This window comes from Cyclopterus lumpus, chromosome 18, assembly GCF_009769545.1.
Source record: "Cyclopterus lumpus isolate fCycLum1 chromosome 18, fCycLum1.pri, whole genome shotgun sequence".
NCBI lineage: Eukaryota > Metazoa > Chordata > Actinopteri > Perciformes > Cyclopteridae > Cyclopterus > Cyclopterus lumpus.
Window position 1 is genome coordinate 6,719,327 of NC_046983.1, and position 111,688 is coordinate 6,831,014.

A 111,688-nucleotide genomic window follows, 5' to 3' on the forward strand; every position below is an offset into this window, starting at 1 on the left:
TCCAAACTTCCTGATAATCACGCCACTGTTTGGACACATGGCTGATTAAAGTCTGCTGTCCGATTGCTTTCATCTTTGCACTGTAACCTTTTCTCGTGGTCACAGTCTGGCTGGAGAAGTCAGACGAGCGAAGGCCTGAAATGTGGAACCATTAATTTATTTTTTATGCATTTGTGGTTTACGCAACTTTAAATAACATCCGTCAACACCACTTGTGCATTATATGCTTGACCTATTTTGAGCATAAAACTCCTGCTTGACACATGTAATATTTTTTTACTGTATAGAGTGTTGACATTGGAAGTGATTTTGAACAAAGTTGGATCTCTTTTAGTTGGACAAGCTGCATTGCCTCCAATTTGTTTCCCATTTAACAGTAAAACAAAAAATGTGCACTCGGTTATCTAATATTTGGTAAAGGTGAATAATAGCCCAAAACGGGACGTTGCTCTTGACCGTAAAAGGTCCACATTCTGCATCTTAGACCTATCGAGATGCGCCACAATGATAAATGCCTGTTGGAATTTCTAGCTGGCTTTACTCTGATCTTTTCTCTTGACCTTTGATCCCTAAACGCAGCATGTTAAATTAATTTTATTGGTGAGTTTTCCTTCCCCACGCAAAACAACAGTCTGCTCCCCTTCGTCACCTGCCAGCACACAATGAGGGAAGCGTGGAAAAACAAAAAAATTTTGGGTTCATGGCAACAGGATAATTTCCCCCTTGGCTTATTTTGCCAACTATAATTGAGAGCCAAAGCCTTCAGTCAAGATTGTTTTATTACAGACATCTGTCTTGTTGCATTGAAACCAGATCATAGTTACCGTCAAGAAAAGGCTCTGCAGACTGAGCTCGATGTGTTGCAGGTTCAGGACCGTTTGTGTCCTCAGTGTGTCCATCGCTTCCTTCCTCTCCAGACTGCTGAGTGCACTGGAGAAGGTCAGAGGGGCTGGAACGTGATCTTCTTGAAGATCTACTTCGATGACGGCGGGCGACCCCTGAATTGGAAAGGATATGCGAGATGCATCTGCCCGTTAATAGAGGATCTTCTTACGGCCTCTCGACCTCGATATCCCGAAGTAAAGCACGCAGAGAATTGTTATAATTGCTTTACTCTAATTGTTAAAGGTTTTCAGAAGATGCTTCGGAGCAAACATCAGCTTTTTTTAATTGATCTTTAAGATATCCATTGGAAATTATTAACAAATTACATCATTTAAAAAAAAGCATTAATTTAAAATATATTGATTTGTTTTTTAAATCATGAGAAATAAAAGCAAAATAAATCTTCACATAATACATTAAGGAATGCATTATGAATCAAAGTTATGAAACAATAAAGAAATCAAAGACTACACAAATGTAGTTTCTTTACCTCATTAATGGAAAAGAAATGGATATGTATAAAAGAAAAATGAAGATTATATTTCTCCAGTATTGAGCAGTGATGATATTGTGTTGGCCTTTTACCCATAATGTTGGCTTATTAGACATTGTCTCCCATTAATATTTTCTTTGCTCGGAATTGAAAATTAGGGACCCTCCTTAAAAGATTGTTGATCAAATTTTGCTAGTATCATCTATAGAATTATAAATATATATATATATATAATATAATAATATATATATATATTATATATATATCTGTATCTGTATCTGTACCAGAGTTGTATTAGACCAGATTAAATCATTCTTGCTCAAATGTTTTTTGTACCTATGACAAAACGTTCACTTACAGAGTTAAACTTCTAAATGTAAAACAACCCTATTTCAGATCATCAGATAGTGCACCCTTTAATTTGAGGTACCAAAACATGCATTTAAGGTTTAGTGTATGGTGTGTCAATGTTCCATAATCACATCATCACATTCATATCTGATCATCAAACCAAACAATGCCATATTGTTGCATTTTAACACATTTAAGCAGTTAATCCATCAAACAGACGCCCCATGTTGTGAAATCTGCTCCTATTCTGTCAAAGAGGCTTAAAGTTGACTTTTATAATTACACCTCCGTGGTATTTTGTTTATTATGATATGAGCACAGGCTTTGCTGCAGGGTGCAAACCTTGGCAGAATGAGGCACCTGTCAAAGACCACCTGAAGTGTTTTTTTTTTGTTTTTTTTAAACCAGTTAAACTTTTTCTTGTTTCATTTTTAGCAATCATTTCTGTTTTCAAATTTAAATCACTCTTTAAATGGCCCAATTGAGTCCCACCTCGGCTCTCTGAAATCTCTTGTGCTGTTTATGCTGCCAAAGTGCCATATTGATGCATAAACGTGCTACTTCACCCCTCAATTTATACTTTATTGCGCTTGTCCTGCGTCCAAGGATAGCATTTCGTAACTGCACTGTAACTACTAGACACACACGCGCACACACACACACACACACACACACACACACAGCACACCTGGGGAAACATTCCTCGAGGGAAGTCATCAATCAGTTTTATGGCTTTCTCTGGGAAAGTTTCCTCCTCTCCAATCAAGCGTCTTCCCACCCTTTACCCTCCTCCTTGATTCTCTTTCTTATATTTCCATCTGTATCAGTTTTGGTTCACATCTGAGAACGATCCACTGCAGCCAATTAACTTCAACCATTTTTCTTATTCCACTGAGGGATAATTGGAGCACACTGGAGAGCGAGATCTTTGCCTGCACGATACAAGATAAGACTATTACAACTGGCTTTCCTCTGTGTACTTAATTTGCCCACCTGTGGTAATAAACCTGAAGGGTGGAAGATCTCTACGAGGTAAAAACAAATGTCTTTAAATTCTAGGGGGGGGGGGTTTAAAGAGGGGAAAGAAACTGCCTTGAAAGTTGGGGAAAAAAAGCCACTTGTCTCTAAATAAGATCAACCTGTTTCAGTTTCCCCTCAAGTGTGTTGACATTAATGTGTTTGAGAGCTTTTATAACGACAAATTCAGTAAAATTGGTTAATCTTCAGATAAACGATGATGTTGTAAGTGATGGAAGAAGTATTCATTCTTAAAGGCCCTGGAAAATTCCTTCATACGAAAATACAAGATGTTATGCCAACGTTTTGAAGTTATATCAACTGAGAGAGTTTTAACAAATATTTGTGTTTATATTTGTCTTGAGTGATTTGGGTTTTTGTTGGAACAAGCTGAAGTCACGTATGTTCATGCACCATCAGGATTTAGTGACATGAAATATGCCATGTGAAATTGATAACAGTTGTTGCGTTGCTCTCCACATTCCTGATTACGTAGTTGTTAAATGCTCAATAAATTATACAAGGAGATTTTTTTTTTACCTCCAAACTTTAACTCTAACTGCATGGTTGTTTCTTATTTAGGCAAATATTTTGGATGTTGTAGTGAAATACTTATTATCACTTGGAATTACATTTTCAGAGTAAGAAATGTAGCCAAAATAAAACAAAAATACCTCGAAAAAAAATCTCTTCCGTGTCCAGAGGTATTATCAAAATATATACATATATACATAGAAAATGAAAAAGTTATTGTGCAAAGCAGTCACTTTCAGATGGAAATGCTATTATTATCTATTATTATTACTGATTAATATGAAAGTGTTTAATGTCAGTTGGCTGAGGGTAATTTTATTTGGTTGGTTTGTTTATAACTTAAACTGCATAATTTAACAAGCTGAAAGCTAAAACACAACTATAAAAATACTCTATTACAAAGATATTTATACAAAGTATAAAGTATTAGCACTTAAAGTGTGAATAATATGTTTTATATCATAAAACACAAAGTAAGTAAAAAATAGATATACTTATTTCCACTATTGCATACATTAAGTTTCAACAGATTTTCACAATAAACGTCCAATATTTATTTATTTCTTTAATGCATTAGATTTGGGAAGAAAACCGGTTTGTCGTTGACATTCAGTGACAACATCTACAATACTTACTACCTATTAATAGATTTAAAAAACTCAACATTAGACGATCTAAAGAGAACATTCTGCAAAACATGTTAAACCTTTAAAAAAATCGACACAGGCGTCAATTACTGTAATAGAACAACAGCGAGCTCCATTGATAAACACACGTTTACCTCGATGCCTGAAGCAGGACGTGAGTGGCTCCTCGTGAGGTGGGAGTTCTTGGCTCACTTCAGTTATTATATGGAGAGACGCACCTCCCAGCTGATCCCGTCCCTGTCTCCCCCCCTCCTCCTCCTCCTCCTCCTCCTCCAGTGCCCGGTGTGTTGCCCCCTCTCGGTCGGGTTGTCTTCTGCTCTGCTCCTCTGCGGACGCGCCTGGATGTTCGGACACTTCTCTCAATGACCCGGAGACGCGATCAGAAGGAGACTCACTGGGACGCACATGGTGAGCTGCAGGTTTATTTCTTCCTCATTGGCTCCGGACTCTGTTTGTGAAGTTGTCTCTGACGTTGAAGTCGCGCGTAAAGAGAAGAAATTCACGGCTGTGTTTGTTTTGTCTCCTGAGGTCCGAATGTGAGTTTATTTATCCGCTAAATAAGAAAAGCATTTACCACTGCGCTGTGTGTTCTGTTTTAAATGATGTCATAATTTACCAAAACCGACCAATAGCCTGATATCGCTCACCTCGTCTTTAGAAATTCAGCCGATATGCGCGTATTTTATTTTATGTATTTTATATGTTATATATTTCTTAAATAAATACATATTTGGTTTAATTACTTGTGTCCCTCTATATTTTATTTTGGCAAATACACGCACGTGAGAACACGGGCCAAATGAATAACTTTGCTGAAGTTTCATTCATGATTTGTAACTCATGAGAGCATAAATCCAAGTTAACCTTTTTACTTTAACGAATATCATGTCCTTATTAGACCTTCATTTTAATCATTTTTACACAAATTATTATAACATGTTGCCAGCGGTAAAAATACCACAATTACTATGATATAATTGTGAGCAACTTTAATCAATTTACTATATTTTTGTCCTTACAACATAACACATTTGAAAAAACCACAATAACAGGATTGTTTGATTAGTTGAACTGGATTTAAAATATATATATTTTTTAATTTCCTGAATGCCAAGCACATACGAGACCAATTCATAATTTAAACATCTGAAATAAGTTGTTTGATCCAACTGGGATAACCTAACACTGTAAATATTATTGTTCCTCTGTGAGATAAAACTAATTGACTGCAGCCAATTTGTACTTAACAAGAGCAATTAGCACCGAATGGAGGCAATTAGGCTCCGGGCTTCACTGTTAGCTCTTGCCAAAGTAATCAGCCTAAATATGATAAACATTCATGTTTAATGAACCGTGGGCGAGTGAATCACAAATACAACGCGCGTGACTGCGGGCTATTTTCCTTTTAACGTCTGTAGTTGATTAGTTTTCCTAAAATCCCCTTGCAAAACTTAAGAGAAAATATACCGTATTTGCTTTAATAGATATTTAGGACCGATTTTTTTGTGTGCATACATTTCTAACTTTTCTAACACTTTTACAGTCGGGGGCCTTGATTGTGCCAATGAGATTTATTTTATCATTTCCTTTTTGTAATAATTTCAATAGCCAACAAAAATCATCGGTATTTTTTTATTAGTTATTTGTCGCAGCTCTGGAGTGCTTTTGTGTTTTCTTTTCCTCTTTGTTAACCCCCTGTGGGACACTTTGTGGATTCAATGGACACTAGCCACAGGCCTTACTTTTACTTCCATCATGCCCGAGGTTGCCGTTGGCGTGACTGCAACATGAAATCACAATGATTTCATTTCCATCTGTTTTTCAATATCAACATGTGAAGCTGGAGCTGCTGGAGAGCGTCTTGCCAACTTGTATGAGGCTGTAAAGGGAGGGGGGGGGGGGGGATTGACAGGAAACTCACTTTTAAATATCAAGTGGGTAACATGTGGTTTTTAATTCAAGAATGAAGTAAGCAGAGCTTATGGGTCAATGCCGAGGCCGAGACACCTTCCGTGCGTGATGGAGGTGCAGTTGGCCCCTGGAGCCCCCCCCCCCTCCCTCCACCGCATGCACTTGGCAGTTTTGGTTAGTGGCGCAAACGTGAAGGACAGAGGACTTTTAGCTAAAGATACAAGCTGTGATAATCCATTTTGTGCTGTCTGTTGCTTTCACCTCCCGGGCTGCCCCACTAAAATTAGATTATTAAACCTAAAACAGAACTCGTGGAATCCTCTCCGTGTGGAATAACACACAGATGGGCTTCCACTGTGCAGGCAGGAATGCAGTTTGAGCATACAGACCGCATACGTAGCCTTCCTCTTCTCGACCGAAGCCCAGTGTTGTATTTCTGACGGGCTGAGGACAATTGCAAATTAACAAAGGTGTCAGTGTGGTAACATGCACCAACAGGTGCCTCGGTTCAGCTTCAAACATGTTGGCTATAAGAGAGAGAGAGAGCTTATATAATTTATCATATTTATTTAAAGGCTCTGTGTCTTGTAGAACCCTGGGAAATCTTCCCAGCGACTATCCTGATGTATAACTGTGTCTGTGTTTATTTGTAGTCTTTTAAAATTCATCACCAAGTAGAAAGCAATTTAACATTTTCGTCTCCGTGTTGCTGGCCCGGGCCGCTTGCCCATGACGAGGAATGTTAAAACGTGTGAGACAGGCCAAATCCAGCTCATCTGCTCACCAGAGCAGCTCCAGACCCGGACAGGCCCGCAGTTCGAAAGTGTGAACAGGCCGAAGGGAGTTAACAGGTAGCGAGGGAGAATAGCACACGCACCAGAGGTTTCTTCCCTTTAGCGTCAGAGCTTCAAGGCCTCGTAGTAAACGAGTTTGTTGCAGCAGAACAAAGCTCTAAAATGTTCATTTACATGGTCAAAACATATATCAATTCCCATGTAGCTACTCCTTGATGATCATATTTGACTCGTACTTTCTTATGTTCATTGTCCTTTCCTCTGAGATTATCTCCCTTTAAGCCATTAAAAAGACAGCAGATGATATGCAGTTCATAACATAGAATATAGGAACGGTTATAATGAATAAATAAAAGCAGAGAGGTACGAGACCGCGGGGCAACAAACACATTTAAAGATCTCCTTCACGCTTCCTCTTGCGTCTTCTCTAATAGATCATTATTCCAGATGGAATCACATTTCCTTCTGATCAATGCCCTCATGATATCAATTGTTATTATTCACCGCAGTGTTGAATGAAGAGTATTCTGGTCTTTATGTGCGTAATGTTGGTCTTTTGGAGAACCAAAAGCTATGAGGGCGGTGCTGGTGGTATGTTATTGTTGTGCTTAACATGTTTAGTACCCTTAAATTTGCAAGTGGCGAGGTGAATATTTATAATCGGCAAAATATAGGCTAAAAAAAGAAGTCTTGTTATTTCAACTTTTCCCAGTCCATAAAAGAATGCATTTGTTGCTCTTTCTGACATTCATCAGACACATTTCAGCGTAATGAAGAACACACGTAGAATGGCTTCAGGAAATAGCCTCCGCCGAGCAGGAACATGAGCGTCGCTCTCCTCTGATCGACTATGCTGTAAACATGCCCCCAGGTTGTCAGCAAGTATTTTTCCAGCCCCTTGCCAGCCGAGCATAGCTGCTTCTAAAGATCACCCGCCGGAGATGTTGATCTCATCTTACCACTATTTGGCTGTATAAGCTTTTTGAAAGACAGCGATTGCTGCCAAGTTACTTCAAAACTTTCAAAACGTCTTTAATGAAGGCGTATTTGTTTTTTCTTTTAGGGTTATAATTCATACGTTAGACCTCAATATGAGGTTTACTGGGGTGAAAGGAAAGGGGGTGACGGCCTCTTTCAAACACGTGCTATTTGCAGTCGGTATGCATTAACAAAAAGAACTGGGGTGAAATACTCGTGAACGGTATTTTACAAGGAATGCCGCTCGTCTTCAACATGCTCCTCCGGCACCCTGGCTGTGTGAATTTATGGAAAAGCAGCAGTGGGAGAAAAAAAGAGGTTGAAACCATATCCGGTGGGTTACGGTGGCGGTGCCAGACAGATGATCTGGTTTCGGGGAGAAGAGAGAGTCTGGATTTGGCCTAGAGGGGCGCATTAAAAACCTCAGGGGCCTTTCTCAGATGAACATCCAATTTATCAAAGTGGTTGTAATGGGCCGATGTTTAATTAGTCATGTAATGTGACAAAGACAAGAGCAAGTGCATGTCATGGGAATGTTAAACAACCACCTCCTTTATCCTTTGTGTGTTTCACTAGTCCCAACTGAACTCCAAACCGCCTACGCTCACTCTACAGTCCTCATCCAGAGCGAATTCTTCAGACCACTTCCCTGAATCCTCTACTAACCTTTACCCTGCTCATAATCCCTTTGACACCATTTTCCCTTTTTATTCGGCCGCTGCCTTGACGCCAAATGAGACCAATGACCTCATCGTCCGATCAACTCTTCCTTCAGTCCAGGCTTTTTAACAGTGCGTTCAAGTTCCCATGGGACTTGTCACGACTCGTCAGGAATGACCAGCCGAGGCATTCTGGGCTCCAGGAATGTGGCCCGGTGGCACCGGGGTGACAGTCAGACCAGACCGCTCATCACTGCACTCTTCACTCGTAGCGTTTCCTGTTGCAACACCACAAAACGGGGTCGTTGGATATGCCTGATCTTGGCTTTTGTCCTCAACCAGGTTTGGTTGATCCACTTTCTAGCGGGTCTTTGCTTTTTGGAGGTCAGGAGCAGAGCAGCTTGTCCGAGGCAGCAGAGGGAGTGCCACGGCCTCCTCGCAGGCCCCTCGGAGCTGTGTGGTCCCTGAGGGAAGCCTCATATTTCGGTCGTTGGCTAATTGAGCGGGATGACGAGGCCGGAGAGGCGTTCAGCCCCGTCTTCTCTGACGGGTTTGGTTTATGCAGCCCTGCTGACTTTGCTGTCACTGTCAAACGCTTGTTAGGACGTCATCAATCTCGCAACAGTTAAGAATATTCCCAGAACAGAATGAAGGGGGCAGGTGATAGATGGGAGACGGAAGAGCGGAGGCAAAGTTGTTTGAAAATGTGGAAGGAAGGTAGTTATCGACGGAAAGAAATGCACGGTCCGCTTGAGAAGGGAAGAAACAAGAATGACGTAAAAGTGGCAGGTGTTGAACTTTCTTAGCATGAAACAAATTAAGGGAATGGTTTTTCGGGAATGTGCTTCTAGGCTTCATGTGAGCGGTAAAACAATAAATCACCGCTTCCAGAGAAAGCACATGCATTGTCCGTTTTGTCCACATTTTAACGCTCTCGGGTATCAAATCCTGACAGAGGGATAAATTACACTCATCAGCAGTTGTAAGAGACGGGAAGGGATTTGTTCGCGCAGCGGACGTACACAAGTCCGTGTTTGTCTTTAACCACGGAAGTATCCATGCAGAGGGGCTCAAGCCGAACACACATTTCGATCTATAAATCATTTCCTGCCATCCTCAAGATTAATCTCCAACAGCTTTCCTTCCCCTTCCCTCATTTCTTTCAGTCTTATTTTCTCATACCCTCTTTTCTGCTCAATAACACTGCACACTGCTCGTACTTAGGCCCCTCGCTCGCCTGCAGCACTGACCGGCGGTAAAGTGATTTGAAAAGGAGAGCCATAAACGTGATGGATGTGGTCCAGCTCAGGGTTTAGCCCCAGCTGTCGGGCATGTTTTTCGTCATCTCGGACGCCCTTCTTCATCCACTCATCTTGGGCTTGAGAGGAGTTTTAATACAAATAAGTTCTTAAAGGCTGTCGAGGTCACGGGGTCAAACCAGTGGCCGACACTACTGTGAAGATCGGAGATTACATTTTTATGGGATGAGATCTTCACTGGCATCTACTGAAAGCCAATAAGGTGCAGTTGGAGTGATGCGGTGAGCTGGTATTGTGTGTTTTCAATAAAGGCACAGGTGGTCTATCTTATATTTCCGTCTTTGGCTTCAAATGCAAGTCATATAAATCAATCAGTTCATGTTTTCTTTTGTTTTATAATGCAGCTCCCATGGTTTTCTCTTAAAAATCATAATTTTTTTCCTTCCACAGGCTCGATAACATGATGTTCCGGCCCTTTTCCCCTCCCCCCTCTACCTCTCTCTTCCCTGTTTTCCTTCTGCTCCTCCCTTTCCTTCCTCCATCCCTCGTCTCGTCTTCCCTTTCTCACACCCCTTTGAGCTGGACTTCACCTCATGACCCCTGCTACTACCTAGACGGCCGCCCCCGACACTGCCTATCAGAGTTTATCAACGGCGCTTATGGCGTCCCAGCCAATGCTAGCCATTCACTACAAGGGCCCGATTATGACAGCAACATCACCACCTTAACGGACCTCCACAACCCACACAACCTCACCTGCTGGATGGCTCGTGGAGGTCCTGACACCGGAGAATGGGTCCTCACTCTTCCTCTGGGTCGACGCTTTGAGATCACCTACATAAGTTTGCAGTTTTGCCAACAGGGGGAGCCATCAGACCCCATCTCCATCTCCATACTCAAGTCCATGGACTATGGGCGCACCTGGAGGCCGATGCAACACTACTCCAGCGACTGCCTTGGGGACTTTGGGCTACCCTCCCAGACGGTCGCCCAGACAAGGCACCAAGAGACGGAGCCCCTCTGCTCCGACCCTCGCCCTCTCCAGAAGCAGAGGGGCGGCATGGTGTTGGCCTTCTCAACCCTCGACGGACGGCCTTCCTCTCCCGATTTTGACCACAGTCACACCCTTCAGGACTGGGTGACAGCCACGGACATCCGTGTGGTCTTCCATCAGGTGTCCAAAGACAACTCGGATAAGAGAGAGGAAGCACGGCGACGTGATGGTGCAGAAGATGACATAAGAACGGGGCTTCCGAGGTGGAGATCAGGCTCCAAGGGGCACACTGAAGATCAGGTGGACAGGTTAAATACAGATAATACACTGGCATTTTTTGAGAGGGAGAACAAAAACTCAGGGATAAGGGGGAGGAACAAAGGGGAGAAAGTGGACAAACATGGAAGGAAGGGTCATTATAAAGGGTCAGGTCAAGACGAAGATGGACACAACGTGACGAGCAAAGAAGGGGGTGATAGTTTAAGCACAGACATGCTCGCTTCTTCAAAGAAAGGTGGGAAAGCCAGAGGGCAAGGACGCAAGAAGGAAAACAATCATTGGCTGCCTTGCCCCAATGGTGGTTGTATTTGGACAGTTGAGGGGCGGAGCAGGAACAACAAGGGGCGGGAACTGAGGAAGAGGAGGAACAATAATCTCAAAACAAGACAAAGCTCCAGGAATCTGCAGGTGGCCCCACCCTCTGCTGTCCGAGCCCCTCTGGCCCTCTCGGACCTGCAAGTTGGCGGCAGGTGTAAATGCAACGGACACGCCTCCAGGTGTCGCCGTGACAACACGGGCCAGGCTGTGTGCGTGTGCGAGCATCACACGGCTGGGCAAGACTGTGATGTGTGTGAGGATTTCTACTGTGACAGACCCTGGCATCGGGCTACACCCACGCACCCAAACCCCTGTGTTGGTGAGTCCTGCATCCTATTGGAAATTAGATTATGTTACACTCTGCATGTGTTTTTTTCACATTTCACATTATAGATAAAAATATGAACATGTGTGGTATTTATTCATAAGTGTATTTTCTCCTCTTTAAAACAAGGTACAAATCAGTAAAATATCATTCTAAAGAATACAAAGAAACATCTACACGTATAATATAGTATACTGAACATTATTCTCATCCATTTGAAGGGTGCTTCAGCAATTTAGTATTGTACTTCCATAGTGCTGGAGAACAAAGTAACAACAAATAAAGGTTGGTCTAAATTGATCTCAACAGAAGCCAATATATCCCTTGTGTTCCTAGTATTTACAAAACAAACCCACATTTACCATAATGCAACTGGATAGTGTATTTCATTAGACCCTGCCTGAGTGATAAACACTCTTGCAAACTCCACACTGACATTTTGTGAAGCAGGCTTTCTGTTATAAATGTGTCTCCAAGTCCAGGTCGACGTGACATCATGAGGGTAATATTCTGCTTCAGAGGCCATGAAGAAAATTAACTTTATATATATATATATAGTGTATCTGTGTGTAGCTGGTAGTGTCGCTATGCACTTCCATGAGCATTCCTCTTGTGTTTCCCAACCACTGGACCCGATCACTGAACCAATCCAAACATTTTGACGTGAAGTCTCGTGATGATCATTTTGGTGTTCATCATTTCCCTCCCTTGTCCAGCCTGCGAGTGTAACGACCACTCAAACAAGTGCCGCTTCAGCATGGAGGTGTTTCAGCAGTCGGGCCGGCGGAGCGGAGGCGTGTGCCAGAAGTGTCGCCACCACACGGCCGGACGCCACTGCCAGTACTGCCAGAACGGATACACCCGCGACCAAAGCAAGCCGCAGAACCACCGCAAGGCCTGCCAACGTTAGTCACGGCTTAATTGTGTGTGTCAACTGTATGCATGTTCTGGACTCAATGGGACAAAGGAAGTGCATTCTGGTTTGTGTATCCGTGCACATGCACCGGCGAATAACTTTAAAAAAACATCTGTGTAAGATTAAAAGCTAATCAAAGTGTGTGTTTATGTACAAATGCATGTGTGTCTGTGTGTGTACATGCCAACTTTGCCTCTGTCCGAATGTACAGAAGTTTTTATGGGGTGGTTACATTGTGAAAGTGGACAGCTATTCCTGTTAGCGATATGCACACAAAAACACTCACAGACCCCACTGTTCGGCCACCTGTAACTCCATCGTTACCCCCGGCTGGTATCTGCGGTGACCCCTGACCTTTGACAGGTCACGTGTTCTAAGTGACTGTGACACTCTGGTATGCTCTTGTGGAAGCTTGACCGCGGACCTAATATATCCAAAGTTAATGGGCTCTCTTTGAGCTTGACACATGTGCAGGGATGAAAAAGAGCATGAGCTATGATTGAATGTCCTCATAGTCTATCACTTTCTCTGTATGAAACAATAGCAAACTGAAAACTCATGACCTCCACCATACAGTCTGACATCTCAGCATTCATTTATTGATGCTATATCTATATATATATATAAATGCTAGTCACTCTTCAGAGCCCAATTACTCATTCTCTCCAGTCAGGTTGTTTGGACTCAATGTAAGGATTTGTGTAAATATAACTAGAGTGCTAACAGAGCTGCTGAAGTGTGGCTTTCTCTCCCTATCCGTCTTCTCTCATCGGGTCTTATCCTGTGATAGTTGTAGTAAATGAAAAGCTTTGCAAGGTATGCCGTGGTAGATCCAGGCAGTAACCATTATACAGCATGATAACAGGCAACAGTAAAGGACAACAAATAAATTAATTTAGATACGGGATTGGTCTCTATCTGATGGACTAAAAGTACCTTATTGTTCTATCCCTGTCAAATGTTATGTGTTGCAAATTACTAAACAACCAATCACCAGATCAGCGCCATCATGTGACATTTAGTTGATCGCTCTCCAGAGGAATTTATCTTTGTTTACCCGTCAAAAAAGCTGCAAAATAGCTTCTATGGTGTTAGTAGAGGTCTTTCCTCAAAGGACATTCCCTCAGGACAGATGCTGTCATGCAGGATTAAACTCGGGTCTCATCCCTGATGGATGCTCTTCTTAATCCTGTTTACTGTCCTCTTTACAGTAGTTTGACTTTCACGTTCAAGTTTTTATATCTTTAATTTGCTTACTTGTTGTGGAAACTCCATGCAGTCTAAATACGCCTGCTTGTTTCCATGCCGATAGCATATTCATAAATGTGAAACATATTTGTTTGTGGAAGCTCACCAGTACAACCACAGTCTTCTATGATTGGCGACTGAAAACCTTCACTGTGTATCTCAAGACGCCACAGGGAACCTCTTAACTCTACAATTCCCTTTAGCTCATTGGAGCATTTTAATGTCCTGAAACTCATGGTTATGGCCCTCATCAGTGAGGCTGTTTTAAGGATAAACCACTGCACACTATACAGATCCAGTCCGCAATTAGCTAATGAACACACTGTCACTAAAATGCCAGATGTTTCCCTCAGGAGCTGGTGGAGACCCAAACAGATATACAAGAGGGCAAATATTGGATATCCAGGTGTCAGACAGAGAGAGAAAAGACTTAAAATAAATGTGGAGGTTTGCTGATGTGTACGCATCTGTTTCCTAACAAATCCACACTAACTTCCTATGATGATAATATGTCTGTTGGATTTTGCTGCCCCGAACTATCCAAAACCAAAACAACAACAGAACAATTATTGCTGCTTTAACCTCCAGGCTACAAACAAATAAGTCATTGGTACCTCTTTCTTCTCTTTTGAAGCATGCCTGTGCCATCCTTTGGGAGCAGTGGGTCGCTGGTGTAACCAGACATCGGGTCAGTGTCTGTGTCGAGATGGGGTGACCGGCCTCCGGTGTAACCGTTGCGCCCCGGGATACAAACAGGGCAAGTCCCCTCTGCGGCCCTGCATACGTAAGTCAACGACCAGTATGAATGTTGATACAGGCATCGGAGTCAGTTAAATACCTTGATATGGAAACAATAGTTTTTTATCCAAACGTTTGAAACAACCTAGTTTTGATCAGCGTTAAATGAGGTGGTCCCCTCAATGCTCGCTTCTCTTGACAATGACCAGTCGTTCCCTAACAAAGGGTTAGTTGACTTAACTTTACCATGAAGGGGGCTGATCAGAACAGTATCATAATATGTTTCTCCGATCAGAGACGTGTTTCAATATGGATTACAACTCTTAACTTATTATTATTATTTGATGCATACCCCCCGGCTCAAATAAATCACAGACTTTTAATAGTTTGTTGTCAGTCATGACAAAGTGACCTCTTAATTTTCTCCTTCAACTTTCATTTGCTTGTGGTCTAAATGGATTAAACCTCCTATCAAGCTCTGTAAGCCTTTATCAAGTAGTAGCTCAATATAAAAGAGGCCGCCGCTGTCCGGACTAATTTGGCCCGATCCCCCAGCGTGTTCCCTTTTCATCATCCCTAGAGACGGTTTCCATAGCAGCGTTAACATGAGCCGGCCGCTACAGGGAAACCTCATCTCCAGCTGATGTGGGATCAGCATCAGATCAAGTGGATTGTTGCTCCTCATATCTCTGCGCCTGGCCAGCGCCGAACCTCAGCCATGAGCGCTAATCCACGTGCGCTTCCACGGCTAATCGCACGAGTGTCGACAACCACGCGGTCACTGGCGCTGCGTAAGCCCCAATCAGGTGACATAGGCAGCCCCCCCCCCCCCCCCCCCCCCCCCCCCCCCCCCCCCCCCCCCCCCCCCCCCCCCCCCCCCCCCCCCCCCCCCCCCCCCCCCCCCCCCCCCCCCCCCCCCCCCCCCCCCCCCCCCCCCCCCACATCCCCTCCTCATCCCATCCCAGAGCCCAGACTCATAACTCTCCCAGAGAAAGGAGTGTGTGAAAGAAAACCTTGTTTGTTTTTACTGCCAGACCATCTCAGGCTATGTTTAGCGTCTCTTCGCCCCCACCACCACCTCTAACACGTCGCCTCCATCAGGCAGAGCAAAAGGCACGCAGCAGCCAGGCTAAACTTAACGTCAGCTCACGCTGGACCTTTTTATCCACACCTTGAATCGCATAGGAAGCTCACAGAATTAAGGGTGTCTCTTCTGTCCTAATCCTACGAAGGCAAAATGCAGTCACTGTTTATGTGGTCTTGATTAAGAGAAACAACAACCAACCACAACCACATAGCTCAAGCACCATAGCTGAATAAATACAAAGCTAGCTGGTGAGATAGCCATGGTTCACATTAGCTGAAGCTAAAATTAAATTGACTGTTTACTTACAGTTATAAACAAAAGATGAATTTACATTTTGGTTATTGAGGACAATTAAGCTCTGTGTCGAGAGTGAAGTTGTTCAGGTGAGCAGTTCTGTAGTAGCGGAGACAAAGGAAACAAAGGAATCGATTGCATTAGCTTTAATATAAATACCTACAGTAGAGTAGAAGGACAAGCAGACACCTGGCAAAATAGTTATAATTAATTCCTTAAAACTATGGAAGGAAATGAATCAAAATAAAGTTTTTTTTAAACAAGCTAGTCACAATGGACAAGAAAGTTGAATTAACACATTTTGTTACTGCAGCAGACTGTATTTCCTCTGAAGATTATTCAGTGCAGTCACTTTCAGTGTGATTTATAGTCACGTTGTCATGGATACTTATTCTTTGATCGGATATTTCTTGGTTGAAGTCGTAATTATTTCCCATTCTATGCAGTATTTTCTTTCGGGTCAAATGTCTGTATGTTAATATTTGAAAAAGCTGTGTTGAAACAACCCTTAAAATGTTTGATCTCACTAACAGTAAGAAAACTCAGGTAATATCAAACTGCTCACCGGGGTACACTGCATATACTCTATGTACATACAAACACACGGCACCTTCCTGTCTTTTAAAGTAGGGGGTGTAGGGTGTCACTGGCCCAGTTGTGTCAGAGACGACAGGACATGGACTGGAGGACAGAGTGTGAACTTGGGAAAATATCGCAGCACTGTCACACAAACACACTTTTACAAGAGGCCTGGATAATATATATACAGGCCAGTTCACACACACACATACACACACACAGATGTTTAATGTTCGAGACAAAACCATACAAGAAGTGATGGTTTGACCTTATTAAATTACCCAAAGTAAAGATTGCCTCTGTGTGTGTGTTTAAGTGAGCGCCAGAAAGTGTGTTTCTCGCCCATAAAAAGGACCACACACACACACACACACACGTGTTTGACACTTGCTTATCTTCTGTGCAGACATGCCCGCACGCACCGAGAGGCGTTCAAGCTTCGCGCACATAACACACACTCGGTTTGCGATGACCTGAGGGCTCATGTGGGTTTGCTGAAGCTTCTCTGTGTATCTGTTTCTGTCACCTGCCTGAAACTGTGTTTATGTTTGCAGGAATTCAAGAGGTCGTTCCGACCCCAGTGTACCAACCTCAGTACAGCATAGGTGAGCAGATTTACGGGCCGTAGATCTGGTTGTATTATTCTTTTAGTCCAACTCCTATACTCCTTTGCTCTTTTCTGCAGTGTACCACTTTTGATCTGTTTGTAAATCACCTAGTTTGAAAAAATCAAATGTACATTCAATCAAAGGACTCAGAAAGCAAACTGTCCGGGGCCCCTTTCACGAATCTGAAATTTGCCATAATAACCGAAAAATGTTATTCCCTTTCTGAGTCACCTCATGTTCAACAAACACATTCATCACCAATCAAAGAATCTCTAACTCTTGGCTCGTGGCTAACCACTCCCTCCTAGTGGCGGCTTGAGGAATGTCCCACCTGCTGCGGTCGAGGTCATCTGTTAGTCACAGGATACTGTGATGACAAATAGAAGCAGCCATATTGTAATTAGGGGAAAAGACATGTGCTGATATGCCTGCTGTGAAGCGATACCCTCTCATTTGATGCATACTCCCCGCCATCTCTCTTTCTTTCTCTCTCTCTCTGTTACAGCGGAGGAGTGTGTCTCATACTGCCAGCCTTCTCAGGTTAAAGTCAGGATGAACTTGGAGACATATTGTCTCAAGGACTTCGGTTGGTGCCAATATTTCTTATCTATTACAACGTAAAAATATGTTTAAAATAATGATGTCCCAAACTATTTGTACTTCACTTCTTTTTCCCTCTGAAATAAAACTCAAATATATGTGGATAAATAAAAACTAAATAGAAACAAATTAAAAAAGATAATGATACAAAAATGTGATGTAAAAAAATGTACATTGCATCTCTGTCTTTTTTAGTGCTGAAGGTGCAGGTGAAAGGGATGGAGCGTTCAGGTCCCTGGTGGCAGTTCTCCATCTCAGTCCATACTGTTTTCCGAACGGGGTCCACCTCTCGCATTCGCAGGGGCCCCCAGTCTCTCTGGGTCCCAGACCGCGACCTCGGCTGCGGCTGTCCCGCCCTCCACGTGGGCCGGACCTTCCTCTTGATCGGTGCGGAGGAGGGGGAGCGGGGATGGAGCCCCGAGGAGAGTCGCCTGGTGGCGGACCGCTCCACTCTGGCCCTCCAGTGGCGGGAACACTGGAGCCCCAAACTGAGGGGCTTCCGGGGGCAGGACAAGAGGGGCCGCTGCCCGCCTAAACACCAGCGCCACCATTACAGGGAGCCAACGAAGCCCCAGTCTGGGTACATCCCCCCTCACCTGCTGACTGAGAAAGAGCCTCTCAGTGTGGACACACACTCTGTGAAAGTGGAGGACGCTCAAACCTCAGTGGTGCCGCACACACACTCTCACACAGAAGCAGATGTTAAACCCACAGAGGTGACCCCCTCGCCATATACACACACTCTGGTGTGCTCTACTCAAGGTCCAGGCTGAAAACAGAAACCACAAAAAGACATTCTACAGTTTTTTTCCAGAAAGTTTCAGGAGAAACAAGCTTGACTTTTCTTCCTCAGCGTGGAGAAACTCCAAACACACACACACACACACACACACACACACACACACACGCCTGTTGAATCACGTTCAAATGCGTATCTTAAAATGTGAAGAAACAGTTTCCTCATGTAAAACTCCACCAACACAAACATGCTATGTGAAATGCCATGCAGTATTTTAGTCCTATAAAGATTTTTTTAAATTATATTTAATCATATTTATACTTGATCACTTTATGTAGCACACATAAAACCAAGTGGAAACTAAATAAGAAATAAATATATAAATAAATAACAAAAGATAAAGAATGTGCATTAAAACTTATTCAGAAATGTGATGTTTCCTTTTTTAATAAAAAAAAGAAAGGAGATTGGCACATCACTGGTACATTATTTGGGTAAACTGACACTATCTCTTATCTGCTGACAGCTGACACGGAAACCAAACTAACCGCAGCCTCATTTTCTAACCATATAGGAGCCCAGATATGGATCTAAAAAGCATCGGTCCGACCTGTCGTCATGACTCCTGTTTCAATTTTAGTAGATATGGCGTCATCTTGCCCAGGGGGAATGGTGCTGTTGGTGGGGAGGGTATATTAAGACAGATGGAAGAGCTCCTATTTGTTGAGCAGCCATGTTGTTTTCGTAGCGTCTGTGTCAGTGATTGGCTGTGCCATCGTGTTGAAGCCTGTGATTGAAAATAAAAAGAGAAAAATAGATTTGCTGACTGATGAACGCTCGGTGGAACTGAACATACAGTGCACTGAAGGTCTGTGGGGGTTTTAATACTCATTGGGTCCAAATATCTTCACAAACTTCACAAGCCGCTTCTTGGGGCCCCGCTCAACCCACAGGGGTCCCTATAGAAACTATACTCAAAATATTCTGTGTTATCATTGTTAATATGGATTTGTGTTAGTTTGCAAGTAAAGAAAGTCATCAGGGAAATCCTACAATATGGAGACATTTTAGCATCTTTCAGCTCATTTGTATGGTTCACTTAAAACACTCTCATCACTGTTTCCCAATGCAGCAGACAGAAAATCTAATCTGATAACCCCACTGTATGCTACCTGTCCAGCAGCAAACAGACGGACACAGTTAGAAACTTGCCGGGAAACATAGTTGAGTTTAGCAGCTAAAGAGACAGATATTTGTTGGTGGAGACCAAAAACGGAGCTAAAAGAGTGAATATTAGCTGGCCAGAAATATAACTCCAAATGGATGCTAATGTTTTTCCTTCAGGGTTTGTCAGAACAAATTAAAAGGTGATGTGTTAAGGATTGGTACTTTTTTTTCCTAAAGGACCTACTTTTTAAAATGACCATCAAGACGCAAACAGGAGTTATATATGTATAACTCACGAGAAGAGGGATTTGTGTGAAAATGAATGCTAATGTCAATTTATACTGCCATTTCTGCATCACCTCATGTTGTCTTGAATAGGTAAACCAGCTATCTGAAGAGACATATGTTTGATAAATCACAACTCTGTTTTATGCATGTGTTATTGAAAGCATATGCACATGTTAAACACTTTACAAATGAGACCAAATAAATGAATTTAGGTGGAGGCTTTTGGTTTTTTCCTCTCATTAGTAAAACAAACAGAATATTTGCAAGCCTTTCATATTTGATTCAAGGTTAAGTCGGCCACAATTATCAGAACATTATCAACATTCAAGCTCCCTCATGTGGCTCAAAGGTGCATTGCAGATAGAAATCTTAAATTAAAGATTGTGAAAGAAATTCTCCAAAATGTATTTGGCGACCATGATAAAATCTCCTGCGACCCCACTGTGGGTCCTGAACCAGCCTTTGGGAGAGTCTGCTCTAGAGTGAATGTGGCATAATGTATTCTTAAGGCAAGGTTAGCATTAGCATATAGGAGATAAAGAAAACCTAATGTAGGAAACCTGAAATGGCAGTGAAAAAAATGGTAAAAGTTCAACAAACTGAAATTTAAAATTGTTAATTTTATTCATTTTTATATTGAATATTGTATTCAAGGTGTCACAAGCCAACAAGGATCCCCTCACTTAACAGTAGATCCATTAAAAAATAAATACAGAATAGGAGGGAAAAGGAAAAGGAAAAACCAACAAACTGGCATCTTCACCGTTAACATCAGTCCATTAATTGCATTGGAATACGTATTTAATCTACATATTACAGAGCAGAGAAGGGCACCATGTAAACATGTTAATAACGTTTGTTCAAAGGGAGTATGTTGCCCTCTCATAAGCAGCTGATTGTCATTGTTGTAGACATTCTTCATAAGAGGGCTTTTTATCTTTATGGAGGACAAGTCTTAAAGTTCAGTGGTTGAAACCAAATCAGTTATTAGTTGTTATTATTATTATTATTGTAAGTGCTGGACACAGTATATGTAGGATAGAGGCACTATTCTGCTCACATCTCCAGCAAGAGGCTGTTGAAATCAGTTTCCACTTGTTTCATTGTTGACGTGTCCGATGCCATCTGTGTATTATATTCAGTTGGATGAACCTTTTGCCGAGTTCTTTGTATTGATGCTACTCGAAGATGATTTCCAATCCTGCAGAGACATATCCATATCGCCATGTCCTTAGCCCATTGTTATATGACTTCGATCAAGCGTCACCAAGTGTTCCTGCAGTCAGTGATAGATGTTTGAAGCAGAGCTCTTTACACGGTGATGACGCTGTGGGACAGGTAAGAGGGCCTCCTGCCCACTTAGACAATGTACTTTGCATTTGGAGCCGACCTCGGAGACAAAGAAATATAATATGCACAAGAAAAAAAAAGAAAGTTTGACAACCGCAGCAACACATGCAGCTATAACAGTATGGAGCGCAGGGTTACGGCTCACGTCCGCATGTATAATAAGACAAACTTGTGTGTGTCGGAGTGGGGGGGTGGGGGGAGACAGAGAAAGTGTGTCAGTGCATGCAAAATCATGTCTTGGGGCCCCCCTGTGTGTGAGTGTGTGTGTGTGTGTGTGTGTGTGTGTGTGTGTGTGCGTGTAGGGAAGCACCTGCTGCGTTGCTGCAGGAAGCACCTGTCAGCGGTCGTCTCCTCATGCAGCCTCTGTCGACATGAGGGTTTGATCCCGAAACTCCCCGAACGCACACACTTACACAGACACTAACAGACAACTTAAGCCCGCGGCTCGTTCTGCTGCGGGTGTGGGGGAGGGGGGGGGGGGGGGGGGGGGGAGCACATCACCTTTAAACCGACAACACACACTTCTCTGGAGGCGCTGAGGACGAGGGAAGGCCAATTCGGTTTGGGGGCACATGGAAACTTCTTCGTCTCCGGCATGGGAGGCAGCCGTGTGTGTTTGTGAGTGTGTGGTATTATGTTTACAACCTGCTGAGGGTACGTTTTACGAGAGGTGACTCCTCCCGCACTGCCGCCAGAGCCAAAGTTCAACTAGACCTCTTGCAAACACACGCTCTTATTTTTATCCTCTCACTTCCTTTTTCCTCTCACATACACGTATAATTTCTCTTTACGCTCAAAGTGTGTACATCTCCTCCTCACCAAGTGTCTCACCTCAGAGCTATACGTCAAGTTCAGCAGGTTTCACAGTCACACGGTTTTCAGGTCACACACACACACGGCTTCTGTTAACCTGAGAGGCAGAGGGTCAATCCCTGTGATCCGCAGCCTGCATGCCTTCCATACAGACACGCCGCCGACACAGTAACCTGACACCCAGCTAGATTAGGACTAATCAAGCATGGCACAGCTCTGGGCAGCAACACCATAACACACATATATATATATATATATATATATATATATATATATATATATATATATATATATATATATATATATATGCACACACACTGTACTACAAACATGTTTACACCAGCAGTATTTGCTGTTTTACATTTCCTTCTAATTATTTAGTCATTAAGGGAAATGCTGTTTTCATGAGCAAAACCTCTGTCACACAATTTATGTGTGTCTTCATTCCCACAAAAAAAGAGTGCAAACTTTCATCCAGAGTTAAAAAATACATACATGATTATCCACATGATTAAAAAAAGGTAAGTAAGATTAACGGTTCAAAACAATTTGCATGTGGACCGTAAAGAAGGTCATGGTACTCTTATGATAAAATAAAAGTCAAAAGTGCTGCAAAAAGTCTGTAAAAGCTGTAAATAAAATAGATGCTTAACAATGTCATGATTCACGGGATAATACCTCTTTGATCAACAACATGTAAAGAAGTTTGTATGAGAAGGAAATGCTTGCTTTCCGTTTGTGGCAGTTAACAAAGTGCATGCTTCTGGTGAGCTTGAGATCATCCCCCGAAACACTAATGTCAAAGTCAGTAAATTAAGAGTTTCATGTCGGTTCGTGTTTATTTTCCAAATATATTTATTCAAATTACTCTCCCACCTTATGTAGCAAAGGCTTTCCACATAAATACCTTGACTGTATAATATTTGGAGATGAGACAGTTGGGAAGAAATCAGTATGTGCTTTCACATGTCCAGAAACTGACTTCTCCTGTAAAAATGTTCCCACCACATCCAGGTGTCTGCCAGTCGTCTGGTCCGGTCTTTGGTCACAAATGTCTGGGACGTCTCAGACCTTCCCCGGCTTTGTAGTCTGCAGCCTGAACCTCATTCTGTCTTTGTAGTCGCCAAGCGGAACTTTATTTTGGCAGCCAGCGTGTTAGAGGGAACAGGTGATTTATGGCACAGAGGGTAGCAAGGCGAGCCACCATTTTCTTTCAGTCGGTTTCTGGATGTTGTTATGGCGTCCACTCGGAGTCTATTAGTGCTGGAGAGTTGGAGTCGGGGTCCAGGATTAGCGATCAAAAGAGTGGAGGGGGGTAAAAGTTTGGGGGTAACACTAGCCCGGCCTGCCCAGGTGGTGTGGATGAAAAGAGACTCCCCATCTGGGGTGTGGATGGGTCGAACATGGGCCGCATGTGTGTGTTGGCCCCCAACATGGTGTGTATGTGTGTGTGTGCGAATGACTTTTATGAGGCGTACACTTCGTGGTGAACTCCGTCTAGTTGGATTTGAACCGTAACCGATTGGTTTTCAGGCTCGGGGAGGCGACCCCCTGACCTGTTTTCACAACATCTGCAACCCGGACTTTTCCTCAACCACATTTTAACTTCACATTACTCCTTGTGCCACCAAGTTCATACAAGCCAGAGGGAGAGGGTGGTGGGGGTGGGGGGTGGGACTGTTTTTTGATAGATAGATAGATAGATAGATAGATAGATAGATAGATAGATAGATAGATAGATAGATAGATAGATAGATAGATAGATAGATAGATATCAGTACATAAATACTGCCTTCTAGTGCGCCCTGGGTACACACATTATATATTAGTCAGTACAGTCTATTGGTCAGATCTACAGGATTTGGTGTTGAGATTTCAGTTTCATTCACAACATGAACTTTTATTGTGAATAATAGTGCATTAAATGTACATTGTGGGACTTTGAACCTCAACTTTTAGCTGACACGGACAAGAATTCAATAAAGAGTAAACACAAAAATATATTGTTGCAGGTTAAAGTGTCTGTTTTTTTTACTGAGTTTTAAACAGTGATTGAAAGCTGAAACAGTTGCAGGTATGTGATAAATAATGTTGCATATGGAAGATGTGTGGAATTAAATGAATTGGTTACATCAGACAACTAATGCTACTGCACTAAATAGAAACAGCTTATATTGAATGTCACATTTTAATTAATTAATTACAATTTCAACTTCCAAAAAAATTAAAGAATTAACAATTTTACAGTCACAGTATTGTTTTCTTATCAATAAATACTTCTATAGTCTTGTCTCGATATGTTTCTTTACACTACAGAGTGTTTGCCTGCCGTGACACTGATGGTGGTCTCACTTGTGGGTGGTCTCATCTTCATCGTTTGTGTCATGTGGCAGAGACGTCCGGGCTTCAGGGAGGTTGTTGCACTGCAGGTAGCAGAAAACCACTTGGACCTGAAACACACACGCGGGAGTTTGTTAAGTATCCTCAAACTTCTCTACGCTGTGCATGAGCTTCTCTGGAAAGACTTCTCAATTCCTCACGTTGCCGAAAAAAAGCCTCAAGTTGATGGGTTTCATTTCAAAAAGGTTATTATCTGTAAATAGTTATTCTAGTTTGTCTAATCAAGCTCTAGCTACCTTTGATGACCGTGGACATAACCTTTATTTATGGAAATGTTGGGGAAGGGAAATGCTGAAGGAGTTTATAATTAGAGACTAATTGTTAGATATTTAATAAAAAAAATAGTATTTTTTTCTTATTGTATACATCTAATTTAGAATACTTTTTTGATCCATAAAAAAAAGGTTCTGTTCATCCTGACAATGTTTCCTTCCGTTGAGCAAAAGGCTTACAAATAGGCTTTAAATGTAGGAAAAACAAACACAATGACGGAAAAAAACATTAAATAATACACAACAAAATTAATTATTTGTTTTGAATAAAGAAAAATGTCTACGGCTCAACAATAAAATAAATTCATCCTCACAAATGCAACTGTTTAGAAACCAAATACCTTGAAATATTGCAATGTCAAAACATGAACTTTTTGCTGCTTCATTCCCACCTGCACCACCACCTCCTGGGAGATATCCATGGTGGAACCGGCGTGCCCAAGTCCAACCACAGGGAGGCGTAAGAGGCTCGGACCGAACACCGTAGCCAGGTTCATCAGAGACATCCGGTTGACGTCTTGCTTCTCTGAGACTCTGGAGAAAAAATGATATATGAAGAAATATAATAATAATAAAATTAAAAGAAATATTAGGTTCAGTAGAGGCAGCGTAACATACTATGAAAAGTATGTAGTTCAGTTGGAATAGAGCTAGAATCTATCTCTCTGTTGTCTAATTGATGACGGACCGTTGGAGGTGGTGCAGGAGGTACAGCAAGGTGTGGCGGTTGGGGTCGGGACAGGACTGCAGCAGGGACAACATGGACACCAGCCGGGAGGCTACGTCCTGGATTTCTACAGGAGAGAGAATCACACAGTTCACTTGAATGAACAACCATATAAAATAAAAAAAGGGAAGAGTTATTTTTATCAATGTCATTTTGAGCCCATTTTCTACTTTACATTTTAGGTAAAAATAATGTTTCACGTTATATGGAGACAGGTTTTAAAGGGAATATATTCCTGTCAGATTTCAGTTTGAGGTGATTAACAGTATAGTATAATTATTTTATGTATATTGTAATGAATTATCTATGAATGACAACAACTGTCCTCTGAACATAACTTTCTCTCAACCTGTAAAATGGCCCCAAACCTTTCCAATCTAATAAAGAGTAAACACCCATTTAATCCCTCCAGGTTACAATGACGACATGTTTTCTGTGGCCTCACCCAGTGTCTTGGCCAGGCTCTGAAAGATCTTCATGGGAACAAGAGGCTCGGGCAGCTCTCTGAAGTACAGCTTGAGAACACCAGAGACGACGTTCACCTCAGCACTTCTCAGTCTGGTCACAGCTTCACGCAGATCTGAGCGGGGCAGAACCACGATGGTTGTGATCAATATTACCGTGTCGTCTTTTGGCATACACTTCCTTTCTTATCAGCACAAGAAAAAAAAGCAGCGTCATAGTTCTGTAAAGCAGCAGTTTTTTTATTAGTGGTGATACCAGTAATTCTGCCAAAAGTGGCGGCCATCTTTCAGTGGGGGTGATGTTTTGATAATGGAGCAACAATTGCTCTACGGATGGAAATGTTGGTCAGCCCGCCAGTTCGGTCCAGATGGAATTATGCCTCAACTACTGTTGGATGGACCATGACATTTGGTTCAGACATTCATGGTCCCCAGAGGATGAATCCTAATGATTTTGATGGTGCCCTGGTTTTCCTTTAAAGTCACAATGAGGTTAACATTTCTGATGTTGAGTCGAGTGAGATAACTTGACAACCCTTGGCATGGATTTCAGTGGAATTAGGCTTAAAACATTCATGGAGGATGAATTTGCGAATGAAACTCTGATCCTCCATCTGGAGCCATCACGAGTTCAACATTTCTGTTTGCTCAATACTTTGGTTTATGACACAATACCCAAACACTGACATTCCTATCGGCCTCAGTTGAACTTTGTGTGTGAGAAACGTGACGAAACAAAAACTCGAGCTGCACATGCCGACAGAAGGCTCGCAGTGTTCTCCTCTTACTGCTGTTGAACGCAGCCTTGAGCGTGCCGACGTCACTGGTGGTTCCTGAAACCCGGTAGATGCCCACCTCGTCCAATCCTCTCCTCTCCACCTCCTCCACACAGCAGCGCACCACGTGTGGGACGAGCACTCCCTCCTGTCTGACAGAGATATGAAAGTATTTAAATGAAAAGATATATAGATCTATAATCCACACTTCTGCTTCTGCTTTGGCCCACCCTCCCACACAACAAACCGCCTCACTTCTTAAAAGTAGTGGCACAAGACCAGAGGGAATTAAAACTCTCGACTGAACTGCAGCTCTCAGTTTCCAGCCTTTTACGGCCCCATGAGCCCAGACGGGGCCGGCAGCAGGGACTTACTGAGCCACCGTCTCAATGGGGACACAGAAGACGGGTTTCTGTTGGGCTGTCGCACCCGGCGGTTCAAGCGGATGGGGACAGTACTTCAGGGAGAGAGTCACCTCCACCTGGCCAAGGTGTAGAGTCTGTCTCTTCCATCGTCTGTTCAGGGTTTTACAATCCAACTGACAAGACAAGATATTAGAAAACAAGACATGACAGCAGGTGTTATATAAATATAAATAAATGTATACATTGTGAATATAAAAATGAAATGCATCGATGAATTATCATGCAGCCCTAGCAGGTAAAACAATATTGACTCTCTCCATTTTGGTCTGCAACAACTCCACAAATGTATGGCTCTTTAGCAACTAATTGCACTAACTAGTCACCAACTTTATGTGTTAGCTGTTTGGTGTCTTGCAGGCGGCATAAAGTCAGTTTATTCGGGGTTGTTTTGTAGGTTTTTTAAAAAAATCACACTCAACCCGAATCAGAAAGATAATAAATCTGAAGCTCAGTTCGTCTTCATACCTTGACAGACGCTCTGCCCAGGACGGTATGGTGCTGTCCACCTGACTCACTCACACAGAGCAGCCTCAGCTCCTGTGCCCCGTCCACCTGGAAACACAGCTCCTGTTGCACAGAAGGATCTTGGCGTTAACACCGACCACAGCAGCAGTGTCCCGAAGCTTCAACGGGAGCATTCGTGTCTCATTTAAAGTCTTTTGATCCTGGCTACCGGTTGGATTAAGTGTAGATTTTACTGCCACTGATCATGTTTAAAGCGCAGCATGGTTTGGTCACAGTGACGACTTTTTAAATCCTCCTGAAGCCTCACATCTTGTCGGATGCTGTCTAGACATGAATAAGTCATATACCGCCATAAACTCTGGCTGGCAAATCATCTGCCTTTAATATCAGATTAGCTCTCTGTTATTTTATATTCAGGGCCAATGTGCATTCAATTATTTACTAAAATAATAACTGACCTGGTCCCAATGTGGGTTGAGGCTGTGGACTGATGAGTGTGTTTGAGCTTGTTTATCATAGAACTCATAGCCATCCACTTCCACACACGCATACACAGCTGAAAGGAAAGGAAAAGGGAAGTCACCACTATTTCGGCATTCAGATATAAACCTTTATCTTCTAGTTCCTATTTTCACTGATTAGTTATTTAGTGCGATTAAAAAAATGTTTTAATCATATATTAAAACATACATGCTGGTTGCTGCAAGCCGCAGGCAGAGTGGACGGCCACACTCAAAGTCCCACACAGAGACCTCTCGTCCTCTACTGGTGAGAGACAAAGACATCCTGAGGCTCACTGGATTTAATCGTCCTGAACAAAAGTGAAACTGAGCAAGATGAGAAAGACAGAAACAGTTTTGTACGCCGGCATTAAAGGATCAAAAAGCCCACAGAGTCCGTGTATTGTATTTCAGATACAGGATGTGGCTCTGTGGTGAGGAAAAGAGGAGGGAGATGGTGGTTGTACCAGCGTGTGTGCTGTGAAGTGGTGGCTGCTGGGTCATCCTTAGTTTCACACATGCACTGGTGAGGGTGAGCAGGTCTGGAGGCACCGTTTCTATGTCTGATAAACAAAACACGGGAAACATAGGCACCAATCAGCATACAGAGCCAGAGTGGCTAATGGAAAGAAGCTTTACTGAATTTAAATCCAAAAGGTGAAATAAAATCAACCCAATCCTGAATCCATTAATAAATGCAAACATGTGATGCGTCTTAATGTTGTGAAATCTTGTTGTTGTGTCTTAATGTTTTTTACTAAAGTGTTAATTTTCTTAACAGCAATGGTACTGTTTCCAACAGTTAATTGTCCAAATCCTGAAGTTCTCCTTAGTGTGTGAAGTAAATATCCATATTGCACAGTGAAATTATGTATATGTTGTCTTAGAGGAATGTGTTTGGGTCTGCAATAATCTAGCAATGTAAGTACATTTTACTCCTGGCCTCCAGATTGGTCAAAAGCTGTGAACTTACTGTCTTTAGTGAGTTTGTCAATGACTTCTCTCCATTCTTCAAGCTCAGACAGGGAGGAGAGGAGGAGGGTGTGACTCTGCAGGAAGGTGAAGCAGATCGTTGTCATTTTAGTTTGTTAATCAGTATTCAAAACTGCGACTATATTGACAGTGACAGGGCGCGTACCTTGCCACTGGGGCTGTGCAGCTCCAGTGTGTAAAGAGGGGAGTGTGTAAACAGTGTCAGCTCCATTTGCTCCAGTTTCTTCCTGCTCCGAGCCGCCAAAGCAATGCCCCTGGGCCCGTTCTGTATGCAAACACATTTTCAGATTCCACTTAAAAACACCCGTTTATAAACTCCCTCTCTGCATTTGTCTCACACACACACACACACACACACACACACACACACACACATATACATACTGTGTGTTGCCGTAGCTGCTGTCGATGGAGGTGCATTTTGGTTCTCGCGGTGTGTACGCGAAGGTGTGTGTCTGGTGGGCGTTCCTGGTGCGCCACCCAGCGAAGTTTAAGACCCGCGAGAGGTAGAAACCAGCAGAACCTGTACTGTTCCTGCTTCCTGGAAGAATACATTCTGTGTTTTTACTGCCGGCCGCTCTGAATGTAGACCCCGTTTCCTGCTTGACCCCCAGCTGCACTCACCCTTTGGTTGCATGTTTGTGTTTTGTGCACAGCAGGAGGTCGGTGTAAAGGAAAAGGTGACGCAGGCTGCGCTCCCCCTCGCTCACGTCCACCACAAAGCCGTCACGCATCAGCTTACGCCTCTGAGAGACACACAAACGCAGCATGTTCTGGGCAGCTTTTCCATGTACATCTTGGTTAAATTTTTGTTTGTTGCAAGCCTCACCATGCCGTGACTGAGCGTGACTTCTCGTTTGCATTGCGAACTCTCGTTGATGCCAGACAGGAAGCTGCGGGACAATCTCAGAGCTTCTTGTAAGAAGCTGTAATCTTTGTGCTCCTCTGGCGTCGTCTTCAGGAGGTCCTACGAGATCACAGAGAGGTTACTAAGATCCAACTCCTTGCTAAGTTTTGGCACTGTGCTCCAATTACAGTCCACGAGAAATCATTGCGTCATCAAATTGTTGATGCAAATGCAAAAGAAAGATGAGCATGATCAGAGAATAACAGGAGAAGCTGAAGAGGTTCAATAATGTATTAATTATCTCACGTGCAGCACTAGTGTGGTCTTGGTTACTCTGTCCAGAGGCTTGTACAGTAGAGCTGAAAAGAAAAAAAAAGACAACAATCAGACGCTGTCAGTCAACAAATTATAAAAAGACAAATTAAGATTATGTACCTTCAAATGTATATTTGGTCAGAGTTTTGTTTGAGCCATTTCTAGACATCATGCTCTGGAGAGATAAAGGGAGACCGGTTGGGATAACCTTTGTACACAGCTTGTTACAGTAGGTGTTCCCTATGTGAAGAGTTTGTGGTACCTGAGCCAGGGTTCGGAAGCGAGGGTCTGAGAGTGTGCACCTGCGAACAACTTCAACAGCGTTCTCATAGTTTCCAATGAAACCACCGTACAGCCCAATCTGGTTCACCTGTGGCGGCAGAATAGCGGATGGATGAATGGAGGGATGGGGGAATTTCAATGTGATTTATTTACATTTTGTTATTTCTACTTCTTTCCAAACATGAAGTCTGCCATGTAACAATGTCAACATCTGTTAAATAGTAATAATAGGCAACCTGGGTTCGCTGTTTTTTTTTCTTGTTTCTTTTTTCTTGTATAGCATAAAGGGACTAAAGCTGTGTGACCAAGGGGGAAAGGTGTCAAATGAAACTATAACTTAGTAAATCACATTAGAAATGGTGACACAGTTGTAACTAATGACTTTGTTAATTACTGCACTGCATTCCAGTAGGTGCTCAACCAAACATGTGAAGGTTATTAGTTCCACTTGTGCTTTTCCCTGTTGAGACAGTGCTGTGAAAAGGGCTTATGAATATGAGTCAGTTGGGAAAGAAACACGAGTGCTCTGCAAGATAAGCAAGATTCATGTTAGCAAGAGTTTTCCAGAAAGCAAAACATGACTTCACTTGACTTGACAGGGTTAACAAAAATGAACTGTGATGTTCCAAACAATTTAATAAGTGAAGTCGAGCTGGAGTGTTTTATGTATTTAGTGTATACAAACACTGACAGTTTGGACCAAGTTTATCTTGCAAAGACCTGAGTTCAATCAGCCAATATAACACCTGTGCAGGTGTGTGCAGATAACTTAAGGATTCCATTGCTAAACACATGTTATTAACACATTGTGGAAAGGCTTTAAATTCGACATGTTCATCAAAATATGAACAAGATATCACAAAAGTAACTAAACACCACTTTTTGACAGAAGTCAGTCAATAAAGAGCTGTATCAACTGACTAACACATACACAAACAATGAAAATCATTCTTTGATCCCTGTATGTCATATTGTGCATTATCAACAATAAAGTATATATATATATATATATATATATATATATAATAAAGAGCTGTAGCAAATGTAGTATGAACAGTAAAAAGAAAATATTCTTTTGGCCACAGCAAAAAAATATCCCTTCTCCTCCTTTTTCTATGTCTAGACACTAGAGAACTTACCATTTTCAGGAACAGGTCTCCCACCATCAGATCAAAGCCTGTGTAGTTCTTCTCTCCGTCCTTCCCAGGACCGGGCTTAGTCAGCCGGGCCTTCAGGCCAGAATAGAAGCTTTGGTGCATGTCTCTGATCTCAGGCACCTGATAGAAAACCGTCTGGACCTGTCGACTGGACAGAACTGGCTGGGAGGTCCCGGCTGAGGCGCGCAGAGCCTTCATGGGCTGCAGGGAAATAGAAGTTTGAAGAACTTGAGCTGCACAAGCAGAGGGGCTAAAGGCCAATTGATGTTGGTGAGAACGAGCCGAGTGTGTCGAAGATTAGAGAAACAGGCATCGGTGAAGTGAGGGGAAAGAATAACAACAAGCACATACTAACAATACACACTGCTGAGCGACAACAGTATACCGACCAAACATCAACTTTCTGAATCATTTCTCCTCTTTTGTGCGAGTGTGGAATGAATCAGTGTTTAAGAATGCAGAAACGGGGGGTTTCTGTTGTTGTTAATAGCAGAGAGAAAAGAGAAAGCACACTCGTTATGCACCAGAACGTCCTGCCTTGAGACTTGTTCTGCTCTTAACAGAAACCCTCATAAATTAAAAACACATTTCAACAATATTTGCTCTCATAAATCAACTGACAAGCTAATAACAGCAATGCCAGTTGCTATTATAGTAGTGTACGCTTATTCACTCCCTTTCAGAAGTTAAATGAGATGATTGATACATCTCTCACATCTGTACAGTTAATATGAAGCTACAGCTAGCCGTTGCTTAGCTTAGCATAGCTAAAAAACTTGAAAGTATGTTTAACATTTTGGGAAACAGCTAGCCTGGTGTGTAACAACAACAGACATAACACACTCTACAGTCTATGTATGCACCTCTAAAGCTCACTAACTAGCTCTTTGTTTAAGCTTAAGCTAGCATTAGCTGTATTCGTTGACCGTAACCAGTTGCCAGGCACGTAATGTTTTAATTTTTTTGCATGGATTATACAAACAAGATATAGCATGTTAATTTGTGAGCTTTGGAAGTGTGTGTGCGTGGATTTTGATAGCTTTGGACGGAGACAGGCTGTTTACAGGCTTTATGCTAAGCTAAGCTAACCTGCTGCTAGCTGTAGCTTCCATGAAAGTGGTATCAATCTTCTGAGAGAAAAAAGGGGGGAGCTCATCTACAATGCAGAACAATCCATTTGTGGTTGAACAAGGAAGCTGAACAACAAAGATGTTCTGCATATGATCTTGTGTGACACGCGAACCATATGCACGTGACTGCTGCTCGTACTTAGATACAATAAAACACACACACACACACACACACACACACACAGACCTTCTTTACATTCATGTCAAGTAGACATGTTTTACAAGTCTCAGGTGCTGATTCTACTTGAGGCCATATGATTTAAAGAAAATCATGTTTCATTTGTGATGACAGCAGAGCAGCAAAGAGGAAGTTTAACAGTCACAATAACGATATCAACAGGGGTTTTCCCCTGATTTTGCAATATGGAATAGCCCAGAGAATAACGTGAGTTGAAGTAACACTGAAATGAGGACACTTATTTTCATGCGTGTATGTTACCGTCAGCAGAGTCTCCAGCTCTCTGAGGTAAACCTCCTCACTCTCCAGGATGCCCTTCAGAAGCACGAGCCTCCTCTCCAACATTTCCGTCGGGCTGCATAACGTCTGAAATCGCAGACATAAAAGCATTACATCAAAGTCAGCCCCAATATCAGGGTCCAGACAATTCATTCAGTCAGTGACACTTCAAATGCTGCAATAGTTGACTTTTGAAACAGCCGTGACGAGATTCACAAGGATAAAAATCTAAATGATGAAGATGACTTTGAATCATGACAACATTTATTTTTTCTCATGGTCAGACCATATAACACAGAAAACAGAAGGGTTACTTTTCAATATACTGAAGTCATAAAAAAACAAGGAAGTAAAGTCAATGTCAACAGAACACAACGGTTACACTTATGTATTCAGTTTTGTTTCCTGCCTTTTTCGTAAAGCCTATTCTGACAGAATAAATGTCCAAAATAAACTGGACATTGGAGTGTCTATGACTGCATGCATTGTTTTTGTACTAATGTAGGTCAATGGATAGCCAATAGATCAGAGAAATTTTGCTAAATATGAGGTATAACTCGAGGACCTGCTATATGAGTGCATCATATAGTATCCCTCTCTGTTTTACAACTGGTATGCCTATATCGTAAAAATAAACTGTATACACCTGTAAAGTGAAGAGACACAAACTCACAAGGGTGTGTGGTAAGTCTAAGATCTCAGGGTGGAGAGGAGAGCACTCCTGGAACACGTCCTCCTCCAGAACTTCAGTCTCTGCTTCAACTGACACACAAACAATACATGTAGTAGTAGTCGTAGTAGTATGTGTTCCCAGATCTGCCACATGAATGTTCTTAAATGCACAACAGTTAGCTGATTTTTGACTGAAGTGGTTTAGAAAATATCACCACTTTAGAATCGATTATGATGCATTTTCCACAAACAAAATGAGTAAATGAGCACTTTTCGGATCAGATTCTTTCAGATGTTTTTCTTTGGTGACGAACCACTTTCTACACATAAAAAACACCTTATCTCCTTCCCTCACCTGGGACGCGGCGTGACTCCAGATAGCCCACGGCCTCCTGGTAGACGTCCATCGGGGCTCGGAGGTCCTCTTCTCACGATGCGGGCCGAGCTCTGGAGACGCACCACGAGAACTCACTCAGAAAAAGAAACTTCCTCTTTCTTTAACGGGTGCGCAAAAGGGGAAAAATTAAGCTTCCGTTATGTCCGGGAATGAGAACTGGCACATGCTGTTTAATCCAGTCCCGCAGTTGCACTTCACTTCCTGTAAATGAGCCGATGTCAGCACAGTGGCTGCAGACGATTTACTATCAAACCAAAAACTGCATATTCATTCATCAGTTACTGAAATAATGAGGATTTTTTTTCAACTTTTAACTAGTTGCTATATTACTGTACCATATTTTATATTCTGACCACAGCCTGGAGGGTGTAGTTTGTACTTGCCATGATCACTTTACAAGTCACATGGCATATATCTAGCAATACAAATGTAAAGCATATTCAAATGATATATAGTCTAACAGTAGATTAACAATCAGTCTCAGTGATACAATTTAACGGGACCTACTGCATATTAACAGCTAATGCATTCACAAAGAGAAGTAAATATAAAAAGTGCATAGCATTGCATGTAACCCCAAAACAATCCAAATATTTAAACAGAGACGTTTACTTGGGGAAAAAAATAATATTAAGTCGCCGCAGTGTGTCCATTAAACATGAATGATTTTCTATGTTTGGGGCCAAGAGCCTCTTTTCATAGTCCAACGCTGCCCTCTGCAGTAAATGTGGACGCGGCTCCGTTTGTGCTCCATTGTGCTTTAGTCTCATAATTTACACAGTTCACCATTTTTCTCTCCGATCTTCTTTTTTATTCTCACTGGACTGAGGTGACAAATGTAATTCCGCTCATGTGTTTACTGTTGGGGTGTTTAATTAAAAACAGTACCACTACTGGTTGTGGTTTGGGGTCAAAGTTAGCTTTGTTGTCACTTCTTCCATTTGTGCAAACACAGAATACAGAAGATCTGAAAGTACGTTTCTCTTTTGTCCAACATAAAGTGTATTGTAGTAATAATAGTAAAATCTCAATAAAATAGAGATGAACATAGCAGGGGACCTTATGAACAACAAACCAGTGGAAATAGAATATAACCTTTTAAGGATCTGCCTTAATAACAGTTATAATATTATGAAATTATGAATATAATCATTGAATTTGAGCTGACTTTCAATTAAAAACAGTACAGTAGTGTAACTTATTTATTTATTTGCACAATTCAAAGAATAAAATCACAACAGAGATAAATAAATATCACAGTGCAGGAAGAGACAAAAAGCCAGCTGGGCTTATTTGAAGCCTCCACCTATATAATATTACAAATTGTACAAAATTACAAACATGAAATGAAAAAATGGATAAGATAGACAACAAAAGAAAAAAGAAAGACTTCATATGTTATTAAAATATTATTTCATATAATGTCCAAAATAATGTTGTTTTTGACAAAACATTGCTTAAATAAGGGTCTATCTCCGTGCTTTTGGGCCGTACAAGCCTCCGTACCGTAACACCATGAAGAGAGGCGCATTACATTTCAAGCGGCGGCTCACTTGACCGCAGTCAGGAATGTGGTGCTGCTCACTCTCTCTATGTCAGCGCCATTGATGGTCAGTGGTGGGTGTTCAGTGTGGCCTCTCCGGAGACAACAACAATCTGTTTGGTCAACCCGTATCTCTCGTATATCCATGACCAATACATCGCCAAGTGGCCCCATACAGTTGAGATCTATCCAAATTGTTTGAAGACGTGTTACAAATAATGAATAGTCCGCATTTTGTGTCTCCATCAATTATAAATCCAAATACTCAGTTGTACTTGTGTTCACTAAAAAGGCATCATAAAACATCGGTTGCTTAGATTATATTTGTGTCTGTTTTGTTTTTAAAGACGTGTCAGTCCATTTGTGAGCCTTGGCTGTAGTTTTCATGGATTATGGATGGCGCTATAACCTTCAACGATATATTCTAGCCACTTGGGGGCAGTAGAAACAAACACAACACTGACATGGCCTCACCTTTTTAAAGTGGATTTGTTGTTTACAAATAGTCTTCCTTATTTACACATCCAGCAGAGAGGTAGCCACATTAGTATTCATTCAGAGAGGTTTGTGTCCACCTTATGGTTTTAAGTGTGTGAGTTTCTGTTTGTTTTGAAAAAGGAAAAACTTCACTCAATTAAAAAGCAACGTTTGCCTCATGTGTTTCTGGTCTGTGTGTCTTGCTAAAAGGGTTTTGGGATTTATTTTTTCCAAGGCAGAATGTTCCTAGTCTAATATCTAATCGGGCTCTCTATTTTGAGGTCATGACAGATTTGTTATTACCAGGGTGCTGTGATTTATCAGAACCCTGACCCTGAACCCTGACCCTGAAGAAGAATCCGACGGATGTCTCCAAATATGGACCAACAATCTGGGATAAAGAGGCAACCGGAACGGTTTTAACAGGAAGTGGTTTGGGTGCTGTTGATTGCGTGGTTGACCTGGGACAGACCCAACTCCCCGTTGAGGGGGAGTGTCCACAGAGAAAGAAGAATGTTCCCCTTTAGCCTCATTTCCTCCCCTCAGTCATAGCTGCAACTCCTTAGTGTTTCAAACATGAAAACTAAATAAAACTAAGGAATATTAAATAAACGTCACAAACAACGAATGGGTGTACTCAATTTCCATGTGGACTATATGGAATATTTTTCAAAGCCGATAAGATAAAATAAAAAAAGTCATAAAGATGTTATTCATTAAAATTGTAAATTGCACTGATTTGTCATTGTCACATTGCGCACCTGCCGTTGCTACAGTAGGAAATGCAAACAAACAGTTTGAAGACGATTGAACTTCGACCCCCGTATACAAAAGGAAAAATGTCGATGCACACCCTGATTCCACACATTCAGACATTTATGAGAGAGCGAGGAACCGCTCTCGGTGGATGTTGTTGAACGGCCCTGCCTCTTTGCATTTGGATCAATATTATTGGCATCCTGATATCAAGTAACTTAAAGGTGCTCAATAGACAGACGCTAGTAGACATTACTTTACTATAATAATGCAAACAGTAGTTTCTGCCATTATAATGCTTTGGATTTCAAATGTAGCACCTTTAATGAAAATAATATGCAACTATGGGATGAAGCTAAAGAACCCTGATGGTATGTTTTTACAACCAGCTTTTTGTGTAATTTATTACTTTACAAAAAGAGACTTCTTTCAGTTTGAGATTGATTATTCAACATGCACATCCCTATTTGCTAGTTTCAAGCTGGGGTCTTTTGTCATTTCCCACTTTATTGCATACATGTTCCCATGATATTAAAGACTGCCTCACTTGACATATGATCTGCCATTCAGTTTCTCTGCAATCATAAAAACTCACATATCAAAGCACTGACGGTCAGCCGTTTACTATTTCTGCCAAATTGTTACTGGCATTTAAACTAATTGATAGCACACATTTGTAGCAGGGTTTGTAAATATAAATGAAGCTCGAGCACGAGTTCAGTCAGGAAGAACAAAGCCCGTAGTTTATTTCTCATACATCTGCTATTCAGTCCTCACACATGCTCACCCGTACTTTCATTGCTATCAATCATGATATCAGCTTTTGTGACGGACCAACGAAACAATACCATCGTTAGCCTATGATGTTGCTGCTGTCTCTTTTAAATATGATTGTGTCTACTTTCAGTAGGTTCATGCTGCTGTTACGCACCCCTCCACCGCAGATTAATCAGCTTCATCAGCTTCATCAGCTTATCATTCTAGCAGCGTCATCAGCCACCAGCTCCACCAGTCTGGACTCTCCCTGTCGAGTCCAAGGGCCAAGACTTTATCATCACATATTTCCTCCGTTAATAATAAACAATGATCTTTTCTTCTTATATCTTCCTATCTTATCTGACTTGTCTCTCCCGAATGAAATATACTAGTATGTGTGTTTTACAGCAACTTTGTCTAACTGTCCCTAAATTCTTTATCTCAGATGTAGTGCCAAAGCATTACTCTTTCACTAATTAGCAGAGCTCACTCTTTACTGTTTTAGTTTATGTTTGGGACTAAATTAATTCATTTATTGGATTATATTATCATGCAACAGCTGTGGATCATCACACCTCATTAGCAGCAATCTATTATTGTGCACCGCCAGACATATTTTTCGTAATTTGCAGTAAATTAAATAAAAAATTAATATATTGCTGTCATTCCACTCCTAAAAGATGTGTTCAGTTATCAGATTGTGTATATTTTTAACAGAATCCTAATCCTAACCCTATTTTTTTTTTTAAAGGATCCAACAGACGTCTCCAAATATGGACCAACAGACTACCACATTAATCTGAGACGGACTTTTGACCCAAGACACTTTTCCCTCAGTCACATCTGGAACTCTCCTTCGTATTAATAAACACAAAAACTACATCAGGGATGATCCCATAAACATCACCCATGAACCAATCAATGTGTGTACATTTAATGGCAACCCAACCATTCATTAGTTGCTCAGACATTTCAATCTCAAATATAGTGCAAACTGAGCCTGATAGTCCTGATTTTGTGCGGTTAAAAAGTTTTAAAAAGTCATGTAATGTAGGTTAGTTTATTTATTGGTTGTGTGGTGCTAAAGCATGTGTCAACACAAGGCTCAAAAACTTTTAACCATTTTAATACATTTTCACAAGGTGAGAAAAGTGAAAAAACAGCAAAACGTTTGTGATCTGAGTTTCAGCTGCTTGACAGAACAATGTAATATTTTTTTTTGTTAATATGACAAAACTAAACTGTCAACAATTTAAGTGGATTTAAAAGTGATTATCAAGCTTTGAATAGCAACATTAAGTCTGTAAAAGAGTCTTAAAAATGGAACATCACCACTGAACTACTGAACTTGGTGGACATGGAATGCTGCTGCAGTTAAGTATACAGCTTTGTATCGGCACATGAAAACATGTCTTGTGTCCTATCCACTGATGATCTGTGTGGTGACCACTCTGCCGTTCCCTCCCTGGTTGCCTCTGATCTTCAGCTCGCGATTCATCTGGCACCAGACGCACGGGTAACACCAGTATATCTTGCAGAAGTCGTCACAGCACGAGCCCTGCAGGAAGACGAGAGAGAGAGAGAAGTAGACGGCGGTGGTGAATGAGGTCTCTTTTTAGCTCCACTCTGGTTTCCATTTCCGGAAAGAAATATTGTTTCTCTTTTGCTGCTAAATACTCTGTAACATTGTCTTGCTTTTGACTTCAATTAGTCTACATGTTCATTTTATCATCAACTCTACATGAAAACTCAATTTCCGCAATTTTAAAATAAAATATCATATCAATAATACAACTTCTAATTTGAATCACAAACAATCTTTCATAATGGCTGCAATTTTAGAGGGCTACACGGCAAGGCTATGAACTGCAAGTTGATATTTGATGATGTTTGAATCTAACCATGACTACTTCATTGTTTGCAAAGCCTTATATGTTATGAATGCAATGCCCTAAACACACACCAGCCATTGTGCACTTTATGTACAATGTACACTTCAAATTAAATAAATAAAGGAGAGGCCTTCAAAATTGTCCCCAGTGTGCCTGTCTTTCTTTGATGATACTTTTGTCTCTCCTCCACATTTAGAATCTTAGTTATTACATTACGCACTACAGTGACGACCATGAATACAATTATTATTAGTAATTATTGTATTGAACCGAGCTCGTGAAGTCTTAAAGTCTCTCCGGTTAACAAAACAACGTGCACTGGAAGCTTGGCACGAAATGAATAGAGAGATAACGTAATTTGCCTGTTTTTCTTCTTGTTTGCTCAGAATTAGCACTTCCTATCTACATAGGGAGGAGGACTTCCTCAGAAAGTCCACCACCGCATTTCAGCAGTTTTGCCTTCTGCAGTCTGACTTTGAGAGCTCATGAAGTAGTGTTATTATTGTATGGCTGGCATCTGACGAAGGCGAACAGTGTTACCATGGTTTTGCACTAGGCAGCTCACGTTAACGTGGTCTTGGAAAAGGGCGGTGGGGTATTCAGTTGGTTGCAATTGGCACCACACCGGTAGATGCCAGCAAATCCTCCATACTGTCCCTCTAACCTTTTCTCTACAAGGGCATGTTCAAAATGACAACTGATGTATGGTTGTAAGTAAATATGAACATTGAATAGTATTTGCGGAAAGAAAATTGAAGAAGTGTTAAAAACCACAACTGTACAACATGAGGTGATGGACAGTTCCTATTCAGGAACTTCCTCACTTTCAGTCGCATGTTGCACTGTTAATAAAGATATTAAACTTCCCCCCTCTTTACCTTAATGTTTCTTAACATAAAACTCTTCAATCTCTCGATGGAGTGATTTGTAGAGGAAAGACGGAACTCACTTCAACGATCAATGGCAGATTTTCCAAAATGACAAAAACTAAATTATTAGAATGTAGTGTGGTGGCGAGAGTTCAATTGACCCTTCGCTAAGCTCTGCACCCTGCTGATACTTTTTCATTTGTCATACCGCCATAGTCGACACTTTAAGCGTGCACCCACTCCCTTAATGTATAGCCTCCTCCTTCCCTAAACCGGCCTTACAGGGATGTTGTGGCGCTCTCTAATGGAGGAGCGGAGTAAGCAGGACACCACACAGCAGAAGTCCAGGAGTGGCATGCAGCAGCACCAGCCGTGGTCCCCGGCAGTCTGACACTGCATGCAGGGGAAGCACCAAAGACCGCAGCAACCTTGAGGGCAGAAGAGGAGAGAGAACAAAAAAGAATATTTTAATTCTGACTTTTATCAGCTATATATATCTCACGCTTGTTTTAGGGGGCCTCTTAGAGCACAGATGTGCTGAATATTGTGTTGAAATCTTTTTACTTTTACTATTGAAAGTTTGCATGTATTACATAAACAGGTTATGTCGCTGCTCCTCCCCTACCACTTCCCCCTTTACTGACCTATACCTCCAACTTTCCCTTTCTCCAAACCATTGATGATTTATACAAATATTTAGACATTTGTGTTGTGTTATAATTTGGATAATTCACGGAAATTTCCTCATGGGAATTTGTTTGGACTGGAACACTGATCAAAGTTGTTAGCCATCGCAATGTCATTGCATTTCACACTCTGCCACTAATGTTTTTAATAGAATAGTGCATACAGTAGGCTGACAACAGCAAGTCATACATTGGTGAGCAGCATCATTGTTGGGCTGACTTACAGGTTCCCATGTCACTGCAGCAATCGCAGAGGCCAGTGCTCCATGTGCCAGGGCTGTGGGAAGTGCTCATCACTGTCACCACCTGGGTTGGCTGCTGGTGGAGGGCCATGTCTGGAGGATACAAAACAGAAATGGAGAAAGAAAGGACGAAGGTGTGTTTATTGATTCATGTCAGTGACAACAAAGACCTAGTCTTGTTGACACACAACTAGCTATATATGTGTCCATGACTACCTCTTTTTGAGCAATCATTTTAAAAGAAAAAAACAATGAACAATGGTGGTGGTATTAAAGCTTACCCTGTGACTTCCCTGCAGTTCAAGCAGTGCAGCCTGGGAAAGGTTACAGCCCTGCTGCACTCATTCCCCTGTGACCACTATCAGTGCAGTTAGTTTTGAAATAGTTATATGGGCAGAGTAAAAATGCTCATGTCCTTCACCTCTCTCTTGGAGAAAAAGTATGTTGACAGCCCTAACATCAAACCCAACCAAAACTGTTTTGAAAGAACTGGAAAGCCACAGGAAATCGACAGTATTTCTGGTTCAAAGTGCTGACGTGACTTAATATGCTTGATATTTTGCTTGCTGGACATGCGTTCTTGAATGGTTATTTGATCCATAAGCAATTTATTTATTATTTCTTAATATATGTAGATATAGTGATATAAAATAAATCTAGATAGGAGGATTTTATCTATATTGCCCATGTGTAGTTCAGGTGTCCTTGTACCTTAAAATGTATGATAACACAATCAATCAATGCAGTTAAGATGGCAGCCTGTTTTACATGTGCTTTAAGTTGGGCACAATTTAAATACTTTACAGTACACAAAACATAGTAAACTTAAATGCGTGCTTGACTTATTTGATAGTTCACTAACAACTATCAATGCCAAATCTAAAACCAGATGTGTAGCATTAACCTAGCTTAACGGTCATTTCTGGCTGATGTTAGCTTTGTCAAGTGCAGCAAAAACATTAGCTTGAAGTTTTAAAAACTACCGTTACATGCTAGTTAAATGTCTAATATAATTTATTTTCTGAATCATAACGGCCGTTCCTCTTTCTTCCATTCCGTCACATAGAAATCACAAATTAATCATGTTTCAGAAAGTGTAAAGCTAGCTAGAAATAAAGAAATTCAAGCTAGCTGTCGACATGTGCTGAAGATTTGCTGAAACTAGCAAAGTTAGCTAACATTAAATGAATGGGGATCAATTAGATAACCGAGCTAACAGTTGCTGCTTAGCTAGTTAGCTAACTTTAATGTTTTATCCGTTGAAGTTCGGGGTAAATTATTCACAATTACGACACAGGGAAAGATGTGAAGTTACCCATTGCTCGATTGAAATTTCACTGTAAATGTAGCAGTCAAATAGAATACCAGGTTTTATATAAAACTATGAAATATCCAGAGTCTAAACCTCACTGATAGTAGGTTAATACATATAGTATAGGTTAGCACCACGTTTCCCTCTTTTTTTTAAAGGAACAGAAAGTAACGGTTGATGCCTTTGGTTAAGAATTAACTTAGAAGAAGAGTTATGTTACATTCATCACACCCTGTTCCTTCTAACTTCATTTAAGTGCTTTAACTCCTTATTTTTTCACTGCGACTATCAAGTGAATTAACGTTAACTGACGTCATGGTACAATAAAATAAACCAATGTCGCAGGCTGACATAACTTCTCCCTCTTATTACACTATTATAACCTCACTAAAGCAACCTCACAGTCAAACACTGCTAATTGTTCTATTTACGCTGAAATTAAAGACTTGTTCTTTACCTTTTTTTATCCGTTTCCGTGAGCTGTGAAGAACTTAAAAGGAGGTCCCTTCAGCACTGAGCGCGCGTGCGAGTGTGTAAAGAAATATGGCTCTCTGCTGCTGCCCAAATGTTTCCGTTTCTCGGTAAAACATAACCTACTCCACTCCCACTCACAGGTGGAGCATAGATAATGAGAACATAAAAAAAAAATGTGCATGAGGCACAGAAACGAATCAAACAACTCCTAACCACTGGTTTCTGCAGAGACGAGTTCTCAATTGATAAAAAAAACTTTATGAAGCATTGTTCGAGCGCACCGATGACCACACCATTACCCTAAATTATATGTTGTCTATGGTTCGCTCGAGAGAAGGACCTGATGGAGAGACGGTTGTTTTTTGGGAGTCAATATTTGGAGTCAACACTCTCACGGTCACTACTGAAATTACTTGTATGAATACATGTAAGACGCTTGCACATCCTCATGTAAGAGCATACATACATATAACTGAAAACAGATAGATACGTATACATGTTTCACTTGCATGCATGTAAGCATTTCATATGTATGCGTAAGAGTATTTACAGAGTATGTATGTATGTGTAAGTGTTTCAGTAGTGACTGTACAAGCGTTTCAATAGTGAATGTACGAGTGTTTCATTAGTATGTGTGTAAGTGTTTCAGTAGTGAGTGTGAGAGTGTCTCAATAGTTATGGCCTAAACGGCCCCTCATAAAAGTCGTCCGAGCAGACTGGCTATACTGTAGACAGTTTAAGACAACAGACCATTTAGTGCAAGATTGAGACATATACGATTGAATTGTGTGTACAAATGATGAAAGACAGTCAAACAATTACATTTAGATGCAATGTAAGTTACTACAAGCTACTCCCTGTGTAAAAGGTTATAGGAATTACCAAGGTCAATAAATAGTAAAGAGGAGAATTACTTTAGGATTACTCTTCCTGAATGGCTTTCATACTATTAAGTATGATTTATATTGTCTCACTGGATCAAAGAATAAGATATGGGAGAGTCACTGGGTCATTTGAACATGGTTTTAGATACTAACAACCCACCATTTGGTTATTAAACCTCTCACCTGTCTTTGATTGGGTTTTATTAACTCTATTGTCCTATAGCTATAACTCATGATGCACCAACTGGATCATCATTATATAGCATCTAGTCTACTTGTGATGTATTATGATCGGTATAGGTGGATTATACAATATTATAACAGATTAAATCCTGCCTCTGCAAATAGCTCTTGTGGCTAAGATTTCCTTTTTTTTCTCTTCTTTTTTGCATACTCTTTTTAAAAAGAATGATAAATGACTTAAACAAATGTGAAGCCGAGGACATTTTACACACCACCTGCAGGCGTGTGGTTTGTAGAGGCAAAAACAATATGGGAGTGACACATGGGGACTCACCGCACGCTGCTCTGATCTGAGCCCCCACCTGTCTTATCTGCGGACAGGTGGGGGCTCCAGGGCCTGCATCCTATCACAGGCAGCTACAGACCCATGGAAAAGCCCACACGTGTGGTTGTATTTAGTTTGCCTACATAGGACGGTATCGGTGTGCACAGACACTCCTTAATAATGGATGTCTCCCTCCACACCTCTGATTGGCCTAAAATGTTCCTGGTCACACCAGAAGGTGGCAGCATAGTGTAACATATAGTTTAAATATACCAGCTGTCCTGTGGGTTAGCCTCTCTCTCTGTGCATGGGCGTGCGTGTGTGCGTGCGTGCGTGCGTGCGTGCGTGCGTGTGTGAGAGAGAGAGAGAGTGAGAGAGTGCGGTTGATCCTATTGAGTCAGTCTTCAGTAAGACAGCAGGGAGAGAGGATCATGCGGCTGAGAAACATTTTTTCCCATCAACTCCACTGGCGATCACCACCACCGCCCCGACCCCCACCATTATCATCATCATCATCACCATCATCATCATCATCATCATCATCATCATCATCATCATCATACAACCGAGCCCATGTTGAGGAATAATGTCAGCAAACAACAGCACTGTGGCTCAACAGGTGAGCGACTACACCTGCGTGCGCTTTTACGTGTCCACCGTGTCCTTCTCAGTGCTGCTCTTCTTCAACCTCATCATCAACTGGACCATAGTTCGCGTGCAGCGGCTCCGGAGTCACGCCCGCTTCGTGCTGGTGTTCCACCTCCTGGTGTCCGCCCTGGTCCACCTGGGGATGAGCAGCGTCTTCTACTACCAGATCCACAGGGACGCGCGGCCAGTGCGCTCCGCCTGCCTCGCCATGATCACCGTTTTGATCAGCAGCGCCTCCAACATCCTGCTGACGCTCACGGTGATGGCTTTGGACCGCTACTGCGCAGTGTGCCACCCGATGCGCTACACCTCCACCTGCACCTCGGGCCGCTGGCCCTGGCTGCTGGGTGCGCTCACCTGGGTCGTGGCCTTGGTGATTCCCCTCAGTCTGCTCCTGCACCCGGACTCTGGGGACGCAGGGACCGGCTATGACGGGGTGTGTGGCCTGGAGCAGCTGAGGAAAGGCCAGCTGCAGAAGGTGCTGTTCATAGGTCTGTGCACGCTGCTCATACTGTACAGCTATGTGAGGATACTGGTGGAGGGGCGGCGGTTGGGGGTGGTGAATCGGCGCAACCGGGCCGGGTGCAGGACGATCGCGCTACACGGGAGCCAGCTGGCGGTTTACATCCTCCCCAACTTTGTGAACTTCGTGCTGACGGTGTTGATCGACCAGAGGCTCATACAGGCAGAGACCAAAGAGCTGTCCGCCGTGGTTGTCTTTGCTTTCTTTAGTTTGGCGCAGTGCGTTGCGCCGGTTGTTTATGGTTTGCGTAAAGAGGAACTTCTGGAGCAGTTGAGTCACAGGTTCCCCTGTTGCTCCCGATACTTGAAGAGTTTCCTCGGCTGGAGTGTGCGCTCCAACTGGCCACACACTGAGCACATAACACGGTACGTCCCAGCATCCATTAGAATGTGTCTTTGCTTAAAACCAGGGCACTTTTTTCTCTCTGGGCACCCTTTGAAGCGAGCAACGTTTGGGTTGCCAGGCTTTGTGAAAGCGCACCTGCACGGTGAGTCACGAACAAATGAATCTCACTTTCTAATTAGTCATCAAGTCTGCGGCTAAATTCATGAATAAATATGACAGCATTATGGTGAAATGTTTAACAACTTGGCAACCCAGCATTAGTTTTATGGTTTAGAATGATTAATAGAACACCAGTTCTTTGTTTATTAACCTTTAATAAAGCCACTTGGTCATAACATGGTTTCAAAGTGGGATGAATGGCAGAACACGTGCTCCTTTACACATTCATCAGAACGTTTGCATATGGTAAAAAACTACCAGTGGAAACAAAATACCCTTAACTTAAATTTCCCCTGCTGAAGTTAAAACGCTGTCACGTTGATATGAAATGACTGAACACAGTGTGGGAAATTCCTAAAATCTAAAATGAATAGAACCAAACTTCGCTTGCACAATAAGCAATAACCCACCAAACAAATGTGATGATAGCAGGGCAAGGTGTCACTCTCAGCAACCAAAACACATACATTAATTCATAAAGAAACTGACACTTATGTTGAGATGCTATGCTGTTCGGACTAATTGTCTTTTATGACCTGATCAATGCTGAAGGAAATATAGCTCCACATTTTGGGAAATATGCTCAGCGGCACCTGTAAGTGTACCTGCTTCATACTTAATGTATACATTACCAAACAGGCTGTTTCCTGACATATCATAATAGACCACACAGGAACACCATCACAATGCTGCTGCATAGCTTGCATTAGAGGTGTGATTATTGTTTAAGATAAGATAAGATACGATAGTCCTTTATTAGTCCCTCAGTGAAATTACAGGATTATCTGAACTAAAACACTTTTCAACACTGAACATACAAAATACAATATCAAATTTCAGTCCAGACACTTAAGTGTGAATTCAACAACAACAAAAAAAGAAGAAAAAATAGAACTCTTTGAAGAAGGGTGCTTCGTGACAAGATAAGGTCACCTGATTAAAATAAATTGTGAAAGTAAGTTATTTGCATATGGTTCGATATCCCTATGACTTCTACGACGAATTAAGTTGGGCATTTTTTGCATGATGCAAGGATGAAGTCGCCGCAACATATTTCCCTTGTGAGTGTTTTCACCGCAACATCACAATAGGGGAATGTGAGCTCACTGCTGAAGGTATAATAATTCTGGTTCTTTTTTCCCCTCAGGGAGCGAACACTGACAGCACAGACCATCATCTCCCTGCAGGTCTCGCAAGTCCCAGAGGAGGAAACGAGGCCGTTGTCGATCAGGAGTTCCTCACATGACTCTTAGACTCATTTCAAGGCGGTACAGAAAATGAAATGAGTTTCAGGATCCTGATCGCAGTGGGAACATTTGGATAAGTGGCTCAGCTCAAAGGAACTAAAGGAACCACCTTGGACACAACAACCCCGACAAGGTTTCTTCCGAACCAGAGAAGGCTACAGGACCTGATGTTGCATCGATGCCACACCACCACAAGACATCAGCACGTCGTTCTATTTCTGACCTTCATCAGAGGAGCACACATGCTGGTCCTCATTGTACATTTCCCTGGCTGGTCCAGGGAGTTAAGCATCAGGTCGTCCGGTCTCTGATCTCAAGGCCACAAACAGCACTCCATCCTTTTGGATTAAAATGGACTGGGATGGAGGATATACTTCGATTTATCGTCCGGTGAATGTGGTTTCCCAGTGTTCTTAACCTTGTGGATATTAAAAACGGTGAGTTCAAAGGCCACTTGAGTATTTCCAGCAGCACCCTTAAAATCAATAGAGAGGCGGTCAAACGGGCTTGGCTTTCTCTAATTCGTAGAGAATTAGATGAGAAGATCGATGCCCCTCTCTGATATCTGTCTGTGGGGATGGATGGACAACAAAGTTGTTGTTTCCAGTATCAATAAAAGCAAAATCAAAATGATTGATACCCCAAAAAAATGGATTTATCTCGTGGATGATTACATTCTAGGCACATGAACGTGATGAACACATGATCCCCAAAACAATGTTATATCGCACAACTCCTGCTGAACGGTTGCTGCTGAGCTCATCAGTTTGATTTCAGTCAGACGGCGCAACACATGCCGGGGAATTTCTCAGAGCTTTAACCGCAGTGCTCTTGAGGTACCCGCACAGCCCTGCTCATCTTTCAGTCTCTCTCACACACACACACACACACACACACACACACACACACACACACACACACACACACACACACACACACACACACACACACACACACACACACACACACACACACACACACACACACGCAACACCTAGCACGTAGGAGCATAGGAGCATGCGGGGGTTCCTGTTTTCATCTCAAAAGCAGCACAGAACCGCCAGCAGCACTTACTTTCCATCCTCAAAGTGTCAATGCACTGGAAGAGAGAAGTATAAGCAATGATGCAAGTTGTTGTGTTTACAACAGAAACAGGAAGTGAGTTTGGTGGGAAGGAGAGTAGTAACGCAACAGATGTTGTTTTTTTTCTCTTTTGCCGAGCTTCAATAATTTATTGTTTTTACAAGTTACAAAAACTTGAACAAGGAGGAACCAGAAATTAAATCTGAATATTGAAGAATCTGGACTTTACAGGAGGCAAGAGGTCGAACACATGGTGGGCTTAATGACGGCACAAATAAATTAATCTCTCACCGGTGCAAGCAAAGACGGATGAAAAGATGCTTTATTTATTATTTGCAACAGGTAAGTGTGTTGTTATTCAAAGTAGATCTGCACAAATAATGATTCTAAAAAGGTTGAGACATTATTAGATATGAGAAGACATGTTTAGTCAAAAGATCTTAGAACTTAAGTCATCATTTGTTACTGCACAAGTTATAAAAAAGGCAATAATGAGCAGATCTAGTTTAAGTTTTAGGATTGATTTGACAAGTTCAGAGCAAGTGCATTTATTGTACAATACATTATTTCTTTAAAGTACCAGATATGTGGACTAATGATGCCCGACACCTTCAGCAAAGAAAAACACATTGGAACTTAATGCGACGGCCTTTTGGAACAAGTGGAGATGACCTGGATATTGCTTTCGTAATACTCCGTTAAAATGAAGTCCCAACAGCATCTGCAGACTGGTTTCTAAGGCAAAAGGATTTTGCTTCTGACATTAATGTTTCTGTGATGAGCACCGAGTGAGCTTAATTCACATGCAGAAAGGCATTCAAGTACATAAAAACCACACTACTATATACATTTGAACACAATTCAGATACATGTACAAATCCAACCGTCATTTAAAACACCTGCGTGCCTAAATTAAAATACCTAAAAAAACAGATTAGTTCCTCTGTTAACTGGCCTGTTTTCTCATTCTATTTATTTCTCAACGAACCGACAAAAACAACAACGTAAATGAATCTTTCAACGGATTCAATGAGATCATTGAATCCGATACAGTCACGAAGGCCGAGATACAAAGTAGACGCTGCATTCAAAAATCTCAACGCACACACGGGAGACATTCAATCAGCGGTTTCACACAGCAGAGCTGAAGCATTTGTGAATTACACTTTTCTTTTTATGGTCAGATATTTTTCAAATTTCAATTCATTCTTATTTCATTTAGAGATAAACTCCAGCACAAATTCTGGAAGTCAGCATTAAATAAATAAGTGGAAAAAAAAGAAAAGAGTTCACAAAGACACTGAAATTGAATACAATCAAGATACCGGAAGATGTGAAAGCACCAACGCTGACACGAGGACGGCGATGTGCGATGGAGCAATTACGGTGCTAAACAACATCTGAGAGAAACTTGCCATACAGGACCCTGAACTTGGCTAGAGATACCGAAAGGGGAAGAAGAAACAGACAGAAGTGTTAGGGGAGAGTGCGGTGCGTTTAGAAACCCAGAGGGTGAGGCGCCACCACTCCGCCGTTCTCCACTAAGGCTGCAGAGATTGCCCTCATGTTCTTGAAGAGCTGTCTGGACTGACTGGAGCGCAGGGACTTGATGTCCCTCAGGATCCTTTCATGGGCCTGAGGGGGACGAAAGGGCGTTAAAAATCGAGGGGAAAATATATTTCATCAAGAGTTTTTGCCAGCAGATGTGTTTGTGGAATAACTAAGTTCAATTGAGAAAACCAGTGAGTTGTATTTAATAGATATTCATGAGCCAAACAGTCTGAGAAGTATTTTTTATGCCGACTTTGTAAAATGCGTTGGTTTGTCATCCGGGTGAGGCAACAGAACGTTTAGGATTATGCCTCAAGGGTTACATTTTAGTAATAATTAATTATGTGCTGGTTTCAATTTGTTCAAACTTGACCTTTGTCAAAGCTGTGCGGTAATCTGTATCGATAAATACAATCAATTAAAAAGGAATAAGAAATATGCCATTTGGCTTTCTTGTCACATGATAGATGAGAACATTGATACCACTCATGTCTGCACTGTACATCTGAATCAAGATAATGTGCATATGCAATACATTACATCTTGGAATAGTATGACAATGCTAACTTGGCATCAAAAAGGGAAACAGGTTGAGCGTCTAGTTTGGATCTGGATTTCAGTAAAAAATAAAAAGGGTTTATGTCTGGCAATAATAATAAAGTAATCAATTTTCTTTCTGAATCTCTGAAAATAGAATAATTCATCATAACATGATATTAATAAATATAAATATTGAGCTATAGCACAATTATGCATCTTTAAACTTTTTAATTAGTTATGAAATACTAAATGTATGTCAACTATAAAGAAAACTCCTCATACAGACATTTGTGTTCATGTTTCTGGCGTTGCCGGTCGGTTCTTACCTCCACACACCAGGTCTCACACAGCATCTTCTCATGCTGAGCTGAGGGGCTGCCCCGACTCAGAGAGCGTGAAGCCCTGCAAGAGAGGGAGAAAAAAAAAAACCATTTGTAGGTGGAATAAAAGTAGATCACAGAAAAGGTGAGTGGGAGTGTGAAACAAGAGTGAAATGAGGAAAGAGAGCTGTTGCTAAAAAAAAAAAAAACAGACTGTTAGATAATTATTCTTGTTTCAATGCTTGCGTACCTGGACAGGACCACCACCATGGCGTAGAGGTCGATGGCACCGTCTGCAACTCTCTTCAGGATAAATTGTTCATCTGCAACAAAATGAGTCACGTTTAAAGAACAATATTTATTTTCTAGGAGAAGCATTCCCAACTTCTGAAAGGACTGCCCAAATGCCAAGCCTGTAGCAGTTGGAGATTTTAAATGTTCTTCTTCTGAACACACACACAGGGTTTCACACACCTACACACAATCACACACACACGCAACACTCACCAATGATCTTCTTTCCGTGTTTGATCAGCAGCTCCTCGGTGACGGCTCCAAACTGTTCAATGGCCTGAGTGGTCTAGAAATAAAATGGATGAATCAATAATCAAAAAGGCACCAAAGCAGAACAATTAGCAAATAGAAGACTTAAATACAGTTGAAGCTGAGATTATGTTGCACACAAGAAAAGCTTTAACACACCAGTTCTCCGCTCTGTGCCAGCTCAGGATGTACAGTTCCCTGCAGCGTCAGACCTGTGCTCAAACCGGCCTTTCTACAAACACAACACTTGAGTTAATATGAAGCCAGAATAAACAGCAGAGTTTCCCCTACAGTAATAACACGTGGGCATTGTGCAACATTTTTTTACTTATTCTTTTTTTCTATATCAATTTTTTTAGGATATATTTTTTTAACATTCCAATTCAAAAGCTAGAATATCTTCACAAATTAAAAAAGTTAATTACAACAATGTAGTTCAAATGACCCACTCAACACTGTAAAACTGTCAAAGGACCAATTGGCTGCATCGATAATAAGAGGAGCATTTTGTATGAAGAGTAGCAGAAGTTTTCAAATCCCTTTCAAGTGAAGAATGCAGCAAATATGTCATACGTGTGTGTGTGTGTGTGTGTGTGTGTGTGTGTGTGTGTGTGTGTGTGTGTGTGTGTGTGTGTGTGTGCGCACTAGCAACGCCCAAATCGAAAGAAATCCAAATTTCACTTCACAGTTCCTTGAAGGAAGACTTCAAATATAAATTAATACAAATACACAGTTTCTGCGAACCGCAACTGCTAAAGTTCTGGAATGAAAGATGGAACTGAGACTTAAACACAATGAATTGCATCATGTATTGCGCATCGCAAGGGGAAGTCCCCGTCTTCCAACATCTGCACTTCCTGTCCCCCAAACAGGCGGAGACCGAGTGTGAAGCGAGTGCGAGCCCAAACCTTTTGGCTCTCTTGGTGATTTCTCCAGCGAGGAACCCAGCGTTGCCGATGGGGTTCTTCATGGCCTTCTGTAAGCTCTTCAACTGGTTCCCGGCGTTCTGGGGGGGACAGGCAGGATTTATCATTGGGTCAATTGCTTAAAAATGGTCTGAAAACCTAATTTCTCAATCAGCTTGCTTGGACTGCTACACTCTTCTTCTAAAAGATGTTTTCTTTTACTTTAGGCTTCTTTTGTGTGAAAACAACGGGTCAAAATATTACCCAGTTGTGCCGACTGTAGTAGGCACGAGAGATGAGCGAAGGATTTCATGAAAACATGCCATTTTATTAAAGAAATTAAAGACGTCTAAAAACCAACACCATTGGAGGAGATCAAGGGATTGACAAGTCACCGAGTGCTAAAGAAACAGAGGTGAAACAGATCCCTGGTGTAAACAAGTAAAAGGAAATTCATTCATGATCACCGGTTTGTAAAAAAAACAAAAGAAAACATGACAAGCAAGCAGAAATCACTTCCTCTCTATACAACGGCCGTACTTTTCCACACAGACATGATCAGATTACAAAATCTTAGAAAGAAAACAAAAGACGTTGGATTTTACCTGGAAGCCATTGAGGGCCACAAAGAGCCTCAGGATGTCGTTGGTGCCCTCAAAGATTCGGAAAATCCTCAGATCCCTCATCACTCTCTCCACTCCAGAGTCCTGAGGGAAGGGATTCAGAAAGATGATGAACGTCTTTACATTAAAAAAGTGTTGGTTATTTTCTTTTTCCATTAATTCCTACCCAGACATAAGAAGCTGTCACATTATTTGCGATAACGAATGCACCGAATTGAGGCACGAGCTGTGTCATTTACCATAACTCGCATACACTTGATATTTTGAGCTCAGATTCTCACACGTTAAAATTAGTTAGCGAAAACAACAGCCGCAAACTGGAACAGACACCGTCTATATTAATTTAGGCGTTTTAAATTCTGCTTGTGCAAGTGGCTGTTCGTATTTTTAAGAACACAGACAATGTATTTTGTGCAGAAAAGCAGAAATGAAGACGTACAGGGCACACTTCTTTCTTGTTAAAATGAAACCCTGAGTCAAAATGTGCACTATGAGCAGAACTAATCTCGACTGGTGCTTGATCGTTTCTCCCCTGGAGTCTGGTGAAGCAGCACTTCTGCTAGAGGAGGCGGCCTACTGCCCCGTCTGGCTTATTTTTATTTCAAAGCAACATCATTGTTTATACCACATCCTCCTCCCCCATATCTTTAGCTAGTTTATACTGGTCTATTATTGTGAACTTCCTGGTTGTTGTTTGTTTTTAACCTGAAGAAAACCAATACATCTGTGTTTTCTGAGCAACTATGGTTCAGGAACCATTTAGACCCTGGTTCTTGTGGTCCAAGGGCTGGTTAAGTGGCTACGTTTCTAAAGTGGTTCTTGGAGAAGTTCCTGGAGTAAAATGGGCTTCTTAACCCAGAAGAGGGACAGTTTGGTGCCAGGGAGTAAGTCTATTAAGACCAAAGTCAAATTTTTTTTCATTCCTAAAAAAGTAGTTTCTGGCCTTTCTATATCCGAAAGAAGCAGCTTTTTAGGGTACGTAAGTTTAGTGCCGGCAGTCAAAACCCATGCGCTTACAAAGTTCTGGAAAAAGTGTTAAAATGTTGCAGGTTACTCACTCAGCCCTGTGTTTGCCTTGTGTGTAAATATATGGCAGCATCTGTTTTCGACAGGCGATCAAATGCTAAAACAATAATAATAATAATAATAATAACAACAACTGGAGGAAAAACTAAATTGATAAAACCACTAGAATATGTATTTGTCCAATGCAGCTTTCTCTGTGCAGTTTAAATGAAACAGGATGTGGACTGAGCACTCACCTTCATGTAACCCATGCCACCCATAACCTGAATGCACTCGTCAGTCACAGTCCAGGCTGCTTCCTGTAACAGTTAAAACAAAAAAAACACACAGATGCTATTGAGCTTTTGCTGTGACCAACAGTATAGACACAACCGATTCCTCCATCTACCACCCAGAGTCTTCCACAATAAGAGGAACATCAGACATATTTTAAAAGAGGTTCCCCCGAGCGCCAACATGTGCAAGAAGTTAACAATTACAAGACATAAAAGTAGACGCCTCTTCTACAGCTACAGCTATCAGAGGCCATTATGCAATTACAGGATGTCAAGCAATATAGGAACCATGAGTCCCTCCAGTCTTCATGTTTGAGCGATGAAAAGAAATCTTACAGAGGCAAAGATCTTGCTGATGGCAGCTTCTATCTGGAATTCACTCGCTCCACTGTCCATGTTGCCGCTGATCATGTAGGCCATTGACTGCAAAAAGACAGAGAAGTAGTAGGTCAGCATGGATTCATGATACTTGTTCATATTGAAATGTTCAGCACCAATACACGATAATGCAAAGTGTAGAAGTGGTTTCATTTGTTGACAATTCGTCCTCCAAACAGCTTTGCTTGATTAATTGTTTGGCAAGCCAATTACCAGACTAGAAGCGTCTTCCCGCTGCCGTTTGACAATGAAAACTGGAAATACCACATGATGCTGTTAAGATTTGACAATATGTAGTTCAAACACTGCTTTAATCAAAATCAGCATCAGACAATGTTAGTGAAAAAAACAGCGGTGATAAATATGAAGTCACTGTTGCGTCGACAGACCTCAGTGACATACTGCAGCATGGTCATGCGAGCCATCTTCTCCTGGATGGCGCCATAGGTGTGGATCTTGCTCCCAAACTGGGTTCTGTTGGCTGCATGATCCACCTGATGATGAAAGAGGAAAATGGCGATCGGTAACCATAGTTACAGGCTGTGTGACAGTAACAAAACAGACAGGTGGGTTAAGTATGGATCCTGGATGCATCCTCATACTTCCAGACATTCCAGCCTATTTTTGTGAGGTCAAAATGTTGTTGCTGTCTAGTTTCTGTGCATAAAGAGGAAGTTTGGGGAGCCGCAAAACTGGTTGCACAAAGGAAGCAGTTTAGAGTGAACACACAGTTGCTCTGGCTGCAAAGACAAAGCCACAAGTTCTGAAGAGAAAGTTATGTACCAACAAGTTAAAAACAAGTGAAGCAGTGCACCGTTTACGCCCGCATGTGGCATGTGCATGCAAACACATATTGCATTTCTCTAAATGCTCTCCATGTAGAAACAGAAATTAGATAAGTAACATAAGGCCATTTAGTTGGTTTAATAAAAAGGTGTAGACCTATTGTTTTGTGATCTGGCACTATATAGAAAATTAAACTAAAGCTTTTAAAATGAATAATTGATGAGCTATACTGTGTTGACACGTTTCTCAGAACATACCTGCTGTGTTTCACACATTAAACTACTGCTTGTGTAACAGCATCAGTTTAACAAGCTGAATGTTATGAGTTTACAATGGTCACATTTAGGACTAGGGATCGGTATCGTTAGAACTTTAGTGATACTGGTACTTTTAGCGATTCTGCTTATCGGTTCAGTTGGTTAAAGACACTCTTATCGGTTCTTTTGAATATATTGTTACAACAAATAATCTACATTTGTGTGTATACAAATAGTCTTTCTTTTATTCATAGCTAAACAATTAGCTAAGTGATTAGCTTTTTCTTATTAGAGTATTATTAACAGCAAACTCTGCATGTATCACTAACATTACCTGCTGTGGAAAAATGTTTTGATAAAAATGGTAATGTTGTTTGAATCTACAGCGTCTTTAACCTCAGCAGGAAATTGCTTCGCAGAAACATACTGAACTAAAAGAAGGGAAATTTCCTTCAAACCCACAAATACAGACAATAGTTACAGAGCAATGCAGCAGACGGGACAGAAAAGCTCCTCCTGTTGCTGTCACAGTTTACTCACAGCTTTGCTGATGACTCCCTTCATGGTACCGGAGAGGGCAGCCGCCATGCCGAAACGCCCATTATTTAGGATGTTCATGGCCACCTTGAAGCCTTCACCCAACTCGCCCAGCAAGCAGTCAGCTGGTATGCGAACATTATCAAAATAGACTTCAGCTGTGTTGGACGCCTTGATGCCCATTTTCTTCTCTGGGGGGCCACTGTGATAAAGAGGACGGTGGAAAAATATTTAAATGTATAAATAGCGCAAAAAGTAACACCAAGGCTGTTTCAAAGTGCTTAGTGATGAACAAACAACAATCTAAAGAAAGTGCTCACTGTGTCACTCCTCCAAAGCTCTTCTCCACAACGAAGGCCGAGATCTTGTCCTTCATCTCCCCAGTCTTGGGATCCTTCATGGGCGTCTTGGCGAACACCGTGAAGATCTCAGACAGACCTCCATTGCTGAAAAGAAACAAAAAGGGGTATCTGATTAGGAAAAGACAAGCAACTTTGAGCCATAAAGTGGCGTTACTTGACAAATTGTACACAGCCGCCCCCTTGTGGTGAAAATAATTCTGATTATGTATGCTGTGTCCTCACCTGATCCAGATCTTGCTGCCATTGAGAGTAAAGTACTCTCCGCAGGGGGACTGAATAGCTGTGGACCTGATGGAGGCGGCATCAGAGCCACTGGATGGTTCGGTGAGACAGAAGGCCGCGAGATGCTCACCTGCAGGGACACACAACGGAAACAATGAAGCAGCTCTACATTCTTCCTTCACCAGATCTCACAAACACACACTCTCTCTCTCTCTCTCTCTCCCTCTCCCTCTCCTTACCTGTGGCGAGCTTTGGCAGGTACTTCTCCTTCTGGGCTGGATTCCCAAAGAGCAGAATGCCCTTGAAGCCAATGGACTGGTGGGCGCCCAGAGTGATGCCGACACCAAGGTCATGGCTGCCAACAATCTCAACCAGCCGGGCATACTGTAACATTGAGTTTATCACATTAGACTTGTTACACTAGCCCAGGGGTCAGCAACCTTTCCTATCCAAAAAGCCATTTGGCCCTAATGTCCACCAAATAAAATGTGTCCTGAACTAGCCCGAACTAGCCCGTCTTCCTAGACACAATTAACCACTTAAAAATGTGGAAGATAACCATGAATGTAATCAGGCAGACGCACCTGTGTGTTTGAGAGACCAAGGCCACCCAGCTCAGCCGGCACCTGCAGGCCGAAGGCACCCATCTCCTTCAGGCCCTCCATGGTGTGATCTTCTACCTTCTCCAAGGCATCATTCTTGGCAGCATCGTTCACCTCCTGCCCACAGGAAGCAGAAACAGAAGGGTGAGGGGCGAGTGTAAGGTGTGTGGAGAAGTTGTGAGCATGAGATCATGCAAATTCAGCAAAAGAGATGAAAGAGGATATTATTTGAAATTACTTGAAAGAATTTGGAGACAGGCCCCACGAGCTCTCGGAGAAACTGCTCCTGCTCCTCATTCATGACTGCGGCAGACACAAAAGTTATTTTACTTTTACAAACTTGAACTTTTTTCATTTTCACTGAGTTTTTTAATAAAAACGCTGGCATTGTTTCAAAAGGATATGAACGTAATCTCCTCAAATTTACCTGAGGGGTAGGGGAACACCTGGGCAGTCGCGATCTGCCCCTTGAAAATGTTGACAGCATAGGATTTGGATTCCTGTTGAAAGTTAATTCATTATTAAACATTTTGATAATTCATTGTGAGACTGTGGATCTGTTGAGACGTCCATGACTGCTTGCAGCCAAACTAATGAAGGGGCCATTTATATTGTTTTAAATTATAACAAACTACTTTATTGTGAGTAGGTCAAAAAGCTCCACATGGTACCCTTAGGGTGTGTTCACAAGATTACAGTAAACATTAATTAAACAAACATTATTACAAACAAACAATTTTATAATAAGAGTAATTAAGAATTAACATACAGCAGAAACTGTCGTCTTGTCCACTTTAGTGGCAGTGTCACTGCCGACTGCTGTGGACTTGTCCAGCACCGCCTGAAGAGAAAAAGCAAAACAGAGATTGAAGAGAAAACAGTTTATCAATTCAGTAAACGCAATTTAAAAGGTGTGTGTGTGTTTGTGTGGAAGGGGGTCATGAACTCTATCTGCAAGAAATTTAAGCATCAATAACATTTGTGGTAAAACACATAGCTTAAATTGACAACATGGCTGGGACAAAAAAAAAATGCGATTGTAAACCAGAGGAAAAATGTGTGCTGTTCAGCTTTGTTAATGTACTCAGTGATTAGAACTCAGTGTTATTAACTAAAGTAAACATGAACGAATGATTTCTTCCCCCCAATTCTTGGTAAAATGCCTAAAGCACCGATCTCAAGCACCAAGTGGGTGAGAGGTGAAGCCAAGGGTACACCCAGCCAGCAAAGTCCCGAGCAGCAGGGGACTAACATTTAGTACATGTTTGGATACAATTTGAATGAGAAATGTATTCATTGGCCGTTAATTATTGCATTTAATTTGTTTTCCAAATTTGTGATTGTCTTGTTCTCATTTAAATAACTTTCCATTTTGGCTGTCAGATAGAGATATATATATATACACATACATACACAAACACACTACACTAAATACGCACATCATGTTGACCAGGAGCCGTGACCAAGCTGACAAGCTTATAAAAAAATCATTATTTTGGATTGACACTTCAGCTGATGGGCCTAAGTGAGGGTTTTTATACAAGTATTGTGCAGTAATCCTGATATGTGTGATGCTGTAAGCCAGATATTTTAGGTAGAATTTGGGATCCGTTGTATGACAGCCCCTGACTGTAACCTCTTCATAGCACCTTGTTCTATACTTGTTTCGAGATGTTTTCTCTTTAAAAGCGGTTTGGGGTTAAGCCATCGTTAGTCAAAGCACCATCTACTATGTAATGAAATTAAATGATGCACAGGTGTACTGCATACTGTAAGCACCGGCTAGTGCAGCTGAACCATGTACGCTCTGATGAAGGTCCTTCAGACCAAAAGCTAAAAATAAAAAGTTCTCTGCATAGCTTTAAGTGTGCCGATATGCAGTCTACCAATTGTACGGATATTTAAAATGAGTGATCACAGAGCAACTGACAGGTTCTCGTGTTACCATTATATTATATATACACACCACAACTAAAACTATAAACTAGGGCGGTAAATGTAAATACTGAAGATCAAACGCTCGGCTTCTGAAGCTCGTAGAATCTATGAGTGAGATAAGTGAGGTAAGAGTATGTTAATACATATTTTCCAAAAGGAAAAGCTCAACAAGGGCGCCTCTCGGGCCTGAACCCAGTCTGGACAACAGCAGTGTCACCCACATCCGAGGTGTCACATTTATGACTGTCACGTGACTAGTGAACTTTCCCCCACTTCCAGCGGGAGGGGATGCCAACGTTATGTCATCCACCCGGCGCGTTCGGGCAAACACGGAGACTACAAAAAATATATAAATCGGAACATCTTTTTATCGTGTTATTTTAGGCCCATGTTTCTGTGACGTTACGTACCTCCGCAGCTTGGCTGGCGTAGAGACGGGCGTTTTGAACAGCAATGACGGCCCCGGCATGACGTTGACCTCTGAAGTCCAAACAACAACAAACATATATATGAAAGTGGATTTTGCTTTTGTTTTCCTCTTAAAAAGGGAAAGCAATTGTTCCAGAGACTGCATGTTCAATAATAGCGTCAAACGGGGAAGTTACCTACCCGGACAGCACGGGAGGAATCCTGAGAATGGACTGGCTGACTTTACGAAGAAGCATGGTTTTCTTTCAGAAACACAAACACACAACACGGTCATAAACAAATGAAGCAGCGTACAGAAACAAGAGAGATTAGCTAATGTTAACGTTAGCTGATTAGTTTCAGAGCAACCAGAAGGTAATGCTAGCTAGGCGTTAGGTTAACGTTACGACGTTGTTTTGAGTTGTAACTTGTCCAGTTTTGACTAAAAGCATATTAAACAAGTTATAACAACGTTAACTACCAGATGTCAAGTAGCTAATCTATATAACTCACCGTCAAACGTTGTATGAAGACACGTCACTTGAGTCCGTCCAGTAGCCCACTGCTCCTCCGAATGACACAAAAATCACGCTTCGCCGGATGTTGTCTTCCCGTGGTGCTTCATGGGAAATGTAGTTTTATGATACATGACGCCCGTTTACGTATACTCAGTTTGCGTACGCCCTTCTCAGGGTTTGTGTAACGGAAAAGTATAGATATTCAGTAGATATATTAAAGCACTTAAATGTATCCAGTCGTGTTTATTAAATTAAGACACCATCCATCCATCCATTTTCAATACCGCTTAATCCTCATTAGGGTCGCGGGGGCGCTGGAGCCTATCCCAGCTGACATAGGGCGAAGGCAGGGGACACCCTGGACAGGCCGCCAGTCCATCGAGGGCACATAAATTAAGACACCAATTAATTTAAAATAAAGCGATTCATCTGCACGGTTCTCAGATCAAAATGAAATCAAAATGTACATCAGTGCCTCCACTCTGTTAATTATAAGTCCTGGGAGGATCCCCGAGGTCAAACTCAGCCCTAAACTCTAAAAGTTCTGGTTGGAGGCATCTCATTTATAACTTGTACTACCACTATAGTGGTTCTCTCTCCAAATATGTTATTTACGATGCAAATCCACTTGAACATTGTACAATAATTCAAAGAAATAAACAGCTCTTTAAACAGGGTAACATTGTTGCCTAACATTAGTTCACCGCAATATAATACATTTTGTAATTGGAGGCTCTTGTCACGTTAGATGTGATCAAGCCGATCTCAACTTGCAAAAAGAAGCGATGTGGTTCCTTGACAGAAAGCCCAACTATTTATTTATATAATTTAGCTTCTTTTCCTCAATTTTGTGTGCTTAAATGTTTTCTCAAATGCCTGTTGGTGTAGTAATGTTTCCTAACACACTGATGCAGTCATTATCCGGAAGCCTACATACAGGACAACAAATCCAACAAGACGGATTCTACATAGCACAGCTGTGCTGCACAGGAGAGAGGGGACGTTATGGGACCAGGACTGGCAAGAGAGTCTGAGGACATCTAGCAGCTGGCCCGAGGAAACCGGGGCAGAGAGCCAAGACGGACAAAACGTCTAGATAGTTGAAGTGGTTTGTCATATTACACCAGAAACTGGAGGATTTTAGGGTTAGGACATAACTTTATTAAGCTGTGTTATGCTGGCGCAACGCTGCTTCCGTTTGCACTATTATATATATCACTATTGCTGAAATAAATTAGTCAGATTATGCAGAAATTGCACATTGGATTTTGCTTAAAGCTGAGGAACAGGACAACATTTTCTTTTTAATGTATTCTAGCCATTGAACGTTTCATGTTCACAATATCAAGATGGCCAACCACTGGGACTGGCTTGTGAAAATACGGCAAACTGTTGGGAACGCCAGTTTTAGAGCACATTTAGCTGGTGGCAGTCTCACCAGTGACAAGTATCTTTAGTTCTAAAATGCTTTCATTTAAATGGCAGTTTGTCACAATACAGCACCTTTTTTCGACCTCAAATCTCAGCTTCCGTTGATTTTTGCACAATTGATGTAAAGTATTCTTTGAAAAGGCAATTAGATGAAACATCCAGCCAGTTGAGCAATCACATCACAGCTTATAATCTTATAAAGGATTATAGTTTGCCTCAAAACAGTTCACTATAAACAGCCTCATGTCATTATTATTGTATTAGTTGCTTCTTTTCAGGGTAACAAATCAACAATTCTGTCTTGAAAACAAATTTTTATTAGAATTTTCTTCCCCAATTCCAACGCACAAACAAAATCACATCTCCTGCAGCACGAGATGACCGACTCCTATGAAGGCGTCAAAGTTCTGGCCGGAAACTGCAAAGAAAGACAACATTTTAGAAACGAGGCGCATAAACTTAAACCACAACTGTAAAGTCATATTTTGATCAGAGATAACCAATCAGTCATGAATTTTCAGACTGGGGCGGTAATAAGAAACATCACTTCTAGATGAAAATATTAAAGCTCAAGTTTTAAATTCTTACCATAAGCCCCCAAGCAGTTGGCAGTAGTAGATCCAGCTGGACTCTGATGAGATCATAAACACAGGAAACTTCTTAAAATGTGCACGCAACACAAAAGCATTTAGTCTTGCGAGCATGGCGGGTACCAGTCACAACATTTTAAAAAGTCACTTTCATTTAAATAATTATGAAATTGTTATAAACAGTATTTATCTTGCCCACCAACATCTTATTGGAAATTAGAGCTACAATAAAAGCACATGGACTATCGACCCAAATACCACATGACTGACTAAATCCTACAAGACAGAATTGTAGGATTTAGCTTCTGGGATTGGATCAGAAAATCTTTTTCAGCCATGTCCTCAGCCAGCACTCCATCAGAACACCAGCAGGTCACTTTACACCTCGAGGGGGTTAAGGGTCATCAGTGCCGTACAGGGTCAACAGGAGAGGCTGACTGGAGTACAGGAGACTAGTGTGAATCCTGGACTGAAAAGCTTACTAAATCATCACGTCCAGTCACAGAAACATTACTCTAGGTTCTCATTTACCTGCAGCGGTTGGAGCGTCTCTGCGGTTCCCAAACCGTACGACACCTGATAGACCGCGGCACCAATCCTGCAACACGTGACTCAGGTTAGTCAATCCAGGTCCAATAATGTGAGCGAAAACAATTCTTATTTCTAGTTGGATCAGAGGTAACCAATCAGTCATGAATTATCAGACTGGGGCGGTAATAAACAACTCATCACATCTACTCATGTTTAACATATTTGTCAAGCAAGTAAATTGAAACATCTCAAAATTAAACTACATTTACCTGCAGCAGTCCCAGGTGTCCCGTTCCCCACATTGAAGAGGTTGACACCAAACCTGTAACCAGTGAAAAGGGTGAGTCAATACGGTTTTGATTTATGTGAACGACTACATTACTACATCTAGTAAGATCAGAGGTAACCAATCAGTCATGAATTATCAGACTGGGGCGGTAATAAGAAACTCATCACTTCAACTAGAGACAGAGCAACGTGTAAGATTTAGTGGCGCGATTGTAGCCAATCAGAAGGGGACTAGGATGTCTTGAACCAACTACTTTTATGTCAAATGTGCATTTTAAAATGTAAACATTACTCTAGGTTCTCATTTACCTGCAGCAGTTGTAGTGTCTCTGCGGTTCCCAAACCGTACGACACCTGATAGACAGCGGCACCAATCCTGCAACACGTGACCCGGGTTAGTCAATCCAGGTCCAATAATGTGAGCGACAACAATTCTTATTTCTAGTTGGATCAGAGGTAACCAATCAGTCATGAATTATCAGACTGGGGCGGTAATAAATAACTCATCACTTCTAGAGGGAGTACCAGGTAAAAGAATCAGACATGAAATGATCACTACTAATGTGAAAAGTGTATTTGAACTTACAAGTCAAAGTCTTCATACTCAGTTCCAGGTAGAAGTTGACTAAGAAAAAAGAAATTTGTTATTAAAGTTCACCTTCCTGTTAGTGCACAGAAGTTAGAAGGTGATCAGCTTTTTTTTCTCAGTTATAAACCCAGGTAACAAACAGAACCCTTCAGGGAGCCGGAGATCACTTTACACCTAAAAGAAACTTCAGGGTTCTCGGTGTCTTATCGGGCCAACAGGGACCATGTCTGCTACCTGGGAATGCATAGTCACTGACGTCAAGGGGTTAGTCATCATCTCACACTCTAGTAGTCTTTGTGGTGAGAGTCAAACATACCGTGGACATCTTGCATTCAGAGTGATTGATGCTCGTCAGGCAGCTCCGTCCTAATGGCTGAAGACAAGGAAACGTTTAGGCCACTTTACAGATTTAAGCATCTAAAGATTAATTTAGATTCTTAATTAAAGCGCTCAGGCCAGACATGTTTATTCATATTCTAAACATTAAACACATCTCATTGGCAGACATGTTTACATGAGTCACATGTTTAAGTTAAGCTTCCATTCAGACTGTTGGTAACCCCAACGTGTTTCCCCTTATTGCCAAGGTAACACCAGTGGGTTCACCTTTTCAGGTTCTGGCATTGAACCAAGGCGTAAGACGTGTGCGGATGTCATCACAAAGGAAACTTAAGTGACAGTTTTAAAGCAGACTGGTGTCGAGGAACAGCGCCGATCACCAAGTAACACGTGAAGGCCTCACTCACCTGGACAAAGACCGTGGTTGATGATGGCAGCATCTTCCAAAGCCAGGCACCTGCAACAGACTACAGTCAGATCTGAGCACCAAAAGACAAAACTATCCTCAGTTGACCTTCACTGATGTCAGTTATTCGATTTCTCAACATTTAGTTCAGACGAACGAGATTCCAAATATATCTCATCATTTTCAGAGGGTCTGGGAATGAAGGCCATTGGCCTCTGAAGGTGCATTTATATCTTACCTTCAACGAGACCACCATAATCATCATGTCAAAGCAGCCAATGAATCATCTGTTGGCAAAGGATTCAATTAATTTACTGCACAAAAGCTACATAGACTTTAATGAGTGATCTGGATGAGAGAAAGCAGTTTCTCAGAAGTTCGTGTCGTTTCACATTGGTTCAAAGTGAGCTAAGTTAATCATCATTGAAACTGCATTATGACGACATGTACATGTTAATGTTAGAGGGGGGGCAACGCTTACCATGACTCAGTGAATTTCATCCAAGGCTCTGCAAAAGAAATAAGAACTTTAGTAGAGTCCAACAATAAGTATCTATATAATAATCATGTTGAGGTTCAAATGTTTGATCAGTGCTTTGGTGACAAACTGCCATGTGACATTAGTCGTCCAGTAGTTTGATGGGTTTTACCCCATTTCATCCTTTCAAACACCCTTCCCTTATGATTGATGTTACACTCCAAACATTTATGCTCTGCACAAAAGGCATTTAATCATTTTGACTTACATGACGGCTTCCAGGTGACGTCCTTCCTCAGACAATGGTAAAACACCAACCTACCAAAGAACAATCATGGTGTAAGTCACATGCTTAGGGAAGAACACCTTTATAAATTCAACATGGAGTAATCAGATTAAAGGCTGACATCACTGTAATCAGACATATGCTTGTTATAATAATCATGTTTATACCCCAACATTAGGCAAATCAACAACACTCATGTTTTACTCACCATTGTTCACTCTGCAGGTTCAGGGAGTCGACAGTGAAGAACCTGAAGAGAAAGATCCCGGTTAGTAAAGCTGAGCCTCCTCAAGTCACATGCTTAAGAATACCGTTATCACTTCAACATGGAGTAATCAGATTAAAGGCTGACATCACTGTAATCAGACATATGCTTGTCATAATCATCATGTTTATACCCCAACACTAGGAACGCAACAACCCTCATGTTTTACTCACCATTGTTCAGAGTCGACAGTGCAGAATAACCAAAGTCCTTCATTCTTCATCATCTTTGATCAGCCATGAACACCTGAAGGACAAGAGGTCAGACGTAGACTTAACAAAAGGTCATGAGTGCCATGTACTAAAACAGGTGTTGTACAGTGTTGATGAGCTCATATATGCTTCTCAGAATCTGGTAAAGGTGTTTCTTCAAAAGCTGATTCAGTTACAGAATCATCACTGCAGCACTCGAGCACCTGACAGCGCGTGTCAGTGGATACGGAGCTAAAACTTTAGAGACTTTAATTACCTGGTGTAGAGTTCCCCATATTCTTCTCACACCTGAAGGGGAGAAAAACGACATGCATGAGTATTAAGACTACTTAACACGTGCACGTATACGAATAGTTTCATGCTACTCAGAATTTTAGATGAAGTTTCCACACAATTTTCAGTAAGAGAGTTCAAATACAACATCACTGTAGCACGAGTCAGTTATATTCATTTAATAAACACCTGAGACTACGTCATGTGACGAAGATAAATTACCTTTGCAGCGAGCGGTTCCTGGAGGTCTCGAGCTCATCTGTGAACCAAAGAGCACATCGCGTCAGCATGGCGACCCGTTAGCTAGCGGGCTAACTTCCTCTGGCCGGCTAACACGTGACCGCTCCACGAGCAGAGCTCAGGGAGGCACGAGCCCGGAGGAAAGAGATATATAAATATCAAGTGTCTCACATCAGAATCATTAAGTGCAGTCACAGTCATTCAGTACAGGTCTGTAATCATCATCATTGAGAGACACTGAAGGCTCAACTCACTGTAGAGCGGCCATATCTAGAAGAGTTTGAAAAAGCTTCTTTAGCTTGTGTTACACACTAAATATGACATGCATCATCTCATGAACATGTTGTGGTTCATGTTAAAGAAACTCATGAGATTAAAATAATGAGTTTTAATGGCGGATGGTTAAGGATCGGTTGAAGCTCTGGTCGATGCTGCAGTGAAGCGGCGAGCTTCAACAAAACTGTAGCTCGTAAATAAGTTGACAAGCAGCTCACTTAGTGACGTAAAGTATTGTTAAAGTAGAAATGTGCTCTATGATCATGTAATAATGAATGAACTCCAACAAACAACACGTGAAGTCTTACCTCGAGCCGAAGAGAGGAGGAAGTGGCCGATCAAACCGGTCCGTCTCGCTTTTATGTCCCCCGTGAGCGACTCCTCCCACCCGGTAAACTTTCTACCGGTAAAACTGTCTCTGGCATTTCCACGAGCTCAGTTTTGGGGAAAAAAAGAAAACTGTTTTATTTAAGATTAACTAACGGCCGTCATTTGTAGATTGAGGACTTACAGCTAAGTTAAGAAGAAAACCTGCAGAGTTTATTTTACTGCGTGTTTCCGTTAATAAAAACGTTATATTGTTTACATCCACACGGTGGCAGCAAAGATACCAAAAAAGCAAAATGTTCTTCCCAATTTAAAAAGTATTTTCCAGACAGTGGAAATTATTAAGAAAAATAAGATTATAAAGTGGGAAGCTTTTTTTATTTATCACGAATAGGATGTACTCTGGTTTAAAAATTATTAAATTGCAAAAGATGAACAAAGACATATCTATATGTTCATAAGGTGAACACAAATATATACACAGTCATCTTAGATCTTTTTATTACTACCCAATATTGTATGTATGAGTCTAGATTAATATCTTATATTATCATGTGCCATATTCACTAGAAAACTCCAGCAATGTTTTATGGATAGTTTTCAGATCACATTTGCATACTGTATTAAAGTTAAAGCTAAATCGTCATCATGATTTTTTTTAAATTCGTCCCTTTTTTAAGCTGCGTGTTATGGCACGGTTGCTAGGATATGATGATGTGATGCTATGTTTTACATCTTATTCATTCTGACTCATCCATACAACAATGACTCTGACGTCAGCTAATTCAAATGCATTCTGCATTCATCCCGAAACATGAAAATACAAGCAGTACAATAAATTAAGTCTTTTATTTATTCAGAAAAGTGCTTCTTTTTTTATGTCTCATGGCTTCAGATTCTTTTATTACGATACAAAAGGATTTTAAAATCAAATTCAACACATTTTTAGACAATAATTACATACAACCAGAACAAGTGTTCCTACCTATTCAGTCTAGTTTGCAAGAGATATAAAGTGGATAACAGTAAATTACAGCAAGACTATTGTAAACATTATATTTTCATTGTAACAAGGGTAAATTATAAGGTATTACAAAAATCACCTGAATCACTTATATGATGTCTTCTTGCCACCAGTTGCATATTTGAATGCAAGGAGTAAAGTTAACTCTATTTTTAATTTTAAAGTGCCAATTAGTGATGTTTCAGGCCACTGAAACTTCTATAATAAACATGATGTGCAGCTGCAGCGGTAACAAGCAAAACACAGGCTGATTTTGAACCAGACTATATTAAAAAAAAGATCTCATCTCATTTGCACACACATGCACACACTCATCCCTTCAGGTTAAATAACCTTCACCAGAACACACAGTGAGGAAGTCAAACACTGACAAGCTGTACACTTGTGTATTTATGTGCACACACACAGACGGCAAACACCCCGTTTAAATCTCTTAACGTTGGGAAAAACGAAAATTTCTTCAAAAATATTAACAATAAAAAAAAAAAACTGCTTTATTCACGATCACTTTGTCTAAATACTGATTAGCTGTGTGCATTTGTCCTCTTCTCATTGCTGATTATCTCTCAGGCAGCAATAAATAAGCACTGATTAACATACCGAAATGTCCCCGAAAACTAAAGTCCACTCGTCAGTCAATGCTCATGCGGCTGAACATTTCCATTCCTTCTGGTTGCACATCAACACTTTTGCAGTTTCACAGTGCCAAACAAAAGGATGCAAATATTATTTGTACTCTAAGCTCTTGATAAGGGACCACATTTAAGGAGCTAAGGTGTTAAGACCTAATCTGAAAGTGGCAACACAGTAGAGGGAAACCAGAAGCAGCTGAACTCAGTCACATAAAGGGCTTTTCCATTCAAGCCCATAGACTTCACTGTAAAACCGTAACACTGGACCCCTGCAGTCTGTGAAGCAGTAAACCTTATGAGCAATTAGGACTTTTTGTGCTGCTGTTTCTTCTTCAGCGACGGCGAAGAAGACGGCGGTGAGGATGATGTCACGGGTGTGAGCGTGACGCTGTAGAGGTTGGTGATGAAGACCTCCCAGCCGCGGCGAAAGGCTCGGTCCAAGGCCTGGCAGGAACGAGAGGGCAAAGGTCAGCTATCCGTGTACATGATCAGAAAAAAATGGCAATAACGCGGACCTGAAAATGATTAGCGTGCTGAGATGGAGTCTTTCCTGTCACCATTTTGATCGTTTCTTTTTCTCTGTCGCATTTTTACGGGTCTGTTTTTTAGGAAGTCATAAAGAACATTTTAGCCACATATTATCGAGAAATAAAGGAATCACTTCGAAGTTTTGTGTTGAATCTCCTTGAACAAACATAACTATTTATTCATATTTATTTATTATTGAGGCAAACTTTTATTCTCCACACGTGCTGAATTGTCTGCTGTGTGCTGACTGAAAAGGCTCTTCAGTTTATAGTAGCAGGTCATTGGAAATAAGGGGGAGTGTAGAAACTGACTGTGTCGCTTGTCTCTGTGGACGATGACCTGAAGATATATATATATATATATATAATTGTCCCGTGGATCAGACGCAAAAAGCTAATAGAAAAAACAAAAAGCAGCCTCAACTTTTCGTACCACTCAGATTTATCTTGGTTGGGACGCACTGCTCTCAGCCTGTTGCTGCCGATAGTCACATATAACTAATCCTGTGCAGACGCAGACTCAGAGGTCAGCCCGTGAGGCCCGAGGGTGGAGCTGATTGGTTCACGCCAGTGGAATGTTTTTTACGGTGTGGGTCTAGTAGGCGTGTAAACAGGACCACTGATCGAAGGACACGATATGAGAGGCACAGGAATGTCCCCTCAAAGCATGTGTTTTCCAAGGAAGCAGAAAATCGGCCGGATCATGTGAATCTGATGAGGGCACCCGGATGTGTACTTGGTCACTTAACAGCTAACCGAAACCTCGGTTCCACCATCTTTAAAAAAATGTTTTTAGTGACTTAGAGGAAAAATCCCATCAGAGGAAGTGCCCTAATGAGTTGGTGACATGCACCAGCAGCTGCCGTACCTTGACCCTGTTGGCAGTCTATTATTAGGTGATATTGTTTCCATGGTGATTAATCGCCCAGTGTGCAACATGTGGATGCTGAGGGAGAACTTTACCCCTCTGTTCCACCAACTCTGAGGACTCGGTTATGTAACGTTGAGGGATTAAAGTTTAACTCTGCGACGTGAAGCCGACGGTGGAATTTGTGTAAACACAGGCAGAAAAACATAAACGCTCTTTTGCAACACGCATGATAACAACTTGACAGAAACAAAACGCAGCTCTCCCACCTTGCGGTAATTCTTCACGGTGTTCCTCTTCACCACATTCCTTCCCTCCTCTTGCTCCCTCTTCATCCTCCTCTCATCCTCTCCTTCTTCCTCTATCCTCCTCTTCTTGTCTCTGATCAGGACCTGGTCGTCCGCATCCCCCCGAATCGGAAAGTGAACGAGCGCTGGCTCCTTCCCTTCCTCCGTCTCCTTCCCTTCCTCTGTCTCCACTTCGATCATCACCCTGCTGTCCTCCGGGGCGTGTGGGCCAACTGGACTCCCCGTGCCCAGGCTGCGCCTATCATCCCGGGCCGCGTCCTCCTCGCCTCTCCCCACCCCCAGCTTCCTCCTGGAGCTCCTTCTCCACCTGCTGCTGTGGCGGCTGGGCTTCCTCTGGAGGAGAGTCTCCCCGTCGTCCTCCACCATCCCTTCATCGAGGTCAAACGCCTCGACTTCCTCCCTCTCACCTGCCCCTGAAATGTGCACCACACTTGGGCTGCTGTCCCCCGTCTTGCCACACATCTCCTCTACTTCCTCTCTCCTCCCCTCGCCTCCTTCTCCAGCGGCCTCAGGCTCGTCAAGGCGACCGTAGAAGCCACTGGATTTGTCCAGGAACTTTGGCGCCCGGATGGAGCTCCGCACCGAGCTGTTCCTGGAGTTCTTGCCAATTGTCATCTTTTCTCTTTCCGTCTCTTGTTTTTCTTTCACTCTTTTTATTTTCGTGCTTCACAGCTGAAAGACAGGGGGGGCCAAGAGAGATCAGAGATTAACGTTGTTACGTAACCCTCGTGAAATGAGAGATATGGAAGATATAATGTCAGTGTCATGGGTACGCGTGACTGTCTGCATGTTTTATCTGTGTAAAATGCTGTTGATCGGTTCAGCGTTGGAGATTTGAACCAGGAGTTCTGTTTGTGTGTGTGTGTGTGTGTGTGTGTTATAGTGTTATCATGGTTGTGATGATAACTGGATGTCAGAGCTAAAGAATGCACAATGCTCCTAAAACCACAGTGCAAACACGGGCCCAGACTTTGACACGATACTTCAACCAGTTGGACAGCAGTAAATCAATGCCTTCATGTTGACCATCTCTTGTTCGGTCACGTAAATAAAAGGAAAAAGGATCAAATTCACAGGGTTTTGATAAATATGAGAGAGATGTTAGTGTTGGTGTCACAGCAGGTTGTTTTCCATGTGATGAACAACTTCTGTCACGTCACTTGATTGTCACTAGAAGTGAAAACCTCTGTAGCAAGCAGTTTAAACTTTTAAAGTTTTTACTAAATTCGACACAATCAGTATTTACGTTCGATTACAATCAAGTTATTAATCATTGTTTGGCCTTATGTTCATTTCTTTAAAAGGAAATACATCAGGTAATCTGTCCATAATCAAAGCATTGGCTCAGTGGCCGAGATGACAAAGTTAAAGGAGGAAACTAAAAAAAGGAAACAGAGGGTGAACGTGACAAGGACATCTCAAATTGAATGACACAATGTTAAGAAAGTAGAGCGATCAATGAGATCGATAGAGCAACAGAGAAAGTCAGACAAACGGGACTAAGAACGAACATCACAACTTATTGTGAGAGGAAACAAGACAGCTGCGACTTGTTTTCTTACACAAAGCAACTTTATGGTATCTAGTAATAAGCAAAATGCAGACACTTTCAGATAAGAAAGAGTTGCTAGTCTTACCTGATCTCCTGCCGCTGTCTCCTCTCTCCCCCTGTGTTTATGTGTGTGGCTATGTGTGTGTCTGTGTGTGTACCTCATGCGTGTGTGACTGTGTGAATGACTGAGAACTGGGAGCTCAGGATACTCCCCTCACACACAGCGTCACACACCCACCCTGACCCAACCTGCACTCTGTCGTCAGTAAAGCAAATACACAAATACACACACACACACACACACACATACACACAGCAGAACACTCTCACTCTCAAGGACTCTTTGTCGCTCTCTCGGACTTTCTATAGAACCACACACAACTCCTCTATACATCGTTAAACAATCATGGAATTGGAGATAAAGTTCTGATTTAGAGTCCACACGCACAAACACACACGCGCACACACGCACGCACACACACAGACACACACACACACACACACACACACACACACACACACACACACACACACACCAGAAGCCAACATCCTACTCTGATATCAGTGGCGATCAATCATTAACCATGAACATAAACCTGCAGAGCCAGAGATGGGAATTTCAGTTGAAATTCAACCTTGAGTGTTTAACCGCTTTCAACTCTCAATCAGCTTCTACACTCGATAACAGTCGGGAGTGATGGCAATTCATAAACACGTTCAAAACAATGGGACAATACAGCTGTGCCTGAAGTCCTTACACGTGGCAGTTGTCCACCTGTAGCTGTATGAAACACAAAGTAATCAATCTTTAATCAATGTCAAACCCCCTTCAGGGAGTTATTGATGGAGGAGAACGTCTGCGTATGTTCTAATACTGTGTAATTACTTTGGCATCAATCTGCCAAAAAATGTGTTGATAAAATGTACTACATTTTTAAGACTATTTGCTGAAGCATGGGCTCAGCCAAATCAACCAATATTAGAGTACTGCAGATATCCAATAAATACCTGCAACACTAATAAATTCAGCCTCAGGTGAATATTGTATTCAGTGACTATCAAACTATAATACTGTTGAGGTATTATGTTTAAATTCAAACACAAACACTAGCACATGTTTATCAATGTCTAATATCAGCGTCTCTAGTCAACATATCAAAATATCTGAAAAAATAAGCTCACTAACACATTGGTCGTCTTTATATATATTTATATTTATTCATTTCTAATTCATTAATAAATCTGCATAACATCCATAAGTAGTATAAGATATCATAATTGCACCCCCTTTCCCCCATTAATTTTTTTGTTTTTAAATCTTACTTTTTAATCCAGGTCAAGAATGAATTGTAATTTATTGACCACATTGATAATAAGCATACGATGCTGAAAGTGTGTTTTGGTTTGAGGCAAAGTGTGACCCTCGTTCATAATGGCTGCCTCTGAAATAAGTTGATTCGCCATCTCTTCATCTCCAGTAATGTGTTCAAAATAGGAGTCTCTCCTGATAAGCTGGTGTATGAGTGGAAACTATGCGTGTATATAGATAATATGAATTAGCTCTGGTCACTGAATGCTATCTTACTGTTTGGATGGTAAACAAAATGTCTGGGTGGGACAGGTAGTGGGAGCTGCTCAGTTGTGCGTGTGTGTGTTGGGTAATTATCTACATGGGTTTTTTTTTTTTAAAGTTAACTTGCAGACGTGTTTACACCTTCTTGTACATGCACACACATGTATACTGTGAGGACACACCAACATCAGGAGAATACACACAGACAAAAACAAACATTAAATGGAGTGTTATACGAGTTATTTAAGGGTGAAAGCAAAGCATGAGTGTAGATGATGATACTTTAAAGGTTACCGTTTTTAAAACTACTTTCTAGTGTCACAAGTACTCAAGTCTCCAGGTGTGTGTGTGTGTGTGTGTGTAAGTGAATCATTGGGCTGTGCGTCGATGACTTCAGCTTTTCTTTCTTCCCCTCCCAGCGCACCTTCATCTTTCGAGCCCTGCGTGAGTGCGTGCCGAGTGGCGATGTGGACTCACGCCTCTGTAGCACTCCATATATAGTCACTAAGCAGGCGACTTCCCTGCTGGGGGGGCGGGGGTGTGTGTACCAGCCGTCAATCACACTGGCCTGTACAAACCTTCAGCTGTGTTTGAGGTCATTCAGGAGCTGGAAGCCGGTTGCCATAGGAACCTTCAAGCGGCGGCATGTTCGGGTTTTGGTGCAGAGACACAGAATTAGAGTTGTTGGTGGGCAGACGAAGAGCGATAAAGATAAAGGTGCCAGACACTCGGCATGACGGGTCCGTAAAGTGTGTTAAGGAACGCACTCGGAGAGCAGATGTGCTTCAAACGAGCTGTCGAGACAGACGCTCAACTTCTTTGTCAAGTCAGATTTCTTTAACTGATCTCGGTTATAATCCAACATGTGTCGCAAGAGAAACATTGTACTGCTAATTCCTCCCAAACACTGATCACAGATCAGCAGCGACAGTGGATATAAGAACCACAATTTCTTCCTGCAAACAGTTAAGAACAATTTAAAAAGGCATGAATGAAAAAGACCAAAATACAATGACTAATGTTTTACCTTGTTTATTTTTAAGGTGAAGGACAGACATCACATTGTTCAATGTAAAGATCAATGTTACAGTAATAAATACATAATACACCAGTAGAGAATTGACTAATTACACGGAAGCAGGCAGTAGCTGTTTTTACAGTATCATACAACAATGTTATTTTGCTCTTTATTCTTCCAACTTCTGAGGATGTTGGCGAAATTAATCAAGCACAGCTCGAGTAGTTCAATTTATATTTGTCATTAAAGCGTGGAAATGGAACATGGACCGCGTGCTTTGCATTGGTTTATTGCATCAGGGGTTTACATGAGTTTCAATAGTGTTGTTCCCTTATTCAAGGCCTCTAAATGGATTCCACAAGCCGTACCTTTTTTTAAAAAGCATCACTAAAAATATACATATATAAAAATGCTGGCTAGAATTAGCTCTTGTTATGAAACATACATCCAGCATTTGTGCTCTGAGCCTCACCGCTAAAGCTGCGCTGGGTGTGGAACCACTGCGCCTCGGTATTTGTTGTTGTCCATGTTACAGCATCGTGTGGCCAAGTTGCACCACTTGTGTCTGGATCACAGGTGTATGTATGAGAGCATAATAAATACAAGGCAACGACTATCAAGCATTGTTCTTAATTCATTTGTAAGTTTTCATGTATGCTGTGAATATTGTTTACTGTCAAAAAATTCCCCTTTGCTCCACAATAGTATTACCTCGATAGCAAATGCAGACAGTTTGATTAGACATTGTATAAAGCTTATTATCATGCAATATTGGTGGTGTTGTTTTGACTAAAAACGCATCTACATGGCTGATAACGGACACTAATCAGGCTCAGCCATAAAAAATATCAAAGAGCCACCAGGAATGAGTTACACTGCAGGATTTAAATTGAGCACAAGTAAATGTGGAAGCCTACGAATGAGGTGAGCATGGACCCTGTCCTAAGATGCATCGCTCCTCAAGCTTCAGGGAATAAGGTATTGGTGGTGTAACAGCGTGCCGTTACCAAATGGAATACTGGCGCCCCCATCAGGCAAATGTTTGAACTCCAGAGTCATCCTCCACTGTACCGCTGGACAAGGACGCCTAACTCAGTGAAAACAAAGGAAACCCTGATACATACACTGACATACACTGTTGTAACAACACACTCACTCAATATATACACACACACGTACATTGACTACCTGACACGTAAAAGACCAGATACATTTAAATGTGACCTTGAACTGATTTCGCTGTCTGGTTTACAGTATTTACAACACAGAGTTACATATGCGGCGGAGAACGCTTTACAATGTAAGTGTGTGTGCGTGTGTGTGTAGGTGTGTGGGAATGAGTGAGTGTGTGTGTTCTTCAGACCTCAACTGCACGGTCTGAACCAAGTCCCTGAGCCTGCAGAGCCTCCTCTCTCTTCATCTTGGGTTTCTCTGTCCGTGTGTGCCACACCAGCACCTATAGGATGGAAAAATAAATAATAAAATACTATATTTTGCTTCCAAATAGAGTTATTTCTACATATTTATATTACGTTTGAACAAAAAAATGTATCTAAGCTACAATATATGACAACCGTTCTTCTTTCCCATTACACACATATGATAGACATCTTTAATTCAAGCTCTCAAGTCCTCCCTTTATCTATCTTTCTCTCACACACACACACACACACACACACTCGTACTTTAGAGCAGCTGTCTGCTTTCGGCTCCAGTTCATCCATGGTGACCAATCCCTGAAGGAAGCTGCTCTCCAGGAAGCCCATTGGTGCATCGCCGTCAAAGCAGGCCTCTGGATTGGCCAGGACCAGTTTGAGGGACACCGCGAAGCCGGCCATGTCCATCGGGAAGGGGCGACTGGGACGCCAGCCGGTATGGAAGCGCACCACCTGAGAAGAATAAAACTTTTTTTTAAAAATGCAATCGCGTTTTTTGTGTGGAATTTGGCCATTTAATTTCTTAAATGAAGGTTAACACAGGCTCGTCAGCATTAGTCTTATTAGACTTCAGTTCCACAGTACACCGACTGTAATGTAAAAAAAACACCTACCTTTCCTCCTTCAACCACGGGCCTCTCGTATTTCATCCCTCCAACCAGCCCCACCGGCCACACCGACACTCGCTGGGTACTCCTCATCTGACACAAGACAAGAGGAGCGTTGTTTTATTTCTGCAGTTATGGCACATTAAAAAACACCCACTTCCCTTATCCGTAGACTGGTCGACTTCAGTAACAAACTAAACTGGTCCTTGAGGATGACATGCTGAGGATCATAGAAATAAACACGTTCACACCCACCTCTTCAAATATCTGCAGGCTGTATGTGTTATCGTCGTCAGCGAAGTAAACCACTCCCTGCTGGTTGTCTCCTCCTGGCTGAGCCCTTCTGTCCTCTCTGAGCCACCGCAGACCCTCATTCCGCTGCTCTACTCCGCGAGGCTTCAGCCAGCTGGGGTCACTCTGAGGTGGAGAGTTGGCGTTCAGTCAGAAAGTTTAAAAACGTTCTTTTGTTCATAGATAAGAGGGAAAATACCAAATAGCAAGAAGATGCATTTGATTAAAACTTAAGACGGACTGATTCTTGTCTCCACAAACGGCGGCCGTGTCTCCACCCACCTCCTGCAGTTTGCGGTCCTTGGCGGTGGGCATGTGTAGGTGTGTGTAGGTCAGCCCACTCTTCACCAGCAGGTCAGTCACCAGTGGCGTCTTGTGTGGCGAGTCCTCCACAACGATCCAGTGGAGCTGAGGAACGTGGAGGAAGGTCTGGGACAGACGAGTCAGCTCGGCTTTCTGCACCAGCCTGCACAGGGACGGTACGAAATCAGTCAGTCAATCAACAGTGTGTTTGTGTGAGGAAAGAGAAATGGACATTAATAGAGGATGGAGATGAAGTAGGCCAGTGAGCAGGACATGAGGAAAGGAAACCACTCATCCCTGGGTTACCTTGCATATGTCGGGGTGATGACAAAGATGGTGGGCTTAGCTGGCTGTTTCTGTGGTTGCTTCGTCGCCTCGGACTTCCTTATCTGCTCCTGAAAACGATGCAGTTCCCCCCGCAGCCGAGATATGGTACGGTCTTTGGGCAAGTCGTGCTCTGAGCAGTCGCAGCGCTGACCTGCAAATGATTGTGACGTAACGGACAAGACAGTTGAAAGTACAAAAGATGAACTGCTCTTCCCCAACTTTAAGATCCGGCATATAGGGGAAAGACATCTACAATAAACTTGGGAGCTCTTGAAGAAGAAAAGAAACGTGTTGGAGATTATGCAGAGAAAATAAAGCTGATCCCTTCCATGTGTTTTGGGATTGCCCCCTCTATTAATATTTACTAAGTGAGAGCTAGAGAATAAGGAAATATTTGAGAGAACATTTCCACAAAAGCACAGGTAAATTGAACAGTATTAACGATCGCTGCATTGCACTTAGTGTGAAAAATGTCCATGGAGACCGTGTGCTGACCACTCACCCAGCTGCATTAGTGCATAGACGAGGCCCATGAGGGAGACCATGAAGTAGAGCACAAACACAGTCTTCAGCTTCAGCTTCATCCTCGTTGCCATGGTACCCTGACCAGCAGAGAGGATGACAACGTGAGACGTGGAAACCATTACTCGTCACAAAGTATGACTGAGGATTTATGTTGCATTGTATCTCGAGGCTGTGGTGACTGAAACTAAAATGGGCCAGAATGATGTTTCTCAAAACTTGAGGGGTGGCATTCGCATTAAATGTTAACCTTCAATTTGCGGAAGCCAGCTTCAAAACGTTGCGTTTGCGGACGCTGTTGCTGAGCAGGCCGGCTGTTGAATATGAATATGAATATGCTCGATGATAAATTAGTGTTAGCTAAGCTGTGTTAGCTCAACAATTTGTTTTTACAGAAAATAGCTCGACTATCATTTCCGTGCACTTACCAGAGGTGGAAAATCGTGGAAGACCGGAGCGGTAGATGTTATTAACGAGCTGAAAGGTTCATGTCATCTTTGACAATCGTGAGCAAAGGCACCTCAGTGCACCACAACGTCCATTCATTCGCCTTCGCGAAGTACCAACAACTTCCGGCTTCGGTGCAGCACAGTAATGAGTCCCCGCAGAACTTGTACAAGCACGCAGTTCAAATAGTTCCACGTGATTACCTGCACAACCGCTGGTTAACAAATATTTAAAAAACGTGGACGAATATAATATTATCGCATTGTAAAGGGTGGAAAACAGTTCATGCTTTACATAGTACAATGCCTGAAAACATTAGCTATTTGTGGAAGACCATTTCAACCAAGGGACATTTCGATTTTAAAAAGATGAAAAGTTGGGCATGATAAAAGAAATAACTCATTGTAATTCAAAATTGTTCCATACCAAGGTCAAATTAGAAAACTAAACAATTTATAAGTAATTCTAGTTATCCCTTTTCCAGGCATAGATGGGCCTCTATAGATTATATATATTCCACTGATATTTGTTTCTTTAATTAGAAAAACATAAGATCATAAATGACAAAAAACAAAAAGGCATCTCTTGAAAAGTCAAACAACTTTCCTTTATTTGTAACATACAAATAAAACACTGACAAGGCAGAATGACTTAGTTTTCCCTTTCATTGTCGTTTATGGACAGGACTGTAACACTCACTCTCAAACATGGAGTTTTACTTTGAACATGTTTAAAAAGTGTTTTACCTGTAAAAGGCCAAGAAATGAAAATGAAGATGGATCCACAACAGCTTATATACACACTCACTCACACTCACTCTCACACACACACACACACACGCACACACACACACACACACACACACACAGAGAAAAGACCAAGAGAAGGACCAGTGATTTTGTGAGTGTATGTAACCATTTTCCAAAATAAAAGTACTCACTGACTTAAAATAAACTGGTTGAGTTTAGGCTCATTTTTAAACTTAAGATATTTTCACAAACTGATTTTTAACTTTCAGTGAGCCTCTTTTTTTCTTTTTTTAAAAGACAGCCCACCTATCTGGATTTAATGTAACAACTGAGCACTGATCTAGAGTCAGTTCAAACGTTGTGTCATATTGACTTTCATGCAATTTCACATTTCCAAGGCAGAGGAGCATTTTCTTTGACTGCAACACATCGTAAAAATACTACAGCATGACACACACACAAACAGACTCTAGGTCAGAGCTGGGGTCAATCCAATCCAGCTAACATGGCTGTTAAATAAAACAGATGAGGTCTGATTACGTTTGATTAACCTGAGAGAGAGACTGTCAGTCGGTTGATATACTACCACTATGTACAACATCCCCTTTGTATTGTAACCTATGCAGTACAAAAAAAAAGACTTACTGTACTTATCAGAAGGTAGTCTAGAACTAAAACAAGCACTATTTTTGTTTCAATGTTTTTGTTGTTCATTATCAAACAAGCATGAGACACCAATATGTGGTCTTGAGGTGCTGAATATGTTATGGTCTCCATCCGGTCTAGAAGCAACCACAAACTTTCACCCCAGGATCTGGACTTTGTCGTCTAAATGTTTTTTGGCGATGCATAACATTTTGAGATTTTCCAGTATCTAGGTTTGTCAACTTCACATTTCAGTCTGCCCTGCTTCACATACTTAAATCTCAAGTTGAGCCTTGATATGACCGTTAAAGAAAAAAGAACAATAGTACCAATGCTTAAGCCCTTCACAGCCGCACTAGATAGAGGAACCTTTACAACCACAGCAGAAAAGTAAAGTGATTTTCTTTTTTTTTACATCTACAGCCACAAGGAAAATCTGTACAAACTGACTACAGTCCGGAATAAAAGGGTTAGATGGTGGTTTTCTAGATGGAGCTTCTCATCCAGCAGACCAGCACTCAAAACTGTCCAAAATGACGCTGAAGGTTTTGTAAACAGACATGGAATAAACCAGATCGCCGCCTTTCTTGATCGACAGTGAAGTGGCATCTAAAATCCAAACTAAAACAAGAACCTTTGCACTAAGTTTATTCTAAGTGACTGGGCAGCACATGTGCAGCACACGTTATAGTACGGACTTTGTATCAAGACGTGTGAAGGAACACCGAATGTCAGCATTCACTTTTGATTCCACACAACTCCCTTATCTCATATTTCTAACATGCACTGGATCATCGGAGATTTGTTCAAACTGTTCGCTGTTGATCATGATTTAGACTACACGTTCTGTGTAACATTTCGAAACTTTGTCATACAAACTAATGACAGTGGGTCGGCAAACGGGTGCTAATGAAAAGAGGGATAACGACGATTAAAAAACACTTTCAGTGCTCTGCAATCACTTACATCCATCCATCCATCCATCCATCCAATCTGCGTTCCTTCCTCCGAGTTAATAGCATTCATCAGCTTCAGACGGGCCCATAATGAAACGGTGACTTCTACCGATCCTCATCCTTGTTAAATCAATATGATTTGCTCATGCTAACAAACTATGTAAGAGAAGGGATGGAAGATGGTTTTAGTATTTTTTAAATACAGTTGAAAAGGTAGCGTCAACATCAACTTGTTTATCATTAGTACCTCTTGGAAACGAAGCGAACAAAGAGGCAAGCAGGAGTGATGCAATGGTACAAAGGGGGGTGAAGGTGAGCGCAACAGGAACGGGTCTGAGGTCAACGTTCGGGACTTCTAGGGCACGGAGGGAGCGCGGGCGGCAGAAAGCGACGGACTGGGAGGATGTTTGTACAGATGTGGGAACACACACACACACACACACACACACACACACACACACACAACAGCGAGGCGGATCTGTAAGCGTGGAAACAATGAAAAGAGGGTGGGAAAGAAGGGCGTAAACGAGAGCTAATGATTTCATGGTCTTCAGTGAAGCAGACGACAGAGTCATGACATGCAACTCTGATGAGTCATACTGGGATTATGTTCTGGGTTGGACGCAGATTGACAGCAGCAGATTTTGTACTCACTGGGGGAGAAGAGAAAGCATAGATCAAGAAAAAAGGGCACATCTCACCTCATAAGTTATAAGAATAAAACGCAGGGGAGATGCCTGATTTAGGAGAATAAAGAAGATAAGCTGCTAGTAGGGGAGAGTACTCTTGTAACTGCAGTATAACGGGCCGATGTAGAGTTGCTGCTAGCTGCACTTCATTTGTTACAAAACCACTTCCAAGCCATGTGTGGATAGAACAGGTGGTGTTACGGCACAGCAGGGTTTCTCAGACTTTTTTCTGGGACCCAGAAAGTGCGAGGGCCCAAAGACATCCGGGGCTGTATAACAGAAACTCACTAAACCGTCTTATTCGATAGTAACTTGAATGAGGGTGTGACTTATTGAGAACAATGTACTGCGACACCTTGACTTGAGGTAGTAAGTTTCTATAATACAGCCGTAGGCCAGGTCCCGAGCCAGAGTTTAAGAAGCGCTGCTGAATGATTGAATACAGTGTGGCACGCTGAGATGATGTTCAATGTCGTGGGCAAGAATGTCAGCAATGCAGTAGCTTTTTTTCTTGACTGGGAAATACTAATCATCATCATCGTCAACTGGGATAAGAGAATGAAAAAAGAAAGAAACAGGCGCTATGTGTGAAAGCTCACACTGCTTACTGCTTTTGTAGCAGGACTACACAAACAAAAACAAAAAAGAACCCACATAAATCTCAATCCATAATGCGACAACAATATCTGTTTGTCGGGTTTGTCGTTTTAACGGCACTCTACAGCCGGGCAAACTCAAAACGCTTGCAGAGTAGCAGGCAGCTTAAGCTTTCACACACAGCCGTGACAGTTGCTGGCTTTTAACCAATCGTAAAAAGGTGGAACTGAAGCGGATTAGTGGCAGCAGCCGCCGCAGTGCCCGCCCCCGTGGGTGTGTCCCGCCGGGGTCTCGCCGTGTTTGGTCCGCCGGCTGAGGATCTCATAGGAGCAGTCATCGCCGCAGCAACCGGACATGCTTGGCGAAGTCTCATCGATCTCAAACCTGAAAGAGTGTGTGAGGGGGGTCAAGAGTTAATTTCTGGATGTATGAAGGCACTGAAATGTCTTCTGCATTCATTCGCCTGACTTTACCAAGAGCCATTACTCTCTACTTACTGACAAAAAATTAACAGACTTCATGTCCACATAAAAAAATAATAATAATAATAATAATAATGATGAAATATGCACTTTGACGAGCTGATATACTCACTGTAAAGCTTCTCTGAAGAACTGGTAAGCCCCGTGGTTGTGTTTGAAAACTGTCAACATCACTTTCTTCATCTGCGTACTGGACAGAGAGCCATAGAGCGGAAAGGAAACACCTTAGTTTCACATGACTGAAGGATGTGATAGATTATATTTTCCTTAACGATGCCCAGTGGACTCAAACTAAAGTTGTGAGCACATTCAGTGTTTCCCACCCAAACACGTTGAGTGTGTCCTTGAGCTCAAACAACATGTTAAGATACATTTTCATTCTCAGAAAAACTCATTTTCAATTTCAATATAATTGTTTCACAGCTGGTAGCAGATAATACACAAATTCATCCAGATTCACTTGGTTATTCATACATATAGACATAATGATCACCATGACGACAGCTGTGGGTTTTACCTGTTAGCAATGAGCTGTAGAATCTGGATGAGAAACTTTCCGAGTCCTTTCCTCCGCACTCTGCTCTCTAACTGTACCTCATAGCTGCAGAGTCAAGACAACAAGTTAGACAGTCATTTGGGGGTTTAGTGTCTTGCCCAAGGGCTCATCGAGACGGGGATCGTACCGCCAATCCGCTGATTGAATGACGACCCCGGTCACCACTGAGCCACAGTCGCCCCCACTGTTTATTACCACACAGATGTTTCCTCACGTGTGGTAATAAAAGCTACCGGTGGGACTTAAATCCACACACTTACCAATATAAAACCTCCTCCCCACACTCCACGTCGAATCGGAAGTGAGAGAAGGCCACAGGGGCGGAGTCTCCGTCGCGGGCCAGTAGGTACCACGCCCTCTCGTCGTTCATCTCCTCCCTCTTTTCCCTCTCCTTCCACCCCCACTCGCTCTGCTCATACCTACGGCACAGCAAAGAAGAAAACGGGTCATCTTTTAGTTTCGACTGACTGGATGCCATTTGCTAAATTGAACACAAATTAAAATTCTGACAAAGTGAGAGAAGACAAATTGTCGTAATTTCTCTGCTTCTGCCTCCAATCTGTCTGCATTACTTCTGCTCTCCTTTCCACCAGCTCCCCAGTGACCATAATTCAATTCATACTCATATCTATGTTTGATGTCACTCTCAAATTCTCTTGCATACAAAAACACCTGGCTTGTCTGCTCTTGTTGTTCTTCTTCTTCTTCTTCTATCCATTTCCAGCAGTAATCTACCACTCGCAAGTTCATCCCTGTTAAATGTGGGTAACTTTGTTCCTGAACTACAACAGACTTCTTACAGTGTTTGCATGTTGGCTCTGGTGAGTTCGAAGGCCCACTCCACAGACAGCGGGTTGAGGGAGTTCACTCTCTTACACTCTATCTGCAGGTTCAGCCTAGATGGAAGGACAAGTAAACAGAGTCAATAACTACATCATGAATATAATATGTGTGTGTGTGTGTGTGCTGAAGTAAAGTGAGAGAAAGGCTAAAAGAAGAAGAGACAGAAATGCCACCATCAGACCAACCACACTGAAAACAAGCATGTATTTCATGAAATACTGAATAAGGCCTTTGTAGGGCGTACAAAGCATTGCCTACCCATTTCTGTCGTACTTTTTGAAGGCTGGGAAGGCAGCTAGTGGGTCATCAAGCTGTGATGAGAAGAGGCAAAATTAGCTGAAAGACACTTTAAAAAACACAAGTGTTTTTGTTAAATATGAGCCTTTTATAGCTCCTCACATGTCATGATTAGCTAGTTATCTTTGTCTCAAATAGTATCTTCAGGTTTTTAACTGTTGGTTGGACAAAACAGGATATTCGAAGACACCACCATGTGCTCTTGGAAATGTTGAAATGGTGCTGACAAAACAATTAATTATTAAAGCAGGCAGATTAATATCTAATCAAATGTATCGTTAGTTGCGCTACACTTCCGTATTTTCTTATTTGTGAATGAAGTAAATCCTGCCCATGCGTAAAAGAGGCTGTATATTCCGAACATCCCTCAGGCTCTGGAGCCTAAACAGGCCAAACAGGGCCTATCCGGGCACGACAAATAAGGGGCTATTAGTGTTATATCCCACATTATTCACTCATAATAAGTACCCACAAAGTCATCTTTTCCTTGGCCCGGAGAGAATATATAATATCAAATTAAGAATACCCCTCTTCTTGCCCAGATTATGAGACAGTTGGGGCCACTGGGCAGTGGGACCTATGCAGCTTTATTAGGGGAAATATGAAAAACAACAACAACAAAAATCACATAAAAATGATAAATATATGTTCAGACTTCCCCTACTTTTGATTTTTCCAATGATGCAGAGTTACAACATTATGTATAAAAACAGAAGCTCTTGTTTAGGAGCCCTGACCCCCCAGGCCTGTTCAGTAACCCAGCCATAACTCTCCCCCATTTTATGGCCAAGGAGAAAGCTACCAGAATCTGGATCTACACGATTTAAATTCTTTTTAAAGCAGTCAATACCGTATTTGTTCCTTTGAAACAATAATCAGTTCAAGTCAAGATTCATCGCTTTTGGCAAGAGCACAAACATAAAAGCTACTTTGGGAGAATTTCTTGCATTCCTTCTCTGTTGGCACATCAACAGTGGAAAGGGGCGGGAGGGAGAGAACAGCAGGCAACACAGAGTGCCCCATTTTGGGACAAAGTGACACAGAAAAGTAATAAGTGCGGGCAGGCCGGTTCAGAGCTTGATGAAGAAGTAGCAACAGCTCAGCTAGAGGCGAGAGTGTGAGCTTTGTTCTGCTCTGGGCTTCAATAAAGGTTAATCTCGAGACAACCTCCAAGAGCGTTCTGACGTGTACAGGATTTAATAATGCTGATTAATTATGCATAGAGAAACATATGGCACTGCATTTGGCCTTTACTGTCAGGGGAATATCAATTACGGGTGTATTTCGAGTAAGAAGGGCGTCCCCATCTTTTGGCATCATTACATTGAACCCTGTCCATTACCGCAAGTTCACAAACGAGCCCAATCACAGCTCACAATCGAGGTTTTCAAGTGCTCGATGCAATCTGAAGCCAAACCTGAAACAGCACGTGAAAGGGATAAGTGGTGGATGCTTTTATGTCAAGCACTTAGTTGAAAAAGTGCATTTATTTTTAAAATTTACGCAATGCCATTATCAACCGTCAGAACTACACAACTGCACATTTTGTGCTCGCTTTGCAGTCCTCAATGAGGCCCTCTCTCCCAAGGCTGGCAATCCCCACCTCTCTGGTTAATCTGCAACCTAAAAATCACCTTATTGGCTGCTTCCACCTTGGCACAGACGGCATCCATGGCTGCCCTCTCTTCCAGACGCCGGGCCTTCTTTTCCTTTGCTCTGTTGGACTTCCTCTGGACACAGGAAATAAGGAATTGGGTAAATGGAGAAATGTGTTGAGGTGGTTGAGCAGGGACAAAAGGATAGAGGAGAGGGAATATATTGAAGAATGTAGGGTGATAACGAGGTGTAAAAAGATAAGAAAAAGGTCAAACAAATAGAAATATTGTGTTTACAATTTATTATTCAACCACTTTCTGATCAGGCCCACCACCATTCACTGACAAACAAATAATTATATCTGTTAAACAAAAAAATAAGCATTGGAAAATTAGTTGCCGCGAGATCATGCAGCTTATAAGGAGAAACCTTAAAGTAAAAAAACAAATGGGCAGCCATGCAGAACAAACAGCGGTTTGCTTAAATTCACACACGGCATCCTTGTCAATATAAACAGCAAGATAACAATATCGTTTTAAAAAGAGCATATTTTTGACATGATGTATTGATAGCTTTTATGGGCACACCACTTGTCAACTCCATGTAAAAGAGTGCAGCATCTAGATGTTGCAGATTGCTCTCAATGTTGAGACACACACACACACTTTAAAAGTTGCTATAAATATATCTGTAGTAGGTGCACTCCCATTAATAGTGATTATTACCAGTCTTTAATTATTGGCATCGGCAAGTCATAGAGAAAGTTGGCACACTCGCTCACAGCAGAATAATTACATGATCAAGTCTCCAGTGACGGTGCTTCGCGAACAAACAAAGGCAGGAGGACAAACTTGCAGGAATTAGCTCATTTTCCTTAATTATGGGGAGGAATGCATCACACTGCCAACGATATGGCTCAGAGCATTATCTCTGTACCAAGCACCGAGCGGCTGCAGACTGCGGGGACACGTGGATCGGTTTATCCGAGGTGAGCGTGGAGGATAAACTCGAGTCTGCCTCAAGAGACTGACGTGAGCTCAAGTTATGGAAACTAACTCAGCTTTACGGCATGAGCGCAGGCCCGGCTGTTGCCAATAAGTGCACCAACAAGTCGTAATGTATTATAATCAGGCGGGCTGAGACGCCACAGGCTTGTTGGTAAAACATATATATTTATTTACACGCGCGTACACACACGTACACACACACACAAGTGATTAGCAGTAACAGCTAGCAAAGCCCTCGTCATTTATGTGGCATTCCTAAGTGGCTAACGCAGCTAGCAGGCTAACAATGGACAACCAGGAGAAGTTAACTGAGCATAACGCAAGGAGGGACACGCGGTAATAACGATACATGTATACATATATATAAATAAAGCTGTGTGGGCTGACGTTCCCATGGTATCTAAGCTAACCTTATCCGGAGATAGCTAACCCTAAATGGCAGCTGGAGGAGCCCGGTGCCCACCGACACCTTTGCCTACATGCATCCACCATAGTCTCTCTTCCTCCCTCCTTCTTTCTCTCATCTCACCATCACGAGCCCCAAAACATTCACCTTTCAATGTAAAGAGGCGTTAAGCAAAACACGCACACACACATAACTCACCCCCATTTTTGCGGCTGCCGTGTCTTATTGATCCCCCGGAGAGAGAAACACACCTATTGTCCCCGTGCTGTACTGTTGTTGAGTTATGAGTCGCTACAGGCAGAGGGAAGGGGCCAGATTAATATGACAATGATAGACAGGGTGCTAACGAGGCTAGCTGGCTGGAGCACCGACTGATGGTTTGTGGGAGAACCAGCAGTTGGGCAAATAATTTGGTTAAAACATCAATGAAAAAAACCGCAGTTTTTTTGTTCTCTTTAAATCGGATTGGCGCCAAGAGTGCGAGTCTGAATTTATTACAGATCCCTTCCTTGCCCCCTTTCTTTCCTCTCCTCTCCGTCGCGTCCAACTATGCTACATTCACGTGCTCTTCACCAGGTCCGACTTCTGAGTCCCCGGTCGACTACATTGAACGCCCACTTCAAAACGTTGGGGAAAGTCATTCTTTTGAGAAACACATGCTTTTATTTTATGGTTAACAGAGCAACGGTGCGTTTCATAAGTGTTGCTTTATTGAGGTATTCAAATATATACTTTTTTTTCAAATCTAAAATGAGCAATACCACAAAGTACAAGTAAACTCCATTACAAGTCCCACATTCAAAATGTTACTGAGCTAAATAATGGTGTTTGTTATCAACAAAATGTACTTAAAGTATCAAAGGAGCTCATTCTCATTTTGCAGTAGAATGACCCCCCTGAGTGTTATATCATTATATTGTTGGATTATTGGTGGTGGTGCAGAGGCAATTCAGGGTTCCTGTTGGTCGAGATAGCTGAAACTATTTAACAATGCATCATTTAATTTATGAGGTAATAATATATTTTGATAGTAATATCTTAATCTGTAAGGTAAAGTGCAAGTTCAAAGCAGCAGAAAATGAAAAAATTGAAGGACAAGTACCTCTAAATTGCACTTTCGGTTAGTACAGTACTTGACTCAACAAATGTACTTCAACAACACGAGTATTCATCAACGTGGATGAAACCATAGATTTTTTTATAGTTCAATTAGACAATTCAATAAACTGCGTGCCACATTTCTTATCGTTGCAATTGTATTAAACCAATATAGTGCTGAAAACAGAAAATATGTTCCATTAAATAAGTAGATTTCAAACTATGAAATGTAAGCTAGTACTGAATGTAACAGGAAGTAGTTGTATTGCTGATTATTCACGAATCAGTACAGAGATTAAACCCAAACTAAGTACAGTAATGATATCATGATAATGTTGTAGAAACCACAGAAAAATGATGGCAGCGGTGGGATTCGAACCCACGCCTCCGAGGAGACTGGAGCCTTAATCCAGCGCCTTAGACCGCTCGGCCACGCTACCCCGGTATTAGTCAGAATAATAGGTGTTTGTCAAATTTCCGATAGTGCTTGAAAGCAGCACCTATTTAGCGCGAATATGGTTTCCTTGTTTAGAAAGTGACGACAGACGGGTGGACTCCTCAAGAATCACGTCACACGTCGTTGACATATAATTAAACTTTGCCAATAAATGTAATTTCAATTCTATGACATAACTAATTATAATAAAAAACAGAAATGCAGGGAGTTGAGTTAAAGTTTGACATATTATATAACAAAATTACAATACTTATATCGGAACCCATGACACCCTGCTATCAGTAAAATATGCATTATATAATCTATATAATATTACCTAAAATGTATTCTCTCTATTAATTTTGCATTGACAGTACAATTTGAATGTACTCTATTGTTTGTATAGATCTATTATGTTCACGCCTGTAAGTAATTATTTATTTTGTTTTCTTTAACGCCTTAATATGTCTATTTTCAGACAAAGTGGCCCAAGCCATCATAAGTAAAAGTAATATATTGTGTTACAAAGTATGATAGTTGGGTAGTTCTGTCAAGGCTTTCTGTAAGGCTTTGTTAAGCAACCATTTGTATAGATTGTATTTAGGGCGGTAGGACACAAAACAAACATGTGCTCAGGACTTCTTTTCTGTTCAAATTGTAAGTTTTTTTTAAATGGGAATACTAATAGTTTGTAAACAATTATAAATGCACGAATAATAGAGCAATTCATCAATCAGCATAATATATTTTTTGGGAAACTTACAGAAAAATCTTCGACAGCTTCTAGATGTTACTCCAAATTGATCTTGGAGACAAAACAAACTTTCCTGCGGGACAATAAAGTATAACTTATCTATCTTATCATGGTACAGAAAAACGTTTACAAAATGTAGGAATAGAAATAAGAAAAAGAAAAGTCACTGGATTTCTAATTATTAAAAAGTATGTGGGTCGGAGGGTCTGCATCATTGATATCAAAAGAAAATGTAATTAATCAATTAATTAAATAAACCCAGAGGCAGAATAAACTAGTAATCTTAACTATCCGAGAAGCAGTTCATCCCATTGACCACCAGGTGGTAACGTGGAGTGGGAAATGTTGCAGCAGCCCTACTTCTTCCAAACCTACAATTAAGGTAAAAGACAAGTAGGCCCAGTTTGAGGAGATATTGACCTTTATACATTTCACCTTTTGCTGCCTCGGCTTCCATTTTGAGTACACTTTTACCCTTGAAGCCAGCTCTTGTAAACAAACTGTAATTGGCTGAAGCGTAAAACACACTTTGGTCTCTACCCAGCATCATTTGTTTAGAAAGCAACCGCATAAAATGTAGAGGAATACAAAGTCACATCAGCCCCCTGAGAGAACATGATAGGACCACAGAGTGATTCCCAAGGAGACAAAGGATCCCACTAAGGTCACTTAACCCTGTTTACACTTCATCTGAATGTTCTCTCACTTCTTCAACAGCTCAGAAACATTATTTTACCAGTTTGATACTTCGAGATTTTACGGAAATTGCTTCTTAAACTGGTTTTAACAGGTGACTTGTTTTACAAGTCTGCAACAGGCAATGATGTAAAACATGGTATAATACAGTGGGATTAAATGTGTGCTAAATGTGTGGATTGTTTTTTATCCAAAAGTCTGTTGGAATTTCTGTATTATTGTAGTTTTATACCAGTTTGCGGGTGTAATTACAAAGCTGTATGGTCATGTCTGTATGCAAATGTCTGTATGCAAATGCACAAATTCCTTTTTGGGGCAAAAGGAATTAGTTTTACAAAATGCAGGGTTTCAATGTAATTAGGTCAGAAGAAAACATAAAGAAAATGATTTATTGTGTTGTTCTTATTACATGCGTACACAATGCTGTTTGTTGGACCCAAACAAAAGGGTTAAATATTCCTCTCAATCCATGACTGTGGTATCTTGGTTTGGTGGTATATGAGATGGCCACCCTCACAACACCCACTTTTTCATAATGCAAATAAAGGCCTTGTGTGGGGGGTTCTTTCTCCCTTTCCCCCTCTCCCCCACCCCTCTCTCCCTCTCACACACGTACACACACTCTCTCTCTCTCACACACACACACACACACACACACACACGCACAGCCCAGCACGCAGATGGCCCAGTCTCTAAACCCCGCCTACAGTCTTTTGTCTTCAGGGAATCTGTCTGTTGAAAACTATTTATTTCCTGCCATTAGGGGGCGCGACGAGGCTCAGAGTCTAAACAGAGGCCTGATGCTCATTGTAAGAAGTCTGTTTTTGCATACAGATGAGACGTGCTGACAAACATCAACTCCTCAACTCATTTGGTAAGTATTTATGTACATTCTCTCTGGTGTTTGACATTCAAGCCCCCCCCCCCCCCCCCTTCCACCCACTCATATACTGTTACACGCACACACACACACATGCTCAGAGCCCTCTCTTCGTCTCAGCAATGCTGTGTGGTATTCATGTTGACCAAAGATAAGATAGAAAGACAGATAGATAGATAGACAGACAGACAGACAGACAGACAGACAGACAGACAGACAGACAGACAGACAGACAGACAGACAGACAGACAGACAGACAGACAGACAGACAGACAGACAGACAGACAGACAGACAGACAGACAGACAGACAGATAGATAGATAGATAGATAGATAGATAGATAGATAGATAGATAGACAGACAGACAGACAGACAGACAGACAGACAGACAGACAGACAGACAGACAGACAGACAGACAGACAGACAGACAGACAGACAGACAGATAGATAGATAGATAGATAGATAGATAGATAGATAGATAGATAGATAGATAGATGAGAAAGGGAGACAAGTGATAGGAGGGGGGAGGAGGATGACAGAGGGAATCAACAGATGCTGTGTGGAAAGGGAAGAGAATGGTGGATGAGGATGAGGCCTCTCTCAACGCAGCGAGCTCTGCAGCACAGAATTACATCCCATAGACCGGGCAGCAGTTTATTCGACTGAGATGAGAGGGTTGCACAGTGTCTCCATGTGGGCTGCAGATGTCTGGTATCTGTCTCTTGCAGTGTACTTCTATATGGAGTACTTCTATACAGAGTAATTCAAGTGATTTAAAGGCTGGATTATCATGCAGTTTTCCCTCATGAAGAGGATAAGCCCTTTTCATTCTATTGTTTACACTCCGTGAACTTTCCTTAAGAGCCACCTTCAAAGCTAAAGGATATATGAGAAGGACATATGAGAAAAAACATCACAGCTATAACTGTCATGGAATTTGTTAAGTACATTCACACTGTATTCTCTTCAGTGTACGGCAATTGCAAAAACACCACAGACGAGACATGTGGAATAGCAACACAACACACTACAACTGATATCTCCAAACCTCAGCATACCACAACTGAATAAGATGGAGCATCAGGAAATAAAATCAGTATAATTACAGGTACATTTTTCCTTTAAAGATCTTTTCAGGCCCTGTGTACAGACACACATTTCGATGCAGTGATACATCATTTTTTTTACATCTTTGCACAATTTCAGTTTGGTCTATTTACGCCAGAATAGCTTGAGTCATCTGGTGTGTCACGGTGGGCATCATGGGTGACGATTCGGTAGCAATCGGTGCACAAAACTCATATAATAATGAGTTGGAAATGGAAAAGGGCATCGTTCACCGTGAGGTGAGTCTCGCAGCACATGTACACATGCATGACGGTCCTATGTGACAGCAACCACTCAACAAACACAGCAGGGAAAGTTCATTCTATCACATCTGATTCTAGATCATGCATCTTCCAGAGATAACAGAGAAAGTCCGAGAATTTGAAGGGGGAGGGGGCACGGGAGTCAGGGGGGAGGTGTAAAAGAAGGAGGGATAGTTGTGAGCACATGTGGAGGGAAATGGGGAAGTGAGGCAGACCAAAAGTGAGAAGAGCAGACAGATAGACAGGCGAGGTGGAGGATAGAGACAGGTGGAGAGAGGAGCAGGGAGGTGGGCAGGGGGTGAGGGAAGAAGTGGAAACAAGAGTGAGCTAAAGGGAGAGTGGGAGGGACACTCAGCTCAGAGATCGAAACCGAACGAGGAGAGGAGGGAAGGGAAGGAAAAGTGAGAGCCGGAGTGACAAATGGAGAGGAGGACAGAGGAAGAGGAGAGGGGAGGACAGAAAGAAGAAGAGGACGATGATGAAAGGAGAGCTGAGAGGTGAAGGGAGGGAGGGGAGAGAGGTAGCAGTTGTTCATTAGTGAGGATGTGTTTGGGACTGGGGGACTGAGCGAGAGGAGAGAGTGGAATGGTGAGTTTCATGGACACTGACTAATGAGAGGAGAGGAGGGAAGGGAAGGAGGCGAGAGGAGGGGAGGAGGTGGCAGGGGTGAAAATGAGACTGTACAGGGAGGAAGAGGAGAGGAGTGGAGAAGGGAGGTGCTGGAGGTGAGCGAAGCAAAACTGCTTTAGCCTACTGTATCACCAGAGGGGGAGAATGGGGGGAGGGGAAGAATTTGCACGTACGCACACACACTGTTGAAATTGAAAGCGACACGAGAGGGAGACTGCGAGAGAGGGAGAAAGGAAGCAGGAAGAGGAGGAGGAGGAGGAGGGGTGAGGAAGGAGATGAAGAGGAGGAATGAGGGGACGGAGGCAGGCAGGCAGAAAGAGGAGTCATCACAGTAGAGAAAGAAAGTAAGGGGAAGCAGAGGAGGGAGGAGGGAGGGAGATATTAAGGAGGGGAGGAAAGTGGAGGAGGCAAAGGAAATGGATGGGGAGAAAGGAGGGAGGAAGGGGGAGAAAAAGACAGAGGAAGAGCAAGAAGGAGAAACAAAAAAGCAGGCAGGGGGCACAGAGAGTGAGAGGAGAGTGGAAAGAGGGGGAGGAGGAGGAGAATTAGGGCAGATATTCAGGAGGTGGAAGGAAGAGGGAGGGGGGAGGTAGACGGAGAAAGTATACGAGAAGGAGAAGATAGAGAGGGCAAACAGGGCGAGATTAAATAAAGAAGTACAGGGAGAGGAAGCAGCCACATGTAGGAGGTGCATAAAGGAGCAGGAAGCAGGATTGGAGGGAAAAGGGGGAATAAATGAGAACTGGGAGGATGAGGAAGAGGAAGAGTTGGTGAACAAGACAAGGAGGTGGTGATGCCAAAGAGAGAGAGAGAGAGAGAGAGAGAGAGAGAGAGAGAAAAAAAAAGCTGGAGGAGTATGTAACAGGCTGTTACATGTCAGCAGCAGGCACTTGTAAAGGTAGCAGCAGGCTCTCTCTACGTGTGTGTATGTGTTGTGTGTTTATTGCCAGCATCAGGTGTGAGAAATCCTGCTACAGCTATCACTGAAACAATCCCTATCCCTATTCTACTCACTTACACAAACACACACACACACAGACACACACACACACACACACGGTGGCACAAGGCAGAGCTATTTGAATTGCTCGACATTTTAAATAAAATAAAAAATAAGCCAAGTACATTGAGGCTATTCATCTGAGTCATTGTCCGCTCATGCACAAAGTCATGCACGCTCTTCAAGGCACCTTTGCTCTCTCACACACGTGCACGCAACTACACACTAATAGGTTCAATTGTACCCCACTCTCTCCTGCCCTTTTCTCCAACACGCATACACCAGTGCAAGTCTGGACAGCCTGCCTCAGTACAGAGATGCACAGCTGACGAATCCCTCCGCCGACACACTGGCAAGTAGTCCCTAATTTATGGGATTTTGATAGATGTCAGATTAAGAGTCTATTGCAGCTATTGTTTTTATGACACACAACCGCGCCGTCTTTCTCCTTCTATTCAAACGAGATTAACATTGGATAATAATCAAAAATGGGAATTAGCAGGTAGGCAGTTTTAAAAGCTGTTTTCCCCCTGAAGCCTTTAAGTACAACATGCTACTGAATTAAACACGCCAGCGTGTCAAATTAAATGTTTAGTGGCAAATCTAAAAATTAAGAGTCGGCTACACTAAATAGTTTTATGGGACTACTTTTTGTCAATCCAAACGGCTGGTTGGGAGAGGCGAACGTATCGGGGCGGATGTCCACCTCACTTTTCCCCGGGTGTTGTCTGTCTCCCCAGCACACACACACACGCACACACACACATCCACGGCTGCTTCCATCTATCCACGCTGTTCACTTCATTGTACTGACTGAGCGCATCAATTAGGCGAGAATTAGGCTGTTTCAGATGCGGTAACTGTCTCCTCGCGGCTTCGAAGAGGATTACAACCCGCGGACGGAGGGCGCAGAGAAGTTTTGAGTGCGGCAAAGCGGAGAGAAGCGACGCACAGGTACAGTGAGACTGTTATCTCGACTTCCAACTAGTGCCGTTACTAATGTAACGCGAGGGTACTTAGCCGCAAGCTAACGGGCTAACGTTAGCATCCCAACGACCAACTAGGTGGGACTTCAGCTTTGCACTTTGAGGAGGAAAATGTCGCCTGATTTGCGGCGTGCAGCCTCCGGGAATCACTTGTGACCGCTCCAACTGCTCCTGTTTGCGGCCAAACGTCCAGAAAGAGGCCGGCTCGGCTTATAATCACCCAGAAAGCGAGTTTTTTTTTTTCGTACTTGGTTCCGGCGTCAGTGGAAGTAACAGCAACGTGAGCGTGGGGAAAACAAAAGGACTTCAAAGTCTGACCCACAACACAGATATGACTGTTCAGGGAAAGCTGTGGAAGGAAATATTGATTTATTTAAATTCATTATTTTATTTTTTTTTAAACCAACGTTGCTCGAATAAAACCACCGCATGCGAATCCACCTCGTGTTTTTGGGGTTAATAATGATGTTTGTAGTTTATAGAAAAAACAAGGTTTAGATTTTACATATGATAAAAAATAATGATTAAAAAGCTCATACTTATATTATAATGGCAACGTTACCTTTTCTAAAATAACAATACAAATCCTCTTTAAATGTATACTCTTGTGATCCGTGAGCACATTATTAGTCACTATTGTCAACGTTGTCAGTAGGCTATGAGTCAACAATGATGCATCAAGGAGGACCAGACTACACATTTTAGAGATTTGTGATATAGAACAAATTTCAACAAAAAAAATGTAAATATATATATATATATATATATATATATATATATATATATATATATATATATATATATTTTTTTTTTTTTTTTTTTTTTTGAAGAGACTTTCCCTTAAACTTGATAAACCATGTTTTAGCAGTTGTTTTTTGTCACAGAATACATAATCAGATGTCCACATATTGAAAGTTTAGGAGCAGAGCGAGAAGTTCCTGAAAGGTTGTGTAAACAAATTACTGAGCATAAATGAAGAAATACACGTGCTACTACAAACACACGCTGCCTCGTCGGGTTCGCAGTTGGGTCGTGGTCGTTTTGTGGCTCTTATTGGTCTTAACAGTTACTCGGTCTGCCAGAGATCGAGGCTATCGTGGCGGTGTTCGTGGCTACCACAGCCCCCTGAAACACTGAAAGTGAACCGAGACGGGACTACACATCATCATCATCCCCCCACACACAAACCATTGTATAGCATTAGCGAGTTCCCGAACTTAAATCCACCGAGACACCCGTAAATAGACGGAGATGTGTGCCTGCGTTTGGATGATATGAGTTTCCAGGGAAGTTGGGGACAGCTGTTGTGTTCTCGGGTGGCCACCGGGCGCCGCGATAGACAAAGACCCCCAGAGAGCCTCAGACACTTGTATTGTCTACCGGAGTTTGGACATATGCGAATGAATCTCTCCGGTTGTAAAAAGTTACCCCCCCCTCGAGTTAATGTCGCCCGTCTGCCATGTGCAACCCCGAGCCGGGCTTTGTTCTGGTCGCAGTTCAGGTTGGGGCAACCGGCGATGACGTTGCCGACGCGAGTGGCGAAGGAAAGCGAACGTGAGCGTTCAGGAGTTTACGCTGTGATCCGTGAGTTATGGCGCTCTTTGTTTTGCGGGTCGTGACCACAGTGTGTTTGCGCACGAGGAGGAGGGAGTTTGGTTGGGTTACTTTCTGCTGTGCGTGTCCTGAGCTGACCGTCTAGTCTTTTGTGCTGCTGTGAAACTCGCTGGCCCAGAGACCGAGACACACACACACACACACACACACACACACACACGTACACACAGACGTAATGATGTAGCACCGCGAGACCATGGATGACCCCTTCATGCAGGATTGCTCTCCCTCCACTGCACGTTTCTTTTTCAGATGCTGCCACTTGTCAGCTGTGCTGTTGTGATGAAGAGGCAATACATGTATTTGTAATGGTTTGTGTGGCGTGCATAGGTTTTCATTTTTGCAGACTGGGAAATGATGTCCTAAATAAAAATAGGGCATCATTATTTTGTGGCGTCTTAATCTTAAAAAAATGGATTATGCATTGACAGAATATGGTCAGAAGTATAGTGAAAACTGCCCATCATCGTCTATACAGCCCAGGTTAACTTGTTTATACAGTTTGTTTTTAACAAATAGTCAAACATCTAAATATATTGCAACTAGAGATTTGTTTAGCACCTTTTGCTTTAAAAAAATGACACAAATGATTATTCTATTATTATAATTGGCTAATCATTTCACTACAACTCTTCAGTAATGTTTAATTTAGGTTCCTTTGCTCATCTGAACAATGTTCTACTGCTGCTAAAAGCAATACTCTGATTGAATGTCAGAATAGTGTTTCCTATGCTCGTATCATATCTAATCTGCTGATTGTGTTGTCAATCAATCGTTTGATCATTTGGTTTATAAATGTCGGGCAAAAAACAGCAGCAAATCCTTTCAGAAGTTAAGACGTTTAATCTATGAATTAATCAACCTTTTTGCTTGAAAAACGTCTTTAATGATAAATTGATTACAGTGATGCACCTGATACCACAGATACTGACTTGCAGCCATTTTACCGACTTTGTTGAGTGGATTGGATTTTTGTGAATCGGCAATAAGCGACCTATTCACAAAGATTAAATAAAAAGTCTTTGTCAATCTGCGTTTACATTCACTTGGTTACGGCGGGCTTCCAGCCACCCTAAACCCTGACATCCTGTTACCGTATACATAGAGGTTCCACAAAGCGAAATATACAGATTTAATCTGGAAAAAGAGAGCACTGGTTCTTAGCATGTTCTTAATCAACTGGAGTAATAAAGACAGACTGGAGCTTATCAGTTTGGGCCCTGTGATGAACAAAAAGAAGACGTGCCTGTGGATTGTGTGTTGAGGCGCTCTTGAGGTCAATATTAGGTGGGAGAAGATCCGAAGTCTTAAAAGACGTGTTTAACGAGAAGCTCTGAGCTCGATGTCACCAGACCAATTAGATCTCCAGAGGCCGTTATCAACGGGTTCTTAATGTGTCTCGGTGTGTCTCTGGCATCCGCCAGAGCAAATCAAACTTAAGCGCTCAGATTCGTCTGGTTCCCAGGCAACCAAGTTCTGGCTATTGAGTGATTTATGAGGGCCGGGGAGAGATAACCGAGAGTTGTTGAGTGTGAATAAGGGTTTCATACAGTAAACCAGTGTTTGGAAAATAAACCCAGCTCAAGGGGAAAATAATGGGATTGCTTCCAAGGTAGCAGCATACGGTTCCGCTCTACTTTACAAGAGGGAATTAGGTTTTTATGGGGTTTCAAGTGAAAACAAACTGCTACCAACTCGCTAATGAAAAGAGACTGAAGTGATAGTTTTACAAGGGACTGAATCATACTCAAGACAGAAACTGTATTTTGGTACAGGGGGACATTTTACATGTAGTGTCTGTGCTTTTGTTGCAGCCATGCCCTCCGTGATGGAGCGCTCGGGGTCCGGGGTCCTGTCCAGGAGCAGAGCCAAGACCGTAACCAACGGCAACAGCCTACCACACTCTGAAGAGGAGAGCAGCGACGAAGAGCATGCTCATGGTAGAGACACACACACACACTGAAGTATAATCTACTGACCTTATCTGAATTCAATGGGTTAGTGGGCGATTGAGCTACTTAATGTCTGGGTTTGCATGAGTGAAGAGTACAGTAGACACACATTGCCATTGTACAGATGCATCTTGCCAGCTGTCCCGGTTGCATTCATTGCATTGCTGCAGTGCTTCTTAAGTCCCTGCACACTGCTCCCCTCTGTCCTCCACCCCCTTCCCACATTTATCCCTCCCTGTTATCCTCTGCCCACATGCATCTTTCCTTCTTCCATTCTCTTCCTGCGCCACTGGCTTGCTGTTGATTTCTTCGTTTTCTTAACGGTTATCTCACAAAGCACATTGACTAAAGATATCTTATTGGATCGGACAGTTCAACTGGAATGTTTAGCGACCGTCCAAAAAGCCACCGCCCTAACATTATTGCAACCCCCACTTTCGTCCCGGCCTCCATCTTTTTTAAATTTATTTCCCCCTCATTTCTTGCGTCCTTTCATGCCCCTTCTTTCCTTCCATCCAGTCTTCCTTACTCATCCCTGTCCCTTCTCCACCCATTTATTACCACCTACTCCAGTTTCTATCATCCTCGTCTCCTCCCTTCCTGTCCTCTCTCCCCGAGGAAATCGTAATCTGTCTCTTCTTCCTCCTAGTCTGCCTCTCTTGGTCTCTTCACTCTTCGCCTTCTACCGTCTTTACCACATCACTAATTACTTAATGTCTGCCATCCGCTGTCATACTTCTCTCTCTCTTCCCCCCCAATCTGTGTCTCGTCTGTATAATTGTCACTTAGTGATGACAACAGGCTGAAAATGTTAACTGCATTAAAGAGAGCATGCCAAAAGGTATTTTGGCAATATATATATATATATATATATATATATATATATATATATATATATATAAGGTTTCTGTTGACTTTGTATTGTTCTCTTGTAGAAAGAGACGGACTAGATGCTGTGATTTCAAACTGGAGTCCAACCAAACTGTTCAGAAAGCCAATTGTGTGGATATGCCCAGGATAAGTCGTTGATTGATCATGTCCTAAATGGTCGTCAATCAGAGACAAAACAGCCAAATCATTCACAATCAATTTCTAATGTGTGAGGAACAAACTCCCTTTGACAGGCTGCAGCTGTTATTTAACCGCATCAGATATTTAGTGTTAGATGTGTATCTGCAGATGCATAAAGGTCTGAGATTGGGATCAGGGCCTAAAACTGAGACCTGGGCATCCTCACCAGGGTCAGATGGTCAATCTATATATTATTTTCAAAGAAGAGGAAGTTACCTGGATGTAACTCCAGTTCTAAGAGTACATGCTCTGCCCTCTAACGGGTATTGCTATTGCAGAGATAAACTAATAGTGACACCTGTTAGAGAGTAGAGCATAGAATATGATTATTACTGTCAGTTAGTCACTTTTCCATGGTATAGATGATCCTTCTGTCTTCTGTCATCCAGTCTGTCGAGCTATTTAACTTCTTGGGAAATCTACGGGAATACTCATCCCCCATCCTTCTGGGAAATAGAAACTCACATTAGTCTTTTGTCTCTTTTCCTACAGACAGTATGATCAGAGTGGGAGGAGACTACCAGGCTCAGATACCAGAGTTCAAACCAGGTAAGCTGAGAGAGGAAAGCGCGCGAGAAAGATGACAGAGATGAGAATCTGAAGGTTAATAGAGGGAAGTAGGGACGAAATCGGGGCTGAGAAGGAGACATAGAGGTGAGGAGGACATTGCAATGGAGGAAGAAGGCAGGGAATGCAAATGACCAGTCATGGTTTCCCCTTCTCTCCAGGAAATGGAGGGGAACAAATTAGACATGTGGATGTGTGGCAGAGGTTCCAAGGTTGTCCTCGCTCAGTAATGGGAAATCCAAAAATAGTGACGTTTAATACACACGTCTTGGATTGTCAGGGTTTACATAAAAGCTCAAGTAATCTGTGGTATCTTGAAAGGCCTTAAATTAATCCCTTAAATAATTAGTATTACGAATGACATCATGCAGCAAAACGCTTCTTTTTCAGATGGGTGGTTTTGTAGAATAAATAAAAGGATTAGCTCTGCAATATTCAAGCCTTTTATTTTATTCATCGTATCTGCTTTAGTAAACGCTCACGTCAAATAATTGTTTCATAACGGTCTCTAGCGATTTAGTTTAGTTTGAATACTGTTTCATGAGGAATGAACGGGTATAAAGATTCTTAAAGGGGGCTCATTGAAACGCGCTGATACCTTCATGTCGCTGTAAAGTGGCTGAACTCTGAGGAAACAATCGCCAGAGGAAGTTGTCTCACAACCAACAGATTGCACCAGATGAGGGAAGAAGCAGGCGAACGGGCTTCTCGTTTAACGTCTGCATTTTGGCCAAACGCAGGTGTTGATTTCCCAAAGCGGCTGTCAAGCCACCGGCTTCCTCTTCTCCTCAAAGAGGAAGCCAAAGATGGAGCCTAGACGGGAGACATCATGCTAATGAGAGGGAGGAAGAAAGTAGCAGCTCAGTTTGATGAGATGACAATCGGGCAGAGAGAGAGATATTAGGAGCTGAAAGATCTTAAGCGATGGGGGGTGGATTACAATAACCTCACATAATATATTAATTTAAATGCCTAATGTGTTTACTTTGTGGTACAGCAATTACAAAATGTCCTTGTTTGTTTTTGGTTACCAGACAGTCCAACCCGCTACAATGAGAAGGACCAGAGGAGCATGTTGGTCTGGTGTCCCAACAGTCTACTTTCTGATGCAATGTGTAAGCTCCACACACCAAACGCCCTCATTTCTTTATAAGTCCTGGTCCTCATCTTTCTCTCTCTCTTGTTTCTGGTTCTTCTCTTTCCTATCCTTTTTTTTCCTATCCTTTCTATTTTTTCCCTATCCTTTTTCCCTATCCTTTTTTCCTATCCTTTTTCTTCTCTTTCCTATCTTCCTGCTGACTCCACTCCCCAAAACCGGACTGGTACACTCCAAGATGTCGTCCTTTTATGCAGTTCTTTGGTTCCCCTATTTTAGTTTGTCTGTTCTGCTTTATTTTGTATTTGTAATTTTCTATTCCTCTATTGTGTTCATTGCCTATATGGCATTGTCTCCTTTGCCTCATGTATTTTCTGAAATGTTTACTTGTATTGATGTTATGTTTTTACCTTGCTTCTATGTAGAGCACTTTGTAAACCCTGTTTTTAAAGGTGCTATATAAATAAATAAATGTATTATTATTATTATTATTATTATCCTTCTCCCTCCACCATATTGTTGTGTTTTATTTTTTTCCTCCTCCTTTCTTGCACTACATCATATTTCACGGATATTTCTTCACTCCGTAACCTATTTTCTTTTCTCTCGTCCTATCCCAGTGGACGAGTATATCCTGATGGCTAAAGAGAAACATGGCTACAACATGGAGCAGGTACGGCAGACGGCAACTTACTCAAAGGATCAATCCATTTTTAAACATCAGAAGAAAATGCATAAAGGATCTTTCTCTTTTCACTCAGGCTCTGGGCATGTTATTATGGCACAAGCACGATGTGGAGCGCTCCCTTGCTGACCTGGCGAACTTCACCCCCTTCCCAGATGAGTGGACGGTGGAAGATAAAGTGCTGTTTGAGCAGGCCTTCAGCTTCCATGGCAAGAGCTTCCACCGCATCCAGCAGATGGTGAGAGACCGGGCGGATACACGCGCACGCACGCACGCACGCACACACACACACACTCTGAGTATTTAGTACAGAATTTACTGCAATTTTCAAAAACCCTTTTAATATTTAATACTCAATTTATAAAATTCCTGTATTGTTGTTGTGCAGCTTCCTGACAAGCTGATCTCCAGCCTTGTGAAGTACTACTACAGCTGGAAGAAGACCAGGACCAGGACTTCTGTCATGGACCGACAGGCCAGGAGGCTGATCAGCAAGAGGGAGAAAGAAGATAGGTATGAGACGCCATGAAACTTTAATGATCACCTGAAGGGAGAGAGACAGACTGGTGGGGGGACAGAATGAGGAAGAATGCATGTTGGAGGAAGGACTGAGCAGGAAGGAAACATAAGTTCTCAGCAACTACGCCTCTGAGAAGTGACATTTACAAAGCTTCATTGTTAAATGACACTCCTAAGCAAGTCGTCCTGGAAAACGAGAGTCTCATGAATACGAATGAGATACTTTGATGTTACCGCTTGTCATTTTCAGTTGACATTCTCGAGATTTTAAATGAAAATTAGACGATTACCATGGGGGGTGGTTAGTTAATTTAATTTTTTTACTTTTTCCTCTAGTAATGATGAAATTGAGGAAGCAGACCCTGGCAGTGACAGTGACTTTGAGATTGACACCAAGAAAGAGGTGAGAAATATAAAACCTAATAGTTGTTGTGTGCGTGCAGGCATATGTAAAGTGTGGGTTATTGGTCATCACTTGTCTGAGGAAATCAACCTTCTTCAATACCAACATCATTTATTAAACATACATGGAATGCTGCCTCTTTGAATGGTTTCTTCTTGCGGCTTTATTTCTAATATTTGTGTTTATTCTCTGCGAGCACAGGCAGTGAAACAAAACCCCAACAACGCCAACACTGACAAGGCGACCCCCAGTCGCACCGGGCCCGTGAAGAAGGAAAATCTCGGGGCTCAGTACCGCCATCACCCGCTCAGAGCTCGCCGCAGGCCACCCAAAGGCATGTACCTGCAGCAGGGAGACATCGTTACTGTGTCGGCCTCCCAAGATGCCGGGGTGCACACTTTACGAAACCTGGACACGCAGTTGGTGTCACTCAAGAGACAGGTATGTACAGTCTGTCACTTACTCAGCGATAGTGCCACACATACGACCAGTTGTCTTACAAGAGGCTGGTCAAGAGAGAAACCAGTTATAATCAAGCAGTGTTTGATCCCTTGCCAACCGGTAATGAGGAGGGTGGGTCCAATAATATGCAAAATTAGCCACAGACGGACACAAAATGCACATGCACGCACACACTCACGCACGCAACCACGACCTTCTAGAGGTCGTTTCAAGGACCACCAACGGGATTTACTGTGTTTATAACTATGTATCTGCCAGTAAAGGTGACAATTTAACACCTCCTCCAAAGCGTTATATATATATATATATATTCAATATATTAATAAATTGTCACCTTTTTATGTGATGAATATAATTTAATTCAGGCTTTTTCCAAACATTTTACAAGCAGCTTCCATAACATAACTGTTCATAATTTTACACTGCAACTGCATGTTTAAGTAACAGAAGCTTCTTTGTGAATGTGCGAATAACCAATAAACACCCTGCGCTGTCCCCTCTCTCTCTTCTCTACACTCTTCCTCTCAGGTCCAGTCTATTAAACAGAACAACAGTAGTTTAAAGCAGAGCTTAAATGAAGGTGTTGACACTTTTAAACCTGCTGAGGTAATTTTGTTTAGCTTACTTTTTTCCACCTTTCTTTTCCAATGTCCCTTACTTTGCATCCTTCATCTCTTTGAGTTGTTTCCTAAGCGTACTCACACTTCTTCATCTCTGATCTCTCGCTCTCTCCTCTTGCATGTATTCACTCTGCCCTTCCCAAACTCCCCCGAGATATTAATTTCACCCCTTGTGGGACTGAGATTAGTTTTAATCTGCCCTTTTCTCTCTCGCTGTCATTTTCACCCCTCTCTCTTGTCCCGTTTTCTTCTTTCTTTCCACCTCCCTCCTCACACTCTAATCTCTCCCTCTCTCCCTCAGCCTGTCCCTAAGATGAACTCTCGTTGGACCACAGAGGAGCAGCTCCTGGCTGTGCAGGGTGAGTAAAGGCTGCAGCAACATCTTCCTCCCCTCTTCCAGAGTCACCAGTGCCAGCGCTTCTCTTCCTAACATATTCATATTCATATCTTCCACACACAGTATTTGCATGTGGTGCTGTGCTTCCACAGTACCGATACTGTGGAAGCACAGCACCACATGAGATATATCACCTGAAAAAAAAGTTGCGTTTAATTACTGTAGTGGAGCTTGTGTCCATCATCACGATTCACTGTATAGTGTAATCACCATTTGTTGTATTGTATTAATTATATTATTCCTCATGGAGTGGACTCAAAATATTCCACAATGCTGCATAAATTGGTCTGCAATAGACAGACAGAAAAAACTGTCAGATAAAAAGGACGGTTTTGTGTCGGAAATATTTCATTTACTTTCTTTTTTTAAATTAATTTGACCATCTGACAGCTGTGATGTGTTTGTTTCCATTTAGCAAAAAGGATGACTTTCTATCGTACTGGCCTTTTATAGTTTGACGCAACAGTAATGGGATTCAGATTCCAGCTGTGATTTAAGGAATTAAAAGTTACGGGAGAAGTAAAGCAGCTACTGTTCAAAAACAGTGTTGACGGTACTTCATCAGTTAAAGAGGCCGTTGTCTTTATCGAGGACATTTCAATGAGTTATTCATTAGGAGGATTCATGGCTGATGAGGTTATTTATTGATCTCGTTACGGACACAGCTCTGCATAAATGGGTGTTAAGTTGTGAATGATGCATTTTGTAAAGCGTAGTAACCAAGCGGCTGCTGTTGGTGTGTGCCTTTTGAGCAACGCGTTTAACTCCCCATCAGCTGCAGCTGTGTAATGCAAAGCAGAGGCTGAAATACATGAATGTGTGTCTATGATATAAGAGTGGATCAGGGCAGGCCTGCAAAAGAGCAGGTGCACGCAGCTAGCCCACCTCTGATGAAGGTTAACAGAAAACGCATGCATCATCAAGCCCGTTCATTTCATTCTCTCTTCCTGTCTCTCCTTTCTCACTCACTCACACTCACACTCACACGACAGACAGCAGACTGTTTTTGTTGCCTTTTGATGGCAATGAATTGGTCGTGAGTGATGCATAGACACAGTAAACGTTTTTTTACTGTCTCTTCTCCAGCTATCCGTCGCTATGGTAAAGACTTTGCAGCCATCGCTGAGGTGATCGGGACCAAGACGCCAGCTCAGGTGAGCCTCCTCTTTCATCTCTTTTTGTGACCTCATTCTAACCCTCAATCCACCCAGCAGTTTATTCTCTGTGAGCTCGCCTATCAGCTTTTTATCTCCCCTCCAATATAATCTTCATTATCCCGCCTTTATTTTTGTCTGCTGACCTCTAATCTCTGTGTCCTTGAACGCAGTACAACATTTCTGTCCTCCCATTTCGTCTCCAACTCTCCGTCTCTGCCCGTCTGTTCAGGTGAGCTCGTTCTTCGTGAGCTACCGGCGCAGGTTCAACCTGGACGAGGTGCTGAGGGAGTGGGCGGCCGAGCAGGTGGCCACCAGCCGAGACCAGAGAGACGCCAGGAGGAGCGGCGAGGACGTGGCAGATGGAGCAGCTGAGGAGGACGAGGTGAGCCGGGACAGCAGACGCACACGATATAAAGGACACCTGAAGTTATTCATAGGTTTTAATCTTGCGAACGGTTTGAGCAAAAAAAGTTTGTTAACAAGTTGATCAACATTTAACAGCATGCCATAAGATATTGACCTTCTCATCAAATCCTTTTAAAATGCTGCACTATTCCATTTAATCTCATTTTAGTCATTCATATTTTTCCTGTAAACCATGATTGCATCTTTATAAAAGTCCATAAAGAGTAAAAACTATCGCCAGGTATTCTGAAAGAGTTGTGCAACTCAACTCTGTTGAGGCGTAATGAATGCAGGAACTACATGAAATGGCTGGTTTTAGTTCCAGATTTGATAAAGTGTCCTTGAGGCCCTGAGGAAGAAAGAGGAGAAAAAGTAGATCATTAACAGGACCATTAACTGCATGCTTAGTCACACAAAATATATATACAGTGGTATGAAAAAGTTTAGGTACCCCTGATCATTTTCAAGATTTTCCTTTATGTATCATTGGTTGTTCGGAACAGCAATTTCAATTAAATAGATCATATAGCAGACAAACACAGTGATATTTAAGAAGTGAAATTAAGTTTATAGGATTTACAGAAAGTGTGCAATAATTACTTAAACAAAAGTAGGCAGGTGCATAAATTTGGGCACCCCAACAGAAAAATTACATCAATATTTAGTAGATCCTCCTTTTGCAGAAATAACAGCCTCTAAACGCTTCCTATAGCTTCCAATGAGGGTCTGGATTCTGGTTGAAGGTATTTTTGACCATTCTTCTTTACAAAACATCTCCAGTTCAGTCCGGTTTGATGGTTTCCGAGCATGGACAGCCCGCTTTAAAACAGACCACAGATTTTCAATGATATTCAGGTCTGGGGACTGAGATGGCCATTCCAGAACGTTGTACTTGTTCCTCTGCATTAATGCTTTGGTAGAATTTGAGCGGTGTTTAGGGTCGATGTCTTGTTGAAGTATCCAGCCCCGGCGCAACTTCAACTTTGCCACTGATTCTTGAACATTGTTCACAAGAATCTGCTGATACTGACTGGAATCCATGCGACCTTCAACTTGAACAAGATTGCCAGTACCTGCACTGGCCACACAGCCCCACAGCATGATGGAACCACCACCACATGTAACTGTGGGTAGCAAGTGTTTGTCTTGGAATGCTATGTTCTTCTTCGGCCATGCATACCGCCCCTTGTTATGTCCAAATAACTCAATTTTAGTTTCATCAGTCCACAGCACCTTATTCCAAAATGAAGCTGGCTTGTCCAAATGTGCTTTAGCATACCTCAAGCGACTCTTTTTGTGGCATGGGCGCACATTCCTCTCCCATACAGCATCTCCTTGTGCAAAGTGCGCTGAATAGTTGAACGATGCAGTGACACCATCTGCAGCAAGATCATGTTGTAGGTCTTTGGAGCTGGTCTGTGGGTTGAGTTGGACTGTTCTCACCATCCTTCGCCTCTGCTTATCTGAGATTGTTCTTGGCCTGCCACTACGGGCCTTAACTAGAACTGTGCCTGTGGTCTTCCATTTCCTCACTATGTTCCTCACAGTGGAAACTGACAGCTGAAATCGCTGAGCTAGCTTTTTGTATCCTTCCCCTAAACCATGATGTTGAACAATCTTTGTTTTCAGGTCATTTGACAGTTGTTTTGAGGCTCCCATGTTGCCAGTCTTCAGAGAAGATGCAAAGAGGAGAACAACTTGCAACTGGCCACCTTAAATACCCTCTCATGATTGGCTTCACCTGTGTATGTAGGTCAAGGGTCAATGAGCTTACCAAACAAATTTGGTGTTCCAATAATTAGTGCTAAAGGTATTCAAATCAATAAAACAAGGGTGCCCAAATTTATGCACCTGCCTACTTTTGTTTAAGTAATTATTGCACACTTTCTGTAAATCCTATAAACTTAATTTCACTTCTTAAATATCACTGGGTTTGTCTGCTATATGATATATTTAATTGAAATTGCTGTTCCGAAAAACCAATGATACATAAAGGAAAATCTTGAAAATGATCAGGGGTGCCCAAACTTTTTCATACCACTGTATAATATATATACACACACATACACACAGAAGCAGGTGGTTGTAATATTAAGTTATCTCCTGTCATAAGATGAATGTCTCCTCTTCATCATATAGCAAACATGCCATCTGTCTCTATTTACTTTAACTCCTCCACCTCCTCTGTCGTCTTTGTTTTCTCACAACTGTTCTCCAACTGTCTTTCTCCTTATCTTACTTCATCATATGTTGTCTACACCGTTTGCCTTACTCCTCCCCCTCCTCCTGATCTGTCTGCCTCCTCCCTCCCCTCAGGTCAAAATGGAGGACTCTACCACAGACATCACCGGCGGCTCCTCTCCTCCCTCCTCCGCTCAGACCACTTCCTCCCTCTCCCAGCCTCCTCCACTGCTGCGCCCTGCACCTCCCTCGGCTCCTCCTAGCCTCCTCCGGCAGCCCCCTCCTCTGCAGACGCGTCCACTCCAGAACCGAGCGCCCCACAACCACCCCCCGCCTCCGCTCATCCGGCCCGCTGTGACCACCTCCTCCACCTCTACCGGGAGCTCCAGCCTCAGGGCTTCTCCTCCCAGCTCCTCCTCTGCTGCGGGGCAGATGCCCCCTTCGCTGGTCGGGCTCAAAGTGGAGCAGCCCAACTCTCATTGATGTGTTAACACACACATACACACAAAAACACACACACACACACACACACATAACTATAGGAATAGAAACACACACAAATTAGCATGAAAACAAACACAATGCTTTCTCTTCTCTCCAGAGAAAGTTCCTTCACCCTGTAACTCCATCACTGCTCGTCTTTGTTCGTGGGACCATTACACGTCACATGACCACTCTATCATCAAACACGCTCAGGTCCCCAAGGTGACATCACAACTCCTAAAATGCAGGAAGAGTGTAAGGACCTTGCCCCCCCCGCAGGTCTACTTAGAAAGGCAGTGGCCTAAAGCCCCTTTACTGTACTAACAAACACCTACCTCCAGACCGTCGTTCTCTAGTGCACACACACACACACGCACACACTCTCTCTCTCTCTCTCTCTCTCTCAACAAGCTAGGAACTCAAAACAAACACTACCTGCACACTTCTGAACAACACAAAAAGAGACATTGGATTGTCAAGCTGTTGAAGAAAACCATGACCGCAGAGAGCAAAACCCACCTGCTCGTTTCCATGGCAACTGCTGAACATCTGGATTGGAGGAGTGTGGTTGAACACACACACACACACTACATATCTTCTCTTTACTGTAGGTTGCACTGGGCAGGTATCAAGTGACTCAAACAACCTTCAGGGAAATGAAATAATGAAAGAAGAAGACTTTCCCTCACGTGAGCCAGGAAGTCATGCGGAAGGGCGTCACTCAAGAAACTGCCCTTTTCCTTTTGAGCTTTGCTTTAAAACTTGAACCCTCTTAGGAGTGAAAAAGGTACTTTTGCAAACGGACCAAAATGCCGGTGCCGAGTTTACTGATTAACTTGCTTTTAATAGTCAAAGCCGTTTGCTCAGAAATGGGAAAAACCGAAGAGCAAGAGATCATGTCTCCCTCTTCTCTCATAGCCATGTGTTACTAGTATTAACTGGAGTGATGTTTTCCCTTTTTCTTTGACTAGACTTTTAAAGTGAGCCTTAGGCAGGTAGTTAGTTATTGTAAGTAGTTTAGATAGTGCATACTTTATTATGATGATTATTGACTTAGCACTAAGGAGTCAGAGCCGGTTAATACACCGCTTGTTCCTCACTGGCGCCAACTGTTCATTACTGTTGAGGAACGTTTTCAGAAGTCCACCTTTGGCCTCTGTGGAAAATATGTGTCGAGGACAGATGTTTTTTTTGTTTGTTTTTTTAAGCGGGTTTACAAGGGAAGGGGACGCCTCACCTTGCAGATAACCTTAAATAAAATGTTCAGCCAAAGTCTGCTATTGCTTTAAAAGCTCATCGTTCCACAGAATTCCCACGTCTCCAATTAGCTGCTGAGCATCAAAGATGAGTGTTTGACATGTTACTGTGTGGGCTTGCTTCCTACGTGGTGGACGCAGGGGAAAAGGTAAAAACAAAAAGGTGTTTCATGGAATAATTGGGCCTTTTGGTAAACACCTATTTGCTTTCTTTCCGAGAGTGAGACAAGAATATTCGTACCACACTCGTGTCTGTCAGGTAAATGTGAAGGAACCTTTACCAGCAGCCGGTTAGCTTAGCACAAAGAAAGGAAACCAGTTAGCATGGCTTTCTCCAAATGGGGCTAATCCACCGATCAGCAGCCCACTAATGAACATGTTGGATATTGTTTTAATGCGTATCGAATGTGTATCGACGTTGGTAGTACAGACATGAGAGAGAGGATTCAGTGGAGCCGGTTGTTTGATGTTGCCAGCTCTAAAACTAGTTTAAAGTCCCGTGTCACAGGTTGGAGTGCATCTTAAAGAAAAGTGTGCGTCTCGGTCCTGTCGCAGTGCGTTTGTCGGCCTCTGTCCTGCTCTAGTTCCTAATTGACTGAGGACATCGGACGGCCTCATGAAGTAAAGACTGTGTGATGAGCGGCTGCGGTCACCAGTAAGTCTCCGTCTGCATCCTTCGTCTGCGTCTCGCTGCCTTTGCAAGCGGCTCCGGGGCCACAGGTCATGTATATTAAACTGTTCAGCGTTCGCTGGGCAGGAGTCGAAGGGGTCCATCACTACGTTGGGCTTTAAAGTGGCTTGTCTTTTGTCTTTAGCGTGGACTTGTTTTCTTAACTGTTTCCTTCCTCCAAAAAACGGCCTGTGTGTACTGTATGTGAGAAGTTGTTTACATTGTGGAAACTGAACCGCTTGTGTTTGACAAATGATTTTTTTTAGAATAAAGAAATGACCAAATAGTCCAGCGTTGAAGGCGGGTTATATATACACACACACACTGAAGTCATGGATCTGAATGCATCCCCCCCCCCCCCCCCCCCCCCCCCCCCACATTCCTGAGCAGCTGTGAGGACAGTGTTGGGCTTTACCTGTGACCCAATGAGTTAATCTGAAATGTGTTCAAAAGCCTCTCTGCTGTATAACTACATTATCCTCCACATGAAATGTGACGTTACAAGTCTGAAAATTAAACAAAAGATCGACTTGCGTGTACACGTCACGATCCTTTGATCCTCAGGAATACTTCTTGCACACCTGAAAGTGACCCAGTTGTAAGTTCCACACCTGCACAGGAAACAGTCAGTTGACGCCCCCTTCTGCTAATGTGAAGTATCACCGGTGGCTTCTTACAAATGGATTTGAACTAGCAGCATGTTTTCATCTTCATTTACACAACCGTTGGGCTCCTGATAAAATTAAATGCTGGTTCAATTACTTTATTGGGCAGCAATTCCACTTTTCTCTAAAGGCTGTTAAGATGTGTTTTGTCTATACAGGATTAGAGCTGAAGAGGGGATTGATATGAAATTGGGCAGAATGGAGGTTTAGTAAACAGGCAAACTGCAGTTTCACATTGAGCCTCCTGAAGACTTCAGAAGCTCTGTTACTGCTTTCAACAGTACATTCAAGATGTGCTCAATAAAATGGAATTATGAACATTGACAACTTCATGACGCTGCTGAGGATGATCATGTGATATGAGCGAGCGCTCCAGCTACTAAATGGACCTTGTGGCGAGACTTGGCCATCATGGATTTCAGAGGCAGATCATCATTATATCATTGTTTTTATTACTATCATTGTAATTTTTCATCATTTTGTCTTTGCACAAAAAAA

General features: G+C 42.2%; 9 protein-coding genes, 1 long non-coding RNA gene and 9 other non-coding genes across 30 annotated transcripts; 3 read left to right on the forward strand and 16 right to left on the reverse strand.

Annotated features, from left to right (window-relative positions):
- The first annotated feature begins 9,988 nt into the window (after positions 1 to 9,988).
- On the forward strand, positions 9,989 to 18,287 carry ntn5 (netrin 5). Its single transcript, XM_034557377.1, has 6 exons — positions 9,989 to 11,438; positions 12,161 to 12,349; positions 14,243 to 14,392; positions 16,861 to 16,911; positions 17,420 to 17,500; positions 17,710 to 18,287. Exons 1-6 carry the CDS (start codon positions 9,989 to 9,991, stop codon positions 18,285 to 18,287), a joined length of 2,499 nt encoding a protein of 832 aa, XP_034413268.1.
- Positions 18,288 to 23,750: 5,463 nt separating this feature from the next.
- Positions 23,751 to 34,338, reverse strand: si:dkey-33c9.6 (active breakpoint cluster region-related protein). Of its 3 annotated transcripts, none has more exons than XM_034557153.1 (22): positions 34,109 to 34,337; positions 33,755 to 33,843; positions 33,064 to 33,168; positions 31,477 to 31,695; positions 30,318 to 30,425; positions 30,176 to 30,230; positions 30,047 to 30,099; positions 29,723 to 29,860; positions 29,518 to 29,639; positions 29,278 to 29,434; positions 29,039 to 29,158; positions 28,874 to 28,949; positions 28,368 to 28,463; positions 28,091 to 28,165; positions 27,859 to 27,956; positions 27,401 to 27,502; positions 26,885 to 27,048; positions 26,523 to 26,662; positions 25,716 to 25,850; positions 25,232 to 25,337; positions 24,936 to 25,077; positions 23,751 to 24,321 (listed from the first exon to the last, which is right to left on the reverse strand). In XM_034557153.1, the coding sequence occupies exons 1-22, from the start codon at positions 34,158 to 34,160 to the stop codon at positions 24,220 to 24,222; spliced, it is 2,454 nt and encodes an 817-aa protein (XP_034413044.1). In that variant the 5' UTR covers positions 34,161 to 34,337; the 3' UTR covers positions 23,751 to 24,219. The 3 variants fall into 3 exon arrangements, 2 of the variants coding, with proteins under 2 accessions (XP_034413044.1, XP_034413045.1); XM_034557154.1 differs by having other exon boundaries at positions 28,091 to 28,162; positions 34,109 to 34,336; XR_004611472.1 differs by lacking the exon at positions 23,751 to 24,321 and having other exon boundaries at positions 24,961 to 25,077; positions 25,162 to 25,337; positions 34,109 to 34,338.
- A 4,452-nt stretch (positions 34,339 to 38,790) lies between these two features.
- ponzr1 (plac8 onzin related protein 1) lies at positions 38,791 to 43,418 on the reverse strand. Its single transcript, XM_034557756.1, has 4 exons — positions 43,141 to 43,418; positions 41,354 to 41,464; positions 40,726 to 40,871; positions 38,791 to 39,240 (listed from the first exon to the last, which is right to left on the reverse strand). The coding sequence occupies exons 2-4, from the start codon at positions 41,460 to 41,462 to the stop codon at positions 39,103 to 39,105; spliced, it is 393 nt and encodes a 130-aa protein (XP_034413647.1). The 5' UTR covers positions 41,463 to 41,464; positions 43,141 to 43,418; the 3' UTR covers positions 38,791 to 39,102.
- Positions 43,419 to 44,918: 1,500 nt separating this feature from the next.
- zgc:194312 (uncharacterized protein LOC794943 homolog) lies at positions 44,919 to 58,020 on the forward strand. Of its 6 annotated transcripts, none has more exons than XM_034556636.1 (4): positions 44,919 to 46,085; positions 47,372 to 47,908; positions 48,786 to 48,896; positions 52,381 to 53,333. In XM_034556636.1, exons 1-2 carry the CDS (start codon positions 45,136 to 45,138, stop codon positions 47,475 to 47,477), a joined length of 1,056 nt encoding a protein of 351 aa, XP_034412527.1. In that variant the 5' UTR covers positions 44,919 to 45,135; the 3' UTR covers positions 47,478 to 47,908; positions 48,786 to 48,896; positions 52,381 to 53,333. The 6 variants fall into 6 exon arrangements, with proteins under 6 accessions (XP_034412527.1, XP_034412526.1, XP_034412530.1 ...); XM_034556635.1 differs by lacking the exon at positions 52,381 to 53,333 and adding an exon at positions 49,132 to 49,834; XM_034556639.1 differs by lacking the exons at positions 48,786 to 48,896; positions 52,381 to 53,333 and adding an exon at positions 56,889 to 58,020.
- On the reverse strand, positions 48,859 to 60,443 carry acadvl (acyl-CoA dehydrogenase very long chain). The gene is made up of 21 exons (XM_034556632.1): positions 60,341 to 60,443; positions 60,029 to 60,090; positions 59,830 to 59,899; positions 58,251 to 58,322; positions 57,909 to 57,981; positions 57,720 to 57,784; positions 57,464 to 57,598; positions 57,119 to 57,263; positions 56,880 to 57,009; positions 56,616 to 56,741; positions 56,299 to 56,497; positions 55,105 to 55,209; positions 54,674 to 54,760; positions 54,299 to 54,361; positions 53,019 to 53,120; positions 52,417 to 52,514; positions 51,668 to 51,740; positions 51,473 to 51,545; positions 51,216 to 51,288; positions 50,972 to 51,047; positions 48,859 to 50,189 (listed from the first exon to the last, which is right to left on the reverse strand). Exons 2-21 carry the CDS (start codon positions 60,082 to 60,084, stop codon positions 50,052 to 50,054), a joined length of 1,959 nt encoding a protein of 652 aa, XP_034412523.1. The 5' UTR covers positions 60,085 to 60,090; positions 60,341 to 60,443; the 3' UTR covers positions 48,859 to 50,051.
- Positions 60,444 to 62,075: 1,632 nt separating this feature from the next.
- On the reverse strand, positions 62,076 to 66,914 carry LOC117748024. Its single transcript, XR_004611521.1, has 16 exons — positions 66,858 to 66,914; positions 66,256 to 66,292; positions 66,017 to 66,048; positions 65,722 to 65,794; positions 65,492 to 65,533; positions 65,266 to 65,315; positions 65,001 to 65,028; positions 64,758 to 64,806; positions 64,521 to 64,570; positions 64,091 to 64,147; positions 63,772 to 63,810; positions 63,495 to 63,561; positions 63,167 to 63,219; positions 62,898 to 62,964; positions 62,365 to 62,407; positions 62,076 to 62,194 (listed from the first exon to the last, which is right to left on the reverse strand). It is a non-coding gene; the product is annotated as an uncharacterized LOC117748024 (long non-coding RNA).
- On the reverse strand, positions 62,260 to 62,330 carry LOC117748240. The gene has a single exon (XR_004611565.1). It is a non-coding gene; the product is annotated as a small nucleolar RNA SNORD31 (small nucleolar RNA).
- Positions 63,033 to 63,105, reverse strand: LOC117748239. Its single transcript, XR_004611564.1, has one exon. It is a non-coding gene; the product is annotated as a small nucleolar RNA SNORD31 (small nucleolar RNA).
- On the reverse strand, positions 63,288 to 63,358 carry LOC117748235. Its single transcript, XR_004611560.1, has one exon. It is a non-coding gene; the product is annotated as a small nucleolar RNA SNORD31 (small nucleolar RNA).
- LOC117748233 lies at positions 63,630 to 63,702 on the reverse strand. The gene has a single exon (XR_004611558.1). It is a non-coding gene; the product is annotated as a small nucleolar RNA SNORD31 (small nucleolar RNA).
- On the reverse strand, positions 64,314 to 64,439 carry LOC117748244. Its single transcript, XR_004611569.1, has one exon. It is a non-coding gene; the product is annotated as a small nucleolar RNA SNORD22 (small nucleolar RNA).
- Positions 64,634 to 64,704, reverse strand: LOC117748230. The gene has a single exon (XR_004611555.1). It is a non-coding gene; the product is annotated as a small nucleolar RNA SNORD30 (small nucleolar RNA).
- LOC117748222 lies at positions 64,885 to 64,948 on the reverse strand. The gene has a single exon (XR_004611548.1). It is a non-coding gene; the product is annotated as a small nucleolar RNA SNORD29 (small nucleolar RNA).
- On the reverse strand, positions 66,121 to 66,191 carry LOC117748227. Its single transcript, XR_004611553.1, has one exon. It is a non-coding gene; the product is annotated as a small nucleolar RNA SNORD26 (small nucleolar RNA).
- Positions 66,915 to 67,707: 793 nt separating the features above from the next.
- On the reverse strand, positions 67,708 to 71,974 carry sb:cb1058. Its single transcript, XM_034557287.1, has 3 exons — positions 71,873 to 71,974; positions 70,197 to 70,907; positions 67,708 to 68,976 (listed from the first exon to the last, which is right to left on the reverse strand). The coding sequence occupies exons 2-3, from the start codon at positions 70,848 to 70,850 to the stop codon at positions 68,836 to 68,838; spliced, it is 795 nt and encodes a 264-aa protein (XP_034413178.1). The 5' UTR covers positions 70,851 to 70,907; positions 71,873 to 71,974; the 3' UTR covers positions 67,708 to 68,835.
- A 2,402-nt stretch (positions 71,975 to 74,376) lies between these two features.
- b3gat3 (beta-1,3-glucuronyltransferase 3 (glucuronosyltransferase I)) lies at positions 74,377 to 78,434 on the reverse strand. The gene is made up of 8 exons (XM_034557696.1): positions 78,294 to 78,434; positions 77,846 to 77,945; positions 77,323 to 77,494; positions 76,996 to 77,179; positions 76,678 to 76,839; positions 76,429 to 76,515; positions 76,064 to 76,267; positions 74,377 to 75,834 (listed from the first exon to the last, which is right to left on the reverse strand). Exons 2-8 carry the CDS (start codon positions 77,937 to 77,939, stop codon positions 75,736 to 75,738), a joined length of 1,002 nt encoding a protein of 333 aa, XP_034413587.1. The 5' UTR covers positions 77,940 to 77,945; positions 78,294 to 78,434; the 3' UTR covers positions 74,377 to 75,735.
- A 463-nt stretch (positions 78,435 to 78,897) lies between these two features.
- Positions 78,898 to 87,701, reverse strand: naa40 (N-alpha-acetyltransferase 40, NatD catalytic subunit). 2 transcript variants are annotated; one of them, XM_034557309.1, is made up of 8 exons: positions 87,334 to 87,701; positions 85,761 to 85,856; positions 84,103 to 84,140; positions 83,787 to 83,882; positions 83,247 to 83,405; positions 82,948 to 83,031; positions 82,543 to 82,620; positions 78,898 to 82,332 (listed from the first exon to the last, which is right to left on the reverse strand). In XM_034557309.1, exons 1-8 carry the CDS (start codon positions 87,337 to 87,339, stop codon positions 82,185 to 82,187), a joined length of 705 nt encoding a protein of 234 aa, XP_034413200.1. In that variant the 5' UTR covers positions 87,340 to 87,701; the 3' UTR covers positions 78,898 to 82,184. The 2 variants fall into 2 exon arrangements, with proteins under 2 accessions (XP_034413200.1, XP_034413199.1); XM_034557308.1 differs by having other exon boundaries at positions 84,088 to 84,140.
- Positions 87,702 to 88,591: 890 nt separating this feature from the next.
- trnal-aag lies at positions 88,592 to 88,673 on the reverse strand. The gene has a single exon. It is a non-coding gene; the product is annotated as a tRNA-Leu (tRNA).
- A 5,996-nt stretch (positions 88,674 to 94,669) lies between these two features.
- On the forward strand, positions 94,670 to 110,809 carry rcor2 (REST corepressor 2). Of its 4 annotated transcripts, none has more exons than XM_034556711.1 (14): positions 94,670 to 94,955; positions 98,416 to 98,541; positions 100,117 to 100,173; positions 101,226 to 101,306; positions 101,908 to 101,960; positions 102,049 to 102,210; positions 102,361 to 102,485; positions 102,828 to 102,894; positions 103,096 to 103,335; positions 103,885 to 103,962; positions 104,278 to 104,335; positions 105,460 to 105,527; positions 105,760 to 105,912; positions 108,252 to 110,809. In XM_034556711.1, the coding sequence occupies exons 2-14, from the start codon at positions 98,418 to 98,420 to the stop codon at positions 108,597 to 108,599; spliced, it is 1,614 nt and encodes a 537-aa protein (XP_034412602.1). In that variant the 5' UTR covers positions 94,670 to 94,955; positions 98,416 to 98,417; the 3' UTR covers positions 108,600 to 110,809. The 4 variants fall into 4 exon arrangements, with proteins under 4 accessions (XP_034412602.1, XP_034412603.1, XP_034412600.1 ...); XM_034556709.1 differs by lacking the exon at positions 94,670 to 94,955 and adding an exon at positions 96,117 to 96,571; XM_034556712.1 differs by lacking the exon at positions 103,885 to 103,962 and having other exon boundaries at positions 94,711 to 94,955; positions 108,252 to 110,806.
- The last annotated feature ends 879 nt before the right edge of the window (positions 110,810 to 111,688 follow it).

What these genes read in the sequence shown, in the direction of transcription:
- ntn5 (XM_034557377.1), top strand. Translation starts at nt 9,989, where the DNA reads ATGATGTTCCGGCCCTTTTCCCCTCCCCCCTCTACCTCTCTCTTCCCT. An exon ending in GCACCCAAACCCCTGTGTTG is followed by an intron (nt 11,439 to 12,160) that starts GTGAGTCCTGCA and finishes TCCCTTGTCCAG; the next exon opens with CCTGCGAGTGTAACGACCAC. An exon ending in CCACCGCAAGGCCTGCCAAC is followed by an intron (nt 12,350 to 14,242) that starts GTTAGTCACGGC and finishes TCTCTTTTGAAG; the next exon opens with CATGCCTGTGCCATCCTTTG.
- si:dkey-33c9.6 (XM_034557153.1), bottom strand. Translation starts at nt 34,160, where the DNA reads ATGGACGTCTACCAGGAGGCCGTGGGCTATCTGGAGTCACGCCGCGTC. An exon ending in TCAACCCACATTGGGACCAG is followed by an intron (nt 27,503 to 27,858) that starts GTCAGTTATTAT and finishes TCTGTGCAACAG; the next exon opens with GAGCTGTGTTTCCAGGTGGA. An exon ending in CAAGGCTGCGTTCAACAGCA is followed by an intron (nt 25,851 to 26,522) that starts GTAAGAGGAGAA and finishes TGCCCCGCTCAG; the next exon opens with ATCTGCGTGAAGCTGTGACC.
- ponzr1 (XM_034557756.1), bottom strand. Translation starts at nt 41,462, where the DNA reads ATGGCCCTCCACCAGCAGCCAACCCAGGTGGTGACAGTGATGAGCACT. An exon ending in CTGCAGTGACATGGGAACCT is followed by an intron (nt 40,872 to 41,353) that starts GTAAGTCAGCCC and finishes TCTGCCCTCAAG; the next exon opens with GTTGCTGCGGTCTTTGGTGC. An exon ending in GAGAGCGCCACAACATCCCT is followed by an intron (nt 39,241 to 40,725) that starts GTAAGGCCGGTT and finishes GTCTTCCTGCAG; the next exon opens with GGCTCGTGCTGTGACGACTT.
- zgc:194312 (XM_034556639.1), top strand. Translation starts at nt 45,136, where the DNA reads ATGTCAGCAAACAACAGCACTGTGGCTCAACAGGTGAGCGACTACACC. An exon ending in CACACTGAGCACATAACACG is followed by an intron (nt 46,086 to 47,371) that starts GTACGTCCCAGC and finishes TTTTCCCCTCAG; the next exon opens with GGAGCGAACACTGACAGCAC.
- acadvl (XM_034556632.1), bottom strand. Translation starts at nt 60,084, where the DNA reads ATGCTTCTTCGTAAAGTCAGCCAGTCCATTCTCAGGATTCCTCCCGTG. An exon ending in CTGTCTCCAAATTCTTTCAA is followed by an intron (nt 57,599 to 57,719) that starts GTAATTTCAAAT and finishes TCCTGTGGGCAG; the next exon opens with GAGGTGAACGATGCTGCCAA. An exon ending in AGGGAGTCATCAGCAAAGCT is followed by an intron (nt 55,210 to 56,298) that starts GTGAGTAAACTG and finishes TTTCATCATCAG; the next exon opens with GTGGATCATGCAGCCAACAG.
- sb:cb1058 (XM_034557287.1), bottom strand. Translation starts at nt 70,850, where the DNA reads ATGACAATTGGCAAGAACTCCAGGAACAGCTCGGTGCGGAGCTCCATC. An exon ending in CCGTGAAGAATTACCGCAAG is followed by an intron (nt 68,977 to 70,196) that starts GTGGGAGAGCTG and finishes CGTTCCTGCCAG; the next exon opens with GCCTTGGACCGAGCCTTTCG.
- b3gat3 (XM_034557696.1), bottom strand. Translation starts at nt 77,939, where the DNA reads ATGGCAACGAGGATGAAGCTGAAGCTGAAGACTGTGTTTGTGCTCTAC. An exon ending in ATCACCCCGACATATGCAAG is followed by an intron (nt 77,180 to 77,322) that starts GTAACCCAGGGA and finishes GTCCCTGTGCAG; the next exon opens with GCTGGTGCAGAAAGCCGAGC. An exon ending in AGGACCGCAAACTGCAGGAG is followed by an intron (nt 76,840 to 76,995) that starts GTGGGTGGAGAC and finishes TCTCCACCTCAG; the next exon opens with AGTGACCCCAGCTGGCTGAA.
- naa40 (XM_034557308.1), bottom strand. An exon ending in AAAAAGTACGACAGAAATGG is followed by an intron (nt 83,883 to 84,087) that starts GTAGGCAATGCT and finishes CCTTCCATCTAG; the next exon opens with GCTGAACCTGCAGATAGAGT. An exon ending in TTCTTCAGAGAAGCTTTACA is followed by an intron (nt 82,333 to 82,542) that starts GTGAGTATATCA and finishes ACACTCTTTCAG; the next exon opens with GTTTGAGATCGATGAGACTT.
- rcor2 (XM_034556709.1), top strand. Translation starts at nt 96,262, where the DNA reads ATGAGTTTCCAGGGAAGTTGGGGACAGCTGTTGTGTTCTCGGGTGGCC. An exon ending in TGGTGTCACTCAAGAGACAG is followed by an intron (nt 103,336 to 103,884) that starts GTATGTACAGTC and finishes TCTTCCTCTCAG; the next exon opens with GTCCAGTCTATTAAACAGAA. An exon ending in GGACCAAGACGCCAGCTCAG is followed by an intron (nt 105,528 to 105,759) that starts GTGAGCCTCCTC and finishes CCGTCTGTTCAG; the next exon opens with GTGAGCTCGTTCTTCGTGAG.